This window comes from Oncorhynchus nerka, linkage group LG14 (genome assembly GCF_034236695.1).
Source record: "Oncorhynchus nerka isolate Pitt River linkage group LG14, Oner_Uvic_2.0, whole genome shotgun sequence".
Taxonomy (NCBI): domain Eukaryota; kingdom Metazoa; phylum Chordata; class Actinopteri; order Salmoniformes; family Salmonidae; genus Oncorhynchus; species Oncorhynchus nerka.
The window spans coordinates 13,054,934-13,199,112 of record NC_088409.1 but is presented as its reverse complement, the minus strand read 5'-3'; the positions used below and the strand labels follow the sequence as shown (position 1 = coordinate 13,199,112).

Here is a 144,179-nt window from a genome sequence, read left to right as displayed (position 1 = left end):
AAGAGGAGGAAAAGTCCAGCAAGCTGAAGAAAATGGGGATTTCCCCACAATTGACTTTTCAGCTCTTGAATGGTCTCCTTAACAGACACTTGAAGTTAGAACCACAGAAGAACAATGACATTGACATAACAGAAGTAACAGTGAACGCTAGTATAGCATCAACAGACTCACACACAATCAAGATGTAGGGTGGAAACAGGAAGAGAAGAGGAACCAGCCAAACAATCTAAAAAGACTGACAAGGTTAGAATCTCTGTTCCACCTCAACACAGAACTGAAACGGGAGAACAGAAACCAATCTCAATCAAAAGGACCAAGCCTCTACCTGAGATTGCATTCTGTGGAAGGACACATCATCACACGAAGGGAGAAGTCATTTGGGACCCAAAAGGATGTGACCTGATGTTAACCAAAGAAGTAGACGAGTGGGTGCTCACCATGAATCAGATTGAACCAGTTGAAGGTGAAGAATTAATAGTTGAAATAATGACAACGAGATTGACCGAAGGGAGTAGCACCTCAGTCATTAGAATTGGTCCTACGCCAATACCTAAACAGGAAGAGCCTGTGGTAGCTAGAACGACAACAACAGTGGAAGCTGCTGTGAAGACCACAGTAGCTACCACTAAGATAACATCAACTGCCCTTACCAAGCAGTCCAATGTACCCACAAAGAAACCTAAAGCATCAGAACCAGGAGGGTTCTTTACTGACATTTGGAACTTTTTGACAAACTCTAATGATATACCTCAAGACAAAAACATTGTAAAAGCGCCATATATCTCAGAATCAGAACCACTAAAGGACGCCACACGAGAAGAAGTAGTGAAGAACGAGTGGTACGAAAGGGCTAAGTATACAGAAAAAAATCAACATAGGATAAACAATTGTATTTTGTGTAGAAAATCACCTTTGTCTGATCTTTTGATAGTACCTGAACTTGCATCATTTGAAGAATGTGTTACATGTAAAATGTTCAATGTATTCAGAGAAAATACTACATTCCTTTGTGTAACATAGAATGCAGTTTGGCACTAGGTAACACTAAAGGCAGAAGTGAATTAAATAAAAATATGCTGTGAGAACATGAATGTGCAACATAAGAACTGAATTGAATGATCCTCATAAAGATGAGTTTACTAATTGTAAAAAGAAAAGAAAGGGGGAAAAAATGAATGTTTCTACAGCTATGGAGATAATGGGATGTGGGAAACACTATAGTTAATTGAATAAACTATTTGGGTGATAGAAACTGCAGGAGTTAGTCAATTTGATAAAGTAATGATTGTAAAACACAAAGGTAAAATGTGGTAATATAACTCAAGTAACATTATATCTTGAAATGTTAAAGAATCAGGATTAAGGAATAGCTGATTGTTTCTGGATGTGTGGGCAAACTACATGCTCATTGCTTCTTCACAATATAATGATTATAAGTGTTTTATTCTTTACAGACTAGATCTTTTACTCCTATCTATGTTATTGTTTGGAGATGTTTGGTCTAGTTGGGTTTTGTAAGTGTTTTATGTTTCAAATAGGATCTGGAGATGTTTGGTCTAGTTGGGTTTTGTAAGTGTTTTATGTTTCAAATAGGATCTGGAGATGTTTGGTCTAGTTGGGTTTTGTAAGTGTTTTATGTTTCAAATAGGATCTGGAGATGTTTGGTCTAGTTGGGTTTTGTAAGTGTTTTATGTTTCAAATAGGATCTGGAGATGTTTGGTCTAGTTGGGTTTTGTAAGTGTTTTATGTTTCAAATAGGATCTGGAGATGTTTGGTCTAGTTGGGTTTTGTAAGTGTTTTATGTTTCAAATAGGATCTGGAGATGTTTGGTCTAGTTGGGTTTTGTAAGTGTTTTATGTTTCAAATAGGATCTGGAGATGTTTGGTCTAGTTTGGTTTTGTAAGTGTTTTATGTTTCAAATAGGATCTGGAGATGTTTGGTCTAGTTGGGTTTTGTAAGTGTTTTATGTTTCAAATAGGATCTGGAGATGTTTGGTCTAGTTGGGTTTTGTAAGTGTTTTATGTTTCAAATAGGATCTGGAGATGTTTGGTCTAGTTGGGTTTTGTAAGTGTTTTATGTTTCAAATAGGATCTGGAGATGTTTGGTCTAGTTGGGTTTTGTAAGTGTTTTATGTTTCAAATAGGATCTGGAGATGTTTGGTCTAGTTGGGTTTTGTAAGTGTTTTATGTTTCAAATAGGATCTGGAGATGTTTGGTTCAGGTGATTTGTAAGCTTTATTTTTGTTAATGTTTTTGGTAACTATTGGTATTGGCCTCCACCCTATATGTCCTTTTAGTGTAGTTTTTGGGGCTAAATTAGCACCAGAGGAGGGTTTTGTGGGAGAAAGATCTACATATAGGGAGAAACTTAATACTGTACCACAAGAGAAAGATACACTTAGAGTGCATTTGCCATTCTGGTAAAATGCATTGTCTATTGTATAGGACAGGAAACCAGAGTAAGGCCATGAGAGCATAGGACAGCTGGACATACCAAGGTCAGAGGGACATACAAAGGAGGGGGTCAGCCAAATGACCAACTGATGGACTATAGGCATAGGACATATATTTTTAGGACATGAAGAGAAGAGACACATAGTCTACTAGTCCTAATAAGGACAGACATACCAAAGACCACACCAAGCTGAACATAAGGGGCCCATAGGATAGATGGGCATGTAGTATTTCTGGGGCATGAAGAGGTCCTGTCACCATTATAACTTGACTGAAATCAGATATGGCCGTTATTGGGCGTGAACAAGCAGGATGCACAGATTGGGATATAATGGTGGCAGATGGACTGAGGGAAATAACTTCATTTGCATGTGGGATGGACTCATATGTTGTATGTGTATAAATCAGAGCGAGTGCTCTGGAAAAGGGTGTGTTCCGCGGACCATCTAGGCTTCTGATATGTTTGTATTAAAAGCCTATATTGAATTCACAAGTGTTATATTCTGTAACGATCCTCCACGACATCGTCTCCTTTGTTTTGTTGACTTTGAGTGTGAGGTTATTTTCCGAGGGCCCTCACCTCCTCCCTGTAGGCCATCTCGTCATTGTAATCAAGCCTACCACTGTAGTGTTGTCCGCAAACTTGATGATTGAGTTGGAGGCGTGAATGGCCATGCAGTCATGGGTGAACAGGGAGTACAGGAGAGGGCTCAGAACGCACCCTTGTGGTGCCCCAGTGTTGAAGATCAGCGGAGTGGAGAAGTCCAGTACCCAGTTGCACAGGGCGGGGTCGAGACCCAGGGTGATGATGAGTTTGGAGGGTACTATGGTTTTAAATGCTGAGCTGTAGTCGATGAACAGCATTCTCACATAGGTATTCCTCTTGTCCAGATGGGTTAGGGCAGTGTGCAGTGTGGTTGCAATTGCATCGTCTGTGGACCTATTTTGGTGGTAAGCAAATTGGAGTGGGTCTAGGGTGTCAGGTAGGATGGAGGTGATATCGTCCTTGACTCGTCTCTCAAAGCACTTCATGATGACGGAAGTGAGTGCTAAAGGGCGGTAGTCATTTAGCTCAGTTACCTTAGCTTTCTTGGGAACAGGAACAATGGTGGCCCTCTTGAAGTATGTGGGAACGGCAGACTGGGATAAGGTTTGATTGAATATGTCCGTAAACACACTGGTCTGCGCATGCTCTGAGGACGCTGCTGGGGATGCCGTCTGGGCCTGCAGCCTTGCGAGGGTTAAAACGTTTCATGTTTTACTCACATCGGCTGCAGTGAAGGAGAGTCCGCAGGTTTTGGTAGCGGGCCGTGTCAGTGGCACTGTATTGTCCTCAAAGCGAGCAAAGAAGTTATTTAGTCTGTCTGGGAGCAAGGTCCTTTGAATAGATGACTGTCTGGGTTAGAATCTCGGTCATCTGTGTACCAAACGTCTCTGACTGATTTGACATTTTCTCCACAGGCCTCTATGAAGCAGAGCGGCAGTACTCAGACAGATAGTGATGTGTCACTGGGTATTCCTGCAAATACTGTCATGGCCTACAGTCTGATTGAACTCTACGTCAAATGCAATGGAAAGTTTGGTGAGGAAGTGTATGGTTTGTCAATGTCCCAGGTATAGCTGTATGGTTAAGTACCATGGTAAAGTACACAGCCAGCATCTGTGTTCCTCAGTGTATTTAGTGTATCCCACTGTATTTAGTATAGCCACTGTATTTAGTATATCCACAGTATTTAGTATAGCCACTGTATTTAGTATATCCACTGTATTTAGTACAGCCACTGTATTTAGTATAGCCACTGTATTTAGTATAGCCACTGTATTTAGTATAGCCACTGTATTTAGTATATACACTGTATTTAGTACAGCCACTGTATTTAGTATAGCCACTGTATTTAGTATAGCCACTGTATTTAGTATAGCCACTGTATTTAGTATATACACTGTATTTAGTATAGCCACTGTATTTAGTATATACACTGTATTTAGTACAGCCACTGTATTTAGTATAGCCACTGTATTTAGTATAGCCACTGTATTTAGTATATCCACTGTATTTAGTATATCCACTGTATTTAGTATGGCCACTGTATCTGTCTGTGTGTGACTGGTTATGACTGTTGTCTGCTCTTGTTCACAGAGCTGTGCCTCATCTGCAACAATGGGGGCTTTGAAATAGATAAGTCAAAGGAGGGGTTGGAAGTAGATGGATTTATGGACCTGGGAGGCGACTTTGATACCAACAGTCCCCTAAATCTGAACAAAGGTAATAATGCCAGTGGAGGGTAATGTCTCCTGTTTAGCGGTCAACATGTAGTCTACTGAATGGAACGTCTGGTCAACATGTAGTCTACTGAATGGAATGTCTGGTCAACATGTAGTCTACTGAATGGAATGTCTGGTCAACATGTAATGTAGTCTACTGAATGGAACGTCTGGTCAACATGTAATGTAGTCTACTGAATGGAACGTCTGGTCAACATGTAGTCCACTGAATGGAACGTCTTGTCAACATGTAGTCTACTGAATGGGATGTTTGGTCAAAATGTAATGTAGTCTACTGAATGGAATGTCTGGTCAACATGTAGTCTACTGAATGGAAGATCTTATCAACATGTGATGTAGTCTACTGAATGGAACGTCTGGTCAACATGTAGTGTAGTCTACTGAATGGAATGTCTGGTCAACATGTAATGTAGTCCACTGAATGGAACGTCTGGTCAAAATGTAATGTAGTCTACTGAATGGAATGTCTGGTCAACATGTAATGTAGTCTACTGAATGGAACGTCTGGTCAACATGTAATGTAGTCTACTGAATGGAACATCTGGTCAACATGTAATGTAGTCTACTGAATGGTACATCTGGTCAACATGTAATGTAGTCTACTGAATGGAACATCTGGTCAACATGTAATGTAGTCTACTGAATGGAATGTCTGGTCAACATGTAATGTAGTCTACTGAATGGAACATCTGGTCAACATGTAATGTAGTCTACTGAATGGAATGTCTGGTCTACTGAATGGAACGTCTGTAATGTAGTCTACTGAATGGAACGTCTGGTCAACATGTAGTCTACTGAATGGAACGTCTGGTCAACATGTAGTCTACTGAATGGAACGTCTGGTAAACATGTAGTCTACTGAATGGAACGTCTGGTCAAAATGTAGTCTACTGAATGGAACGCCTGGTCAACATGTAGTCTACTGAATGGAACATCTGGTCAAAATGTAATGTCTATGGAATGTTCAATATTTCTCTTTGATTAGTAATTACAAAGTTACCACACTTTTGAAATATATAAAAATGTATGGATTTGTTACATGGAAATAAGACACTTTGATAAAATGGTTTCTGTATTGTTTGTGTGTTGACAGAACTGGAGAAACTGAGTGGTCATTTCCAGCTCCTGTTAATCCTTCCGGCAGCCAAACGCTCCTCTCTGCTCCAGCTCCTCAAGACAACCATGGAGGACAGAGAAGCAGTCAGTGTGCTGGAGAGTGTTGTGAGTGAGACGTACAGAAACAGGGCCCAAACACACACAATGTAGACACACACACACACAACTAATGGCAGGAATGAATATCTCACCCTGAATATCTGTAATATTCTCTCTGTGTTAAATATACTCTCTCTCTCTTTCTCTCTCAATTCAATTCAATGTCAATTTAAGGGGCTTTATTGGCATGGGAAACATACAGTACCAGTCAGAAGTTTGGAGACACCTACTCATTCAAGGGTTTATCTTATTTTTTACTGTTTTCTACATTGTAGAATAATAGTGAAGACATCAAAACTATGAAATAACACATATCTGAGATTCTTCAAAGTAGCCACCCTTTGCATTGATGACAGCTTTAAACACTCTTGGCATTCTCTCAACCAGCTTCATGAAGTAGTCACCTGGAATGTATTTCAATTAACAGGTGTGCCTTGTTAAAAGTTAATTTGTGGAATTTCTTTCCTTCTCAATGCGTTTGTGTCATGCCGGCTCCCGCTCCAGGCTCCCCAGCATTATGAACTCCTGCCAGCCATCATTACGCACACCTGCCTTCCCCCGTCACTCGCATCAGCGGTTATTGGACTCACCTGGACTCAATCACCTCTTTCATTACCTCCCCTATATCTGTCTGTCCCCCCCTCTTTTCCCTACTTCAGCATTGTGCTGATGCTCTTCCTGTCTTGTTCTATGTCTGTTCTGATTAAATGTTTGACTCCCCGTACCTGCTTCTCTACTCCAGCGTCGGTCCTTACAGTATGAGCCAATCAGCTGTGTTGTGACAAAGTAGGGGTAGTATACAGAAGATCACCCTACTTGGTAAAAGACCAAGTCCATATTATGGCAAGAACAGCTCAAATAAGCAAAGAGAAAATACAGTCCATCATTACTTTATGACATGAAGGTCAGTCAATGTGGAAAATGTTGCAAAAACCATCAAGTTCTATGACGAAACTGGCTCTCATGAGGACCACCACAGGAAAGAAAGACCCAGAGTTACCTTTGCTGCAGAGGATAAGTTCATTAGAGTTACCAGCCTCAGAAATTGCAGCCCAAATAAATGCTTATGGAGTTCAACTGTTCAGAGGAGACTGTGAATCAGGCCTTCATGGTCAAATTGCTACAAAGATGAACCACTACTAAAGGACACCAATAATAATAAGAGACTTGCTTGGGATAAGAAACACAAGCAATGGACATTAGACTGGTGGAAATCTGTCCTTTTGTCATGGTTCCACCTGTCACCCAGAGACATTGATAACACTCAGCTGAGTCCTATTATTCATTATGATTTCCCTGTTAAAACAGGTGTGTTTTCTGCTTTGCTGAAGCTTGAATTGTTTACCGTGTGCGTTTGTTTCCTGAGTGAGTTTTTGAGACTTAGTGTTTGTTGTTACTGTGATCCGTTGGATACCGTTTCTCAGTAGTATGTATGTTTAACCACTGATTCCTCATCTGGTCTCTTCTCTGCACCTGGATCCAACCTCATCACGTCACAACTTTGGTCTGATGAGTCCAAATTTGCGATTTTTGGTTCCAAGTGACGTGTGTTTGTGAGATGCAGAGAGTAGGTGAACGGATTATCTCCGCATGTGTGGTTCCCACCGGAAAGCACGGAGGAGGAGGTGTGATGGTGTGGGGTGCTTTGCTGGAGACACTGTCTGTGATTTATTTAGAATTCAAGGCACACTTAACCAGCATGGCTACCACAGCATTCTGCAGCGATACTCCATCACATCTGGTTTGTTCTTAGTGGGACTATCATTTGTTTTTCAACAGGACAATGACCCCAAACACACCTCCAGGCTGTGTAAGGGCTATTTGACCAAGAAGGAGAGTGATGGAGTGCTGTATCAGATGACCTGGCCTCCACAATCACCCGACCTCAACCCAATTGAGATGGTTTGGGCTGAATTGGACCGCAGAGTGAAGGAAAAGCAGCCAGCAAGTGCTCAGCATATGTGGGAACTACTTCAAGACTGTTGGAAAAGCATTCCATGTAAAGCTGGTTGAGGGAATGCCAAGAGTGTGCAAAGCTGTCATCAAGGCAAAGGGGGGTCATTTTGAAGAATCTAAAATATATTTTGATTTGTTTAACACTTTTTTGGTTACTACATGATTCCATATGTGTAATTTCATCGTTACAATGTCTTCACTTATTCTACAATATAGAAAATAATAAAAATGAAGAAAAATCCTTGAATGAGTAGCTATGTCCAAACTTCTGACTGGTACTGTATGTTTACATTGACAAAGCAAGTGAAAAATATAATAAACAAAAGTGAAATAAACAATAAAAAATTAACAGTAAGCATTACACTCACAAAAGTTCCAAAATAATAAAGACATTTCAAATATGTTGCAACGATGTGCAAATAGTTAAAGTACAAAAGCAAAAATAAATCAACATAAATATGGGTTGTAATTACAATGGTGTTTGTTCTTCACTGGTTGCCCTTTTCTTGTGGAAACAGGTCACAAATCTTGCTGCTGTGATGGCACACTGTGGTATTTCACCCAATAGTTAAGGGAGTTTATCAAAATAGGATTTGTTTTCAAATTCTTTGTGGGTTTGTGTAATCTGAGGGATATATGTGTCTCTAATATGGTCTTACATTTGGCAGGAGGTTAGGAAGTGCAGCTCAGTTTCCACCTCATGTGGGCAGTGTGCACATAGCCTGTCTTCTCTTGAAATCCAGGTCGGCCTATGGCGGCCTTTCTCAATAGCAAGGCTATGCTCACTGAGTCTCTACATAGTCAAAGCTTTCTTTAATTTTGGGTCAGTCACAGTGGTCAGGTATTCTGCCAGTGTGTTTGTTCTCTCTGTTTAGGGCCAAATAGCATTCTAGTTTGCTCAGTTTTTGTTAATTATTTCCAATGTGTCAAGTAATTATCTTTTTGTTTTCTCATGATTTGTTTGGGTCTAATTATGTTGCTGTTGCTGTCCTGGGGCTCTGTGGGGTCTGTTTGTGTTTGTGAACAGAGCCCCAGGACCAGCATGCTGAGGGGACTCTTCTCCAGGTTGATCTCTCCGTAGGTGATGGCTTTGTTATGGAAGGTTTGGGAATCGCTTCCTTTTAGATGGTTGTAGAATTTAACGTCTCTTTTCTGGATTTTGATAATTAGTGGGTATCTGCCTAAATCTGCTCTGCATGTGTTATTAGGTATTTAATGTTGTACACGGAGGATGCAGAATTCTGCAGAGTGTCAATTTGGTGTTTGTCCCATTTTGTGCGCGGACCTCAGACCTCACAACCATAACCAGTGGTAACAGGTTCTATATCTGATTCAAGTATTTGTAGCAACATTTGGTATGTCAAATTTTGATGGCATTTTTTTATTTAACCAGGCAAGCCAGTTAAGAACAAATTCTTATTTACAATGACATCCTAGGAATAGTGGGTTAACTGCCTTGTTCAGAACGACAGATTTTGACCTTGTCTACTCGAGGATTCGATGTAGCAACCTTTCGGTTACTGACCCAACGCTCTAACCACTAGTCTACCTGCCGCCCCCAAGAGCAAAGGCCTGGCAAGGCTTGCCTTGTCTCTTTTTACCCTTCATTCACTCACTCACTCACTCACTCTCACACTCACTCACTCACTCACTCACACTCTCTCTCTCTCTCCCCCTCCCCCACCCCTTGTCACAGCTGGATCAGATGTGTGAAGGTGAGACTCCTGACCTGGGTGTCCTGGAAGAGTCTGAGAGGGAAACAGTCCAGGCCATACTGGATCTTGTAGACCAATGTGTTGGGAAGGATGAGGACGAGATCAGATCCTCACTTCTCAGTGCCGTCCACCTCATTGTCAGTGCCATGGACGGTGAGATAGAGAGCAGTTTTCACAGGATTCTCCAGTTATTATTTGATCAGTTCCTGGGAAACTAGGTTCACTACTGTGGTTTTATGTGTGTATATTTATATCTTCAGGAATGACAGATGAAGGTCTCTCTGTGTTGGGATCCTGTTGCAGTCCTCCAGTCTTACAGGCCCTGCAGATCCTGGTGAGTTCACACCTGCTTGATTGAGCCTCCAGTCCTGTATGACCTGGAGTTCATTTTTCTAGGTTTTTGTTTATGTAAATGTTTTGTCTTTGGGTTTATGTAAAATGTAAATTTGGGTTTATGTAAATTTATGTAAATGTAATGTAAATGTATTTGGGTTTATGTAAAAATGTATTTGGGTTTATGTAAATGTATTGGGGTTTATGTAAATGTTTTGGGGTTATGTAAATGTATTGGGGTTATGTAAATGTATTGGGTTTATGTAAAATTGGGTTTATGTAAATGTGTTTGGTTTATGTAAATGTCTTTGAGTTTTGGGTTTATGTAAATGTATTGGGTTTATGTAATGTAAATGTATTGGGGTTTATGTAAATGTCTTTGGGTTTATGTAAAAATGTATTGGGGTTTATGTAAATGTTTTGGGGTTTATGTAAATGTATTGGGGTTTATGTAAATGTTTTGGGGTTATGTAAATGTATTGGGGTTATGTAAATGTATTGGGTTTATGTAAATGTGTTGGGTTTATGTAAATGTCTTTGAGTTTATGTAAATGTCTTTGAGTTTATGTAAATTTATTTGGGGTTATGTAAATGTATTGGGTTTATGTAAATGTAAATGTCTTTTAAATTTATTTGGGGTTTAAATGTAAATGTGTTGGGTTTATGTAAATATTGGGTTTTTTGGGTTTATGTAAAATTTATTTGTCTTTGGGTTTATGTAAATTTATTTGGGGTTATGTAAATGTATTGGGGTTTATGTAAATGTATCTTCCCATGTTAAATAAACTAATATTAGCGAGCTGCCTTTCCTCAAATAACATTTGGCAAAATAACAATACAACAGGGAAGCGAGCACGTACTGTATGCTTGATTAGCTCAAGCAATTACACATCAAATGTGTTTGCTTACTGATATAATGTTGTGACATGAGTGAAAGCCAGAATTACATGCAGATCAGCGCCATCTCTTGGATAGTGGTGGAGCTGAACGATGTGTTGCATCAAAGTATAGGTCACACCAATTACTTTTTGTAAGTATTTTAGGATTTTCTTAAATGGAGCCCACCGATCTCAAATCTAAGGTCATTTAACCTAATTGACTTAATCATTCACTAAAGAGATTTGATGAATCATTTTGCTCAGTGTAATTTCCCTTCATTTAAATTGAGTAACACCAATTATACGTTTTATTTAAACACACCAAATTATCTATAGAATCATAACATTGATGACATACTAAAAGGGTCTGATTAGCTAAAAATCTTCTTTAATATTGACCCCTTTCCTGATAACAGTTTGCCTCTGGAAGGGATGTTCAAGGTCCTTGTATATCTTTGTAATGAGTGATTTTTTAAGGCGGTAACACTAATTACATAAAACTTAGGGACACATAATAATTGTAAATATATATATATTTTAGTGGCCTTCTTTGCTTTATTGATCTATCTACAGTGTATTCATAAATTTAGTTTACTTTGTAGATATATATATATATATATTTGTCTTTGTAATGAGTGATTTTCAAGGGGTTAACAAAGTATTATATTTGTTTTCATTGATCTATAAAATATATTAAATACTTTTGTTTATTTTATAACATTCAAAATAATATATCCCAAAAACATGTCACTAAGATAAAGTTTTGCAGTATAAAGGACTTCCATTATGTTTCACATTGATAAACAGTTTAATATCAATTAAAACATGTATAATGTCTAACTATTTGTCATTTTAAAGTGTTTGTCATTGTTCCAAAGTCGAGGGATGCAAATGCCACATTAATTCAAGAATGACCCAGAAAATAAAGCATATCAATGTATTTCTGTGCTGCTTGTCCTCCAGGTGCAGCATGTGGCAGCAGGGAGTGGGGAGACCCTCTCTCTGAGAGATGCAGGTCTGGCTGTTCTTACTGAGGAGGAGCTGTATCAGAGGACAGAGAGTATCTTTGGTCACTCTAAAGTTACACTGAAGAGAGAGGAGGACACACTGAGGACAGAGATGAAGGACCAGCCTGGATACCTTCCTCTAGTCATGAGTATCACTGTGAAAGGCCTTTTTAGTTTAAGCTGAGAGAGAGACAGAGAGTCCCGGACTAGAATCCCACACGCAGATTCTAAACAGACGTTGAACTGAAAAACAACTATTTCCATTGATTGTTAATTTCCTGCATTGTGTATTTATCTTTGAATATTCTTACATAATATTTTGTGAGTGTGATGTTTACTGTTCATTTTTTATTGTTTATTTAAATTTGGTTTATTTTCTATTTCACTTGCTTTGGCAATGTACTAGGTATGCACGCATGACTGTAAGTTGCTTTGGATAAAAGTGCTAAATGGCATATTATGAAACGTGTCAATCCTGTTTGAACCATTCAGTATTTTACTCCTGCACTAGTTCAGTATTCCATTCCATGTCTTACTCCTGCACTAGTTCAGTATTCCATTCCATGTCTTACTCCTGCACTAGTTCAGTATTCCATTCCATGTCTTACTCTTGCACTAGTTCAGTATTCCATTCCATGTCTTACTCCTGCACTAGCTCAGTATTCCATTCCATGTCTTACTCCTGCACTAGTTCAGTATTCCATTCCATGTCTTTCTCCTGCACTAGTTCAGTATTCCATTCCATGTTTTACTCCTGCACTAGTTCAGTATTCCATTCCATGTCTTACTCCTGCACTAGTTCAGTATTCCATTCCATGTCTTACTCCTGCACTAGTTCAGTATTCCATTCCATGTCTTACTCCTGCACTAGTTCAGTATTCCATTCCATGTCTTACTCCTGCACTAGTTCAGTATTCCATTCCATGTCTTACTCCTGCACTAGTTCAGTATTCCATTCCATGTCTTACTCCTGCACTAGTTCAGTATTCCATTCCATGTCTTACTCCTGCACTAGTTCAGTATTCCATTCCATGTCTTACTCCTGCACTAGTTCAGTATTCCATTCCATGTCTTACTCCTGCACTAGTTCAGTATTCCATTCCATGTCTTAGTTTATTAGGATCCCATTAGATAATACAACATAAAGTGGGACATTACAGGGGGGTTAGTTTATCAGGATCCCCATTAGATAATACAACATTAGATACTGCACATGCAGTAGCTACTCTTCCTGGAGTCCACATGAAACCGACAAATACATTACAAGCTACAGAACGGTTATAGACAAGAACAACATAAGATATTACATTACATTACATTAAAATAATAGTTATTCTCAGAGTGTACAAAACATTAAGAACCCCTGCTCTCTCCATGACATAGACTGACCAGGTGAATCCAGGTGAATGATCCTTTATTGATGACACTTAAATCCACTTCAGTCAGTGTAGATGAAGGGGAGGAGACTGGTTAAATTACGATTTTCAAGCCTTGAGACAATGAAGACATAGATTGTGTGTGTGTGTCGTTCAGAGGGTGAATGAGCAAGACAGAAGACAGGGGTCCTACACATTGTCAAGTGACCCGTATGTCAACAACAGAAACAGAATCCTGTTCAAAATCCTGTTCACCAGAATCATGTCCCAAAAACAAGTCTGTTATTCTTCTAGACTCATTTGAAAGTGTAAACTTTCTCACATTACTGTGCTACCAGGTTCAAAAAGGATAAGAGGAAGTCCAGCACCGTGGTAATCTTGAATACCAGGGTGATGAAGATGTTATTCTTTTTAATAATGATTCTATACTCAAAGATAACATCCCCAATGCTGAATATGTGGAGTCAGTATCATGGTCCATTCCGTGATGTCTGATTCACAGTGTTTGAACAACATAGACATTTTGTCATCAGAAACCCTATACTACAGTATGTTATTACTGCAAGGCTCCTGGGATTTGTTCAAACTGAAACGAACACTTGACCTTGAGAACTGTTATTGCACATTGGAACTGATAAGTGTCTGTTGGTGTTGGACTCTCCTACAGTACAGTGGAGAAGTATATGGATGTGACTTTCTGACCCTGTAGTAACAGTTAGGCCCCGTACACACTCAGGTTGCACAACTGATTTACCACACGTTGGACACAAAGGTTGTGAATGATACTTTATAAAATTAAACAATGATTTAACTAGGCAAGTCAGTTAAGACTTTTTATTTACAATGACGGCCTCCCCAGCATCCCCTACCCCAGCATCCCCTACCCCAGCCACCCCTACCCCAGCATCCCCTACCCCAGCATCCCCTACCCCAGCCACCCCTACAACAGCATCCCCTACCCCAGCATCCCCTACCCCAGCCTCCCCTACCCCAGAATCCCCTACCCGGCCTCACTTACCCCGGCCTCCCCTTCCCCGGATGATGCATTGTGCGCTGCCCTATGTGACTCCCAATCACGGCCGGTTGTGATACAGTCCAGGGTCTGCAGTGACACCTGTAGCACTGAGATACAGTGCCTTAGACCACTGCGCCACTCGGGAGCCTTAAAATAGAGTAGGCTAATACTGATATTCTTGTGCTATAACAGAGTTCATCTACACAAAATATTTCACACAACCATTGTACAATGTCTCCAAAACACTGTTTGTGCAGAAACACTCTGTTGTATTAAACCAGTTTTACCGAGCGCATTGTGCATTATTAGTTCTACAACTTCAGTGTGTACAGGGTCTTAAAGGAAACATTCCTCATCAAATCAAACTTTATTTGTCACATGCGCCGAATACAAAACAGGTGTAGACTTACAGTGAAATGCTTATTAACAAGCCCTTAACCAACAATGCAGTTCAAGAAATAATTAAGAAAATGTTTATCAAATAAACTAAAGTAAAAAATGATTTAAAAAAGTAACACAATAAAACAAAAATGAGATTATATACAGGGGGTACCGGTTAGTTGAGGTCATTTGTACATGTAGGTAGTGGTAAAGTGACTGTGCATAGATAATAAACAGAGAGTAGCAGCAGTGTACATGTAGGTAGTGGTAAAGTGACTGTGCATAGATAATAAACAGGAAGGAGCAGCAGTGTAATAACAAAGCTGTGCTTCGGTGGCCTGAAGAAAGTGAAAGTGAAAGTGGATGAGTTACTGAGTTATTACATGTAAGACCAGGAGCATTATTCTCTGGTAACTCTAATAACCCTGAGTCTGTGTAGGAAATAGAGGCGTTGTTGGACACTGGAGCAGACAATCTACTTGGACTTTCCAGCGACGCACATTGTTCATACGGACATCCAGGTACTTGTAGGAACTAACGTCTGCGTGGTTGAAGGATGCTATGAGGATGACAACACATCAAACCAGAATATACTTCCCAGTAATGTAGCTCTAACTGCTTCTAGAGAAGTTATTTTCTCATGACATAAAACAGAAGTGAAGAGCAGGAATGTAAGAGTGGAACAGGACAGTTTACCGGTAAGGGGTTAAGTTAAAGAGACTCCTCCTACTAGTATGTAATGAACTCTTAGCTAACGCATTTCAGACATATTCCTATCTCATTCATAACGTATCTCTAAGTCATAAGGACCCAGAGGAAGAAGCAGTGGGAACCAGGTATTGAAGCAGTGTTGCGATCAGAATAAAATACAGCATGCTTTCGATTGTCTTGAATGACCAACCATTTTGACAGAAATGATTTCCTGTCTGTATTCCTGTCTTGTCAAAAGCAATGCTACTCTGTTCTGATCCACTCTTTTCCCAGGGAAATTGAGCCTTGTGTTTGCATTATTGAATGTCTTGCCAATGTTGTATTGATTGAGTGTTCATGTGTTCATCCTAGTTTTGTTTCTTAGACATCTTTGTCATTTGTGTCTTTGTCATCTGCTGCAGCCAGAAACACGATCCACCACCATCATGATTTCCAAGGCCGTAAAATCCATGTTGAAGGAAGTAGATTCTAACGGTAGCCTGATTCCTGTGTCCAGTCTGAACGACAGCTCTGGTAAACTGAATCTCCTCTCACTCATTGTGAAGACCAGGCCCAGATGTGGATGCTTCTGGCAGGAACCCAAATACCAGTCCAGAGGCTTTTCCCTGAGTGATGTGCTGAAACCCGGAGAACCTGAAGACAAACCTTTAAACCCAGGTAAACACCAGAACATTGGACTAGTGTTGGACTAGTAACCGAAAGGTTGCAAGATCGAATCCCCGAGCTGACAAGTTAAAAATCTGTCGTTCTGCCGCTGAACAAGGTAGTTAACCCACTGTTCCTAGGCCGTCATTGAAAATAAGAATTTGTTATTAACTGACTTACCTGGTCAAATACAGGTCAAATTAAAATAAATTTAAAAAAACAACCCCTCTGGCAGGGTTGCCAGGTCTAGAAAATGTTCCCAAACGTTGACTACTCAAAACCCACCCAAAAGGCCTGAAAACTAGTCCAACCTTTATTTCCGTCAGCAATAAACCTTTTTTCCATTGACGTTATCCAACCAAATAGAAGGAATATTGACGAAACTTGTAATGACGTTAGAAGCAAAATTCGGTTTTCATCCAAATAATATTTATTGCAAACTATAACATGATAAAATATAGGAATTTGAATATGTCGCAAGAGAAAATATAATTTGCCCTTATTAAACTCACCAGATAATTTTCCATCAATGGCTGTCGATATTAAACTCAAAGACAGACCATATAAACAATACACGGCAGTACAATAATGACAAGATAAACAATAAACTCTTATAAGACAGGGATCCTATGATTAATCAATAAGCCCCGAGGGGATGTGGTATATGGCCAATATACCACGGCTAAGAGCTGTTCTTAGAAGCACGATGCAACGCCAAGTGCCTGGATACAGCCTTTGGCTGTGGTATATTGGCCATATACCACAAACCCCTAGGTGCCTTATTGCTATTATAAACTGGTTATTATAAACTATTATAAACTGGTTACCAACGTAATTAGAACAGTAAAAATACATATTTTGTCATACCCATGGTACACGGTCTGATATAGCATGGGTCATAATTTCAATCACTGAATTAAATATGAATAATATCTATATGAACTGACTATGCTTGTCAACAACAGCCAGTGTTTGTTTACCTGATTGTTACCATCAATCTAATGCATTCTAACAATTAATGACAATTGCGATAGAGCTTTGATAACTTACAATTGAATAAACTAAACATGGCCATTAATAACTTCATAATAACACTTGGCTATAACAACATTAAACTGAAGTTACAGGCTATTTATTAAATCCGTGTTCCAGCTCCATGTAGGCTACACAAGTGGCACAAATTGATTTGCATTGACTCCAGCAACTCTATTTCAACATATTTATTTTGTCAAATGATATTCTACAGTAGCCAGCAATGGCATATCAATTAATAGGCTAATAGGTCAACGGATGCAAACGTGTCATTCTTCACATTTGTCTGTTTCATTGAGGACTTTTCCCAATCACAGAATCAGCGAGGGAGTTCCAGAACTTCCATTTAGGATTTCCACTAGCACATCCCCGGAAACCCTAGAACTGAGCATGTGTAAAACCCAGTCCACATTAGAAGGGTGTTTAAACCACCTCCACGTGAATTATTCTAATTTGCCCAAAGTGGTTATCCTGTGTTTTGTCACCGGTATTTCTTGATGCGCATCAGTTGTAGCGTGTTAACATGTTTTATTGTAAAATGGTTGGGAAAAATAGGTGACTCCATAATGGCATTCTAAATAGCCTACCTACAACTGGTAAAAAGTTGTCATAAAGTGTGAGTGTGCTGCTTTGTCTCCTCTCACTCATGTGACTCAGCCAATAATGGACTAAGCTGCCTGTAGCAGTTATCTCTCAACCACCCTAATCCAGTGTCTCAACATACACACCCTTCCAGCACTCCCCTAACTCACTCACTCAGCAACAGCCTGCCTCACTGCCTGAGTCAGTTGCAGCAGGTCACAGTGAAATAAATATTATATATATATAGTCGTGGCCAAAAGTTTTAGTCTGTCAGACTGACACAAATATACATTTTCACAAAGTCTGCTGCCTCAGTTTGTATGATGGCAATTTGCATATACTCCAGAATGTTATGAAGAGTGGTCAGATGAATTGCAATTAATTGCAAAGTCCCTCTTTGCCATGCAAATGAACTGAATCCCAAGAAAACATTTCCACTGCATTTCAGCCCTGCCACAAAAGGACCAGCTGACATCATGTCAGTGATTCTCTCGTTAACATAGGTGTGAGAGGACAAGGCTGGAGATCACTCTGTCATGCTGATTGAGTTCGAATAACAGACTAGAAGCTTCAAAAGGAGAGTGGTGCTTGGAATCATTGTTCTTCCTCTGTCAATCATGGTTACCTGCAAGGAAACACGTGCCGTCAGCAAAGAAGCCACTTCTCTCCAGGAAAAACATCAAGGACAGACTGATATTCTGCAAAAGGTACAGGGATTGGACTGCTGAGGACTGGGGTAAAGTCATTTTCTCTGATGAATCCTCTTTCCGATTGTTTGGGGCATCCGGAAAAAAAGCTTGTCCGGATAAGACAAGGTGAGCGCTACCAACAGTCCTGTGTCATGCCAGCAGTAAAGCATCCTGAGACCATTCATGTGTGGGGTTGCTTCTCAGCCAAGGGAGTTGGCTCACTCACAATTTTGCCTAAGAACACAGCCATGAATAAAGAGTGGTACCAACACATCCTCCGAGAGCAACTTCTCCCAACCATCCAGGAACAGTTTGGTGCCTTTTCCAGCATGATGGAGCACCTTGCCATAAGGCAAAAGTGATAACTAAGTGGCTCGGGGGAACAAAACATCGATATTTTGGGTCCATGGCCAGGAAACTCCCCAGACCTTAATCCCATTGAGAACTTGTGGTCAATCCTCAAGAGGCGGATGGACAAACAAAAACCCACAAATTCTGACAAACTCCAAGCATTGATTACGCAAGAATGGGCTGCCATCATTCAGGATGTGGATCAGAAGTTAATTGACAGCATGTCAGGGCGGATTGCAGAGGTCTTGAAAAAGAAGGGTCAACACTGCAAACATTGACTCTTTGCATCAACTTCATGTAATTGTCAATAAAAGCCTTTGACGCTTATGAAAAGCTTGTAATTATACTTCAGTATTCCATAGTAATATCTGACAAAAATATCTAAAGACACTGAAGCAGCAAACTTTGTGAAAATTAATATTTGTGTCATTCTCAAAACTTTTGGACACGACTGTATATATAGTGGAAGTCGGAAGTTTACATACACCTTAGCCAAATACATTTAAACTCGGTTTTTCACAATATCTGACATTTAATCCTAATAAAAATTTAGGATCACCACTTTATTTTAAGTGAAATGTCAGAATAATAGTAGAGAGAATGATTTATTTCAGCTTTTATTTCTTTCATCACGTTCCCAGTGGGTCAGAAGTTTACATACACTCAATTCGTATTTGGTAACATTGCCTTTAAATTGTTTAACTTGGGTCAAACGTTTCGGGTAGCCTTCCACAAGCCTCCCACAATAAATTGGGTGAATTTTGGCCCATTCCTCCTGACAGAGCTGGTGTAACTGAGTCAGGTTTGTAGGCCTCCTTTGCTCGAAACACACAAATGTTCTATAGGATTGAGGTCAGGGCTTTGTGATGCCCATTCCAATACCTTGACTTTATTGTCCTTAAGACATTTTGCCACAACTTTGGAAGTATGCTTGGGGTCATTGTCCATTTGGAAGACCCATTTGCGACCAAGCTTTAACTTCCTGACTGATGTCTTGAGATGTTGCTTCAATATATCCACATAATTTTATTTCCTTCCACATAATGTTATGTCCTATTCCAGTACTTCCTCATATATCATTATTATTGATAACACACATCATCAAAATAATTCACACTTGTCTTCCTATTTCCACATAATGTTATGTCCTCTTCCAGTACTTCCTCATATATCATTATTATTGATAACACACATCATCAAAATAATTCACACTTGTCTTCCTATTTCCTCATAATCTGCAATGGTTTACAACCCCAATAGGGCACACAACTAACCTTCCATTCACACACACTTTTATGGCCAATACAACTCACCCCGTTATAGCTATGTAGGGAACCAACCCCGCCGGGATTTACCCCCTAGAACTCACCCTATGTAGGTTCCAGCCTGTGCGGGCTTACCTTCCGGGACTCACCCTATATTTATAGTAATCACAGGTATTAACCCACTGGGATTTACGATTGACTTTATAGTAATAGCGGGAACCAACCCACTAGGGAGTTACCCCCTAGAACTCACCCTATGTAGGTTCCAGCCTGTGCGGGCTTACCTTCCGGGACTCACCCTATATTTATAGTAATCACAGGTATTAACCCACTGGGATTTACGATTGACTTTATAGTAATAGCGGGAACCAACCCACTAGGGAGTTACCCCCTAGAACTCACCCTTCGTAGGTTCCAGCCTGTGCGGGCTTACCTTTAGGGACTCACCCTATATTTATAGTAATCACAGGTATTAACCCACTGGGATTTACGATTGACTTTATAGTAATAGCGGGAACCAACCCACTAGGAGTTACCCCTAGAACTCACCCTATGTAGGTTCCAGCCTGTGCGGGCTTACCTTCCGGGACTCACCCTATATTTATAGTAATCACAGGTATTAACCCACTGGGATTTACGATTGACTTTATAGTAATAGCGGAAACCAACCCACTAGGGAGTTACCCCCTAGAACTCACACTATGTAGGTTCCAGCCTGTGCGGGCTTACCTTCCGGGACTCACCCTATATTTATAGTAATCACAGGTATTAACCCACTGGGATTTACGATTGACTTTATAGTAATAGCGGGAACCAACCCACTAGGGAGTTACCCCCTAGAACTCACCCTTCGTAGGTTCCAGCCTGTGCGGGCTTACCTTTAGGGACTCACCCTATATTTATAGTAATCACAGGTATTAACCCACTGGGATTTACGATTGACTTTATAGTAATAGCGGGAACCAACCCACTAGGGAGTTACCCCCTAGAACTCACCCTATGTAGGTTCCAGCCTGTGCGGGCTTACCTTCCGGGACTCACCCTATATTTATAGTAATCACAGGTATTAACCCACTGGGATTTACGATTGACTTTATAGTAATAGCGGAAACCAACCCACTAGGGAGTTACCCCCTAGAACTCACCCTATGTAGGTTCCAGCCTGTGCGGGCTTACCTTCCGGGACTCACCCTATATTTATAGTAATCACAGGTATTAACCCACTGGGATTTACGATTGACTTTATAGTAATAGCGGGAACCAACCCACTAGGGAGTTACCCCCTAGGACTTACCCTACAGGTACTAGCCTGTATGAGTTTACCTTCCGGGCCTTACCATTTACTATAAAGCTACAACCGGTCGTTACATAATGGGCTTATGTAATTAAACTCAGGCTCTCCAGGTCCATATCCCATAATTAGTTCAGCCAACGATTCTCATCTCCCCAAGATGTAAAAACTCAGTGGAAACAGAAATAGGAACTAGCCTACCCTGTTTGTTGCCAGCTCTGCTCCACTGATGTGGACTCTTTGGTTTGATGACAAATCATGGTGAACTCTGCTCGCAGCGCCATCTGTTAGGTTCTTACTTTTCAGAGTAAATAACTCACGGACACTAGAGAAGCTTTAATCAAGTTTAATTCTGCCCAAAGGTTCTGTACAGTTGTAATTCAGACAGAAAAACATTTCTCACCATCACAGTTATATAATCCCACTTCTCTCCAATCCTTACATCTTGTGGTTCTACAGGACACGGGTAACAGGATATCAAACCCTTATTACTCCCTTAAGGTGACCTGTCCTCACCTCCTGACCTCAACCCCTCCTTCACCTAATCCACAGATGTCCATCTGTCTTTCCTGTATCAACACGGTGCTCTCGTTCCGTCCCCCAACACATTCCAACGCCATCTGGCTTTCTCTAGAAAACCATTCACTTCTGATATATAACCCAGTCGTCTCTTTCACTCCTCATATTCTATGCTTCTTCTCTAACATGTATTTAATATGTCAATATCTCACCGTAACATGTAACATATGTAATTGCAGGGTACAGTGATAATCAGGTTGTTGTTATAAGGAAGCATGTGTTAGGAAGTCCTCTGCTGGTGACTTCACCATCTCACACCACTCTCAAGCAGCTCGCCCCACTACGCCTCTCCCACACCCGAATCCAAGAGTCAAGGGGTGATGATCTCCAGCTCTCTCTGGAACTTTCCTTAACCTGTCATGATTGGTTGATAAGATCACAGCTTGAGACTTTGACACTGTGTATAGTCTCTTTGTAACAATATGCCATGATAATTTGATGGCCTAATATTGTAATAAAGTTTCTGTTTATTAGTATTTAAGACCTACATTTAATGACAGGTATTTCTAGTCATACAGTCGGTTTTCTAGATGAACACAAAGTTCAAATGTCATAGGCCTATGCATGGCCATTATCTCTCGTCATAATACATACAGTACCCTCTGAAAGAGGTCCTGCCACCTTTTCTTCCTCGGAGCTGGCATGTTGCCACATCGACAGGCCAAACCCCTGTAGTGGCAAATGTCTGCAAGCAGGACATCCACTCTCTTATGGGGCTGTAACCAACAGGATGAATGTATCACACAACCACAAGAACAATTAGCAATACAATGGAAACCTAATGGAAACTAGGCTAATTGTCACGCCCTGACCTTAGAGAGACGTTTTATTTCTCTATTTGGGTTAGGTCAGGGTGTTATTTTGGGTGGGCGTTCTATGTTGTCTATTTCTTTGTTTTGGCCGAGTATGGTTCCCAATCAGAGGCAGCTGTCTATCGTTGTCTCTGATTGGGAATCATACTTACGCAGCCTTTTTCCCACCTGTGTTTTGTGGGTATTTATTTTCTGTTTAGTCTCTGTTACCTGACAGAACTGTTGGCTTTTGTTTTGTTACTTCGTTCGAGTGTTTTTTGATAATAAAATAAATGATGAACACTTTTCACTCTGTGCTTTGGTCCACTCCTTCCGACGACAGGCTCTCGTTCCGTCCCCCAACACATTCCAACGCCATCTGGCTTTCTCTAGAAAACCATTCACTTCTGACATAAAACCCAGTCGTCTCTTTCACTCCTCATATTCTATGACATTTAGCCTACAAGAGTACATGGTGTTAATGGGACATTAGTTGGTATTCAAGCAAGTATGCTAATCAAGCATCATGGCAAATTAGTTAACTTTGGCTATATCATGCTGATATTAATCATGCTGATATATCACCTGACTGATTTGAATTCCCAAACAAATGGGCTAGTCAGCTGCACAACTGAATGCATTCAAGTGAAATGTGTCTGAATGAGAGAGGTGTGGGGGGCTGCCTTAATCAACATCATTGGGACATGAGGAGCAGTTGTTGGGGATTAATTGCCATGCTCAAGACCAGAACGACAGATTTTTCACCTTGTCGGCTCTGGGATTTGAACCAGCAACCTTTCTGATACAGACCCAACACTTTTAACCGCTATGCTACCTGCCGCCCCTCATAGATATATAGGTAATGTGAGCTATGGCTATATACATGATTGGCTTTTGAAACGTAGACATGGCGATGGTGGGTGATTGGACATGGTTGACAGACTAACGTGAGTAAAATAGCGCCACAGCGCCGTGCTCTTCCAACTGAGCGACGCAGGACCAAGACGATGTTTTTCCACTTGGAACCGATAGGTTGCTCAACCTTATTCATGGTTTCTGTGTGTGTGAAGGTGGTGGGATTATGAGGGAATTCAATCAAGGTCAGAATACGTGTAGAGAGAAAAGTGCCAAGAAGTGAAATAAATGAAATGTATGTGCGCATAACTCGGGTCTGAATTCCCCCTTTATGAAAAAATGATGAAAATGATCATGTTGAATTCTAATGTTGAATGTTCCCTCAGATGTGAAGGAGTCTGACTTCGTGGACCACAGTGGGACATTTGCTGACAAGAAAGAGATGAACTCAGAAGGAAATGTGGAGGGATTGGCGGCTGATTTAAAACTTAACTTGGGCTTAAAATGCTTCAACGAACAAGAGTCGTCCTTTGGCAGACTGAAGAAAGAGGAGGTGGAAGTGAAGGAGTTGGTTAACTACTCGAAAGACAAGTGAGTTCCCCTATACTGTACATACACTGAGTGTACAAAACATTAAGAAAACCTGCTCTTTCCATGACAGACTGACCAGGTGAATCTGGGTTGCAATTAGTAACATGTCACACGAATAGTAATTCGTAACATATCATATGAAATGAATGATGAACATCCACAAATGAATACATACGAAACGTAACATATTACACTAAATGGAGAGAGATAGATTTAAGTTTACTTCAATCCCTGAGTCCAGGTTGGTATGTTAACTACAATCATACGGTTCACCTGCCCAAGGAGTCCAGGTTGGTATGTTAACTACAATCATACGGTTCACCTGCCCAAGGAGTCCAGGTTGGTATGTTAACTACAATCATACGGTTCACCTGCCCAAGGAGTCCAGGTTGGTATGTTAACTACAATCATACGGTTCACCTGCCCAAGGAGTCAAGGTTGGTATGTTAACTACAATCATACGGTTCACCTGCCCAAGGAGTCCAGGTTGGTATGTTAACTACAATCATACGGTTCACCTGCCCAAGGAGTCCAGGTTGGTATGTTAACTACAATCATACGGTTCACCTGCCCAAGGAGTCCAGGTTGGTATGTTAACTACAATCATACGGTTCACCTGCCCAAGGAGTCCAGGTTGGTATGTTAACTACAATCATACGGTTCACCTGCCCAAGGAGTCCAGGTTGGTATGTTAACTACAATCATACGGTTCACCTGCCCATGGAGTCAATATTTAGACCCAAGGCCAGCAGGCAAAATGGGTTGCAATGCGGTCATGCTGGCATCTAATCTGACATCATGGTCAGGTTGTATACTGGTTGTAAAAAGGGCGTTTTCTGGTTGAAGTTCTGTCAGATGACAAAGAAACTGTACTGATGGAACTGTACTGATTTAGCAACTTCCTCATACTTAGAATACAGCTTAGAATCCTCACTGCTATCACAATCAGCATAACACTAAAGAATGGCAGGGTCTAGATTCATACTTAGAATACAGCTTAGAATCCTCACTGCTATCACAATCAGCATAACACTAAAGAATGGCATGGTCGAGATTCATACTTAGAATACAGCTTAGAATCCTCACTGCTATCACAATCAGCATAACACTAAAGAATGGCAGGGTCTAGATTCATACTTAGAATACAGCTTAGAATCCTCACTGCTATCACAATCAGCATAACACTAAAGAATGGCATGGTCGAGATTCATACTTAGAATACAGCTTAGAATCCTCACTGCTATCACAATCAGCATAACACTAAAGAATGGCAGGGTCTAGATTCATACTTAGAATACAGCTTAGAATCCTCACTGCTATCACAATCAGCATAACACTAAAGAATCACAGGGTCTCGATTCATACTTAGAATACAGCTTAGAATCCTCACTGCTTTCACAATCAGCATAACACTAAAGAATCGCAGGGTCTAGATTCAATCCGGACCATGGAAGGTCATTTACACCTGAGACGACATGTACAGTATGCAGCGTTTATGTCCAAATCTAAAGGTCATTAACCTTTTAAAAAATAGTTTACTAAAGAGATATGATTAAGTATTTAGCTCACAATGTAATTTCCCTTCATTTAAATTGAGTAACAGCAAATACACGTTTTATTTAGACACACACCAAATGATCAATAAAATCCTCAAATGTCTGACATACTGTACTTAAAGGGTGTGATTAGCTAGTATAACAGTTTGCCACTTGAGAGAATGCTTAATGTCCTTTTTATATTATTTTAATGAGTGATTTACAAGGTGGGAACACTAATGACATGAAACTTAGGGACACATTATATTTGTTAAAAAAAGTATTTTAAAAGCCTTTGTTTTTATTGATCTATACAATATATCAAATACTTTTATTTACTTTCTATCATTCAAAATAATAGATCGATGTCTCTAAATCCCTGAAACATGTCGCTACAACTCTACACATCACTACTGGGACAAACCTATTTGCTTTCCTTAAGTTCATTAAACAATACATTAAAATAATGTTTTGCAATGTAAAGGACTTACATTATGTTTTCACATTGATAAACAGTTCAATATCAACTAAAACTATTTGTCATTTTAGGGCTGTACTCAATCCAGATCACGGAAATTCAGCTTTACAGTGTGATTGAAATGCATGATGATTATTTCCTGGTAAACGCTGCATATGTCGGATCAAACGGAAATGACTTTTACATTTCTTTTGCGTAATCCATAACGCTTCAGTGTTACAGGTTGAAGAGAGCCTTGAAAGGGTTTTTCATGGTTGTAACGGCGAGGGATGTAAAAGACATAGCAGTTCAAGAATAACCCTCTAGTAAGAAGCATAACTAGTACCTTTAAATTATATTTGCTTGCCCACTCTATATTTTGTATAACATCATTTATTTGGGTCCCTCCTTCAGACGCCTGGACATGACCCACCCTGTGATCAAGCAGACCGGGAGAAGCCCAGGGCAATATTAGGGGTGTTGACGGAGAGGATTATGACATCACAACCTTGCCCGGTCACAAACAAAGTCCGGAAGCGTGGCAATGCAGGAGCCAACATGAGCGCCTGCGTGGCCCTGAGCGTGAAGGTAGTAGGAAAGATTACTAGGCGTTCTACTGAAGTGAATTATGTTTTTATCATATTTTCATGAGTGGAAAACGGGCACCAAACGTCTCTGACTGATTTGACATTTCCTCCACAGGCCTCTATGAAGCAGAGCGGCAGTACTCAGACAGATAGTGATGTGTCACTGAAGATTCCTGAATATACTGTTGTGGCCTTCAGTCTGATTGAACTCAAGGTCAAACGCAATGGACAGTTTGGTGAGGAAGTGTATGGTTTGTCAATGTCCCAGGTATAGCTGCATGGTTAATAAATACCATGGTAAAGTACACAGCCAGTGTCTATGTTCCTCAGTGTATTTATTATATCCACTGTATTTAGTATGGCCACTGTATTTAGTACAGCCACTGTATTTAGTATAGCCACTGTATCTGTCTGTGTGTTACTGTGTATGGTTTATCAATGTCCCAGGTATAGCTGCATGGTAAAGTACACAGCCAGCATCTATGTTCCTCAGAGTATTTATTATATCCACTGTATTTAGTATGGCCACTGTATTTAGTACAGCCACTGTATTTAGTACAGCCACTGTATTTAGTACAGCCACTGTATTTAGTACGGCCACTGTATTTAGTACAGCCACTGTATTTAGTATAGCCACTGTATTTAGTACAGCCACTGTATTTAGTACAGCCACTGTATTTAGTATATCCACTGTATTTAGTATATCCACTGTATTTAGTATGGCCACTGTATTTATTATATCCACTGTATTTAGTATAGCCACTGTATTTAGTACAGCCACTGTATTTAGTATATCCACTGTATTTAGTATGGCCACTGTATTTAGTACAGCCACTGTATTTATTATATCCACTGTATTTAGTATAGCCACTGTATTTAGTACAGCCACTGTATTTATTATATCCACTGTATTTAGTATAGCCACTGTATTTAGTATAGCCACTGTATTGAGTATATCCACTGTATTTAGTATATCCACTGTATTTAGTACAGCCACTGTATTTAGTATAGCCACTGTATTTAGTACAGCCACTGTATTTAGTACAGCCACTGTATTTAGTATATCCACTGTATTTAGTATGGCCACTGTATTTATTATATCCACTGTATTTAGTATATCCACTGTATTTAGTATGGCCACTGTATTTAGTACAGCCACTGTATTTATTATATCCACTGTATTTAGTATAGCCACTGTATTTATTATATCCACTGTATTTAGTATAGCCACTGTATTTAGTATAGCCACTGTATTGAGTATATCCACTGTATTTAGTATATCCACTGTATTTAGTACAGCCACTGTATTTAGTATAGCCACTGTATTTAGCATATACACTGTATTTAGTACAGCCACTGTATTTAGTATAGCCACTGTATTTAGTATAGCCACTGTATTTAGTACAGCCACTGTATTTAGTACAGCCACTGTATCTGTCTGTGTGTTACTGGTTATGACTGTCTGCTCTTGTCCACAGAGCTGTGCCTCTTCTCCAACAATGGGGGCTTTGAAAAGGTTAGGTCAAATTACGAGATTGAAGAGGATGGATTTATGGACCTGGTAGGCGACTTTGATGCCAACAGCCCCTTAAATCTGAACAAAGGTAATAATGCCAGTGGAGGGTAATGTCTCCTGTTTAGTGGTCAACATGTAGTCTACTGAATGGAACGTCTGGTCAACATGTAGTCTACTGAATGGAACATCTGGTCAACATGTAATGTAGTCTACTGAATGGAACGTCTGGTCAACATGTAGTCTACTGAATGGAACATCTGGTCAACATGTAATGTAGTCTACTGAATGGAACGTTTGGTCAACATGTAATGTAGTCTACTGAATGGAACGTTTGGTCAACATGTAATGTAGTGTACTGAATGGAATGTCTGGTCAACATGTAATGTAGTCTACTGAATGGAACATCTGGTCAACATGTAATGTAGTCTACTGAATGGAATGTCTGGTCAACATGTAATGTAGTCTACTGAATGGAATGTCTGGTCAACATGTAATGTAGTCTACTGAATGGAACGTCTGGTCAACATGTAATGTAGTCTACTGAATGGAACATCTGGTCAACATGTAATGTAGTCTACTGAATGGAATGTCTGGTCAACATGTAATGTAGTCTACTGAATGGAATGTCTGGTCAACATGTAATGTAGTCTACTGAATGGAACGTCTGGTCAACATGTAATATAGTGTACTGAATGGAATGTCTGGTCAACATGTAATGTAGTCTACTGAATGGAACGTTTGGTCAACATGTAATGTAGTCTACTGAATGGAATGTCTGGTCAACATGTAATATAGTGTACTGAATGGAATGTCTGGTCAACATGTAATGTAGTCTACTGAATGGAACGTCTGGTCAACATGTAATGTAGTCTACTGAATGGAATGTCTGGTCAACATGTAATGTAGTCTACTGAATGGAACGTTTGGTCAACATGTAATGTAGTCTACTGAATTGAACATCTGGTCAACATGTAATGTAGTCTACTGAATGGAATGTCTGGTCAACATGTAATGTAGTCTACTGAATGGAACGTTTGGTCAACATGTAATGTAGTCTACTGAATGGAACGTCTGGTCAACATGTAATGTAGTGTACTGAATGGAACGTTTGGTCAACATGTAGTCTACTGAATAGAACGTCTTGTCAACATGTAATGTAGTCTACTGAATGGAACACCTGGTCAACATGTAATGTAGTCTACTGAATGGAACACCTGGTCAACATGTAATGTAGTCTACTGAATGGAACGTTTGGTCAACATGTAATGTAGTCTACTGAATGGAACACCTGGTCAACATGTAATGTAGTCTACTGAATGGAACGTCTGGTCAACATGTAGTCTACTGAATGGAATGTCTGGTCAAAATGTAATGTAGTCTACTGAATGGAATGTCTGGTCAACATGTAATGTAGTCTACTGAATGGAATGTCTGGTCAAAATGTAATGTAGTCTACTGAATGGAACGTCTGGTCAACATGTAGTCTACTGAATGGAATGTCTGGTCAAAATGTAATGTAGTCTACTGAATGGAACACCTGGTGAACATGTAATGTAGTCTACTGAATGGAACGTCTGGTCAACATGTAGTCTACTGAATGGAATGTCTGGTCAACATGTAATGTAGTCTACTGAATGGAATGTCTGGTCAACATGTAATGTAGTCTACTGAATGGAATGTCTGGTCAACATGTAATGTAGTCTACTGAATGGAATGTCTGGTCAACATGTAATGTAGTCTACTGAATGGAACGTCTGGTCAACATGTAATGTAGTCTACTGAATGGAATGTTCAATATTTAAGTTGTTCTTTTTGATTAGTAATTATGAAGTTACCACACTTTTGGTATATAAAAAAAACCCATTGATCAATATTTTACAAAGTAATACGTTCTGTTCTGTCTGTTGTTTGTGTGTTGACAGAACTGGAGAAACTGAGGGGTCATTTCCAGCTGCTGTCAGTCCTGCCAGCAGACACACGTTCCTCTCTGCTCCAGCTCCTCAAGACAACCATGGAGGACAGAAAGGCAATCAGTGTGCTGGAGAGTGTGGTGAGTGAGACATACAGAAACAGGGCACACACACACACACACACACACACACACACACACACACCTAATAGCAGGGATGAATATCATTCTCTCTCATCACAGCTGGATCAGATGTGTGATGGTGAGACTCCTGACCTGGGTGTCCTGGAAGAGTCTGAGAGGGAAACAGTCCAGGCCATACTGGATCTTGTAGACCAATGTGTTGGGAAGGATGAGGACGTGATCAGATCCTCACTTCTCAGTGCCGTCCACCTCATTGTCAGTGCCATGGACGGTGAGATAGAGAGCAGTTTTCACAGGATTCTCCAGTTATTATTTGATCAGTTCCTGGGAAACTAGGTTCACTACTGTGGTTTTATGTGTGTATATTTATTTATTCAGGAATGACAGATGAGGGTCTCTCTGTGTTGGGATCCTGTTGCAGTCCTCCAGACTTACAGGCCCTGCAGATCCTGGTGAGTTCACACCTGCTTGATTGAGCCTCTAGTCCTATATGACCTTTTAGAAAAGAGTGCATGTAAGCTTATTCCTGTGCTGCTGGTCCTCCAGGTGCAGCATGTGGCAGCAGGGAGTGGGGAGACCTCTCTCTGAGAGATGCAGGTCTGGCTGTTCTGACTGAGGAGGAGCTGTATCAGAGGACAGAGAGTCTCTTTGGTCACTCTGAAGTTACACTGAAGAGAAAGGAGGACACACTGAGGACAGAGATGAAGGACCAGCCTGGATACCTTCCTCTAGTCTTGAGTATCACTGTGAATGGCCTGGCCTCTTTAGGAAAGATTTAGCTGAATAGAAACATTCCTTGTGCTACAAAGTGGATATATAAACTGCACCGCCAGGGATGAATTTCAGAAATGTCACATTTTATAACGTATTGTTGACGATTGCAAAGATACTTAGAGCAGGAGTAAAAAGTATAAAAAACAAGATAATGCACACGAAGAAAAATGTATAAAACAATATGTGGTATAGCTGGTATATTAGCGTCCATGTGTTCCTAATGTTATGGTTTCAGATGGTGTTACAGGAATTAAATTCCTCTGTTTTAATAACCAATTAAAATTAATCACTCTGTCAATTCATAAGAGGTTGTAAGACCCTTATTGGTATAAAATGGACAGAGACCAGCCTTTGAAATCAACCAGCTGTGTTTATTCTCGTGAGTACTGCTCATTACACATTTTACCACAGGTTATAAACTGAAAATGACATCAGCGTTTTCTAAATGTTCTGTCTCTTCTTGACACTGGTAGAAAGGCTCTATAGTTCTCAAGCCTTTCCCCTCCTCGCCTAGAGCCAAGGTCAGCCAGTGTAGATAAGCATTCTAGCCAGTCTGGCGATATAGTTCATTCATTTCTACCAAGGAACAGACAGTCATTGTTCTAATTCTTGATTATATTTACACACATTATATTCAGTACTATGATTAAAAAGAAAATTCATACATATACAGCAACATAATAGTATTCTGATTAATACATATGCAGTAACATAATAGTATTCTGATTAGTCAGTCCTGATTGTAATGTATACATAATTAGTCATGGGGCGGCAGGGTAGCCTAGTGGTTAGAGCGTTGGACTAGTAGCCGGAAGGTTGCAAGTTCAAACACCCGAGCTGACAAGGTACAAATCTGTCGTTCTGCCCCTGAATAGGCAGTTAACACACTGTTCCTAGGCCGTCATTGAAAATAAGAATTAGTTCTTAACTGACTTGCCTAGTTAAATAAAGGTAAAATAAAAATAAAATAAAAAATTGATAAAAATCTCAACTTCAGGTCCACATTTGATCAAGTTGTTGTCATATAAATCAATACATAAATTCCAACTACTGTACATTAATTAATGACACATTCCTACGTCATACTTCTGTGATAATGGCTTTCATCAAAACACAGTTGTATTTACTTCTGCCAGATGGCTTTAATGACGTTTTTGCCCATTGAAGACCATTCAAAAAGCTTACAAAATTCAAAAACTACAAGGCTATTTTCAGAGTCACTTGCAGAGCTTATAGTTGTTATAATGCTTTTTTAATGTATTGTTAGGAAGCCTATAACCCATAACGTTACGTCTAGGGGTCCTAGGTCTAGTTACATGGTCTGTAACCAGACTCATTATGTCTAGGGGTCCTAGGTCTAGTTACATGGTCTGTAACCAGACTCATTATGTCTAGGGGTCCTAGGTCTAGTTACATGGTCTGTAACCAGACTCATTATGTCTAGGGGTCCTAGGTCTAGTTACATGGTCTGTAACCAGACTCATTATGTCTAGGGGGGTCCTAGGTCTAGTTACATGGTCTGTAACCAGACTCATTATGTCTAGGGGTCCTAGGTCTAGTTACATGGTCTGTAACCAGACTCATTATGTCTAGGGGTCCTAGGTCTAGTTACATGGTCTGTAACCTGACTCATTATGTCTAGGGGTCCTAGGTCTAGTTACATGGTCTGTAACCTGACTCATTATGTCTAGGGGTCCTAGGTCTAGTTACATGGTCTGTAACCAGACTCATTATGTCTAGGGGTCCTAGGTCTAGTTACATGGTCTGTACCCAGACTCATTATGTCTAGGGGTCCTAGGTCTAGTTACATGGTCTGTAACCAGACTCATTATGTCTAGGGGTCCTAGGTCTAGTTACATGGTCTGTAACCTGACTCATTATGTCTAGGGGTCCTAGGTCTAGTTACATGGTCTGTAACCAGACTCATTATGTCTAGGGGTCCTAGGTCTAGTTACATGGTCTGTAACCAGACTCATTATGTCTAGGGGTCCTAGGTCTAGTTACATGGTCTGTAACCTGACTCATTATGTCTAGGGGTCCTAGGTCTAGTTACATGGTCTGTAACCAGACTCATTATGTCTAGGGGTCCTAGGTCTAGTTACATGGTCTGTAACCAGACTCATTATGTCTAGGGGTCCTAGGTCTAGTTACATGGTCTGTAACCAGACTCATTATGTCTAGGGGTCCTAGGTCTAGTTACATGGTCTGTAACCTGACTCATTATGTCTAGGGGTCCTAGGTCTAGTTACATGGTCTGTAACCAGACTCATTATGTCTAGGGGTCCTAGGTCTAGTTACATGGTCTGTAACCAGACTCATTATGTCTAGGGGTCCTAGGTCTAGTTACATGGTCTGTAACCTGACTCATTATGTCTAGGGGTCCTAGGTCTAGTTACATGGTCTGTATCCTGACTCATTATGTCTAGGGGTCCTAGGTCTAGTTACATGGTCTGTAACCAGACTCATTATGTCTAGGGGTCCTAGGTCTAGTTACATGGTCTGTAACCAGACTCGTTATGTCTAGGGGTCCTAGGTCTAGTTACATGGTCTGTAACCAGACTCATTATGTCTAGGGGTCCTAGGTCTAGTTACATGGTCTGTAACCAGACTCGTTATGTCTAGGGGTCCTAGGTCTAGTTACATGGTCTGTAACCAGACTCATTATGTCTAGGGGTCCTAGGTCTAGTTACATGGTCTGTAACCAGACTCGTTATGTCTAGGGGTCCTAGGTCTAGTTACATGGTCTGTAACCAGACTCGTTATGTCTAGGGGTCCTAGGTCTAGTTACATGGTCTGTAACCAGACTCATTACGTCTAGGGGTCCTAGGTCTAGTTACATGGTCTGTAACCAGACTCTAGGTTATGTCTAGGGTCTATGGTCTGTAACCAGTACGCCTAGGTCCTAGGTCTAGTTACATGGTCTGTAACCTGACTCATTATGTCTAGGGTCTAGGTCCTATGGTCTAGTTACATGGTCTGTAACCTGACTCATTATGTCTAGGGGTCCTAGGTCTAGTTACATGGTCTGTAACCAGACTCGTTATGTCTAGGGTCCTAGGTCTAGTTACATGGTCTGTAACCAGACTCATTATGTCTAGGGGTCCTAGGTCTAGTTACATGGTCTGTAACCAGACTCGTTATGTCTAGGGGTCCTAGGTCTAGTTACATGGTCTGTAACCAGACTCATTATGTCTAGGGGTCCTAGGTCTAGTTACATGGTCTGTAACCAGACTCATTATGTCTAGGGGTCCTAGGTCTAGTTACATGGTCTGTAACCAGACTCATTATGTCTAGGGGTCCTAGGTCTAGTTACATGGTCTGTAACCTGACTCATTATGTCTAGGGGTCCTAGGTCTAGTTACATGGTCTGTAACCAGACTCGTTATGTCTAGGGGTCCTAGGTCTAGTTAGTTACATGGTCTGTAACCTGACTCATTATGTCTAGGGGTCCTAGGTCTAGTTACATGGTCTGTAACCAGACTCTAGGGGTTATGTCTAGGGGTCCTAGGTCTAGTTACATGGTCTGTAACCAGACTCGTTATGTCTAGGGGTCCTAGGTCTAGTTACATGGTCTGTAACCAGACTCGTTATGTCTAGGGGTCCTAGGTCTAGTTACATGGTCTGTAACCAGACTCATTATGTCTAGGGGTCCTAGGTCTAGTTACATGGTCTGTAACCAGACTCGTTAGGGGTGTCTATGGGGTCCTAGGTCTAGTTACATGGTCTGTAACCAGACTCGTTATGTCTAGGGGTCCTAGGTCTAGTTACATGGTCTGTAACCAGACTCGTTATGTCTAGGGGTCCTAGGTCTAGTTACATGGTCTGTAACCAGACTGTTATGTCTAGGGGTCCTAGGTCTATGTTACATGGTCTGTATCCTGACTCATTATGTCTAGGGGTCCTAGGCCTAGTTACATGGTCTGTAACCAGACTCATTACGTCTAGGGGTCCTAGGTCTAGTTACATGGTCTGTAACCAGACTCATTATGTCTAGGGTCCTAGGCCTAGTTACATGGTCTGTAACCAGACTCATTATGTCTAGGGGTCCTAGGCCTAGTTACATGGTCTGTAACCAGACTCATTATGTCTAGGGGTCCTAGGTCTAGTTACATGGTCTGTATCCTGACTCATTATGTCTAGGGGTCCTAGGTCTAGTTACATGGTCTGTATCCTGACTCGTTACGTCTAGGGGTCCTAGGTCTAGTTACATGGTCTGTAACCTGACTCATTATGTCTAGGGGTCCTAGGTCTAGTTACATGGTCTGTAACCTGACTCGTTATGTCTAGGGGTCCTAGGTCTAGTTACATGGTCTGTAACCAGACTCGTTATGTCTAGGGGTCCTAGGTCTAGTTACATGGTCTGTAACCTGACTCGTTATGTCTAGGGGTCCTAGGTCTAGTTACATGGTCTGTAACCTGACTCATTATGTCTAGGGGTCCTAGGTCTAGTTACATGGTCTGTAACCTGACTCATTATGTCTAGGGGTCCTAGGTCTAGTTACATGGTCTGTAACCTGACTCATTACGTCTAGGGGTCCTAGGTCTAGTTACATGGTCTGTAACCAGACTCATTATGTCTAGGGGTCCTAGGCCTAGTTACATGGTCTGTAACCTGACTCATTACGTCTAGGGGTCCTAGGTCTAGTTACATGGTCTGTAACCAGACTCATTATGTCTAGGGGTCCTAGGTCTAGTTATATGGTCTGTAACCTGACTCATTATGTCTAGGGGTCCTAGGTCTAGTTACATGGTCTGTAACCAGACTCGTTACGTCTAGGGGTCCTAGGTCTAGTTACATGGTCTGTAACCTGACTCATTATGTCTAGGGGTCTTAGGTCTAGTTACATGGTCTGTAACCAGACTCGTTACGTCTAGGGGTCCAAGGTCTAATTACATGGTCTGTAACCTGACTCGTTATGTCTAGGGGTCCTAGGTCTAGTTACATGGTCTGTAACCAGACTCGTTATGTCTAGGGGTCCTAGGTCTAGTTACATGGTCTGTATCCTGACTCGTTACGTCTAGGGGTCCTAGGTCTAGTTACATGGTCTGTAACCAGACTCGTTATGTCTAGGGGTCCTAGGTCTAGTTACATGGTCTGTAACCTGACTCATTATGTCTAGGGGTCCTAGGTCTAGTTACATGGTCTGTAACCTGACTCATTACGTCTAGGGGTCCTAGGTCTAGTTACATGGTCTGTAACCAGACTCATTATGTCTAGGGGTCCTAGGCCTAGTTACATGGTCTGTAACCTGACTCATTACGTCTAGGGGTCCTAGGTCTAGTTACATGGTCTATAACCAGACTCATTATGTCTAGGGGTCCTAGGTCTAGTTATATGGTCTGTAACCTGACTCATTATGTCTAGGGGTCCTAGGTCTAGTTACATGGTCTGTAACCAGACTCGTTACGTCTAGGGGTCCTAGGTCTAGTTACATGGTCTGTAACCTGACTCATTATGTCTAGGGGTCTTAGGTCTAGTTACATGGTCTGTAACCAGACTCGTTACGTCTAGGGGTCCAAGGTCTAATTACATGGTCTGTAACCTGACTCGTTATGTCTAGGGGTCCTAGGTCTAGTTACATGGTCTGTAACCAGACTCGTTATGTCTAGGGGTCCTAGGCCGAGTTACTGATATGAATTTTATGAATAATGACTAAATGATGTATACATTTAACATAGAACTATAACTAACAGAATTCTTCCCTGTTTTTCTATAATGATAACTAATGTTTATTCATTAGAAAGAGGTTATGTAGCATAGACCTAGGAAGAAAGGAATATATGTGTGTGTAGAGAGAGAACGAAGAGGGGCATTAACCTATGTTTGAACCGACCCGGCTGTAACTCTGGGGAGATAAGATAGGACAGGGAGAGCCCCTCCAGGTTTCCCGTATCTGGGGGAGACTGGAACTGTCAGCTGAGTGGTAATAAACTGTGGTGAGACTTCATGAGAAAATCCTGATGTTGGTGTGTATGTATGTGTGTAGGTTAAGAGAAAGTTATAAAGGGAACATCTTTGTATATGCACAGCAGAGCTCTCGTAAATAAACATGCTGACTATTGTAGACTGGTTTCTGTCTGTTTCATTTCAATAAGAACCTTACAAATTCTTAGTAACAGACAGAGTAGTTTAAGTGAAGTTCAGTTTATGAACATTGTAAAATTCTCATAACAGTTACATGGTCTGTAACCTGACTCGTTACATCTAGGGGTCCTAGGCCTAGATACATGATCGGTAATCTGACTCGTTACGTCTAGGGTTCCAAGGTCTAGTTACATGGTCTGTAACCTGACTCGTTACGTCTAGGGGTCCAAGGTCTAGTTACATGGTCTGTAACCTGACTCATTATGTCTAGGGGTCCTAGGTCTAGTTATATGGTCTGTAACCTGACTCATTATGTCTAGGGGTCCTAGGTCTAGTTACATGGTCTGTAACCAGACTCGTTACGTCTAGGGGTCCTAGGTCTAGTTACATGGTCTGTAACCTGACTCATTATGTCTAGGGGTCCTAGGTCTAGTTACATGGTCTGTAACCAGACTCATTATGTCTAGGGGTCCTAGCTACATGGTCTGTAACCAGACTCGTTATGTCTAGGGGTCCTAGGTCTAGTTACATGGTCTGTAACCTGACTCATTATGTCTAGGGGTCCTAGGTCGTTACATGGTCTGTAACCTGACTCATTATGTCTAGGGGTCCTAGGTCTAGTTACATGGTCTGTAACCTGACTCGTTACATCTAGGGGTCCTAGGCCTAGATACATGATCGGTAATCTGACTCGTTACGTCTAGGGGTCCAAGGTCTAGTTACATGGTCTGTAACCTGACTCATTATGTCTAGGGGTCCTAGGTCTAGTTACATGGTCTGTAACCTGACTCGTTATGTCTAGGGGTCCTAGGCCGAGTTACTGATATGAATTTTATGAATAATGACTAAATGATGTATACATTTAACATAGAACTATAACTAACATAATTCTTCCCTGTTTTTCTATAATGATAACTAATGTTTATTCATTAGAAAGAGGTTATGTAGCATAGACCTAGGAAGAAAGGAATATATGTGTGTGTAGAAAGAGAACGAAGAGGGGCATTAACCTATGTTTGAACCGACCCGGCTGTAACTCTGGGGAGATAAGATAGGACAGGGAGAGCCCCTCCAGGTTTCCCGTATCTGGGGGAGACTGGAACTGTCAGCTGAGTGGTAATAAACTGTGGTGAGACTTCATGAGAAAATCCTGATGTTGGTGTGTATGTATGTGTGTAGGTTAAGAGAAAGTTATAAAGGGAACATCTTTGTATATGCACAGCAGAGCTCTCGTAAATAAACATGCTGACTATTGTAGACTGGTTTCTGTCTGTTTCATTTCAATAAGAACCTTACAAATTCTTAGTAACAGACAGAGTAGTTTAAGTGAAGTTCAGTTTATGAACATTGTAAAATTCTCATAACAGTTACATGGTCTGTAACCTGACTCGTTACATCTAGGGGTCCTAGGCCTAGATACATGATCGGTAATCTGACTCGTTACGTCTAGGGGTCCAAGGTCTAGTTACATGGTCTGTAACCTGACTCGTTACGTCTAGGGGTCCAAGGTCTAGTTACATGGTCTGTAACCTGACTCATTATGTCTAGGGGTCCTAGGTCTAGTTACACGGTCTGTAACCTGAATGAATGTGTGCATTTACTTGAGAAATTAGCTTTTGAGGATGATGTTGGATGCGCATGTGTCCAGGAGACAGCCACTTACCGAGTTCAGGGCCATCTCCGTCTTGTCCTCTTGGTCTGCCAGTCCAAGCGCATAATCATTTTTCATATGGTGATGAAACATAAATATGGCCAACAAACAAACCCAGCAGCCTCACCCAAATACCTGCCCACTGACTTTACCCTCCGTGATGTTCTGACTGGAGACATAGACCCTGAACCCCCAGGTCAACACAGAGCTGCCCCTCAGTTAAAATGATAGGCTGCTGCAGGTTGGACACCAGTTGGGGTATCCTACGAAGCAAGCTAGTTCTACTCAGGGTCTTCTTAGCTTCACATTCCAGCTCAGGCTTCATCCATGGATATTATGTCCCCCTGCCGCAAACTCTAGCAGGCTTGTAACGGGGATTGCATGTTGCACATGGCTCGTCTCTCCAATAGCGTGTGATTGTTGCCCACAATTTGGGGCGTTCCTGCATGTGGGCATCCCATGTGGGCACTCCCCCCCTCAAGCATCCCATTGGTTCCTTCATCTGTGGGGTTTAGCAGTGGTTGACATCCAAAGTCATGGTACCTACTGTGCTGGAGCGCCCCCATCTCCTGCCTGTCCTGGTTTAAATATGGACCAACAGAAGTATAAAGAGGGGTTTCTGCAGATGCAGGAATGCTCAAATGCAGGAACTCCCGGAATTGCAGACCGCAATTGCACCCTTCTCAGTCAAACAACAAACTCTTCACTGTGCATGAAGTTTTAAATGTATTCTAAATGCAAATGTTTTCAAAATAAGACATTTACATAAGTATTCAGACCCTTTAGTCAGTACTATATTGAAGCACCTTTGGTTGTGATTAGCTTTTTGAGGAGTTTCCCCCATTCTTCTCTGCAGGTCCTCTCAAGCTTGGTCCAGGGTTGTTCAATCGGGTTCAAGTCCGGGCTCTGGCTGTGCCACTCAAGGACATTCAGAGACTTGTCCCGAAGCCACTCCTGCATTGTCTTGACTGTGTGCTTAGGGTTGTTGTCCTCTTGGAAGGTGAACCTTCACCCCAGTCTGAGATCTTGAACACTCTGGAGCAGGTTTCCATCAAGGATCTCTCTGTACTTTGCTCAGTTCATCTTTCACTCGATTCCGACTAGTCTCCCAGTCCCTGCCGCTGAAAAACACCCCCACAGCATATGCTGCCACCCCAATGCTTCACCGTAGGGATGGTGCCAGGTTTTCTCCATATGTGGAGCTTGGCATTCAGGCCAAAGAGTTCAATCTTGGTTTCATCAGACCCAATAACCTTTTTTCTCATGGTCAGAGTCCTTTAGGTGCCTTTTGGCAAACTCCAAGTGTGCTGTCATGTGCCTTTTACTGAGGAGAGGCTTCCGTCTGGCCACTCTACCATAAAGGCCTGATTGGTGGAGTGCTGCAGAGATGGTTGTCCTTCTGGATGGTTCTCCCATCTCCACAGAGGAATTCTGGAGCTCTGTCAGAGTGGCCATCAGGTTCATGGTCACCTCCCTGACCAAGGCCCTTCTCCTCAGATTGCTCAGTTTGGCCGGCCGGCTAGCTCTAGGAAGAGTCTTAGTGGTTCCAAACTTCTTCCATTTAAGAATGATGGAGGCCACTGTGTTCTTGGAGACCTTCAATGCTGCAGAAATGTTTTGGTACCCTTCCCCAGATCTATGCCTCTACACAATCCTGTCTCGAAGCTCTACAGACAATTCCTTTGACCTCATGGCTTGGTTTTTGCTCTGACATTCACTGTTGAACTGTGGGACCTTATATAGACAGGTGTGTGCCTTTCCAAATCATGTCCAATCAATTTAATTTAACACAGGTGGACTCCAATCAAGTTGAAGAAACATCTGAAAGATGATCAATGGAAACAGGATACACCTGAGCTCAATTTTGAGTCTCATAGCAAAGGTTCTGAATACTCATGTAAATAAGATATTTCTGTTTTTCATTTTTTATAGATTTGCTCAAATAAAACCTGTTTTTCTTTCTGATTATGGCATATTGTGTTTAGAATGATGAGGACATGTTTTTATTTAATCCATTTTAGAATAAGGCTAACGTAACAAAATGAAGAAAAAGTCAAGGGGTCTGAATACTTTCAGAATGCACTGAAGAACATCTATACATACATCTACTGTATATAGAGCATGTGGGCAAAGAAATAAAATAATACATAACAAACCAAAGTATCTCTTTGTACTTGAAGCACTATGCCTTTTTATGCCTCTACAAATGTACCAACAACAAAAAACTGTTGATACACTGTACATACATTTAAAGAAAGTCTTCCACTTAAGTATTGTTATCAGCTTGTATTACCTTATAAATGTAAATGAAAGTATAGTGGCTGGTGTGGGACTGCTTGGGGTGAGTGGGTCCTCTGAGAGACTGAAATGGGATGAGTGGAGGCCCCACACACACCTCAGATAAGTGTCTAATGCCCTCCCAGTCACCCCATCCCAATCCCCTGGATATAGCCCCTCACCTCAGAGAAGTGTCTAATGCCCTCCCAGTCACCCCATCCCAATCCCCTGGATATAACCCCTCTCACCTCAGAGAAGTGCCTGATGCCCTCCCAGTCACCCCATCCCAATCCCCTGGATATAGCCCCTCTCACCTCAGAGAAGTGCCTGATGCCCTCCCAGTCACCCCATCCCAATCCCCTGGATATAGCCCCTCTCACCTCAGAGAAGTGCCTGATGCCCTCCCAGTCACCCCATCCCAATCCCCTGGATATAGCCCCTCACCTCAGAGAAGTGCCTGATGCCCTCCCAGTCACCCCATCCCAATCCCCTGGATATAGCCCCTCACCTCAGAGAAGTGTCTAATGCCCTCCCAGTCACCGCATCCCAATCCCCTGGATATAACCCCTCTCCATTCTCACCAATAACCACCATTACATCTTAGTTGTAATGACAAACAAGGAATAATAATGATTCAACATCCTTTCCTGATCTGTCCTGAACTCTTATTCATGTTGTAACGGTTTTACAAGTCATAAAGAAATACAATGACATCGTAGTATAATTAAGTTGTTCCTTCTCTCTCTCTAACAATATCCATCCCTCTCCACCCCCCCTCCCTGTTCTCCCCCCTTAACCCCACCAAAGCCACGCTTAACCCCATCTGCCATCATTACTCCCCCTTGCCTCCCCAAGCCAAGCTTGTCCCACCCTTCCATCCTTACCCTCTTACCCACCAGACCCAGTTTATCACCACCTCCCCTCTACTTCCTCATTCATTCTCCTTCATTCACACACAACATATAGCGTAGTCCTCCACACACCCATTCTCTCCCACCCTCCTACACATATTCATAGTCACCCTCCTTCACTCTCCCATTCATATGTATAGACACATACACCCACTCATACCCTCTCACACACACCGCATAGGGTTTCTGATGACAAAATGTCTTTGTTCTTCAATCACTGAATCTCACAGACATCACAGGAATGGACCATCATTCTGACGCCACATATTCAGCATTGGGGATGTTATCTTTCTTCTCTGTAATGTCCCACTTTATGTTGTATTATCTAATGGGGATCCTAATAAACTAACCCCCCTCCCCTTTAATGTCCCACTTTATGTTGTATTATCTAATGGGGATCCTAATAAACTAACCCCCCCCTTTAATGTCTCACTTTATGTTGTATTATCTAATGGGGATCCTAATAAACTAACCCCCCTCCCCTTTAATGTCCCACTTTATGTTGTATTATCTAATGGGGATCCTAATAAACTAACCCCTCCCCTTTAATGTCCCACTTTATGTTGTATTATCTAATGGGGATCCTAATAAACTAACCCCCCTCCCCTTTAATGTCCCACTTTATGTTGTATTATCTAATGGGGATCCTAATAAACTAACCCCCTCCCCTTTAATGTCCCACTTTATGTTGTATTATCTAATGGGGATCCTAATAAACTAACCCCCCTTTAATGTCCCACTTTATGTTGTATTATCTAATGGGGATCCTAATAAACTAACCCCCTCCCCTTTAATGTCCCACTTTATGTTGTATTATCTAATGGGGATCCTAATAAACTAACCCCTTTAATGTCCCACTTTATGTTGTATTATCTAATGGGGATCCTAATAAACTAACCCCCTCCCCTTTAATGTCCCACTTTATGTTGTATTATCTAATGGGGATCCTAATAAACTAACCCCCTCCCCTTTAATGTCCCACTTTATGTTGTATTATCTAATGGGGATCCTAATAAACTACCCCCTTTAATGTCCCACTTTATGTTGTATTATCTAATGGGGATCCTAATAAACTACCCCCCTGTAATGTCCCACTTTATGTTGTATTATCTAATGGGGATCCTAATAAACTAACCCCCCTTTAATGTCCCACTTTATGTTGTATTATCTAATGGGGATCCTAATAAACTAACCCCCCTTTAATGTCCCACTTTATGTTGTATTATCTAATGGGGATCCTAATAAACTAACCCCCCCCTTTAATGTCCCACTTTATGTTGTATTATCTAATGGGGATCCTAATAAACTAACCCCCTTTAATGTCCCACTTTATGTTGTATTATCTAATGGGGATCCTAATAAACTAACCCCCCTTTAATGTCCCACTTTATGTTGTATTATCTAATGGGGGGATCCTAATAAACTAATAATCCTAATAAACCCCCTTTAATGTCCCACTTTTGTTGTATTATCTAATGGGGATCCTAATAAACTAACCCCCCCCTTAATGTCCCACTTTATGTTGTATTATCTAATGGGGATCCTAATAAACTAACCCCCTCCCCTTTAATGTCCCACTTTATGTTGTATTATCTAATGGGGATCCTAATAAACTAACCCCCTCCCCTTTAATGTCCCACTTTATGTTGTATTATCTAATGGGGATCCTAATAAACTAACCCCCTTTAATGTCATGTTGTATTATCCACTTGTATGTTGTATTATCTAATGGGGATCCTAATAAACTAACCCCCTTTAATGTCCCACTTTATGTTGTATTATCTAATGGGGATCCTAATAAACTAACCCCCCTTTAATGTCCCACTTCATGTTGTATTATCTAATGGGGATCCTAATAAACTAACCCCTCCCCTTTAATGTCCCACTTTATGTTGTATTATCTAATGGGGATCCTAATAAACTAACCCCCTCCCCTTTAATGTCCCACTTTATGTTGTATTATCTAATGGGGATCCTAATAAACTAACCCCCTTTAATGTCCCACTTTATGTTGTATTATCTAATGGGGATCCTAATAAACTAACCCCCCTTTAATGTCCCACTTTATGTTGTATTATCTAATGGGGATCCTAATAAACTAACCCCCCTTTAATGTCCCACTTCATGTTGTATTATCTAATGGGGATCCTAATAAACTAACCCCCTTTAATGTCCCACTTCATGTTGTATTATCTAATGGGGATCCTAATAAACTAACCCCCCTTTAATGTCCCACTTCATGTTGTATTATCTAATGGGGATCCTAATAAACTAACCCCCCTTTAATGTCCCACTTTGTTGTATTATCTAATGGGGATCCTAATAAACTAACCCCCCTGTAATGTCCCACTTTATGTTGTATTATCTAATGGGGATCCTAATAAACTAACCCCCTCCCCTTTAATGTCCCACTTTATGTTGTATTATCTAATGGGGATCCTAATAAACTAACCCCCCTCCCCTTTAATGTCCCACTTTATGTTGTATTATCTAATGGGGATCCTAATAAACTAACCCCCTTTAATGTCCCACTTTATGTTGTATTATCTAGTGGGGATCCTAATAAACTAACCCCCTTTCATGTCCCACTTTATGTTGTATTATCTAATGGGGATCCTAATAAACTAACCCCCTTTAATGTCCCACTTCATGTTGTATTATCTAATGGGGATCCTAATAAACTAACCCCCCTTTAATGTCCCACTTCATGTTGTATTATCTAATGGGGATCCTAATAAACTAACCCCCTTTAATGTCCCACTTCATGTTGTATTATCTAATGGGGATCCTAATAAACTAACCCCCCTTTAGTGTCCCACTTTATGTTGTATTATCTAATGGGGATCCTAATAAACTAACCCCCTTTAATGTCCCACTTTATGTTGTATTATCTAATGGGGATCCTAATAAACTACCCCCCTTTAATGTCCCACTTTATGTTGTATTATCTAATGGGGATCCTAATAAACTAACCCCCTTTAATGTCCCACTTTATGTTGTATTATCTAATGGGGATCCTAATAAACTAACCCCCTTTAATGTCCCACTTTATGTTGTATTATCTAATGGGGATCCTAATAAACTAACCCCCCTGTAATGTCCCACTTTATGTTGTATTATCTAATGGGGATCCTAATAAACTAACCCCCTTTAATGTCCCACTTTATGTTGTATTATCTAATGGGGATCCTAATGAACTAACCCCCCTTTAATGTCCCACTTTATGTTGTATTATCTAATGGGGATCCTAATAAACTAACCCCCCTTTAATGTCCCACTTTATGTTGTATTATCTAATGGGGATCCTAATAAACTAACCCCCCTTTAATGTCCCACTTTATGTTGTATTATCTAATGGGGATCCTAATAAACTAACCCCCCTGTAATGTCCCACTTTATGTTGTATTATCTAATGGGGATCCTAATAAACTAACCCCCCTTTAATGTCCCACTTTATGTTGTATTATCTAATGGGGATCCTAATAAACTAACCCCCCTTTAATGTCCCACTTTATGTTGTATTATCTAATGGGGATCCTAATAAACTAACCCCCCTGTAATGTCCCACTTTATGTTGTATTATCTAATGGGGATCCTAATAAACTAACCCCCCCTGTAATGTCCCACTTTATGTTGTATTATCTAATGGGGATCCTAATAAACTAACCCCCCTGTAATGTCCCACTTTATGTTGTATTATCTAATGGGGATCCTAATAAACTAACCCCCTGTAATGTCCCACTTTATGTTGTATTATCTAATGGGGATCCTAATAAACTAACCCCCCTTTAATGTCCCACTTTATGTTGTATTATCTAATGGGGATCCTAATAAACTAACCCCCCTGTAATGTCCCACTTTATGTTGTATTATCTAATGGGGATCCTAATAAACTAACCCCCCTGTAATGTCCCACTTTATGTTGTATTATCTAATGGGGATCCTGATAAACTAACCCCCCCCTTAATGTCCCACTTTATGTTGTATTATCTAATGGGGATCCTAATAAACTAACCCCCCTTTAATGTCCCACTTTATGTTGTATTATCTAATGGGATCCTAATAAACTACCCCCCCGCCCCCTCCCTCCCTCCCCCTCTGTAATGTCCCACTTCATGTTGTATTATCTAATGGGGATCCTAATAAACTAACCCCCCCCCCCTCCCCCCCTCCCTCCCCCTCTGTAATGTCCCACTTCATGTTGTATTATCTAATGGGGATCCTAATAAACTAACCCCCTCCCTCCCTCCCCCTCCCTCCCTCCCTCCCCCTCCCCCTCTGTAATGTCCCACTTCATGTTGTATTATCTAATGGGGATCCTAATAAACTAACCCCTCCCTCCCTCCCCCTCTGTAATGTCCCACTTCATGTTGTATTATCTAATGGGGATCCTAATAAACTACCCCTCCCCCCTCTGTAATGTCCCACTTTATGTTGTATTATCTAATGACTAGAAGAATGGAGGTCGGGACGTCTGATATCGTTTGTTGAACTTTACTGAAAACATTAGAAGGGTACATTCACTGTTGATCACTAGTTCTGTGGCTCAACTAGTGCAAGAGTAAGACATGGAATGGAATACTGAGTGTATCAGTTCAAATAGGATTTACAAGTTGCATGGTCTCTCTCTCTCTCCCTCTCCCTCCCTCCTTACACTAAAGAGGCCAGGCCTTTCACAGTGATACTCATGACTAGAGGAAGGTATCCAGGATGGTCCTTCATCTCTGTCCTCAGTGTGTCCCCCTCTCTCTTCAGTGTAACTTCAGAGTGACCAAAGAGACTCTCTGTCCTCTGATACAGCTCCTCCTCAGTCAGAACAGCCAGACCTGCATCTCTCAGAGAGAGGGTCTCCCCACTCCCTGCTGCCACATGCTGCACCTGGAGGACCAGCAGCACAGGAATTAATGTGGCATCTGCATCCCTAGAATTTGCAACAATGAAAAACACTTTAAATGACAAATAGTTAGACATTATACATATTTTAATTGATACTGAACTGTTTATCAATGTGAAAACATAATGAAAGTCCTTCATACTGCAAAACTTGATTTGTATGCATTGTTTAAAATACTTAGAAGCAAATAGGCTTGTCCCAGTATTGATGAGTAGAGTTATTTTGGAGATTTAGAGATATATTATTTTGAATGCTATAAAATAAACAAATGTATTTCATATCATTAGTGTTACAGCCTTGTAGATCACTGATTACAAAGATATACAAGGACCTTAAGCATTCTTTCCAGTGGCAAACTGTTATCAGGAGAGGGGTCAATATTAAATAAAATTATTAGCTAATCAGACCCTTTTAGTATGTCATCAATGTTATGATTCCAGTGATCATTTGGTGTGTTTAAATAAAACGTGTAATTGGTGTTACTCAATTTAAATTAAGGGAAATTACACTGAGCAAAATGATTCATCAAATCTCTTTAGTAAATGATTAAGTCAATTACTTTTAAAGGTTAAATGACCTTAGATTTGAGATCGGTGGCCTCCATTTAAGAAACTCCTAAATGACTTATAAACGTGTAATTGATGTGACCTATACTTTGATGCAATACATCATTCAGGGCAGCCCCACCACTATCCGGGAGATGGCGCTGTTCTGCATGTAATTCTGGATTTCATTCAAACACATTTGATTTGTAATTGCTTGAGCTAATAAAGCACACAGTACATGCTCGTTCCCTGTTGTATTGTTATTTTGGTCAATTTGATTTGAGGAAAGGCAGCTCCCTAATGCAGCTGTTTCAGCCTCCCTCAGTGATCTGTTATGGAGAGGCTAGCCTGGGGACTCAGTCAGCTGTAGCCCACTTGGGTGCTGCCATAGAGATTCATTAGTAGTGTCCGCATAAGAAGGCTTGATGTCATTTGCCAAAGATAAATAGACATCTTATCTCTGGTAGAAATTTCATAGTTGTTTATGGTCTTCTAGTTAGCTAGCTGAAAAGTCATCATGAATCATGTCAACAATCTCCTAGCAAATTATTTTAAAACTTGTAGAGATAAAACATCTTGGTGCTCATCAACCACTGAACAGGCCTCAGTTAAAATAGAGCAAGTTATAAAATAATTCAACCTGAGTGGTTTGGATGGAACTTGCGGTGGCTAACAGCTGCTGTTTGAGGTAGCTAGCTAGCTACTACGTGTTGTTGGTAATGATTGATGTCAGAATGTAAAAACCCATGGAAGAGTATCTATGCAATGGTTGAAGTGAGGCAGAGAGTAGCTTTATAAACATTTTTGCTAAATTCATAACCTGAGCATCTTGTTAACAGACAGGCAGAGGCAACTGCACTCAGAATGGTGTTCTGCTGCGTCCCATCACTCTAACAGTGATTAGCAATATTGCAGACCGATGCTGATATTGATTCTGAAGTCAAATAGACTTTACTCTATAAAGTATGCTGGACTACCGTGGTCTCCCTTGCAATAGGAGCCAAAGATATGGACAGTAGCATATACACTGGTCATAACCCACGGAACCCAATTTATTTTGCAACGCTCGCGCATGTGATGCAAGCGGTGTAGTTAGCCTGTAATCAGCTGACTACATCGCTCACGTCGCGTGCGCGAGCGTTGCAAAATAAATTTAGAAATCTATATTATTAAATTATTGCAACCACACTGCTCACGCGCGCCAACGAGAATCTGCGTTGCCAAAGGCTAAAACAGTTCTATTTCTGATGCAGATCGCGCTGCAAGTCCTTCCTCTCTCTTCTCCTCATTGGTTTATAGAAGCAGGTACCCACGTGCCATCTCCTCATTGGTTATACCCACGTGGGTAACTGAAAGACGAACGAGGTCAGTGGCAGTAATGGACCTAATTTATGAAAGTTACCAATCGCAATATAAAGTCAAGAGAAGAAAAGGCCTAGAAGGAGGAGAGATGACTAGAAACGATTCGGTTGACCATTTTATTGAGGATTAATTGTCAGAATAAAGGACCTTGTGCATTTCAGGTAAAATAACAACTCAATGTTTATATCCCAGTAGAAATTAGCTAGCAACAGCAAGCTAGCAAAATAGGACAAATTAGCTAGCACGTGCAAGCTAGCTAGCTAAATTGTCATAAATGTTTAATGCTTTTCGACCTGTCCCCAAATTAATGTAATTGGTTCAGAGTTTGTTTTGATATGTTAACCTGCATGTCATGATCGCGTTTGGTGTGGAGAGACAAAATACATTTATGCACGATGGCGCATGCGCGCAGCCGGTTTGGGTTCCATGCTATGCTATAACGTTTTTTGTGTGTGGCTCAAAACTAATTTCTGGGATTGGTAATTATTTATGATGATGCATTCAATGTTTAGTGTAGTAATGTATCGATGCATATTCACTTTTTTTCATTGAGTTTGCCCCACCAATATTTTTGTTAAAAATCACCACTGGTTACCGTCATTGGTGTCAGTACTGCTACTGGTGGTACAATGTTATCATAATGGTAGAAATATGAGTTTATTTAACATGGGAATATACATTTACATAAACCCAAATACATTTACATTAACCCAAATACATTTACATAAACCCAAATAAATTTACATAACCCCAATACATTTACATAAACCCAATACATTTACATAAACCCAAATACATTTACATAAACTCAAAGACATTTACATAAACCCAAATACATTTACATAAACTCAAATACATTTACATAAACCCAAATACATTTACATAAACAAAAACCTAGAAAAATGAACTCCAGGTCATATAGGACTGGAGGCTCAATCAAGCAGGTGTGAACTCACCAGGATCTGCAGGGCCTGTAAGACTGGAGGACTGCAACAGGATCCCAACACAGAGAGACCTTCATCTGTCATTCCTGAAGATATAAATATACACACATAAAACCACAGTAGTGAACCTAGTTTCCCAGGAACTGATCAAATAATAACTGGAGAATCCTGTGAAAACTGCTCTCTATCTCACCGTCCATGGCACTGACAATGAGGTGGACGGCACTGAGAAGTGAAGATCTGATCTCGTCCTCATCCTTCCCAACACATTGGTCTACAAGATCCAGTATGGCCTGGACTGTCTCCCTCTCAGACTCTTCCAGGACACCCATGTCAGGAGTCTCACCATCACACATCTGATCCAGCTGTGACAAAAGAGAGAGAGGGAGAGAGAGGAATATATTAATTCCTGCCATTAGGTAGGTAGGTAGGTAGGTGGGTAGGTAGGGGTGTGTGTGTGTGTGTGTGTGGCTACTACTATATGACTACTACTATAGGACTACTACTATAGGACTACTACTATAGGGCTGGGAGGGTTATGGCCTGGAGGAGAGGTGCTGGGTCCCTGTTAGAGACATTCTGGACCCAGCCCTCATCGCCGACCTCCCCCGCTGGCACCCCGGTCAACCAGGTATGCGCCCATGTAGGGCGCCAGGTGTCGCTCCTAGAGGGCGGGGTACTGTCATGCCCTGATTTGTTTCACCTGTCTTTGTGCTCGTCTCCAACCCCCTCCAGGTGTCGCCCATCTTCCCCATTATCCCCTGTGTACTTATACCTGTGTTCTCTGTTTGTCTGTTGCCAGTTCGTCTTGTTTGTCAAGCTTACCAGCGTTTGTCCTGTCAGATCCTGTCTTTTCCCAGACTCTATTTTTCTTGCCCTCCTGGTTTTTGACCCTTGCTTGTCCTGACCCTGAGCCTGCCTGCCGTCCTGTACCTTTGCCCCTATCTGGATTTCCGACCTCTGCCTGACCTGACCCTGAGCCTGCCTGCCGTCCTGTACCTTTGCCTCTGTTGCTGAAATAAACATCATTACTTCGACTCGGGGTCTTACCTTATCCTGATAATACGCTTTTTCCTCTAACTTTCGCTTTACTTCATTGAAAAAGGCCTCAATCTTCAGGAATAACAGTAGCCTAGACAATGTCTCCTTTTACTCACTCGCTCTCTCTCTCCCTCTCCTCAGCAGCAGGGGCATGTCAGGTGAGCGGCCGGAATCAGTTTCAGTTGGACATAAGCTATACATTTTATTGAGTTGCAATTGGCTGAAACAGATAACAAGAGCCGTCCTCTTCCTCTTTGCCGTCCAATCAGGTCCATTCGGTAAATCAATTGTAATTACACATACCCAAAAACCTGTGGCAATTAGATCAGACCCGACCCAGAGCCGAGACAAAAGTCAGAATTTAGGACCCGAACCCACTCGGGTCCCGGGTCGGATTTCAGATCTGTTGGACCCGTGAAGACCTCTACCACTCACCACACTCTCCAGCACACTGACTGCCTCTCTGTCCTCCATGGTTGTCTTGAGGAGCTGGAGCAGAGAGGAGCGTTTGGCCACCGGCAGGACTGACAGCAGCTGGAAATGACCACTCAGTTTGTCCAGTTCTATCAACGCACAAACAACACAGAGACCATTTTGTCAAAGTGTCCTATTTTTATGTACCAAATCATTTAATTTTATATTCCAAAAGTGTGGAAACATTGTAATTACTAATCAAAGAGAACAATTTAAATATGGAACATTCCATTCAGTAGACTACATTACATGTTGACCAGACGTTCCATTCAGTAGACTACATTACATGTTGACCAGACATTCCATTCAGTAGACTACATGTTGACCAGACGTTCCATTCAGTAGACTACATTACATGTTGACCAGACGTTCCATTCAGTAGACTACATTACATGTTGACCAGACATTCCATTCAGTAGACTACATGTTGGCCAGACGTTCCATTCAGTAGACTACATGTTGACCAGACGTTCCATTCAGTAGAATACATTACATGTTGACCAGACGTTCCATTCAGTAGACTACATTACATGTTGACCAGGCATTCCATTCAGTAGACTACATGTTGACCAGACGTTCCATTCAGTAGAATACATTACATGTTGACCAGACGTTCCATTCAGTAGACTACATTACATGTTGACCAGACGTTCCATTCAGTAGACTACATGTTGACCAGACGTTCCATTCAGTAGACTACATTACATGTTGACCAGACATTCCATTCAGTAGACTACATGTTGACCAGACGTTCCATTCAGTAGACTACATGTTGACCAGACGTTCCATTCAGTAGACTACATTACATGTTGACCAGACATTCCATTCAGTAGACTACATGTTGACCAGACGTTCCATTCAGTAGACTACATGTTGACCAGACGTTCCATTCAGTAGACTACATTACATGTTGACCAGGCGTTCCATTCAGTAGACTGCATGTTGACCAGACGTTCCATTCAGTAGACTACATTACATGTTGACCAGACGTTCCATTCAGTAGACTACATGTTGACCGCTAAACAGGAGACATTACCCTCCACTGGCATTATTACCTTCGTTCAGATTTAAGGGGCTGTTGGTATGAAAGTCGCCTCTCAGGTCCATAATTCCATCCTCTTGAATCTCATCCTTTGACGTAACCTTTTCAAAGCCCCCATTGTTGCGGATGAGGCACAGCTCTGTGGACAAGAGCAGACAACAGTCATAACCAGTCACACACAGACAGATACAGTGGCTATACTAAATACAGTGGCTATACTAAATACAGTGGCCATACTAAATACAGTGGCTGTACTAAATACATTGGCTATACTAAATACAGTGGCTATACTAAATACAGTGGCCATACTAAATACAGTGGCTGTACTAAATACATTGGATATACTAAATACAGTGGCTATACTAAATACAGTGGGATATACTAAATACAGTGGCTATACTAAATACAGTGGATATACTAAATACAGTGGCTATACTAAATACAGTGGATATACTAAATACAGTGGCTATACTAAATACAGTGGGATATACTAAATACAGTGGCTATACTAAATACAGTGGCTATACTAAATACAGTGGCTATACTAAATACAGTGGCTATACTAAATACATTGGATATACTAAATACAGTGGCTATACTAAATACAGTGGCCATACTAAATACAGTGGCTATACTAAATACAGTGGCTATACTAAATACAGTGGCTATACTAAATACAGTGGCTATACTAAATACAGTGGCTATACTAAATACAGTGGATATACTAAATACAGTGGCTATACTAAATACAGTGGATATACTAAATACAGTGGGATATACTAAATACAGTGGCTATACTAAATACAGTGGGATATACTAAATACAGTGGCTATACTAAATACAGTGGCCATACTAAATACAGTGGCTATACTAAATACAGTGGCTATACTAAATACAGTGGCTGTACTAAATACAGTGGCTATACTAAATACAGTGGCTATACTAAATACAGTGGGATATACTAAATACAGTGGCTATACTAAATACAGTGGGATATACTAAATACAGTGGGATATACTAAATACAGTGGCTATACTAAATACAGTGGCTATACTAAATACAGTGGGATATACTAAATACAGTGGCTATACTAAATACAGTGGGATATACTAAATACAGTGGCTATACTAAATACAGTGGCTATACTAAATACAGTGGGATATACTAAATACAGTGGGATACACTAAATACACTGAGGAACACAGATGCTGGCTGTGTACTTTACCATGGTACTTAACCATGCAGCTATACCTGGGACATTGACAAACCATACACTTCCTCACCAAACTGTCCATTGCATTTGACGTAGAGCTCAATCAGACTGTAGGCCATGACAGTATTTGCAGGAATACCCAGTGACACATCACTTTCTGTCTGAGTACTGCCGATCTGCTTCATAGAGGCCTGTGGAGAACATTTTAAATGAGTCAGAGACGTTTGGTGCCCAGACGACCCAGATTCTAACCCAGACAGTCACATATTCTACACCACCACATTTTCAGGAAGTGGTTCTAATGATAAAAACACTATTTGCTGCCTTTTGAGAAGTGTAACTTGCTCAAATTTATTTTGGGATTTCACCTAATTTGAACAGTCTCTCATAAAGAGCAAAGGTTCAACTTTGTAAAAAAGTATGTTTTCCCATCTCAAGAGATATTTGTTTAAATGATTATAGTAAGTGCCTATTAAGTAACAAGGTTGACCATATCAGGGTTGACCATTTGAAATCAGCCATAAATATCCTTGTGACAGGGGTAATGGAAGCCTGTTCGCAGGAGTGGTAATGGAAAGCAAGCTTCCCCATTTATTTGTTTAAATCTATGGAGAACAGGTTTGAAGTGTTACGCTCAACCCACTCAGTTTTCCACCACAAAACACCAGAAAATGAACTAAAGGAGGAGAAACAGTTTGTTTACCTGCTTTTACACCATGATTTGACTATTAGATGTTGAATAATTCTTTAGAAAACAGTTTCACCATATTAAAACGAGAGTTCACGTAACAGGGTTGACCTTAAAGAGATGGACAGACGTAAATTAATCACAGTAAATAAATACAAATCTTCAGAAATGACTTTGTCAAAACAACAAAAGAACTAGGGCTTTTTCAATGATGGTGAAAACGTGGAGAAATGTTGGGATAAGTGGGTTAAACATTTTCCAGAAGTCACGGTCAAAATGCTGAATTGTGGCATTTTAGAAAGTCTTTATTCAAAAGAAAAATTGTACTGAAAATATCAAAGGTACTCTGTGAGTATTACGACTACTGAACAGACATCTGTGAGTATTACGACTACTGAACAGACATCTGTGAGTATTACCACTACTGAACAGACATCTGTGAGTATTACCACTACCGAACAGACAGACATCTGTGAGTATTACGACTACTGAACAGACAGGCATCTGTGAGTATTACCACTACCGAACAGACAGACATCTGTGAGTATTACGACTACTGAACAGATATCTGTGAGTATTACCACTACTGAACAGACATCTGTGAGTATTACGACTACTGAACAGACATCTGTGAGTATTACCACTACCGAACAGACAGACATCTGTGAGTATTACCACTACCGAACAGACAGACATCTGTGAGTATTACCACTACCGAACAGACAGACATCTGTGAGTATTACCACTACCGAACAGACAGACATCTGTGAGTATTACCACTACCGAACAGACAGACATCTGTGAGTATTACCACTACATCGAACAGACAGACATCTACCGAACAGTGAGTATTACCACTACCGAACAGACAGACATCTGTGAGTATTACCACTACCGAACAGACAGACATCTGTGAGTATTACCACTACCGAACAGACAGACATCTGTGAGTATTACCACTACCGAACAGACAGACATCTGTGAGTATTACCACTACTGAACAGACATCTGTGAGTATTACCACGACTGAACAGACATCTGTGAGTATTACCACTACCGAACAGACATCTGTGAGTATTACCACGACTGAACAGACATCTGTGAGTATTACCACTACTGAACAGACATCTGTGAGTATTACCACGACTGAACAGACATCTGTGAGTATTACCACTACTGAACAGACATCTGTGAGTATTACCACGACTGAACAGACATCTGTGAGTAGTACGACTACTGAACATCTGTGATCTGTCAATATGGTCCTGACATTGACTTTATTTATGAAGGCCTAGCTATCATGAAGTGAGATTATTGAGATTAAAAATCTATTTTACAACAGAGATGATCTAACTCTGAGTTACCAGTAAAATATCATTCACTTCAGTAGAACACTTGGTAATCTTTCCTCCTACCTTCCCGCTCAGGAACACACAGGCGCTCACGTTGGCTCCTACATTGCCATGCTTAAGGACATTGTTTGTGACCGGGCAAGGTAGTGACGTCATAATCCTCTCCGTCAAGACGCCTAACACTGCCCTGGGATTCGCACGGGTCTGCTTGATCACAGGATGGGACATGTCCAGAACTCTGCAGGAGGGACACATTTTAGGTCATATTTCATAGAAATCTGGAAACACTGGAAAGCTACTTTAAAAGTAAACAAATGGATGTACCAATCACAGATTGTCCCTTTAAGCTAAACTAGTAGTGACAACAGTGAGGATGTAGTTTAAGATTCAGGAAGTTGCTAAACAAGTACAGTTCCACTTCTTTGTTGTCTGAAATCACTTCAACCTGAAAATGTCCTTTTTACACAAAAGATACCTGCCTGATGTCATTGCAACCAGTTTTGCTCGCTGGTCTTGGGTCTTCGACTACTTGGGAAGGTGAGCTGTATGATCTATTATGACTGTATAATGACTTTAAAGACTATATATTACTGTTATGACTGTATTAATACTATGTTGACTGTTATGACTGTATCCTGACTGTATATGACTGTATTATGGCTGTATTATGACTGTATTATGACTGTATATGAATGAAAATGATTGTATTATGACTCTTATGACTGTTATGTCTATTATGAGTGTATATGACTGCAATATGACTTATTATGACTGTATTATGACTATATTATGACGTAGTATGACTATTATGACTATATTATGACTGTATTATGACTGTGTTATGACTATATATACATAACTATATTATGACTATTATGATGGAGTATGACTATATTATGACTATTATGACTGTGTATGACTATTATGACTATATTAGGATGTAATATGACTGTATTATGACGTATTATGACTGTATTATGACTATTATGACCTGATATGACTGTATTATGACTGTGTTGTGACTATTATGACTGTATATGACTGTGTTGTGACTATTATGACTGTATATGATTGTATTGTGAATATTATGATGTATTATGACTGTGTTATGACTATTATGATTGTATTTGACTGTATTGTGACTATTATGCCTGTATATGACAGTGTTATCACATATTGTGACTGTGTTATGACTATTATGACTGTATTATGACTATGACTGTATTATGACTGTATTGTAACTATTATGACTGTAGTATGACTGTATTATGACTGTATTATGACGTAGTATGACAATTAGGACTGCAATATGACTGCATATGACTTGGTATGACTGTATTATGACTGTATTATGACTGTGCTATGACTATTATGACTGTAGTATGACTATTATGACTGTAGTATGACTATTATGACTGTAGTATGACTGCAATATGACTGTATTTTGACTTGGTATGACTGTATTATGGCATATTATGACTGTATTATGACTGTATTATGACTGTATTATGACTGTATTATGACTGTGCTATGACTATTATGACTGTAGTATGACTATTATGACTGTAGTATGACTGCAATATGACTGTATTTTGACTTGGTATGACTGTATTGTATTATGACTGTATTATGACTGTATTATGACTGTATTATGACTGTATTATGACTATATTATGACTGTATTATGACTATTATGACTGTATTATGACTATTATGACTGTATTATGACGAATTATGACTGACTATTATGACTGTATTTGACTATTATGACTGTGTTATGACTATTATGACTGTATTATGACTGTATTATGACTGTATTATGATGTAGTATTATGACATATATTATGACTGTATTTGACTGTATTATGACGTATGACTGTGCTATGACTATTATGACTGTATTGTGACTATTATGACTGTATTATGACTGTATTATATGATTGTGACTATTATGACTGTATATGATGTAGTATGACAATTATGACTGCAATATGACTGCATATGACTTGGTATGACTGTATTATGACTGTATTATGACGTATGACTGTGCTATGACTATTATGACTGTAGTGTGACTATTATGACTGTATATAACTGTATTGTGACTGTATTATGACTGTATTATCACTATTATCACTGTATAATGACTTATGACTGCATATGACTGTATTGTGACTATTATGACTGTAGTATGACTATTATGACTGTAGTATGACTGCAATATGACTGTATTTTGACTTGGTATGACTGTATTATGACTGTATTATGACTATATATATGACTATATTATGACTGTATTATGATGTAGTATGACTATATATGACTATATTATGACTGTATTATGACGTAGTATGACTATTATGACTGTATTATGACTGTATTGTGACTGTATTATGATTTGGTATGACTGTATTATGATGTATTATGTCTGTGTTATGATTATTATGACTGCATTATGACTGTATTATGACTATTATGACTGTATTTGACTGTATTGTGACTATTATGACTGTATATGACTGTATTATGACGTATTGTGACTGTGTTATGACTATTATGACTGTATTATGACTGTATTATGACTGTATTGTGACTATTATGACTGTATTATGATGTAGTATGACAATTAGGACTGTATTATGACTGTATTATGATGTAGTATGACTATATAATGACTGTATAATGACTGTATTATGACTATTATGACTATATAAGACCATATTATGTCTGTATTATGATGTAGTATGACTATATTAGGACGTATTATGACTGTATATGAATGTATTATGACTAGTATGACTGTATTATGACTGTTATGACTGTTATGACTGTATTATGACTATATTAGGATGTATTATGATTGTATTGTGACTATTATGACTGAATTATGACTGTGTTATGAGTAGTATGACTGTATTATGACTGTATTGTGACTGTATTATGATTTGGTATGACTGTATTATGACGTATTATGTCTGTGTTATGACTATTATGACTGCATTATGACTGTATTATGACTGTTATGACTGTATTTGACTGTATTGTGACTATTATGACTGTATATGACTGTATTATGACGTATTGTGACTGTGTTATGACTATTATGACTGTATTATGACTGTATTATGACTGTATTGTGACTGTATTGTGACTATTATGACTGTATATGATTGTATTGTGAATATTATGATGTATTATGACTGTGTTATGACTATTATGATTGTATTCGACTGTATTGTGACTATTATGCCTGTATATGACAGTGTTATCACATATTGTGACTGTGTTATGACTATTATGACTGTATTATGACTATGACTGTATTATGACTGTATTGTAACTATTATGACTGTAGTATGACTGTATTATGACTGTATTATGACGTAGTATGACAATTAGGACTGCAATATGACTGCATATGACTTGGTATGACTGTATTATGACTGTATTATGACTGTGCTATGACTATTATGACTGTAGTATGACTATTATGACTGTAGTATGACTATTATGACTGTAGTATGACTGCAATATGACTGTATTTTGACTTGGTATGACTGTATTATGGCGTATTATGACTGTATTATGACTGTATTATGACTGTATTATGACTGTGCTATGACTATTATGACTGTAGTATGACTATTATGACTGTAGTATGACTGCAATATGACTGTATTTTGACTTGGTATGACTGTATTATGGCATATTATGACTGTATTATGACTGTATTATGACTGTATTATGAATGTATTATGACTGTGCTATGACTATATTATGACTGTATTATGACTATTATGACTGTATTATGACGAATTATGACTGTGTTATGACTATTATGACTGTATTATGACAAATTATGTCTGTGTTATGACTATTATGACTGCATTATGACTATTATGACTGTATTTGACTGTATTGTGACGTATTGTGACTGTGTTATGACTATTATGACTGTATTATGACTGTATTATGACTGTATTATGATGTAGTATGACAATTATGACTGCAATATGACTGCATATGACTTGGTATGACTGTATTATGACTGTATTATGACGTATGACTGTGCTATGACTATTATGACTGTATTGTGACTATTATGACTGTAGTATGACTGTATTATGAATGTATTGTGACTATTATGACTGTATATGATGTAGTATGACAATTATGACTGCAATATGACTGCATATGACTTGGTATGACTGTATTATGACTGTATTATGACGTATGACTGTGCTATGACTATTATGACTGTATTGTGACTATTATGACTGTATATAACTGTATTGTGACTGTATTATGACTGTATTATCACTGTATAATGACTTATGACTGCATATGACTGTATTGTGACTATTATGACTGTAGTATGACTGCAATATGACTGTATTTTGACTTGGTATGACTGTATTATGACTGTATTATGACTATATATATGACTATATTATGACTGTATTATGATGTAGTATGACTATATATGACTATATTATGACTGTATTATGACGTAGTATGACTATTATGACTGTATTATGACTGTATTGTGACCGTATTATGATTTGGTATGACTGTATTATGACGTATTATGTCTGTGTTATGACTATTATGACTGCATTATGACTGTATTATGACTATTATGACTGTATTTGACTGTATTGTGACTATTATGACTGTATATGACTGTATTATGACATATTGTGACTGTGTTATGACTATTATGACTGTATTATGACTGTATTATGACTGTATTGTGACTATTATGACTGTATTATGACTGTATTATGACTATATATGACCATATTATGACTGTATTATGATGTAGTATGACAATTAGGACTGTATTATGACTGTATTATGATGTAGTATGACTATATAATGACTGTATAATGACTGTATTATGACTATTATGACTATATAAGACCATATTATGACTGTATTATGATGTAGTATGACTATATTAGGACGTATGACTGTATATGAATGTATTATGACTAGTATGACTGTATTATGACTGTTATGACTGTTATGACTGTATTATGACTATATTAGGATGTATTATGATTGTATTGTGACTATTATGACTGAATTATGACTGTGTTATGACTAGTATGACTGTATTATGACTGTATTGTGACTGTATTATGATTTGGTATGACTGTATTATGACGTATTATGTCTGTGTTATGACTATTATGACTGCATTATGACTGTATTATGACTGTTATGACTGTATTTGACTGTATTGTGACTATTATGACTGTATATGACTGTATTATGACGTATTGTGACTGTGTTATGACTATTATGACTGTATTATGACTGTATTATGACTGTATTGTGACTGTATTGTGACTATTATGACTGTATTATGACTGTATTATGACTATATATGACCATATTATGACTGTATTATGATGTAGTATGACAAACTCCTTTCTAGGGAGTTTTTCCTAGCCACCGTGCTTTTACACCTGCATTGTTTGCTGTTTGGGGTTTTAGGCTGGGTTTCTGTACAGCACTTTGAGATATCAGCTGATGTACGAAGGGCTATATAAATACATTTGATTTGATTTGATTTGATTTTGACAATTAGGACTGTATTATGACTGTATTATGATGTAGTATGACTATATAATGACTGTATAATGACTGTATTATGACTATTATGACTATATAAGACCATATTATGACTGTATTATGACTGTATTATGACGTATGACTGTGCTATGACTATTATGACTGTATTATGACTATTATGACTGTATTATGACTGTTATGACTGTTATGACTGTAATATGACTATATTATGACTTATGACTGTATGACTGTATTGAGACTATGACTATATAGGACTATATTACGACGTAGTATGACTATTATGACTGTATGATGACTGTATCTGACTGAATTATGACTGTATGATGACTGTATTATGACTATTATGACTGTATGATGACTGTATGATGACTGTATGATGACTATTATGACTATTTTGACTATTATGACTCTTATGACTGTATATGACTGTATTGAGACTATTATGACTATATTACGACATAGTATGACTATTCTGACTGTATGATGACTGTATATGGCTGTATTATGACTGTATTATGACTATATTATGACTGTATTATGACTGTATTATGACTATATTATGACTATACTATGATGTATTATGATTGTATTATGACTGTATTATGATTGTATTATGACTGTATTATGACTATATTATGACTATACTATGATGTATTGTGATGTATTATGACTGTATTATGACTGTATTGTGACTATTATGACTGTAGTATGACTGTATTATGACTGTATTGTGACTATTATGACTGTATTATGACTGTATTATGACTATATATGACCATATTATGACTGTATTATGATGTAGTATGACAATTAGGACTGTATTATTACTGTATTATGATGTAGTATGACTATATAATGACTGTATAATGACTGTATTATGACTATTATGACTATATAAGACCATATTATGACTGTATTATGATGTAGTATGACTATATTAGGACGTATTATGACTGTATATGAATGTATTATGACTATTATGACTGTATTATGACTGTTATGACTGTTATGACTGTATTATGACTATATTATGACTTATGACTGTATGACTGTATTGAGACTATGACTATATAGGACTATATTACGACGTAGTATGACTATTATGACTGTATGATGACTGTATGATGACTGTATTATGACTCTTATGACTGTATTATGACTATTATGACTGTATTTGACTGTATTGTGACTATTATGACTATATTACGACATAGTATGACTATTCTGACTGTATGATGACTGTATGATGACTGTATGATGACTGTATGATGACTCTTATGACTCTTATGACTCTTATGACTGTATATGACTTTATTGAGACTATTATGACTATATTACGACGTAGTATGACTATTATGATTGTATTATGACTGTATTATGACTGTATTATGACTATGACTATTATGACTGTATTATGACTGTATTATGACTGTATTATGACTGTATTATGACTGTATTATGACTGTATTATGATTGTATTATGACTGTATTATGACTGTATGACTATATTATGACTATACTATGATGTATTATGATTGTATTATGACTGTATTGTGATTGTATTATGACTGTATTATGACTGTATTATGACTATATTATGACTATACTATGATGTATTGTGATGTATTATGACTGTATTATGACTGTATTGTGACTATTATGACTGTAGTATGACTGTATTATGAATGTATTGTGACTATTATGACTGTATATGATGTAGTATGACAATTATGACTGCAATATGACTGCATATGACTTGGTATGACTGTATTATGACTGTATTATGACGTATTATGACTGTGCTATGACTATTATGACTGTATTGTGACTGTATATGACTGTATTGTGACTTATGACTGCATATGACTGTATTGTGACTATTATGACTGTAGTATGACTATTATGACTGTATATGACTGCAATATGACTGTATTTTGACTTGGTATGACTGTATTATGACGTATTATGACTGTATTATGACTATATATATATTTGACTATATTATGACTGTATTATGACGTAGTATGACTATTATGACTATTATGACTATATTAGGATGTATTATGATTGTGTTATGACTATTATGACTGTATATGACTGTATTATGACTGTATTATGAGTTGGTATGACTATTATGACTGTATTATGACTGTATTGTGACTGTATTGTGACTGTATTATGACTGTATTATGACGTATTATGTCTGTGTTATGACTATTATGACTGTATTATGACTATTATGACCGTATTCGACTGCATTGTGACTATTATGACTGCATATGACTGTATTATGACGTATTGTGACTGTGTTATGACTATTATGACTGTATTATGACTGTATTGTGACTGTATTGTGACTATTATGACTGTAGTATGACTAGTATGACTATATATGACCATATTATGACCGTATTATGATGTAGTATGACAATTAGGACTGTATTATGACTGTATTATGATGTAGTATGACTATATAATGACTGTATTATGACTATTATGACTATATAAGACCATATCATGACTGTATTATGATGTAGTATGACTATATTAGGACGTATTATGACTGTATATGAATGTATTATTACTGTTATGACTGTATCATGACTGTTATGACTGTATTATGACTATATTATGACTGTATTGTGACTATTATGACTTATGACTGTATGACTGTATTGAGACTATGACCATATAGGACTATATTACGACGTAGTATGACTATTCTGACTGTATGATTGTTAGAGGAAAATATAGTTTAGATGATCAATAATGTATATATTAATGATTAGAACCATTTATGCTAATACTATTATGTTATGATTTGAAAAGTATGGGTTCTTAATTGTACTGTTACTGAAAATGTAAGCAGAAATGAATTGTGTCTGTGTCTCCTGGGGAAAGTTTAAGAAGGAGGGATAAGATAGTTTTTCAAACAGATAAGAATGTTTTGGTTGGATTCCATTAGGGAAGAGAAGTATATCCTTTAGACAGGTTGGAATGTAGTTTATGTGGGGAGTGAAACTATCTCCAGGACCGAATACTACACCATTGTAAGGCTGGGAGAGGGTGTGAAACTGATGACGTCATTTTATGTCTTCTTTCTTTAAAATGTAATGTTCTTTGTATTATGGGTCAGTAGTCTCTGGAATTAAACGCTCTTTACCTGGCTTTTAAGACTGGTCTCGATCTACTTCATGCATAATTAACTGTATGATTGTTAGAGGAAAATATAGTTTAGATGATCAATAATGTATATATGAACTTACACCTCATTAATGAATAGAAACGAGTGTGAAATTGGTTTTGGCAATTAAAGCATAGAGTAATTTAGAATTTCTCTATCAATGATGACTGTATATGACTGTATTATGACTATATTATGACTATATTATGACTGTATTGAGACTAGTATGACTATATATGACTATATTACGACGTAGTATGACTATTCTGACTGTATGATGACTGTATATGATTGTATTATGACTGTATGATGACTGTATGATGACTGTATTCTGACTGTATGATGACTGTATTATGACTCTTATGACTGTATTATGACTGTTATGACTGTATGATGACTGTATGATGACTGTATGATGACTGTATTATGACTGTATTATGACTATTATGACTGTATTATGACTGTATGATGACTGTATTATGACTCTTATGACTGTATATGACTGTATTGAGACTATTATGACTATATTACGACGTAGTATGACTATTCTGACTGTATGATGACTGTATATGGCTGTATTATGATTGTATTATGACTGTATGACTATATTATGATTGTATTATGACTGTATTATGAATGTATTGTGACTATTATGACTGTATATGATGTAGTATGACAATTATGACTGCAATATGACTGCATATGACTTGGTATGACTGTATTATGACTGTATTATGACGTATTATGACTGTGCTATGACTATTATGACTGTATTGTGACTGTATATGACTGTATTGTGACTTATGACTGTATATAACTGTATTGTGACTGTATTATGACTGTATTATCACTATTATCACTGTATAATGACTTATGATGCATATGACTGTATTGTGACTATTATGACTGTAGTATGACTATTATGACTGTATATGACTGCAATATGACTGTATTTTGACTTGGTATGACTGTATTATGACGTATTATGACTGTATTATGACGTAGTATGACTATTATGACTATTATGACTATATTAGGATGTATTATGATTGTGTTATGACTATTATGACTGTATATGACTGTATTATGACTGTATTATGAGTTGGTATGACTATTATGACTGTATTGTGACTGTATTGTGACTGTATTGTGACTGTATTATGACTGTATTATGACGTATTATGTCTGTGTTATGACTATTATGACTGTATTATGACTATTATGACTGTATTATGACGTATTGTGACTGTTTTATGACTATTATGACTGTATTATGACTGTATTATGACTGTATTATGACGTATTATGACTGTTATGACTGTATTCGACTGTATTGTGACTATTATGACTGCATATGACTGTATTATGACGTATTGTGACTTTGTTATGACTATTATGACTGTATTATGACTGTATTGTGACTGTATTGTGACTATTATGACTGTAGTATGACTAGTATGACTATATATGACCATATTATGACCGTATTATGATGTAGTATGACAATTAGGACTGTATTATGACTGTATTATGATGTAGTATGACTATATAATGACTGTATTATGACTATTATGACTATATAAGACCATATCATGACTGTATTATGATGTAGTATGACTATATTAGGACGTATTATGACTGTATATGAATGTATTATTACTGTTATGACTGTATCATGACTGTTATGACTGTATTATGACTATATTATGACTGTATTGTGACTATTATGACTTATGACTGTATGACTGTATTGAGACTATGACCATATAGGACTATATTACGACGTAGTATGATTATTCTGACTGTATGATGACTGTATATGACTGTATTATGACTATATTATGACTATATTATGACTGTATTGAGACAAGTATGACTATATATGACTATATTACGACGTAGTATGACTATTCTGACTGTATGATGACTGTATTATGACTATTATGATCGTATTATGATTGTATTATGATTGTATTATGACTATATTATGACTATATTATGACTGTATTGAGACTAGTATGACTATATATGACTATATTACGACGTAGTATGACTATTCTGACTGTATGATGACTGTATTATGACTATTATGATCGTATTATGATTGTATTATGACTGTATGATGATTGTATTATGACTATTATGATCGTATTATGACCGTATTATGACTGTATTATGACTGTATTATGATTGTATTGTGACTGTATTATGATGTATTGTGATGTATTATGACGTATTATGACTATTATGATCGTATTGTGACTGTATTATGACTATATTATGACTATATTATGATGTATTATGATATATTATGATTGTATTGAACATATGTATAGTATAGGGTAACTCACCTGTTTTTTGAGTAGTTGTGTAAGTCCTTCACATCAACCTTCTCTTTGTTCAGGCTGCCAAGGGACAGCTTCTGTTTGGTGGACCATTTCCCTTCCACGGTCAGGTTGAAATCAGCCAACTTTGCCTCCAAGTTTCCATCTGCATTCATTTCTTTCTTGTCACCAAATGTCCCACTGTAGTCCACAAAGTCAGACTCCTTGACAGCTGAGGGAAAGTTCAACATTTGAATGGACTCTATGCTATTATACCACAGCACATATCTATAACAGACACATCCATGACATTAGCATTTTCCTATTCTGCTCAGAAAAACAAGAATAGGATAAATATTTAAATCAATGGTCAGATATTTTAGAACAACAACAACAATAGTTATTTGTCACTAGCAGGATGCTCTGGTGCTTACTTGGGCTTAAAGGTGTGTTTCCAGGCTCTCCAGGCTCCAGAACATCACCGAGGGTAAAGCCAGGGGACTGGTATTTGGGTTCCTGCCAGAAGCATATGTGCCTGGTCTTGACAATGAGTGATCGGAGATTCAGTTTGTCTGTGTCATTCAGACTGGACACAGGGATCAGGCGACCCGCATGATCTGTGTCCTTCACGAAGGCTTTTGTGGCTTTGGCAAACATCTGAGAGATGGTGATGGATCGTGTTTCTGGCTGCAGCAGATGACAAAGACACAAATGACAAAGATGTCTAAGAAACAAATTAAGATGAACACATGAACACTCAATCAATACAACATCTTCTGAAGAGCATTCTAAATACATTTCACAGTTGTCAAGACACACAATAATGCAAATCTCTTTGAAAGGTTCACTTTCCCTGGGAAAAGAGTGGATCAGAACAGAGTAGCATTGCTTTTGACATGACAGGAAACAGGATATAAACACAAACAGGATATAATTTCAGTCAAAAACATTGGTTGTGTATCATTCAAGGCTATCCATAGCATGCTGTAGATTTTTCTTCATTTTTATATCGCAAAAATCAGCTTTAGTATTCTTCCTCTGGGTCCTTTTGACATTGATAAATTGTAAAGATACAGTTTGTTATTAAGAATTACATACTAGAATGTCTAAAATGCAGGGTGCAGGGAAATGGCTGTCATCCATGTTTAGGTTCTTGGTACATGCCAAGTTACTGCTTCTGAACATTTTTTTGTGACCAAGCAAGGTAGTGATGTCATAATCCTCTCCGTCAAGATGCCTAATACTGCCCTGGGACTCACGCGGGTCTGCTTTATCACAGAATGGGACATGTCCAGAACTCTGCAGGAGGGACCCATTATAATCTGATCTCTGACATTAGCCCTGTACAAATTAAAGGAGAATGCCACCACTTTTTAACCTCATAATCTAACGTTCCTAATAGATAATTTGCTGAATACCTGACACCTAAATTAGGATTTCAAGTCAGGAACAATTTTTTTATTAACATTCAACAGAAAGCAAACAACCTAACGTTCACTGGTAATGAAAGTTGTAGTTATGCTCTGACAACAAAGGGTCTAAAATAAACCAGCAGAGGAAACTAAAATAACCACACTTCTTACCCTTTACTTTGAGAGTTGAAAATAGTTTGATCTTGATTCAAATAAGCAATGAACAGATACTGTACGATTAGATAAGATGCAAGATAACGCCTTTGAATTTGGCTTATCTACCAAATGAGTGGTTGAAAATATCAGTCCAACTTCCGTTACTAGTGAACTCACAGACTTGACACTAAGGCTTTGTGCTAACCACAGAAGTATAGCCTACCACTTTAGACAGCCTACATCTGTGGTTATGCATGTGCGACTACACCCAGTCACATAAATCTACACTCGTAGAAAGAAAATTCCAAAAGGGTTCTTCAGGCTGTCACCATAGAACCCTTTTTAGTGCCAGGTAGAACCATTTTGGGTTCCATGTAGAACCTTCTGTAGAAAGGCTTCTACATGGAACCCTAAAACTGTCCTACTGGGAATCAAAAGGGTTCTACCTGAAACAAACAAGGGTTCTTCAAAGGGTTATCCTATGGAGACAGCCGAAGAACCCTTTTAGGTTCTAGATAGCACCTTTTTCTGTGTGTGGCTAAACTTCCAACATTCTAATATCAATGATGGCACAGCTATCCAACGTATATATGTATCCAAAACATAACCTGAAAGAGCAGTATTTCATTGTAGTATTTCATAACCTGCAAGAGCTTCAATACTTACAGTTTTTCACAGTTTCCTATTGAGTCTGACAATTATTGACTTCAATCACTGTGTAACATCATGGGTAACTCTGGGCATCGGCTTTCAGTTGAAAAAAATGCACCCTCTTTTGGTACTTTAAACCAGCACAGCAGCTTTCACGATCATATAGTGTGTGTTTATAAAGATGCTACTTTTCTTTTTAAACGTCCTCTTCCACATTTATAAGAGGGTAACTTACTTGTTTTTGTTAAGTAACCCTTTTACTTCCACTTCCTCTTTCTTCAGTCTCACTTCCTCTTTCTTCAAAGGACGACTCGAGTGTGGAAGACGTGTTCAGTCCCAGAATTAAAGTTTAAATCCACTGCATCTGCCACCAATTGTGTCCCCATGTCTACGCTGGCTTCTCCGCTGTCACAAAATGTCCCACTGTGGTCCACAATGTCACTCTCCTCTCCAGCTGAGGGAAAGTTCACCGTGACCATGGACTCTATTATGCCACAAAACACCTATCTGTAACAGCCACATCCATGACATGATCATTTTCATCATCTATTCAGACAGACTAACATAAATAATACAATCAAATATCTTTCACAAAAACAACAATGACACAGGAGATGCATTCCAAATGCCCCCATAGTTTGAGTTTCTACACCCATAGTTTAAGTTTCTACCCCCATTGTGCCTCAACACAATCCCGTCCTCTGAGCTTTCCGGACAATTCCTTCGATCTCATCGGCTTATTCTATACACTGACATGCACTGTCAACTGTGGGACCTCATATAGACAGGTATGTGCCTTTCCAAATCATGTCCAATCAATTAAATTTACCACAGGAGGACTAAAATCAAGTTGTAGAAACATCTCAAGGATGATCAATGGAAACAGGATGCACCTGAGCTCATTTTCGAGTCTCATAGCAAAGGGTCTGAATACTTATTATATAAATAAGATATTTCTGATTTTATTTTAAATACATTTTCAAACATTTCTAAAAACTTGTTTTCACTTTGTCATTATGGGGTATCTAAAATGGATTTTAAAAAAGTTTTTATAAATTTTAGAATAAGGCTGTAGCATAACAAAGTGTGGAAAATATTGTACATATTCACACCTGAGTCAATACTTTGTAGAATCACCTTTGGAAGCGAGTACAGCTTTGAGTCGTCATGGGTATGTCTGTATCAGCTTTGCACATCTGGATTTGAGGATTTTCTCCCATTGTTCCTTGCAGACTTTCTCATGCTCTGTTAAGTCAGATGGGGATTGGCAGAGAACAGCAATCTTCAAGTCTTTCCACAGATTTTCAATGGGATTCAAGTCTGGGCTTTAGCTGGGCCACTCAAGGACTTTCACATTCTTGTTCTGAAGCCTTTCCAGCGTTGCTTTGGCTGTATGCTTCAGGTCATTGTCCTGTTAGAACGTAAATCTCTGCCCCAGTCGAAGGTCTTTTGCATTCTGAAGCAGGTTATCAGAGGATTTGCCTGTATTTGGCTCCATTCATTGTTCCCTCTATACTTACCAGTCTCCCAGTCCCTGCCGCTGGAAAGCATCCCCATAGCATGATGCTGCCACCACCATGCTTCCCTGCAGGGATGGTGTTAGACGGGTAATGAGCTGGGCCTGGTTTTCTCCAAACATAGCGCTTTGCATTCAGGGCAAAGAGATACATTTTTGTCTCACCAGATCACTGAATCTTTTGCCTTATGCTCTCAGAGTCTTTCACGTGCCTTATTGTAAACTCCAGGCATGCCGTCATGTGCCTTTCTCTGGAATGGCATCTTTCTGGCTACTCTCCCATAAAGCAGAGATTGATGAAGTGCTATAGAGACTGTTGTCTTTCCGGAAGGTTCTCCCATTTCCGTCAAGGAACTCTGTAGTTCTGTCAGAGTGATCATTGAGATCTTGGTCACCTCTCTGACCACGGTCCTTCTTGCCCGGCTGCTCAGTTTGGTTGGACGACCAGCTCTAGGCAGAGCCTATGTAGTTCCATATTCCAGTGAAGGAGACCACTGTGCTCTTGGAAACTTTCAACAATCTAGATATGATTTTATACCCTTCCCCAGATATATGCCTCATCTCATAGAGCTATGGACAGTTACTTGGACTTGGTATAGTTTCTGCTCTGAAATGCAATGTCAACGGTGGGACCTTATATAGTCAGGTGTGTTTCTTTCTAAATCATGTCCAAGCAATTGAATTGGCAAGGGGGTAACGCCAATCAAGTTGTGGTGATAACTCAAGCACGATCAAAGGAAATTGGATGCAGCTGAGCTCAATTTGGAGTGCCATAGTAAAGGGGTTTGAATACTTATGTAAATTAGATATTTCTTTATTTAATTTTCAATCAATTTGCAAACATGTCTAAAAACATGTTTTCACTTTGTCATTATAGGGTATTGTGTTAAACGACTGAATGAAAACAATCCATTTCTAATCAATCTTAATTTCAGGCTGAAACAACAAGATGTGGAATAAGTCGAGGGGTATGAATACTTTCTGAAGGCACTGTATGTATTGACTGGTGCATTTAATGAACTACTATCTTATCTGTTACATAGTATAAGTATACATAGCATGGTTGGGGTCAATTACAATTTAATTTAAAATGCCAAGTCAATTATTTAATCCACTAATGAAGTGGAGAATTTACACTAAATTCAATTCTAATTTCAACAATCTTCAAGTTAAAGGAATGTATTTAGAATTAGAATGTTTAGACAAAGAGTTTGAATTGGAATTGAATTGGAATTCTAAAATATGTTATTATGGAATTGAATTGGAATTCTAAAAATATGTTATTATGGAATTGAATTGATGTCTCAAGGATGATCAAATGAAATTGGATGCACATGTTTCCAGTTAATGGAATTAATGCACTTAGTAGCAACATTTTACTGACAAATTTGTTTTAAATCATTTCAACTTGTATTTCTATATTTCCAGTATAACTAGGATGTCTGAACAGTGACATGATCAGCCTGAAAGTCTGAGGGAATTGAATTTGAGGAATTTGGGGGGATAATATTGTATTGGGAATTCCGTTATTGGAATGTACCCAAACGTGGAATTGAGAGGAATTGAATTTGAACTAATTGTAATTTTTATTCAGACATTTGGAACAACACAAATAAATAATCATAACATTTAAAACTATATAAATATAAATACATATACAAAAATAAAACTCATAAATATCAAAAAGAAGTAACAAAGACAAATATAAATAAATTGTAGTATATAAATACAAATAAAAAAGAGAATGTAATTATTACACTTTTACCCTGTTAATAACAAAACACACATACAACTAAAATACACACTTATAAAGAAGAGCACCTGGTTATTACACTATTACCCGTTAATAACAAAACACACATACAACTAAAATACACACTTATAAAGAAGAGCACCTGGTTATTACACTATTACCCTGTTAATAACAAAACACACATACAACTAAAATACACACTTATAAAGAAGAGCACCTGGTTATTACACTATTACCCTGTTAATAACAAAACACACATACAACTAAAATACACTTAAAATACACACTTATAAAGAAGAGCACCTGGTTATTACACTATTACCCTGTTAATAACAAAACACACATACAACTAAAATACACACTTATAAAGAAGAGCACCTGGTTATTACACTATTACCCTGTTAATAACAAAACACAAATACAACTAAAATGCACAAATCCTATATCACACAAATACACAAATAGAATAACACACTTATAAAGAAGAGCACCTGATTATTACACTTCAAACAAGAAACACACAAACTAAATTGCACAACTAATTGCATTACTAATTGCATTAGTACTGTACAAAGTTAGAGGTGCGCTATTTGATAGATTCGCCCGCTCCCCCAACCTCGGGCTTCCAGTAGGGAGACCTGAGGTCAACCTACCCCCTCCCCATCTCGTACTTCTGAGTGGGAGACCTTCCCAGGCAGTAGCCTACCTAGCTCGCAAACTAGAATTAGGGTGCCCACTCCGACAAGGTTAATTGACCCACAGTCCCACACGGTGACATGATATTATTGACGTGACGTGCACATGAGCAATAGAAAACCGATCGTGCAAATGTCACCATTCTGAATATTTGTACATTTTTTAAATTCACAGTTTATTGAAAAAAAATGTGTCTTTCTTTTGTCTTTTTTTTTTTATCGGGCACCCCATGCAGCCCCCAGTAAAATGACGCCCTGGGCGGCTGCCCATGTCGCCTATGCCTAAATCCGCCACAGCCAAGGGTAAGCCAACATCAAAAATAATTACTTAGATTTTTAAAATAAAATTCATTAAGTGAAAAATTAATGGTAGACAAACCATTGGAACCATTTTCGTGTTTTTATGGGTATTATAATCTCTCTCTCTCAGGTCTGGCTGTTCTCACTGATGAGAGAGAGGGAGAGAGAGAGAGAGGGAGAGAGAGAGGGGGGGCATCATTACCTCGATGAAGAGAGCATTCCTCTTGGAATGACACGACCGAGGACCTGTAGGATGGCCGACCTTTGCCCCCCCTTTTCCAGACTCTCTGGGCTTTTTCTAACCCACCTTTTCCAAAGTGACGCACCTCTATAGCCAAGAGAACACAGCAGGGTTAGATTATGGTATTAGACCGGTGATGTACTGTAACCAGTGAACACAGCAGGGTTAGATTATGGTATTAGACCGGTGATGTACTGTAACCAGTGAACACAGCAGGGTTAGATTATGGTATTAGACCAATGATGTACTGTAACCAGTGAACACAGCAGGGTTATATGATCAAATCAAATCAAATGTTATTGGTCACATACACATGGTTAGCCGATGTTAATGCAAATGTAGCGAAATGCTTGTGCTTCTAGTTCCAACCGTGCAGTAATATCTAACAAGTAATCTCACAACAACTACCTTATACACACAAGTGTAAAGGAATGAATAAGAGTATGTACATATAAATATATGGATGAGCGATGGCCGAAAGGCATAGGCAAGATGCAGTAGATGGTGTACAGTACAGTATATACATAGATTATGGTTTTAAACCAATGATATACTGTAACCAGTGAACACAGCAGGGTTAGATTACTGTTTTAGACCAATGATGTGCTGTAACCAGTGAACACAGCAGGGTTAGATTACTGTTTTAGACCAATGATGTGCTGTAACCAGTGAACACAGCAGGGTTAGATTACTGTTTTAGACCAATGATGTACTGTAACCAGTGAACACAGCAGGGTTAGATTATGGTATTAGACCAATGATGTACTGTAACCAGTGAACACAGCAGGGTTAGATTATGGTATTAGACCGGTGATGTACTGTAACCAGTGAACACAGCAGGGTTAGATTATGGTATTAGACCGGTGATGTACTGTAACCAGTGAACACAGCAGGGTTAGATTATGGTATTAGACCAATGATGTACTGTAACCAGTGAACACAGCAGGGTTAGATTATGGTATTAGACCGGTGATGTACTGTAACCAGTGAACACAGCAGGGTTAGATTATGGTATTAGACCGGTGATGTACTGTAACCAGTGAACACAGCAGGGTTAGATTACTGTTTTAGACCAATGATGTGCTGTAACCAGTGAACTCGAATCTACACGTGCACACTAGCACTTGTGTACTTCGTGAAGTATATTTCATGTGTTCCTAATGGTGTTTAATGTCTGTTTTGTAATTCTAAATCTAAGAGATCAGATCTAAGAGATCAGCAGATATAGACTTTCATATGTCCCTTTCACATTAAATTACACACATGCAGTCAGGCTACAAATAGCATAGTTCTAGCTTTTGGTTTATCTCCTAGACTAGCAACATTGGGTATATGCTACAAATAGCATAATTATAGCCTTTAGTTTATGTCCTAGACTAGCATGGCTGTATGGTTAGCTTTAGGCTGGTTAGCTTTAGGCTGTGTATGACAACCAATGATGTATATAAACCTTGGATTGCTGATGCTATGTATTGGCCAATGAAAGGCTTTGAAGCCACCAATCATCCATATTGGCACTCCCCAGAAGAATAAATCCAACATACACTGAGTGTACAAAACATTAAGAACACCTGCTCTTTCCACGACGTATAGACTGACCAGGTGAATCCGGGTGAAAGCTATGATCAATTATTGATGTGACTTGTTAAATCCACTTTAATCAGTGTAGATGAAAGGGAGGAGACAGGATAAGATTGATTTTCAACCCTTGAGGCAACTGAGGCATGAATTGTGTATACAAATCATTCCACTTTTTGTTATGTTACTGCCTTATTCTAAAATTGATTAAATAGTTTTTCCCCCTCGTCAATCTACAAACATTACTCCATAATAACAAAGCAAAAACAGGTTTTTAGACAGTATTTTAGCAAATTGATAAAAAAAAACGGAAATATTACATTTACATTCAGTTGAATTTGGAAGTTTACATACACCTTAGACAAATACATTTAAAGTCAGTTTATCCTAAACCTAGCAAAAATTACCCATCTTAGGTCAGTTAGGATCACCACTTTATTTTAAGAATGTGAAATGTCAGAGTAATAGTAGAGAGAATGATTTATTTCAGCTTTTATTTCTTTCATCACATTCCCAGTGGGTTAGAAGTTTACATACACTCAATTCGTATTTGGTAGCATTGCCTTTAACATTGCCAAACATTTCAGGCAGCCTTCCACAAGCTTCCCACAATAAGTTGGGTGAATTTTGGCCCATTCCTCCTGACAGAGCTGGTGTAACTGAGTCAGGTTTGTAGGCCTCCTTGCTCGCACATGCTTTTTCAGTTCTACCCACACATTTTCTACAGGATTGAGGTTAGGCCTTTGTGATGGCCACTACAATATGTTGAGTTTGTTGTCCTTAAGCCATTTTGCCACAACTTTGGAAGTATGCTTGGGGTCATTGTCCATTTGGAAGACCCATTTGCAACCAAGCTTTAACTTCCTAACTGATGTCTTGAGATGTTGCTTCAATATATCCACATTATTTTCCTTCCTCATGATGCCATCTATTTTGTGAAGTGCACCAGTCCCTCTTGCAGCAAAGCACCCCCACAGGTGCTTTGCTGGGATGGTGTTCTTCGGCTTGCAAGCCTCCCCCTTTTTCCTCCAAACATAATGATGGTCATTATGGCCAAACAGTTCTATTTTTGTTTCATCAGACCAGAGGACATTTCTCCAAAAAGTACAATCTTGTCCCCATGTGCAGCTGCAAACCGTAATCTGGCATTTTTATGGAGGTTTTGGAGCAGTGGCTTATTCCTTGCTGAGCGGCCTTTTAGGTTATGTCAATATAGGACTCGTTTCACTGTGGATATAGATACTTTTGTACCTGTTTCCTCCAGCATCTTCACAAGGTCCTTTGCTGTTGTTCTGGGATCGATCTGCACTTTTCGCACCAAAGTACGTTCATCTCTAGGAGACAGAACGCGTCTCCTTCCTGAGTGGTATGTCGGCTGCGTGGTCCCATGGTGTTTATACTTACATACTATTTTTTGTACAGATGAACGTGGTACCTTCAGGCGCTTTGAAATTGCTCCCAAGGATGAACCAGACTTGTGGAGGTCTACAATTTTTTCTTTTGATTTTCCCATGATGTCAAGCAAAGAGGCACTGGGTTTGAAGGTAGGCCTTGAAATACATCCACAGGTACACCTCAAATGTACTCAAATTATTTCAATTAGCCTATCAGAAGCTTCTAAAGCCATGACATCATTTTCTGGAATTTTCCGAGCTGTTTAAAGGCACAGTCAACTTAGTGTATGTAAACTTCTCACCCACTGGAATTGTGATACAGTGAATTATAAGTAAAATAATCTCTGTTAACAATTATTGGAAAAATTACTTGTGTAATGCTCAAAGTAGATGTCCTAACCGACTTGCCAAAACTATAGTTCATTAACAAGAAATGTGTGGAGTGGTTGAAAAACAAGTTTTAATGACTCCAACCTAAGTGTATGCAAACTTCCGACTTCAACTGTAAGTATTCAGACCCTTTACTCAGTACTTTGTGGAAGCACCTTTGGCAGCGATTACAGCCTTGAGTCTTCTTGGGTATGATGGTACAAGCTTGGCACACTTGTATTTGAGGAGTTTCTCCCATTGTTCTCTGCAGATCCTCTCAAGCTCTGTCAGGTTGGAAGGGGAGCGTCGCTGCGCACAGCTATTTTCAGGTCTCTCCAGAGATGTTTGATCGGGTTCAAGTCTAGGCTCTCACAGGGCCACTCAAGGACATTGAGACTTGTCCTGAAGCCACTCATGCGTTGTCTTGGCTGTGTACTTAGGGTTGTTGTCCTGTTGGAAAGTGAACCATCGTCCCAGTCTGAGGTCCCAAGCACTCTGGAGCAGGTTTTCATCAAGGATCTCTCTGTACTTTGCTCTGCTCATCTTTCCCTCAATCCTGACTAGTCTCCCAGTCCCTGCCACTGAACAACTTCCCCACATCATGATACTGCCACCACCATGCTTCACCGTAGGAATGGTGCCAAGTTTCCTCCAGAAGTGACGCTTGGCATTCAGGCCAAAGAGTTCAATCTTGGTTTCTTGTTTCTCATGGTCTGAGAGTCCTTTAGGTGCATTTTGGCAATTCCAAGCAGGCTGTCATGTACCTTTTACCGAGGAGTGGCTACCATCTGGAAACTCTACCATAAAGGCCTGTTTGGGGGAATGCTGCAGAGATGGTTGCCCTTCTGGAAGATTCTCAAAAGGGTCTGAATACTTATGTAAATAAGGGGGCTCTTGATGGGGCGTAATTAACTTATACTTTAATATGTATCATAGGGGTCTTTGTGGAGCCAAGCTTGTCTAGCTATGCATTGAAAGTTCCTTTACATGAAATAAAATATTATCATCATGGCTACATTATTTTGTAATGTTTTACCACAGATAGAACAATGAGAACATGTTTGGTTTCACTGTGCAGCTGGTGGTGCCCTGGACAGGAGGTGGAGATGGAAGCAATGAGAGATAGAACCAAACGCGAGGGGGTTCCCCCAAAACACTCCCAGTGCACGTGGCTGGAGAAAGGGGTGGAGCGAACCTCTTTGTTATCACCGTACTTATTCCGCTGTTGCGACAGAAATATCTACCTTTATCTAGACCGGTAACTCTAACTTGAAACGGGCTTTCGCGTTCGGCTAGGACATAGCCAGGATAAACGGTAAAATATATTGCTCTTGTAGGTAGAAGTAGTTTCAATTTTTAACATATTGAGTCGTGAATTATGAACGCATAGATAGACGTCTATGAACGTTTACGAATAACAACCACAGTATTTCGACTGTCTGATTTCTTAGCGTATCCAGTCTGCTACTCATATGGCTCATAGGTCATAGCTTTAACCTTTTATTTTTTTAGATAGTACATTAATGGGAACTTTTTCAATGTGAATATTAGCGTATTATTAATCTTGTGTTCTTGTCGTGTTTGTTATCAGTTGCTAACAGAGACATCATCCTCGACAATCTCTGTCTCCTATTGAAGATGTTTTCCACGGCAACAAGAAACTTTGTGGAGGAGATTGATGACGATGGCAGCTTGATCCCTGTGTCCAGTCTGATTGACTCAGACAAACTGGTCCCTCTCTCACTGGTTGTGAAACGAAAGCGTTTTTGGATTTGGCAGAAACCCAAGTACCTGCCCACTGATTTTACCCTCAGTGATGTGCTGACTGGAGACACACCCTTAACCCCAGGTAAACACAAGATCAGCCCCTCAGTTGAAATGATAGGCTGCACACCTGTACTTGCTACCTGTTTGTTTGCAGGTATAGGCTCCTCTCCCCCTCAGTGTGATACTGTGTGAATGTGTTCCTTGTGAAAGATCTGAGTGTCGATTCTGTTATCCATGCTACTGGAAAGATTATGAAGAGGATCCTATCATGATACATACAGTGACTTCAGAAGTATTCACACCCCCTGACTTTTTCAACATTTTGTTGTGTTAAAGCCGGAATTTAAAATGGATTACATTTAGATTTTTTGTTGTTGTCAATGGCCTACACACAATGCCCCATAATGTCACAGTGGAATTCTGTTTATCTGTTAGGTCCCTCAGTCGAGTAGTGCATTTCAAACACAGATTCAACCACAAAGACCAGGGAGGTTTTGCACCTATTGGTAGATGGGTAAAAAAAAAAAAAAAAAGCAGTCGTTGAATGTCCCTTTGAGCATGGTGAAGTTATGAATTACACTTTGGATGGTATATCAATTCACCCAGTCACTACAAAGATACAGGCACCCTTCCTAACTCAGTTGCCAGAGAGGAAGAAAACTGCTCAGGGATTTCACCATGAGGCCAATGATGACTTTAAAACAGAGTTTAATGGCTGTGATAATAGATAGCTGAGGATGGATCAACAACATTGTAGTTACTCCAGAATACTAGCCTAATTGACAGAGTGAGAGGAAGGAAGTGTGTATGCAACAAGCCACTAAAGTAATACTGCAAAAAATGTACAGCAATTCAATTTTTGTCCTGAATACAAATTGTTATGTTTGGGGCAAATCCAATCCAACACATTACTGAATACCACTCTCCATATTTTCCAGCATAGTGGTGGCTGCATCATGTTATGGGTATGTTTGTAATCGTTAAGGACTGGGGAGTTTTTCAGGATAACAAAATACCCGGAATGGAGCTAAGCAGAGGCAGATTCACATAGGACACTAACCTAAAACACAAGGCCAAATAAACACTGGAGTTGCTTACCAAAAAGACAGTGAATGTCACTGAGTGGCCGAGTTAGTTTTATCTTAAATTTACTTGAAAATCTATGATCGAAAACCAATTTGACAGAGCTAGAAGAATTTAAAAAAACATTTTTGCTTCCCTCTCCGACAGTTGTGGTCAAGACTGATTTCCTAAAGTACCAAGGGACATTTGGTGACAACAAATCAGGAAACTTGGAGTCGAATTTGGTTGCTGTAAACCTTAAAGTGGAGGGGAAAGACACATCTAAACTCCAGTCGTCCTTCGGCAGCCTGAAGAAAGAGGAGGTGGATGTACAGAAGTTGCTGCGCGACTCCAAAGACAAGTGAGTTCCTCTCTCTCTAATATGTACCTACAGTAACCCCAGGTTACACTCAGTTCACCTGTACCTACAGTAACCCCAGGTTACACTCAGTTCACCTGTACATACAGTAACCCCAGGTTACACTCAGTTCCTGTACGTACAGTAACCCCAGGTTACACTCAGTTCACCTGTACATACAGTAACCCCAGGTTACACTCAGTTCACCTGTTCCTACAGTAGGCCTAGGGTATACTCAGTTCACCTCTTCCTACAGTAGAGTCAGTGGTTAGTGAAAGGAAAACACACAGGCTGAATCTCAAATAGCACCCTATTTCTAGTATATTTGTGTCACAACTATATATATTTTCAAAGTTCGCTGCCTCAGTTTGTATGATGGCAATTTGCATATACTCCAGAATGTTATGAAGAGTGATCAGATAAACTGCAATTATTTGCAAAGTCCCTCTTTGCCATGTAAATGAACTGAATCCCCCCAAAACTTTCCACTGCATTTCAGCCCTGCCACAAAAGGACCAGCTGACATCATGTCAGTGATTCTCTCGTTCACACAGGTGTGAGTGTTGATGAGGACAAGGCTGGAGATCACTCTGTCATGCTGATTGAATTTGAATAACAGACTGGAAGCTGGAGGGTGGTGGGTGGTGCTTGTAATCATTGTTCTTCCTCTGTCAGCCATGGTTACCCTCAAGGAGACACGTGCCGTCATCACAAAAAGGGCTTCACAGGCAAGGATATTGCTGCCAGTAAGATTGTACCTAAATCAACCATTTATCGGATCATCAAGAACTTCAATGAGAGCGGTTCAATTGTTGTGAAGAAGGCGTCACAGCGCCCAAGAAATTCCAGCAAGCGCCAGGACCGTCTCCTAAAGTTGATTCAGCTGCGGGATAGGGGCACCACCAGTACAGAGCTAGCTCAGGAATGGCAGCAGGCAGGTGTGAGTGCATCTGCACGCATTCCGCATGGTGAGACGAAGACTTTTGGAGGATGGCCTGCTGTCAAGAAGGGCAGCAAAGAAGCCACTTCTCTCCAGGAAAAACATCAGGGTCAGACTTATATTCTGCAAAAGTTACAGGGATTGGACTGCTGAGGACTGGGGTAAAGTCATTTTCTCAGATGAATCCCCTTTCCGATTGTTTGGGGCATCCGGAAAAAAGCTTGTCTGGAGAAGACAAGGTGAGTGCTACCATCAGTCCTGTGTCATGCCAACAGTAAAGCATCCTGAGACCATTCATGTGTGGGGTTGCTTCTCAGCCAAGGGAGTGGGCTCACTCACAATTTTGCCTAAGAACACAGCCATGTGCCAAGCAATTTCTCCCAACCATCCAGGAACAGTTTGGTGACGAACAATGCCTTTTCCAGCATGATGGAGCACCTTGCCTTTAAGGCAAAAGTGATAACTAATTGGCTCGGGGAACAAAACCTCTATATTTTGGATCCATGGCCAGGAAACTCCCCAGACATTAATCCCATTGAGAACTTGTGGTCAATCCTCAAGAGGCGGGTGGACAAACATAAACCCAAAAATTCTGACATTCTCCAAGCATTGATTATGCAAGAATGGTCTGCCATCAGTCAGGATGTGGCCCAGAAGTTAATTGACAGCATGCCAGGGCGGATTGCAGAGGTCTTGAAAAAGAAGGGTCAACACTGCAAATATGGACTCTTTGCATCAACTTCATGTAATTGTCAATAAAAGCCTTTGACACTTATGAAATGCTTGTAATTATACTTCAGTATTCCATAGTAACATCTGACAAAAATATCTGAAGACACTGAAGCAGCAAACCTTGGAAATGAATATTTATGTCATTCTCAACTTTTGGCCATGACTGTACAGTGCAGTTGGAAAGTATTCAGACCCCTTGACTTTTTCCACATTTTTAAAAACGTTACAGCCTTATTCTAAAATTGATTCAATAGTTTGTTTTTCTCATCAATCTACACACAATATCCCATAATGACAAAAACAGCTTTTTAATTTTGTTTGCTAATAAAAATTTAAAACATTTAAAAAACATATTTACATAAGTATTCAGACCCTTTACTCAGTACTTTGTTGAAGCACCTGTGGCAGCGATTACAGCCTAGTGTCTTGGGTATGATGCTACAACCAAGATTTTACTCTTTGGCCTGAATACCAAGCGTCACGTCTGGAATAAACCAGGTACCATCCCTACAGTGAAGCATGGAGGTGGCAGCATCATGTTGTGGGGATGTTTTTCAGTAGCAGGGACTGGGAGACTCAACAAATACAGGTGTGCCAGGCTTGTAGCGTCATACCCAAAGAAGACTCTAGGCTGTAATCTCTGCCAAAAGTGCTTCAACAAAGTACTGGGTAATGGGTCTGATTACCTTTAACTGTGCATTTTTCAGTTAATGTTTTATACATTTTTTATTTTAAAAAACAACTTTTTGCTTTGTCATTCTGGGGTATTATGTGTAGATTTACGAGGGGAAAAACTATTTAATCAATTTTAGAATAAGGCTGTAACGTAACGAAATGTGGAAAAGGTTGAGGGGTCTGAATACTTTCCCGAATGCACTGTATATCACAGCATCTTTCCTCGTGATCAGTGTTTCTTCTTTGCTGACTGTATGCAGTCTAACTGCCCAACACCATATGGGCTGACTGTATTCTAACTGCCCAACACCATATGGGCTGACTGTATTCTAACTGCCCAACACCATATGGGCTGACTGTATTCTAACTGCCCAACACCATATGGGCTGACTGTATTCTAACTGCCCATATGGGCTGACTGTATTCTAACTGCCCATATGGGCTGACTGTATTCTAACTGCCCATATGGGCTGACTGTATTCTAACTACCCATATGGGCTGACTATATTCTACCATATGGGCTGACTATATTCTACCATATGGGCTGACTGTATTCTAACTGCCCAACACCATGTGGGCCGACTGTATTCTAACTGCCCAACACCATGTGGGCCGACTGTATTCTAACTGCCCATATGGGCTGACTGTATTCTAACTGCCCATATGGGCTGACTGTATTCTAACTGCCCATATGGGCTGACTGTATTCTAACTGCCCATATGGGCTGACTGTATTCTAACTGCCCATATGGGCTGACTGTATTCTAACTGCCCATATGGGCTGACTGTATTCTAACTACCCATATGGGCTGACTATATTCTACCATATGGGCTGACTATATTCTACCATATGGGCTGACTGTATTCTAACTGCCCAACACCATGTGGGCCGACTGTATTCTAACTGCCCAACACCATGTGGGCCGACTGTATTCTAACTGCCCATATGGGCTGACTGTATTCTAACTGCCCATATGGGCTGACTGTATTCTAACTGCCCATATGGGCTGACTGTATTCTAACTGCCCATATGGGCTGACTGTATTCTAACTGCCCATATGGGCTGACTGTATTCTAACTGCCCATATGGGCTGACTGTATTCTAACTGCCCATATGGGCTGACTGTATTCTAACTGCCCATATGGGCTGACTGTATTCTAACTGCCCATATGGGCTGACTGTATTCTAACTGCCCATATGGGCTGACTGTATTCTAACTGCCCAACACCATGTGGGCCGACTGTATTCTAACTGCCCAACACCATGTGGGCCGACTGTATTCTAACTGCCCATATGGGCTGACTGTATTCTAACTGCCCATATGGGCTGACTGTATTCTAACTGCCCATATGGGCTGACTGTATTCTAACTGCCCAACACCATATGGGCTGACTGTATTCTAACTACTCAACACCATATGGGCTGACTGTATTCTAACTGCCCAACACCATATGGACTGACTGTATTCTAACTACTCAACACCATATGGGCTGACTGTATTCTGACAGCCCAACACCATATGAATGATATATAGTTAAAAAAGAAAAATAGATTTATAAGACCAGTAAATGTATTAATGAAGCTGAACACTGCTTTATGCGTAGCCTGGAGAAATCCAGTCTGTCTGGTCTAACATTCAAATGTATTTATATAGCCCTTCTTACATCAGCTGATATCACAAAGTGCTGTACAGAAACCCAGCCTAAAACCCCAAACAGCAAGCAATGCAGGTGTTGAAGCACGGTGGCTAGGAAAAACTCCCTAGAAAGGCCAAAACCTAGGAAGAAACCTAGAGAGGAACCAGGCTATGAGGGGTGGCCAGTCCTCTTCTGGCTGTGCCGGGTGGAGATTATAACAGAACATGGCCAAGATGTTCAAATGTTCATAAATGACCAGCATGGTCAAATAATAGTAATCACAGTGAACAGGTCAGGGTTCCATAGCCGCAGGCAGAACAGTTGAAACTGGAGCAGCAGCATGGCCAGGTGGACTGGGGACAACAAGGAGTCATCATGCCAGGTGGTGCTGAGGCATGGTCCTAGGGCTCAGGTCCTCCGAGAGAGAGAATTAGAGAGAGCATACTTAAATTCACACAGGACACCGGATAAGACAGGAGAAATACTCCAGATATAACAGACTGGCCCTAGCCAACCGACACAAACTACTGCAGCATAAATACTGGAGGCTGAGACAGGAGGAGTCAGGAGACACTGTGGCCCCATCCGATGATACCCACGGACAGGGCCAAACAGGCAGGATATAACCCCACCCACTTTGCCAATCACAGCCCCCACCCCACAGCATTCCACTCCTTGCCACTGCTTGTCATGTTTGGCACAATGAGGAGTGGCATCTTGTCACAAACAGACTGGATTTCTCCAAGCTACTTTATAATTATCCAAGAAACATAACTTGAATCATCTTTGACCTCCTCAAATGACAACTCTCTGATTTATTTGTCTCTCCTGCAGGATTTTGGACATGTCCCACTGTCTGATCCAGCAGACCCGTGAGAAGTCCAGGGAGGTGTTTGCGGTGGTGAAGGAGAGGATTGTGACGACCCAGCCGTGTTCGGTCATAGAGGAGGTCCAGCAGGGGGGGCAGTTAGGGGAGCTGCTGAGCTTCTGTGGGCCCAAGAGCACCCAGGTAGACAGAGAGGGATGAAGAGCGTTGTAGGATTTGTTACATTAATCATCTCTATTTGTTAGGCTGGTGTTGAAGTTAACCATGTAGTTTGTCCTGTATAGATTAATCTTTAAGCAGGGAAAATAGGGAAGAGGTTGACTCAAAGGGCAGCAGGCTGGATTGGACCTATGACAATGCCGCAGACAGGCCTATGTGTGCTGGAGGCTGCAGGCTGGATTGGACCTATGACAACACTGCAGACAGGTCTATGTGTGCTGGAGGCTGCAGGCCGGATTGGACCTATGACAACGCTGCAGACAGGCCTATGTGTGCTGGAGGCTGCAGGCTGGATGGACCTATGACAACGCTGCAGACAGGCCTATGTGTGCTGGAGGCTGCAGGCTGGATTGGACCTATGACAACACTGCAGACAGGCCTATGTGTGCTGGAGGCTGCAGGCCGGATTGGACCTATGACAACGCTGCAGACAGGCCTATGTGTGCTGGAGGCTGGATTGGACCTATGACAACACTGCAGACAGGCCTATGTGTGCTGGAGGCTGCAGGCTGGATTGGACCTATGACAACGCTGCAGACAGGCCTATGTGTGCTGGAGGCTGCAGGCTGGATTGGACCTATGACAACGCTGCAGACAGGCCTATGTGTGCTGGAGGCTGCAGGCTGGATGGACCTATGACAACGCTGCAGACAGGCCTATGTGTGCTGGAGGCTGCAGGCTGGATTGGACTTATGACAACGCCGCAGACAGGCCTATGTGTGCTGGAGGCTGCATTGGACCTATGACAACGCTGCAGACAGGCCTATGTGTGCTGGAGGCTGCAGGCTGGTTGGACCTATGACAACGCTGCAGACAGGCCTATGTGTGCTGGAGGCTGCAGGCTGGTTGGACCTATGACAACGCTGCAGACAGGCCTATGTGTGCTGGAGGCTGCAGGCTGGATTGGACCTATGACAACGCTGCAGACAGGCCTATGTGTGCTGGAGGCTGCAGGCTGGATGGACCTATGACAACGCTGCAGACAGGCCTATGTGTGCTGGAGGCTGCAGGCTGGATTGGACTTATGACAACGCCGCAGACAGGCCTATGTGTGCTGGAGGCTGCATTGGACCTATGACAACGCTGCAGACAGGCCTATGTGTGCTGGAGGCTGCAGGCTGGTTGGTGACAATGCAGACAGGCCTATGTGTGCTGGAGGCTGCAGGCTGGATTGGACCTATGACAACACTGCAGACAGGTCTATGTGTGCTGGAGGCTGCAGGCCGGATTGGACCTATGACAACGCTGCAGACAGGCCTATGTGTGCTGGAGGCTGCAGGCTGGATTGGACCTATGACAACGCTGCAGACAGGCAGACAGGCTGGATTGGACCTGACAATGCCGCAGACAGGCCTATGTGTGCTGGAGGCTGCAGGCTGGATTGGACCTATGACAACACTGCAGACAGGCCTATGTGTGCTGGAGGCTGCAGGCTGGATTGGACCTATTGCAGACAGGCCTATGTGTGCTGGAGGCTGCAGGCTTGGACCTATGACAACACTGCAGACAGGCCTATGTGTGCTGGAGGCTGCAGGCTGGATTGGACCTATGACAACGCTGCAGACAGGTGTGCTGGAGGCTGCAGGCTGGATTGGACCTATGACAACGCTGCAGACAGGCCTATGTGTGCTGGAGGCTGAGGCATGACAACGCTGGACAGGCCTATGTGTGCTGGAGGCTGCAGGCTGGATTGGACCTATGACAACGCTGCAGACAGGCCTATGTGTGCTGGAGGCTGCAGGCTGGATTGGACCTATGACAACGCTGCAGACAGGCCTATGTGTGCTGGAGGCTGCAGGCTGGATTGGACCTATGACAACGCTGCAGACAGGCCTATGTGTGCTGGAGGCTGCAGGCTGGATTGGACCTATGACAACGCTGCAGACAGGCCTATGTGTGCTGGAGGCTGCAGGCTGGTTGGACCTATGACAACGCTGCAGACAGGCCTATGTGTGCTGGAGGCTGCAGGCTGGTTGGACCTATGACAACGCTGCAGACAGGCCTATGTGTGCTGGAGGCTGCAGGCTGGTTGGACCTATGACAACGCTGCAGACAGGCCTATGTGTGCTGGAGGCTGCAGGCTGGTTGGACCTATGACAACGCTGCAGACAGGCCTATGTGTGCTGGAGGCTGCAGGCTGGTTGGACCTATGACAACGCTGCAGACAGGCCTATGTGTGCTGGAGGCTGCAGGCTGGTTGGACCTATGACAACGCTGCAGACAGGCCTATGTGTGCTGGAGGCTGCAGGCTGGTTGGACCTATGACAACGCTGCAGACAGGCCTATGTGTGCTGGAGGCTGCAGCATTACTGCTGGACCAGCAAGGCCACAGATGAATGATTTTGAATGTATGTGGAGCAAAACGAGTAGTGAAGCGTGGATAGACTACTACAGTAGATCAGTCATATGATCAGGATTTATTAACACTGCCTTATGTTAGGCTCTTATTCTATGTTGTCATGTGCACTTGTTCACTTCTCTTGACTGGTTTGAAGGCAAATTACTCAAGTGAAAGTCACCCAGTAAATCAAATCAAATCAAATTTTATTTGTCACATACACATGGTTAGCAGATGTTATAATGCGAGTGTAGCGAAATGCTTGTGCTTCTAGTTCCGACAATGCAGTAATAACCAACAAGTAATCTAGCTAACAATTCCAAAACTACTACCTTAGACACAAGTGTAAGGGGATAAGAATATGTACATAAAGATATAGGAGTGAGTGATGGTGCAGAGCGGCATAGGCAAGATACAGTAGATGGTATTGAGTGCAGTATATACATATGAGATGAGTATGTAAACAAAGTGGCATAGTTAAAGTGGCTAGTGTTACATGTAATTACATAAAGATGCAGTAGATGATATAGAGTACAGTATATACATATACATATGAGATGAATAATGTAGGGTATGTAAACATTATATTAGGTAGCATTGTTTAAAGTGGCTAGTGATATATTTGACATCATTTCCCATGATTAAAGTGGCTGGAGTTGAGTCAGTGTGTTGGCAGCAGCGACTCAATGTTAGTGGTGGCTGTTTAACAGTCTGATGGCCTTGAGATAGAAGCTGTTTTTCAGTCTCTCGGTCCCAGCTTTGATGCACCTGTACTGACCTCGCCTTCTGGATGATAGCGGGGTGAACAGGCAGTGGCTCGGGTGGTTGTTGTCCTTGATGATCTTTATGGCCTTCCTGTGACATCGGGTGGTGTAGGTGTCCTGGAGGCCATGTAGTTTGCCCCCGGTGATGCGTTGTGCAGACCTCACTACCCTTTGGAGGGACTTACGGTTGTGGGCGGAGCAGTTGCCGCACCAGGCGGTGATACCCGACAGGATGCTCTCGATTGTGCATCTGTAGAAGTTTGTGAGTGCTTTTGGTGACAAGCCGAATTTCTTCAGCCTCCTGAGGTTGAAGAGGCGCTGCTGCGCCTTCTTCACGATGCTGTCTGTGTGAGTGGACCAATTCAGTTTGTCTGTGATGTGTACGCAGAGGAACTTAAAACTTACTACCCTCTCCACTACTGTTCCATCGATGTGGATAGGGGGGTGTTCCCTCTGCTGTTTCCTCAAGTCCACAATCATCTCCTTAGTTTTGTTGACGTTGAGTGTGAGGTTATTTTCCTGACACCACACTCCGAGGGCCCTCACCTCCTCCCTGTAGGCCGTCTCGTCGTTGTTGGTAATCAAGCCTACCACTGTTGTGTCGTCCGCAAACTTGATGATTGAGTTGGAGGCGTGCGTGGCCACGCAGTCGTGGGTGAACAGGGAGTACAGGAGAGGGCTCAGAACGCACCCTTGTGGGGCCCCAGTGTTGAGGATCAGCGGGGTGGAGATGTTGTTGCTTACCCTCACCACCTGGGGGCGGCCCGTCAGGAAGTCCAGTACCCAGTTGCACAGGGCGGGTTCGAGACCCAGGGTCGAGCTTGGAAGGCACTATGGTGTTAAATGCCGAGCTGTAGTCGATGAACAGCATTCTCACATAGGTATTCCTCTTGTCCAGATGGGTTAGGGCAGTGTGCAGTGTGGTTGAGATTGCATTGTCTGTGGACCTATTTGGGCAGTAAGCAAATTGGAGTGGGTCTAGGGTGTCAGGTAGGGTGGAGGTGATATGGTCCTTGACTAGTCTCTCAAAGCACTTCATGATGACGAAAGTGAGTGCTACGGGGCGGTAGTCGTTTAGCTCAGTTACCTTAGCTTTCTTGGAAACAGGAACAATGGTGGCCCTCTTGAAGCATGTGGGAACAACAGACTGGGATAGGGATTGATTGAATATGTCCGTAAACACACCAGCCAGCTGGTCTGCGCATGCTCTGAGGGCGCGGCTGGGGATGCCGTCTGGACCTGCAGCCTTGCGAGGGTTGACACGTTTAAATGTTTTCCTCACGTCGGCTGCAGTGAAGGAGAGTCCGCATGTTTTAGTTGCGGGCCGTGTCAGTGGCACTGTATTGTCCTCAAAGCGGGCAAAAAAGTTATTTAGTCTGCCTGGGAGCAAGACATCCGTGATTGACTGTAGACCCTGCCACATACCTCTTGTGTCTGAGCCGTTGAATTGAGATTCTACTTTGTCTCTATACTGACGCTTAGCCTGTTTGATTGCCTTGCGGAGGGAATAGTTACACTGTTTTTATTCGGTCATGTTTCCAGTCACCTTGCCCTGATTAAAAGCAGTGGTTCGCGCTTTCAGTTTCACGCGAATGCTGCCATCAATTCACGGTTTCTGGTTTGGGAATGTTTTAATCGTTGCTATGGGAACGACATCTTCAACGCACGTTCTAATGAACTCGCTCACCGAATCAGCGTATTCGTCAATGTTGTTGTCTGACGCAATACGAAACATATCCCAGTCCACGTGATGGAAGCAGTCTTGGAGTGTGGAGTCAGCTTGGTCGGACCAGCGTTGAACAGACCTCAGCGCGGGAGCTTCTTGTTTTAGTTTCTGTCTGTAGGCAGGGATCAACAAAATGGAGTCGTGGTCAGCTTTTTCGAAAGGAGGGCGGGGCAGGGCCTTATATGCGTCGCGGGAGTTGGAATAGCAATGATCCAAGGTTTTCCCAGCCCTGGTTGCGCAATCGATATGCTGATAAAATTTACATTTACATTACATTTAAGTCATTTAGCAGACGCTCTTATCCAGAGCGACTTACAAATTGGTGCGTTCACCTTAAGACATCCAGTGGAACAGCCACTTTACAATAGTGCATCTAAATCTTTTAAGGGGGGGTGAGAAGGATTACTTTATCCTATCCTAGGTATTCCTGAAAGAGGTGGGGTTTCAGGTGTCTCCGGAAGGTGGTGATTGACTCCGCTGTCCTGGCGTCGTGAGGGAGTTTGTTCCACCATTGGGGGGCCAGAGCAGCGAACAGTTTTGACTGGGCTGCGCGGGAACTGTACTTCCTCAGTGGTAGGGAGGCGAGCAGGCCAGAGGTGGATGAACGCAGTGCCCTTGTTTGGGTGTAGGGCCTGATCAGAGCCTGGAGGTACTGAGGTGCCGTTCCCCTCACAGCTCCGTAGGCAAGCACCATGGTCTTGTAGCGGATGCGAGCTTCAACTGGAAGCCAGTGGAGAGAGCGGAGGAGCGGGGTGACGTGAGAGAACTTGGGAAGGTTGAACACCAGATGGGCTGCGGCGTTCTGGATGAGTTGTAGGGGTTTAATGGCACAGGCAGGGAGCCCAGCCAACAGCGAGTTGCAGTAATCCAGACGGGAGATGACAAGTGCCTGGATTAGGACCTGCGCTGCTTCCTGTGTGAGGCAGGGTCGTACTCTGCGGATGTTGTAGAGCATGAACCTACAAGAACGGGCCACCGCCTTGATGTTAGTTGAGAACGACAGGGTGTTGTCCAGGATCACGCCAAGGTTCTTAGCGCTCTGGGAGGAGGACACAATGGAGTTGTCAACCGTGATGGCGAGATCATGGAACGGGCAGTCCTTCCCCGGGAGGAAGAGCAGCTCCGTCTTGCCGAGGTTCAGCTTGAGGTGGTGATCCGTCATCCACACTGATATGTCTGCCAGACATGCAGAGATGCGATTCGCCACCTGGTCATCAGAAGGGGGAAAGGAGAAGATTAATTGTGTGTCGTCTGCATAGCAATGATAGGAGAGACCATGTGAGGTTATGACAGAGCCAAGTGACTTGGTGTATAGCGAGAATAGGAGAGGGCCTAGAACAGAGCCCTGGGGGACGCCAGTGGTGAGAGCGCGTGGTGAGGAGACAGATTCTCGCCACACCACACTTTAGGGAGTCTTGTTAAAATCCCCAGCTACAATGAATGCAGCCTCCGGATATATGGATTCCAGTTTGCAAAGAGTCAAATAAAGTTTGTTCAGAGCCATCGATGTGTCTGCTTGGGGGGGAATATATACGGCTGTGATTATAATCGAAGAGAATTCCCTTGGAAGATAATGCGGTCGACATTTGATTGTGAGGAATTCTAAATCAGGTGAACAGAAGGACTTCAGTACCTGTATGTTGTTATGATCACACCACGTCACGTTAACCATGAAGCATACGCCCCCGCCCCTCTTCTTACCAGAAAGATGTTTGTTTCTGTCGGCGCGATGCGTGGAGAAACCAGCTGGCTGCACAGTCTCCGATAGCGTCTCTCCAGTGAGCCATGTTTCCGTGAAGCAAAGAACGTTAGTCTCTGATGTCCCTCTGGAATGCTACCCTTGCTCGGATTTCATCAACCTTGTTGTCAAGAGACTGGACATTGGCGAGGAGAATGCTAGGGAGTGGTGCAGTAAAATACTACTTGAGTAAAAGTCTAAAGGTATTTGGTTTTAAATATTCTTAAGTATCAAAAGTAATTGCTAAAATATACTTAAGTAGTAAAACTATCAATCATTTCAAATTCCTTATATTAAGCAAACTAGATGGTTCCATTTTCTTTTTTAATTTACGCATAGCCAGGGGCTATCAACACTCTGAAATAATTTACAAATGAAGCGTTGGTGTTTAGTGAGTGTGTCAGATCAGAGGCAGTAGGGATGACCAGGGATGTTCGCTTGATAAGTGTGTGAATTGGACCATTCAAAATGTAGCGAGTACTTTTGAGTGTCAGGGAAAATGTATGGAGTAAAAAGTACCTTATTTTCTTCAGGAATGTAGTGAAGTGAAAGTAAAAGTTGTCAAAATATGACTAGTAAAGTACAGACAACCCCAACATGACTTAAGTACCACTTTCCACAGGTGTCTGTAAAGGAGAACAGCAGCCTGCACAAAGACAGCACCGTGTCTCTGGAGATTCCTGCCCACACCGTCATCGCTTACGGCATTATAGAGCTGGAGATCAAACTCAACGGGCACTATGGTGAGGGAGCCTTTATTTTAAACTGTCAACCCTCACCTGGACCCATCATCAGACCATGTAGGTTGTATATTACAAAGCCTTATCAAGTGCATGGTCTCTGTTAATGTTCAGTATGTCCAATGTATTTGAATGAGTGTCTGTATTAATAGGTTCATACTACTGTCTCCTTGTCTTGTCTTCAGAGCTGTGCCTAATGTCCCACACTGTTGTCCTCAGAGCTATGCCTAATGTCCCACACACTTGTTCCTCAGAGCTGTGCCTAATGTCCCACACTGTTCCTCAGAGCTGTGCCTAATGTCCCACACTGTTCCTCAGAGCTGTGCCTAATGTCCCACACTCTTGTTCCTCAGAGCTGTGCCTAATGTCCCACACACTTGTTCCTCAGAGCTGTGCCTAATGTCCCACACTCTTGTTCCTCAGAGCTGTGCCTAATGTCCGACACTCTTGTTCCTCAGAGCTGTGCCTAATGTCCCACACTCTTGTTCCTCAGAGCTGTGCCTAATGTCCCACACTCTTGTTCCTCAGAGCTGTGCCTAATGTCCCACACTCTTGTTCCTCAGAGCTGTGCCTAATGTCCGACACTCTTGTTCCTCAGAGCTATGCCTAATGTCCGACACTCTTGTTCCTCAGAGCTGTGCCTAATGTCCGACACTCTTGTTCCTCAGAGCTGTGCCTAATGTCCCCTAATGTCCGACACTCTTGTTCCTCAGAGCTGTGCCTAATGTCCGACACTCTTGTTCCTCAGAGCTGTGCCTAATGTCCCACACTCTTGTTCCTCAGAGCTGTGCCTAATGTCCCACACTCTTGTTCCTCAGAGCTGTGCCTAATGTCCCACACTCTTGTTCCTCAGAGCTGTGCCTAATGTCCCACACTCTTGTTCCTCAGAGCTGTGCCTAATGTCCCACACTCTTGTTCCTCAGAGCTGTGCCTAATGTCCCACACTCTTGTTCCTCAGAGCTGTGCCTAATGTCCCACACTCTTGTTCCTCAGAGCTGTGCCTAATGTCCCCTAATGTCCCACACTCTTGTTCCTCAGAGCTGTGCCTAATGTCCCACACTCTTGTTCCTCAGAGCTGTGCCTAATGTCCCACACTCTTGTTCCTCAGAGCTGTGCCTAATGTCCCACACTCTTGTTCCTCAGAGCTGTGCCTAATGTCCCACACTCTTGTTCCTCAGAGCTGTGCCTAATGTCCCACACTCTTGTTCCTCAGAGCTGTGCCTAATGTCCCACACTCTTGTTCCTCAGAGCTGTGCCTAATGTCCCCCTAATGTCCCACACTCTTGTTCCTCAGAGCTGTGCCTAATGTCCCACACTCTTGTTCCTCAGAGCTGTGCCTAATGTCCCACACTCTTGTTCCTCAGAGCTGTGCCTAATGTCCCACACTCTTGTTCCTCAGAGCTGTGCCTAATGTCCCACCTTGTTCCTCAGAGCTGTGCCTAATGTCCCACACTCTTGTTCCTCAGAGCTGTGCCTAATGTCCCACACTCTTGTTCCTCAGAGCTGTGCCTAATGTCCCACACTCTTGTTCCTCAGAGCTGTGCCTAATGTCCCACACTCTTGTTCCTCAGAGCTGTGCCTAATGTCCCACACTCTTGTTCCTCAGAGCTGTGCCTAATGTCCCACACTCTTGTTCCTCAGAGCTGCCTAATGTCCTTGTTCCTAATGTCCCACACTCTTGTTCCTCAGAGCTGTGCCTAATGTCCCACACTCTTGTTCCTCAGAGCTGTGCCTAATGTCCGACACTCTTGTTCCTCAGAGCTGTGCCTAATGTCCCACACTCTTGTTCCTCAGAGCTGTGCCTAATGTCCCACACTCTTGTTCCTCAGAGCTGTGCCTAATGTCCCACACTCTTGTTCCTCGCTGTGCCTAATGCCTAATGTCCCACACTCTTGTTCCTCAGAGCTGTGCCTAATGTCCCACACTCTTGTTCCTCAGAGCTGTGCCTAATGTCCCACACTCTTGTTCCTCAGAGCTGTGCCTAATGTCCCACACTCTTGTTCCTCAGAGCTGTGCCTAATGTCCACACTCTTGTTCCTCAGAGCTGTGCCTAATGTCCCACACTCTTGTTCCTCAGAGCTGTGCCTAATGTCCCAACTCTTGTTCCTCAGAGCCCTAATGTCCCACACTCTTGTTCCTCAGAGCTGTGCCTAATGTCCCACACTCTTGTTCCTCAGAGCTGTGTCCCACACTCCTCAGAGCTGTCCCACACTCTTGTTCCTCAGAGCTGTGCCTAATGTCCCACACTCTTGTTCCTCAGAGCTGTGCCTAATGTCCCACACTCTTGTTCCTCAGAGCTGAGCTAATGTCCCACACTCTTGTTCCTCAATGTCCCACACTCTTGTTCCTCAGAGCTGTGCCTAATGTCCCACACTCTTGTTCCTCAGAGCTGTGCCTAATGTCCCACACTCTTGTTCCTCAGAGCTGTGCCTAATGTCCCCTAATGTCCCACACTCTTGTTCCTCAGAGCTGTGCCTAATGTCCCCTAATGTCCGACACTCTTGTTCCTCAGAGCTGTGCCTAATGTCCCACACTCTTGTTCCTCAGAGCTGTGCCTAATGTCCCCTAATGTGCCCGACACTCTTGTTCCTCAGAGCTGTGCCTAATGTAATGTCACTCTTGTTCCTCAGAGCTGTGCCTAATGTCTGACACTCTTGTTCCTCAGAGCTGTGCCTAATGTCCCACACTCTTGTTCCTCAGAGCTGTGCCTAATGTCCCACACTCTTGTTCCTCAGAGCTGTGCCTAATGTCCCACACTCTTGTTCCTCAGAGCTGTGCCTAATGTCCCACACTCTTGTTCCTCAGAGCTGTGCCTAATGTCCCACACTCTTGTTCCTCAGAGCTGTGCCTAATGTCCCACACTCTTGTTCCTCAGAGCTGTGCCTAATGTCCCACACTCTTGTTCCTCAGAGCTGTGCCTAATGTCCCACACTCTTGTTCCTCAGAGCTGTGCCTAATGTCCCACACTCTTGTTCCTCAGAGCTGTGCCTAATGTCCCCTAATGTCCGACACTCTTGTTCCTCAGAGCTGTGCCTAATGTCCCCTAATGTCCCACACTCTTGTTCCTCAGAGCTGTGCCTAATGTCCCACACTCTTGTTCCTCAGAGCTGTGCCTAATGTCCGACACTCTTGTTCCTCAGAGCTGTGCCTAATGTCCGACACTCTTGGGGGGTTCGAGGTGGATGGGCCTGTTAAGAGCTTAGTGGGGGTGTCTGGCGCTCGCGACGACACCCCAAAGAAGAGCTGCTTTCAGAGAGGTAACGAGACTAATGGAAGTTCCCCTCCTTTTGTAGGCCCACGTACCAATTTAAATAGTTGTTATTATCATTAGATTTCTGTCAGAGGAACTCAGTCGGGGTCTCTACTTACTGTTGAGAGGTAGAATAGTAGAATACACAATTGGTTGTGGATCAACCCTTTTTAGGTTGCTAAATTAGTCTAGCCAGCTGTCTAAACTTTGTGACATCAGCTGATATATCAAAGTGCTGTACAGAAACCCAACCCCAAACAGCAAGCAATGCAGGTGTAGAAGCGCCCCCATTGATTTGGTTAGTCACTCTCACTCTGATATCATATTAAAAACTGCAAACATTTTTGCTTAGGGCAAAATCTGACTGCATGTGTGGGAATGGATGTGGGTTGGTAGACCCGCGAGCCACTGCGACCCCTCAGGATGAGTTCATAAAGTTCCCCGTCCCTGGTCTAGTGGTAGAAGGAGTCCCTGGTCCAGTGGTAGAAGGAGTCCCTGGTCCAGTGGTAGAAGGAGTCCCTGGTCTAGTGGTGGAAGGAGTCCCTGGTCCAGTGGTAGAAGGCGTCCCTGGTCTAGTGGTAGAAGGAGTCCCTGGTCTAGTGGTAGAAGGAGTCCCTGGTCTAGTGGTAGAAGGAGTCCCTGGTCTAGTGGTAGAAGGAGTCCCTGGTCTAGTGGTAGAAGGAGTCCCTGGTCCAGTGGTAGGAGTCCCTGGTCTAGTGGTAGAAGGAGTCCCTGGTCCAGTGGTAGAAGGAGTCCCTGGTCCAGTGGTAGAAGGAGTCCCTGGTCTAGTGGTAGAAGGAGTCCCTGGTCCAGTGGTAGAAGGAGTCCCTGGTCCAGTGGTAGAAGGAGTCCCTGGTCTAGTGGTAGAAGGAGTCCCTGGTCTAGTGGTAGAAGGAGTCCCTGGTCCAGTGGTAGAAGGAGTCCCTGGTCTAGTGGTAGAAGGAGTCCCTGGTCCAGTGGTAGAAGGAGTCCCTGGTCCAGTGGTAGAAGGAGTCCCTGGTCCAGTGGTAGAAGGCGTCCCTGGTCTAGTGGTGGAAGGAGTCCCTGGTCCAGTGGTAGGAGTCCCTGGTCTAGTGGTAGAAGGAGTCCCTGGTCCAGTGGTAGAAGGAGTCCCTGGTCCAGTGGTAGAAGGAGTCCAGTGGTAGAAGGAGTCCCTGGTCCAGTGGTAGAAGGAGTCCCTGGTCCAGTGGTAGGAGTCCCTGGTCCAGTGGTAGGAGTCCCTGGTCCAGTGGTAGGAGTCCCTGGTCCAGTGGTAGAAGGCGTCCCTGGTCTAGTGGTGGAAGGAGTCCCTGGTCCAGTGGTAGGAGTCCCTGGTCTAGTGGTAGAAGGAGTCCCTGGTCTAGTGGTGGAAGGAGTCCCTGGTCCAGTGGTAGAAGGAGTCCCTGGTCCAGTGGTAGAAGGAGTCCCTGGTCCAGTGGTAGGAGTCCCTGGTCCAGTGGTAGGAGTCCCTGGTCCAGTGGTAGGAGTCCCTGGTCCAGTGGTAGAAGGAGTCCCTGGTCCAGTGGTAGAAGGAGTCCCTGGTCCAGTGGTAGAAGGAGTCCCTGGTCCAGTGGTAGAAGGAGTCCCTGGTCCAGTGGTAGAAGGAGTCCCTGGTCCAGTGGTAGAAGGAGTCCCTGGTCCAGTGGTAGAAGGAGTCCCTGGTCCAGTGGTGGACATATACTGAATGGAATGTTACATGTTGTTCTTTATGTAAAACTCTCAATGATCCCGTCACACTCAGGTTGTAGAACTGATTTACAACACATTTAACACAATGGTTGCTGTGATACAACTGTTATTTTTGTGATAAATTGTCTGCTCAGAAATGTTTACTCAATCATTGTGCCGTGGCTCCACAGACCACAACACTAGAAAAGCTTGTTGTGCCAAATGCGTTGTACATACAACATGTGTTGTATATATAACAGGGCCAATGTCTAGCGTATCCTGTTGTACATACAACATGTGTTGTATATATAACAGGGCCAATGTCCAGCGTATCCTGTGGTAAATAACGATTTGTTCTTCACCTTCTTGCCTAGATAAATAAATGACATCGGTAATATCAGAGCTCATAAGGAGGATCATGTAAAAGGTCACTGGGAAGACGAATCCTCTAACAATTCACAAAAATAAATTCATACATTTGTCCCATTGTGGTTGTGTAACAGATGTATAATGTACTCTCCATGCGTTGTGTTTTCTCAAAATAAATCACTTCGGCCAGTGGTCCCAGTTGAGCATTTATTTCTGTTGTTAAATGGGAAACAGCACGTTAGTTGTGCAGGGCTTAACGGTATTGATGGCTGTCGATGGCAAAATCTGTAGCATGAAGACAACTGTGTTAGCAGTGGGTTTATGTGACCACTACGTCGGTGTATAGTAACACACTTATTTACAGCAATCATATACAAAGCACATCCCAGAAAGCCCCTCTATCCCTAACAGGTACCATATACCCACACATGTATAAATCCGTAACGTACAGCAAACTTGTACACAATGTCAAATAGAAAACAGTATTCAGAACATGACCTGCCCCTTGCATCACATTTTCATACTGGGGAGACCTGACGTTCGCGATCTCCCCCTATCTGCAAGCGGGGCCAATCACAACACACCTTATTGTCATCAGAGTTGAACTAACCAATAAGAATGCTTGAACATTAAATACACATTTCTTTAGAGGCAAGTGGAAACATAACCAACCCTGTTACAGTTGCAGAATAAATCGTACACATGATAGTTTCCTGGTTGTGAAATCTCTGATACGGTGGCAGCTGAGTCAAACTTCAGCTAGATGCAAAGTGTTTGTGTGTTGACAGAACTGGAGAAACTGAGTGGTCATTTCCAGCTGCTGTCAGTCCTGCCAGCAGACACACGTTCCTCTCTGCTCCAGCTCCTCAAGACAACCATGGAGGACAGAGAGGCAGTCAGTGTGCTGGAGAGTGTGGTGAGTGAGACGTACAGAAACAGGGCACAAACACACACAGTCCTACAGTTACACACTTTATTTTCTATGAGCGGATTACTGGCAAGAATCAGCAGCTTTCTGAAAGTATGTTCAGCATTAACTTCTCATTACGTTCGGTCTGTCATCATTATAATCTACCATAGTATCCTAAATATCTTCTGTCTCGAACCTTCACATGAGTCATTTACCAGACACTCTTATCCAGAGAGACTTACAGTCAGTACACTCAACTAAGTTTAGCAGGAAAAAACAAACCACACATCTCACCTATTCTTTCTAATAATGGCTCTTCTCACAGCTGGACCAGATGTGCCCAGGTAAGACAGCTGACCTGGGGGAGGTTAAGGAAGTGTCTCAGATGCAGACAGTCCAGGCCATACTGAACCTTCTAGAGCATTCGGACTCCAGCCCAACACACTCCCTCCTCAGTGATTCCAGCCAGACACCCTCCCTCCTCAGTGATTCCAGCCAGACACGCTCCCTCCTCAATGCCACTCATCTCATTGTCAGTGCCATGGATGGTGAGACACTGAGTAGTGAATATTAGTTGACTAGTTGAATATTAAATGCCAGTTCAGTTCATTGTCACAAGTCTCCAGCCACTGCATTTATCAGGAAAACTGGCATCTCACTTCATGAACATTTTATTTTCTCAGAACCCACAATGCCCTGAAAACCACTTCCTGTTTCACACCATTTGTGAATCTTTATTTCTCAGGAATGACAGATGAGGGTCTCTCTGTGTTGGGATCCTGTTGCAGTCCTCCAGTCTTACAGGCCCTGCAGATCCTGGTGAGTTCACACTTCTCCTTTTGTTACACTTAGCCTGGTAAAAAAAAGTCTATACTTCAAAAATACTGTACACTTACAACCTATGGGCCTCCCGGGTGGCGCAGTCGTCAAAGGCACTACATCGCAGCGCTAGCTGTGCCACCAGAGACTCTGGGTTCGAGCCCAGGCTCTGTCGCAGCCGGCCTCGACCGGGAGGTCCATGGGGCGACGCACAATTGGCCTAGCGTCGTCCGGGTTAGGGAGGGTTTGGCCGGTAGGGATATCCTTGTCTTATCGTGCACTAGCGACTCCTGTGGCAGGCCGGGCGCAGTGCGCGCTAACCAGGTCGCTAGGTGCACTGTGTTTCCTCCGACACATTGGTGCGGCTGGCTTCCGGGTTGGATGCGCGCTTGGTTGGGTTGTGTTTCAGAGGATGCATGACTCTCGACCTTCGTCTCTACCAAGCCCGTACGGGAGTTGCAACGATGAGACAAGACCGTAACTACTAACAATTGGAAACCACGAAATTGGGGAGAAAACGGGGGTAAAAAATAAATACTATACTGTCTGGTAAACAAGTCTGTATACTTCTTCAAAAATATAGTACTGTGTGACCTGTTCACCACTTGGCCTGTTCACCACTTGGCCTGGCCTGTTCACCACTTGACCTGTTCACCACTTGGCTAAGCTAAATAAAGGTTCAATTAATTCAATAGTTGTTTGGAATAGATTAAAGGCGGCAGGTAGCCTTGCAGTTAGAGCGTTGGGCCAGTAACCCTGGCCGTGACCTCACTCCCTGTGGGTGTCCCAGGGGGAGTTGGGATATGCAACAAACACCTTTCCATTACCAACACGTGTGTAACAGGACAAATATAAACACCCCCACGTTATTACAATACTTCGTTCTCCATTTTGAAATTGTCATTGCATCTTACAGACATGACATTGCAGTATCTGATCATATTCCTGTGCTGCTTGTCCTCCAGGTGCAGCATGTGGCAGCAGGGAGTGGGGAGACCCTCTCTCTGAGAGATGCAGGTCTGGCTGTTCTGACTGAGGAGGAGCTGTATCAGAGGACAGAGAGTCTCTTTGGTCACTCTAAAGTTACACTGAAGAGAGAAGAGGACACACTGAGGACAGAGATGAAGGACCAGCCTGGATACCTTCCTCTAGTCATGAGTATCACTGTGAAAGGCCTGGCCTCTTTAGTGTAAGGAGAGACTAGGGAGGAGCGGTTTCCTTCCTCTCCGGCAACTGAGTTAGGAAGGGTGCCTGTATCTTTGTAGTGACTGGGTGTATTGATACACCATCCAAAGTGTAATTAATAACTTCACCAGGCTCAAAGGGACATTCAATGTCTGCTTCTTTTTTTTAACCCATCTACCAATAGGTGGCCTTCTTTGCGAACCATTGGTAAAGCTGTGCTTGAAATTCACTGCTCGACTGAGGGACCTTACAGTTAACTGTATGTGGGGTCGTCATTCAAAAATCATATTAAACACTATTATTGCACACAGTCCATGCAACTTGTGATTTTACTCCTGAACTTATTTAGGCTTACCGTAACCAGTTTTCCATTTTTAATTCCTTTGTAAACAATTCCACTGTGACATTATGGGGTATTGTATGTAGATCAGTGACACAAAATCTCAATGTAATCAGGTTGTAACAACATGAAGTCTTTCTGAAGGCACTATTACCGGATGACGTTGTCATGGCCAATATGAGTGATATAACCTTACAGGATCAGTATTAAGACCTTACAGGATCAGTATTAAGACTCTACAGGATCAGTATTAAGACTCTACAGGATCAGTATTAAGACTCTACAGGATCAGTATTAAGACTCTACAGGATCAGTATTAAGACTCCAGGATCAGTATTAAGACTCTACAGGATCAGTATTAAGACTCTACAGGATCAGTATTAAGACTCATTGAAATTTTTTTTAAATGACGCATATAGTCTAGTGAACCTAATTGAACCTACTGAAAACCTAACAAATATATTACAATATGATCAGATAAATAAAGCAATATTTTCTTATGGCTCTGTCAGTAATCTTTAATTTTCAACAGACACAAAAGACAAATTTCCTTTATATAAATATCCCCATAACATGAACATTAAATGAAAGAAACCGGTATTCAAGGCACCATCAGTAGACTATATTTTCTATTTTAGCAAAAAAGTGGGCTAAATTTACTTCAAAGAAAAAACAATAATAGCAATTTTCTATCATCCACTCAACTGAAATATTTTAAAATATAATTGGATTGAAATACAAAAAAATAAAGTGCAAAAATCTATTAATCAAAAACAACACTTTGTTTAAGGAGAAGTAACATGCAGTGAAAACAAATATTAAATTTTAACTTTTAAACTTGAACTGAGTAAAAACTCTAAATATGTGATTGCACAGTAATGTTCACTTGTTTGAGGTTGAGGGTGATACTTGGTGGTGTCCCATCTTTTCCACAAGTTCATCAATGTTCGGGGTAAGGCTCTGAGCTGAAGAAATCCTCAGAATTGAGTGGAGGTGTTCAGCAGTAAGTCGACTTCTGTGTGATGTTTTGTTCAGGTTCATCAAAGAAAACAGTTGTTCACACAGGTATGTGCTGCCAAACATAGACAACGTTTGAGCAGCCTGGATGCGCAGCTGGGGCATTGTGCCGGGAGGAAACGGGCGAACTCCCAGCACCCACTGCCGCATATTTTGCCCTCAGTGCATCATTGCATTGGAGGTCAATCAACTCCATTTGGAGGTTTGGTGGTGAGCTTTCCACGTCAACAGCAAATGGGTTACCGAGCAGTTCCAACCTGCTTTTTGTGCTTCAAAGTCAGCAAATCGTCGAAAGTCAGCGGCAAGCATACCTATTTTATCAGCCAACTGTGTGCTCGGGAACGCACTGGTAGAGCTTCTCTTTCATGGTCTGGCAGCTGGGAAAGTGGCTCAAATTTTCTTTCCGCATCTCGTCTCCCACAGAGTCAGTTTGGTTTTAAATGCCTTCACTGTACTGTACATATCAGAGATGACACGATCCCGACCCTGCAGCTGCAAAGTTTATTGCATTCAGATGACTCGTAATGTCACACAGAAAAGCCATTTCACACAGAAACATTTCGTCTCGGAGTTGTGTTGTGTCTTTCCCTTTGCTGTCCAAGAACAGACAAATCTCCTCACGAAGCTCGAAACATCTTTGAAGCACCTTTCCCTGGCTTAGCCATCGCACCTCTGTGTGATAAGGCAAATCACCATGCTCCGTTTCTAACTCCGTCAGAAATGCCTTGAACTGGCGGTGATTCAAACCTTTGGCTCTGATAAAGTTAACTGTGCGCGTGATGATGCTCATTACATGCTCCATTTTCAAGGCTTTACCGCACAACGCTTCCTGGTGTATGATACAATGATAAGCTGTCAGCTCACCTGTCGCGTTTTCCTCTTGCATCTTTTCCCGTATCTTCGCCACCAGTCCGCTCCTGTGTCCACACATCGCAGGTGCTCCGTCGGTTGTCAAACCCACGAGTTTTTCCCCAAGGCAGCTCCATCTCATTTACACATCTTGACACCTCTTCATACAAATCATGCCCCGTAGTTGTGCCATGCATAGGACGTAAAGCCAAAAACTCCTCTGTCACGCTTAGGTTGGAGTCCACTCCGCGGATGAAAATTGACAACTGGGCAATGTCAGAAATGTCGGTGCTCTCATCCACAGCCAAGGAATATGCAATAAAATCTTTTCCCTTTTTCACAAGCTGCTCTTTTAGATTGATGGACAACTGGTCTACTCTCTCGGCAATGGTGTTTCTGCTCAGACTCACATTTAAAAGAGTTGCCTTTTTCTGGGCAAACTTCGTCACAAACTTTAATCATGCAGTTTTTGATGAAATCCCCCTCCGTAAATGGCCGGGCTGATTTAGCGATCTCTTCTGCCAAAATAAAACTGGCCTTGACAGCAGCCTGGCCTTGTGATTTGGCTTTTTTGAACAGAGCCTGTCGAGATTTGAGGCCTCGTTTTAATTCCTCTGCCTTTTGTAGCCTTTGTTCCATGTCCATATTCTTGTTTTTGTCCGCGTGTTTCGTTTCATAATGTCGTCTCAGATTATACTCTTTCAGTACCGCCACACTTTCTCCACACAGAAGACACACAGGTTTTCCAGCTACCTTCGTGAACATATACTCCGACTCCCACCTTGTTTGAAACCCCGGTTCTCAGTATCCACCTTCCGTTTTGCCATTTTTGATGGGTATCTGAAAGTTAATTTTACTGTGATGCTGACGACTGCTGTGCCAATAAATATTGAAATGAAGCAGCCTACTGCTCGGTGCGTCACCTTTGCATTGTGGGAAATGTAGTATTGGTGCGTGTAAAAGATCTGCGGGCTGCCGGCTTGCTGCGGGCCGGTTCTAATAATAAATCAAGATCATATCAGTATTAAGTATCAGTATTAAGACTCTACAGGATCAGTATTAAGACTCTACAGGATCAGTATTAAGACTCTACAGGATCAGTATTAAGACCTTACAGGATCAGTATTAAGACTCTACAGGATCAGTATTAAGACTCTACACCCAAGAACTGTTGAGTGTTTTAAAAGCCGGTATTCAATCCAAAGTGTGTTCTAGAGTAGTGCACTGGACAGCTGACAATGATCCTTTTAAAGGCATTTTTTGTTTGTGGACATTACCATTCACGGCAGAAGGTGCATCAAGCGTAAATTACCTTTAAAAGTCACGTGTAATGCACTGCTCTACAACGAATCCTGGCCTAAAACTACTGCTCAGAATTGGGAGCGTGTCAAGGGATCTATTCAATCCGCATCGCAAAAGTTCAGCATTCCAGCGTGATTTCAATTTAAAGGCAATGTTCCTTCTTTAGCAGAGAATGCATTCATGGTAAGCGCTAAATGTTGGCTTAAATCGGGAAAATTTCCTTCAATTCTACTGTGCGATCTGTAACTCTTCAGTGATGTAGACTGAATAGAGCTTTAGTCCACCGTTCTTTGTTGACCTTTTTTCATGGATCTTTTCTCCTGCGTGGCAAGTTACAAGGACAGTCATTTAATTAAAAAACTTTACACCATTATTATTATACTGATGTTTCCCATCTACAACAGCTGGAGAACATACGGACATCCTGGTGCTTTCCGCAGGTCCTGGAGTTGTAGGAAAAACTCCTGGAAAACGCTGCTCACCACTGTTCCCAGGGTCACAACGTTATAAATCACCTGGGAGCCTGAGCAGCAGTGGTAGGATTTTCCTTTCTGTTTTACTGGTGTTTACCACACAATATATTCAGGTCACTCTAGATAAGTGTTGGCTAAATGACAGTACATTTAAATGTAAAAATGGCAATGATTGGACAGTTGGTCGACTCTACTGGCTTTAGAAAAGTAGAGAGTAGTTTTGGAGGAAAACAGGGGGTCTGGTAACATGGTACTGTATGGACCAAACATCAATTATGAGGCTTTTCAGGGAAAATGGCCTCCAGCAAAGCTACACTGAACAAAAATATAAACAATCATTTCAAAGATTTTACTGAGTTAGTTCATATAAGGAAATCGTTCAATTGAAATAAATTCATTAGGACCTAATCTATAGATTTCACGACTGGGAATACAGATATGCATCTGTTTGGTCACAGATACCTTTTAAAAATAGAGTTGATCAGGCTGTTGATTACGGCCTGTGGAATGTTGTCCCACTTCTCTTCAATGGCTGTGTGACGTTCCTGGATATTGGCGGGAACTGGAACACACCGTCCTACACGTTGATACAGAGCATTCCAAACCTGCTCAATGGGTGACATGTCTGGTGAGTATGCAGGCCATGGAAGAACTGGGACATTTTCAGCTTCCAGGAATTGTGTACAGATCCTTGGGACATGGGGCCGTGTATTATCATGCTGAAACGAGGTGATGGCGGCAGATGAATGGCACAACAATGGGACTCAGGATCTCGTCACTGTATCTCTGTGTATTCAAATTGACATCCATAAAATGCAATTGTGTTAGTTGTCCGTATCATATGCCTGCCCATCCCATAACCCCACCGCCACCATGGGGCACTCTGTTCACAACGTTGACATCAGCAAACCGCTCGCCCACACGACGCCATCTGCCCGGTACAGTTGAAACGGGATTCATCCCTGAAGAGCACACTTCTCCAGCGTGTCAGTGGCCATCGAAGGTGAGCATTTGCCCACTGAAATCAGTCACAACACCAAACTGCAATGAGGTTGACTGAGGAGGACGAGCACACAGATGAGCTTCCCCGAGAAGGTTTCTGACAGTTTGTGCAGAAATGATTCAGTTGTGCAAACCTACAGTTTCATCAGCTGTTCGTTCGGGTGGCTGGTCTCAGACGATCCCGCAGGTGAAGAAGCCTGATGTGGAGGTCCTGGGACGGTGTGGTTACAAGTGGGCCGCGGTTGTGAGGCCGGTTCAACATACTGACAAATTCTCTAAAATGAAAGCAGCTTATGGTAGAGAAATAAACATTGAAAGCTCTGGCGGACATTCCTGCAGTCAGCATACCAATTGCACTCTCCCTCAAACCTTGAACACAAGGTGCACCTGTGTAATGATCATGCTGTTTAATGAGCTTCTTGATATGCCACTGACAGGGATGTTAACTAATGTGCACATCATTTGAGAAACGTTTTGTGCACATGGAACATTTCTGGGATCTTTTATTTCAGCTCATGAAACCTGGGACCAAAACTTTACATGTTGTGTTTAATATGTTTGTTATAGTGTCTTCAGAAAGTATTTATACCCATGGACTTATTCCACACGTTTTGTTATAGCCTGGATTATATAGATGTGTTTTCCCCTCACCCATCTAGACACAAATACCCCATAGACACAAATACCCCATAATAAAAGTGAAAACATGTTTTGTTTTGGATTATAATAAAAGTGAAAACACGTTTTGTTATAGCCTGGATTATATAGATGCTTTTTCACCCATCTAGACACAAATACCCCATAATAAAAGTGAAAACATGTTTTGTTATAGCCTAGATGTGTTTTCCCCTCACCCATCTAGACACAAATACCCCATAATAAAAGTGAAAACATGTTTTGTTATAGCCTGGATTATATAGATGCTTTTCCCCTCACCCATCTAGACACAAATACCCCATAATAAAAGTGAAAACATGTTTTGTTATAGCCTGGATTATATAGATGCTTTTCCCCTCACCCATCTAGACACAAATACCCCATAATAAAAGTGAAAACATGTTTTGTTATAGCCTGGATTATATAGATGCTTTTCCCCTCTCCCATCTAGACACAAATACCCCATAATAAAAGTGAAAACACGTTTTCAAATTGTATTAAAATGAAATATATATAAATATAATTTACATGAGTTTTCACACCCGAGTCACTATTTTGTAGAAGCACCTTTGACAGTGATTACAGGTGTGAGTGTTTCTGGGTAAGTCTTAAGCACTTTCCACACCTGGATAGTGCAACATCTGCACATTATTTTCTAAATTCTTCAAGCTCTGTCAAATTGGTTGTTAATCATTGCTAGACCACCGTTTTCAGGTATTGCCATAGATTTAAGTTCAAATTGTAACTTGGCCACTGTCTTGGTAGGCTTGCCATAAAGGGGTTGAATTCTTATTGACTCTAGACATTTCAGCTTTGAATTTTTAGTTAATTTGTAAAAATAAACAATTCCACTTTGACATTATGGGGTGTTATGTGCTGGCCAGTGATAAAATCTAAATGTAAATAAAAAACAAATTCAGGCTGTAACAACAAAATGTGTGAAAAGTTGAGGGTTGTGAATGCTTCCTGAAAGGCACTGTAACTACTGACATTTAATGAACTAAGACAAATAGTTGTTTCTATTGACTAATATGGGAGACATTTACACCTTTGAAATATGATTTCTTTAAATAAACAAATGTACCCTTCTGTGAAATAAATTAAGTCACATTTTTTTTTACACTCTGGATATGATAAATATGACCTGAGATAAGTACAAAGTTGTAAAAAAAAAAAGTTAATTTATTTGACACATCTGAAAATACAATGTTTTGCTCTGTTGAAATTGTAAAATATATAACTTTTAAGTAGATATGGCAGTTGGTTAAGTTTCAGTAATATCACAAAGGGAGGGTTCTCAGATGCAGTACGCTGTCAAGGTCCAGTCTCATGGAAGTATTATTCCAACATAAAACACAGCACCATACAGACATGTACTGACAGAGTACTGACCCAACTGGGAGACCGTCCACTGACGATACCATGGAATTAAAAGTAGACTCCTCGAGATGACGTTGCAACGAAGATATAGAGATGAGTGAGATACAGTCACAAAGCATGTGGTCGGGTGCCCTTTCACGCTGCTACAACGTGGTAGCTACAGGACCAAAACAGAGGAGTAGTTTAACCTCACGCTGGTACAACGTGGTAGCTACAGGACCAAAACAGAGGAGTAGTTTAACTTCACGCTGCTACAACGTGGTAGCTACAGGACCAAAACAGAGGAGTAGTTTAACCTCACGCTGCTACAACGTGGTAGCTACAGGACCAAAACAGAGGAGTAGTTTAACTTCACGCTGCTACAACGTGGTAGCTACAGGACCAAAACAGAGGAGTAGTTTTTCAACAACGTGGTAGCTACAGGACCAAAACAGAGGAGTAGTTTAACGCTGCTACAACGTGGTAGCTACAGGACCAAAACAGAGGAGTAGTTTAACCTCACGCTGCTACAACGTGGTAGCTACAGGACCAAAACAGAGGAGTAGTTTAACCTCACGCTGCTACAACGTGGTAGCTACAGGACCAAAACAGAGGAGTAGTTTAACCTCAGCTACAACGTGGTAGCTACAGGACCAAAACAGAGGAGTAGTTTAACTTCACGCTGCTACAACGTGGTAGCTACAGGACCAAAACAGAGGAGTAGTTTAACCTCACGCTGCTACAACGTGGTAGCTACAGGACCAAAACAGAGGAGTAGTTTAACTTCACGCTGCTACAACGTGGTAGCTACAGGACCAAAACAGAGGAGTAGTTTAACCTCACGCTGCTACAACGTGGTAGCTACAGGACCAAAACAGCAGAGTAGTTTAACCCTGCGCTTCACGCTGCTACAACGTGGTAGCTACAGCACCAAAACAGCGGAGGGTAATAAGTTTTAAGTTCCTCAGCGTACATATCACAGACAAACTGAATTGGTCCACCCACACAGACAGCATCGTGAAGAAGGCGCAGCAGCCAACCTCAGGGGCTGAAGAAATTCGGCTTGTCACCAAAAGCACTCACAAACTTCTACAGATGCACAATCGAGAGCATCCTGTCGGGCTGTATCATCCAGAAGGCGAGGTCAGTACAGGTGCATCAAAGCTGGGACCGAGAGACTGAAAAACAAGGCCATCAGACTGTTAAACAGCCACCACTAACATTGAGTGGCTGCTGGAAACACACTGACTCAACTCCAGCCACTTTAATAATGGGAAATGATGTAAAATATATCACTAGCCACTTTAAACAATGCTACCTAATATAATGTTTACATACCCTGCATTATTCACCTCATATGTATACGTATATACTGTACTCTATATCATCTACTGCATCTTTATGTAATACATGTAACACTAGCCACTTTAACTATGCCACTTTGTTTACATACCCTACATTACTCATCTCATATGTATCTACTGTATCTTGCCTATGCCGCTCTGTACCATCACTCATTCATATATCTTTATGTACATATTCTTTATCCCCTTACACTTGTGTCTATAAGGTAGTAGTTTTGGAATTGTTAGCTAGATTACTTGTTGGTTATTACTGCATTGTCGGAACTAGAAGCACAAGCATTTCGCTACACTCGCACTAACATCTGCTAACCATGTGTATGTTACAAATCAAATCTGATTTGATCTGATTTGATTTGAGTAGTTTAACCTCGCGCTTCAACGCTCCCTAGTTGTGGAGGAAATGGATCCACTACGTGTTAACTTTGTGCAACGACATCTCGCTGAGTCAGCCTTTAATGAAACCATTCACAATCTGGTAACACAGAAAGCTGCGTAACATTGTATTAGCCTACATTATGGTCTCATCCAAGAAACAGCAACAAAGACCTTTATATCACAGATGTGATATTACCACCTCTCTCTCAGCCCTTAGTCTGCCTTAAAGAGAGAACATGGCTGTTATTCTACATGGAGGGTTCAGAGATGATGTGAGACCTGTGTGCGTCCCAAATGGCACCCTATTCTCTATGTTGTGCACTACTTTTGACCAGGGCTGATAAGGCTCCGGTGAAAGTAGTGCACTATATAAGGAATAGGGTGCCATTTGGGACACAGGAGGCCAGGAGATGAAGTATTGTATGCAATGTAAACTGAGAAAGAGTTTTAACACACTGAGGTATCGTCACAAAGCAAGCCCTCTTCACATCTCCTTTCAGAATAAATACACTTGTATTATTGTTCTAAACGTTATGAGAAATATTGTAGTAGTTGTGAGCAACCAACAGTGATAAAATAAAACATTAAATATTTTTAAAATATCCTCAAATCCATGATTTTGTTTCTCGTTCCATATCCATATGAACAGAAAGGTAGTCAAGTTAAAGTTAGAAAACTATGTTCAATAAATAAAGTTCTTCTTGTGTATTGTGAACATTGGTTCTATTCCGAATGGCTCCTACTCCCTATGTAGTGCTGGTCAGAAGTAGTGCACTACATAGGGAATAGGGTGCTATTTTGGACATATCCAGAGAGTTGCATAGTGTACAGATGGGGCCTGTGGTGCAGAGCAGACTGAGCCTGGAGGGGCTAGGCAGGGTGGGGCTAGGTGAGGCTAGGCGGGGTGGGGCTAGGCAGGGTGGGGCTAGGTGAGGCTAGGCGGGGTGGGGCTAGGCAGGGTGGGGCTAGGTGAGGCTAGGCGGGGTGGGGCTAGGCAGGGTGGGGCTAGGTGAGGCTAGGTGGGGTGGGGCTGTGAGGCTAGGTGGGGCTAGGCTAGGTGAGGCTAGGTGGGGTGGGGCTAGGCTAGGTGAGGCTAGGTGGGGTGGGGCTAGGCTAGGTGAGGCTAGGTGGGGCTAGGCTAGGTGAGGCTAGGCGGGGTGGTGCTAGACAGGGTGAGGCTAGGCTCCACTGGGGCTGCATGGTAAAGTCCCATACAAACATAAGTCTCAATGGGTCCTTAGCTCTCACATCCCTGTATGGGTCAATTCCATTTCAATTCAGTCAATTTAGGAAGTTCACTGACATTCCACTTTTCTTCAATGGGAAAAATGTGGAATTGTAGTTCATCTACTTCCTCAAATTCCAGAATTAAAATTGACCCCGACCGTGGTGGTTAGGGACAACCTCTTCCAAGTCTCCATGTGCTCCTGGGCCCAGCAGTGGGCGGCGTGTCCTCCAGCCCAGTAGGGAGCAGCCTAACCAGGCTGTGTCTCTCAGTACACCCAGCTGACAGGGACCCACTGGGGCTCAGAACACAGCTGCTCCACGGCCACCTGCAGCTGCTCAAAGGCCTTGTCCAGGTTGTCGTTAACGATGGTCAGGTCAAAGTAGTGGCTGTAGGCCCGGCGGATCCTGGCGCTCTCATCCACCGTCTTCTTCAGATCTGTCTCCTGGGAGACGGGAGAGGGAGAAGGAGAGAATGGGTAGAGAGTGGAGGGGTAGAGAGAGAGTGGAGGGGGAGAGAGAGAGTGGAGGGGAGAGAGAGAGTGGAGGGGAGAGAGAGAGTGGAGGGGGAGAGAGAGAGTGGAGGGGGAGAGAGAGAGTGGAGGGGAGAGAGTGAGTGGAGGGGGAGAGAGAGAGTGGAGGGGGAGAGAGAGAGTGGAGGGGGAGAGAGTGAGTGGAGGGGGAGAGAGTGAGAGAGGTTTCCATCAGTGATTATCTTCTGAATAACTACAACACACAGAATTGTGCACAGATCCACCAACATCCAGAGACTGACCGTGAGCAGTTTGGTGGTGAGTCCAGCGTCCACCACGGCTTTGTGCATAGCTCTTAGTGTGTCCAGTTGTGGAGCAGCAACAAACACCACAAACGGCATGAACTCTGCTGTCTTCAACTGCTTCAGCGCCTGACGACACACACACAACCCATCACACACACACACGACCCATCAACACACACACACGACCCATCAACACACACACACGACCCATCACGACCCATCACACACACACGACCCATCACGACCCATCACACACACACGACCCATCACACACACACACGACCCATCAACACACACACACAACCCATCAACACACACACACGACCCATCAACACACACACACACACCATCAACACACACACACACAACCCATCAACACACACACACACACAACCCATCAACACACACACACAACCCATCACACACACACACACAACACAACATCACACACACCCATCAACACACACACACGACCCATCAACACACACACGACCCATCAACACACACACAACCCATCACACACACACACCATCAACCCATCAACACACGACCCATCAACCCACACACACACACGACCCATCAACACACACACACGACCCACACACACACAACACACACACACGACCCATCAACACACACACACACACGACCCATCAACACACACACGACCCATCAACACACACACACGACCCATCAACACACACACACGACCCATCAACACACACACACGACCACAACACACACACGACCCATCAACACACACACACGACCCATCAACACACACACACGACCCATCAACACACACAACCCATCACACACACACAACCCACACACACACGACCCATCAACACACACACAACCCATCACACACACACACAACCCATCAACACACAACACACACAACCCACGACCCACACACACACACGACCCATCAACACACAACCCACACGACCCATCACACACACACACCCATCAACACACACAACCCATCAACACACACACACACACCCACACACACACACACACGACCCATCAACCCATCAACACACACACACACACACACACACACACGACCCATCAACACACACACACGACCCATCACACACACACACACACGACCCATCAACACACACACACCCATCACACACACACCCATCAACACACACGACCCATCAACACACACACACGACCCATCACACACACACACACACACACCCACCCATCACACACACACACACGACCCATCAACACACACACACACACACGACCCATCAACACACGACCCATCAACACACACACGACCCATCAACACACACACACACACACACCCACACACACACACACACACACGACCCATCAACACACATCATGCTTATTCAGGTTTTGCTTATGACCCATGCAGCTGTCTTTATCTCAATATCAAATTATTTCTGGGTAACAAATTAGGTCCCTTAATATCATTATTTTCAATCAAAATAGTCAAAAAGAAACTAAAAAAGCTTCTTAGCAAAAGCAATTTCTCAAAGAACTGTCTGGGAGTGGTCTGAATGGGGAGGGGAAAACTGAGAACTAGTTGTTATTGGCAGAGAGGTTTGGAACTCTCTTTCTTATTGGTCTATTAACTCATTTTCCACATGGTGATGTCACCAGGCAGACCAAAACTCAATCCCACAAAAACAAGCTGAAATTTCAGGCGGTCTTTTCAATCAGCTCTTACACTAAAAGGCATGATCATAATGTTCACATTACAGTATTATTCCAACCTAAGTGCAGTAATATAAGGACACAGGAAAATCACATTTTTGACGGAACTGGACCTTTAAAATGAATAAATCCTGACTGTGAAATGTGTGTGTGTCAGACCTACCTGTGGGTTAACGTCCAGTATGCAGGTACGTCCTGCGTCCACCACCTCGTGGATGGAGTTCATCTTGGTTCCGTAGAGGTTTCCATCGTACTCTCCATGCTCCAGGTAGCGACGGGCCTTAATGTCTGTCTCCATCTGGGACCGAGACACAAAGCAGTACGACTGGCCGTCTCTCTCCTCCTCCCGAGCAAGCCGAGACGTGACTGGAGGGAGGTGAGGAAATGGTGAGAGGTAAGGAGGAGGGCGAGGAGAGAGTGAGAGGTGGGGTAAGGAGATGGTGGGAGGTAAGGAGGAGGGCGAGGAGAGAGTGAGAGGTGGGGTAAGGAGATGGTGGAAGGTAAGGAGGAGGGCGAGGAGAGAGTGAGAGGTGGGGTAAGGAGATGGTGGGAGGTAAGGAGGAGGGCGAGGAGAGAGTGAGAGGTGGGGTAAGGAGATTGAGGGAGGTATTGCAGGAGGGGTGAGGAGAGAAAGAGGGGTGAGGAAAAATCTCATTCATCCATGGGAGACTGAAGTTTGTCTTCTGCTGTACCCCTGATATACACAAACACACACACAGGGGGGACTGGGACTCACAGGGGACGGTGGTTCCATAGAGCAGGGGGTTGATATACACACAGGGGGACTGGGACTCACAGGGGACGGTGGTTCCATAGAGCAGGGGGTTGATATACACACAGGGGGACTGGGACTCACAGGGGACGGTGGTTCCATAGAGCAGGGGTTGATATACACACACACAGGGGGACTGGGACTCACAGGGGACGGTGGTTCCATAGAGCAGGGGTTGATATACACACACACAGGGGGACTGGGACTCACAGGGGACGGTGGTTCCATAGAGCAGGGGTTGATATACACACACACAGGGGGACTGGGACTCACAGGGGACGGTGGTTCCATAGAGCAGGGGTTGATATACACACAGGGGGACTGGGACTCACAGGGGACGGTGGTTCCATAGAGCAGGGGTTGATATACACACAGGGGGACTGGGACTCACAGGGGACGGTGGTTCCATAGAGCAGGGGGTTGATATACACACAGGGGGGACTGGGACTCACAGGGGACGGTGGTTCCATAGAGCAGGGGGTTGATATACACACAGGGGGGACTGGGACTCACAGGGGACGGTGGTTCCATAGAGCAGGGGGTTGATATACACACAGGGGGGACTGGGACTCACAGGGGACGGTGGTTCCATAGAGCAGGGGGTTGATATACACACAGGGGGGACTGGGACTCACAGGGGACGGTGGTTCCATAGAGCAGGGGGTTGATGATGATCAGTCTGTTCTTCAGGCTGCGCCGGCCCACTCCCTGAGCACCAATCAGAACCAGGGTCTTCCTCTTGAATGGAGGCATCTTGGCCACCTCTTCGTAGATCTGCAGCTCGTGGCGGTCAAACTCTGGTCGTCATGACAACAGACACACTAGCACCATCAGCTTAGTTTGCTCAGTAATAAAACTAACACATAACTACTGAACAAAAATATAAAAACGCAATTTCAACGATTTTACTGAGTTAGTTAACAACTGTCAATTTAAATCAATTCATTCGACCCTAATTGAAGGATTTCACATGACTGGGCAGGGGCACAGCCATGGTTCGGCATAGAATCACCCACTGGGGAGCCAGGCCCAGCCAATCAGAATGAGTTTTCCCCCCACAAAAAGGGCTTTATTACAGACAGAAATAATCCTCAGTTTCGTCAGCTGGTCTCAGACGATCCCGCAGGTAAAGAAGCCGGATGTGGAGGTCCTGGGATGACGTGGTCCGCGTTTGTGAGGCCGGTTCAACGTACTGACAAATTCTCTAAAACGACGTTGAAGGTGGCTTATGGTAGAAACATGTACATTCAATTCTCTGGTGGACAGTCCTGCAGTTAGAATGCAAAATGCACACTCCCTCAAAACTGGAGACATCTGTGGCATTGTGTTGTGTGACAAAACTGCACATTTTAGAGTGGTCTTTTGTCCCCAGCACAAGGTGCACCTGTGTACTGATCATGCTGTTTAATCAGCTTCTTGATATGCCACAACTGTCAGGTGGATGGATTATCTTGGCAAGGGAGATATGCTCACTAACAGGGATGTAAACAAATTTGTGCACAACATTTGAGAGAAATAAGCTTTTTGTGCATATTAACTAATGTGCACATCATTTGAGAGAAATAAGCTTTTTGTGCATATTAACTAATGTGCACATAATTTGAGAAACGTTTTGTGCACATGGAACATTTCTGAGTTCTTTTCTTTCCGCTCATGAAACATGGGACCAACACTTTACACGGTGCATGTATATTTGTGTTCAGTATTATATACAGTCATCTATACTTCCGTTATATACACTGAGTGCTCAAAACATTAAAGAACACCTTCCTACTATTGAGTTGCTTCCCCTTCAGCTACACTGATCAAAGTGTATTTAACAAGTGACACCTGGTCAGTATATGTCATGGATAGAGCAGGCGTTCCTAATGTTTTGTACACTCGGTGTAGAGCCCACAATAGATGGAAAAATGAACCTACTCCACACATACATATTAGTTAGGCTCTACTGTAGTACACTTTTATATCACTGAAATATTAAATGAATGTCTGCCAATAATGAGAGATAGAGGTATTATCCAGCTGTTCTTTGCTTTGATATGTATTAGGAGATGGCTCTGGTCAACAACATGTTACTGATAGCAACACCCACATGGTGAACTGAAGCCCTTTAGAGCAGGATCAGAGAGGTCTTCTAATGGCTGGATCAGAGAGGTCTAACGGCTGGATCAGAGAGGTCTAACAGCTGGATCAGAGAGGTCTAACAGCAGGATCAGAGAGGTCTAATGGCTGGAGATACTGTTATCAGTATAACAACACCCACAGGGTGAACTGAAGCCTCAGAGAGGTCTAACAGCAGGATCAGAGAGGTCTAACGGCTGGATCAGAGAGGTCTAACGGCTGGATCAGAGAGGTCTAACGGCTGGATCAGAGAGGTCTAACGGCTGGATCAGAGAGGTCTAACGGCTGGATCAGAGAGGTCTAACGGCTGGATCAGAGAGGTCTAACGGCTGGATCAGAGAGGTCTAACGGCTGGATCAGAGAGGTCTAACGGCTGGATCAGAGAGGTCTAACAGCTGGATCAGAGAGGTCTAACAGCAGGATCAGAGAGGTCTAACAGCAGGATCAGAGAGGTCTAACAGCAGGATCAGAGAGGTCTAACAGCAGGATCAGAGAGGTCTAACAGCAGGATCAGAGAGGTCTAACAGCTGGATCAGAGAGGTCTAACAGCTGGATCAGAGAGGTCTAATGGCTGCTGAACTCACCTGCATTCTTGGACATCAGGTACATCATCTTCTTCTTCTTCTTTCCTGTTAGTGTCCCACAGAGAACACCTGGGAGGAACACCACACATTAAAAGTTCACTGAACCACAAGAGGGCACCAGAGTAAACATATTTCCTAAGTACGTCTGAGTTGTGGACACAAGTAGAGGGGAAGTAGGGGGGGGTTATCTATTAGAGTTTATTAGAGGTTATTTATTAGAGTGTGGATTCAGCCTATACTTTCATGGCAGCCTATACTTTGCTGCCTAATGTGATAATTTGAGAAATAAACTGTCATGGGTATATTAGGCTGTGTGTATATAGTACACTACTTTTCAGGTGGGCAGAAGATATGGGGTAGATGTCAGAACTTTTTGAGTATAGAGATGTGTGTTACAATTCCATTTCACCTTAGTTGAACCAGGCAGTGTTCTGAGTTATATGCGGATGTAAAGAAGTCTAACTACGTAATAATAATTACATTTTAAGCACTTTTCAAAACACCCAATGTCACTTTACAGTCAGAAATGTACCTGATCCATTCCATTCTCTCCTCACAAAGGCCTTCCTCTTCTCCTCTAAGAACTGACTGGGGATCAGTCCTGTGGCTCCTCCCACAATGTTGACTGCCTGAGGGACAGGATGTGAGGTCAGAGACATGCTACTTCCTGTTTCTCATTCTAGTACAGTTAAATAGTTAACACACACACACATGGACGCAGCGGTCTATGGTACTGCATCTCAGTGCAAGAAGCATCACTACAGTCCCTGGTTTGAATCCAGGCTGTATCACATCTAGCCGTGATTGGGAGTCCCATAGGGCGGCACACAATTGGCCCAGCGTTGTCCGGGTTTGGCCGTGGTAGGCTGTCATTGTAAATAAGAATTTGTTCTTAACTGATTTGCCCAGTTAAATAAAGGTTACACACACTGACCAAAAAGTTATTTTGTTGGCATTTACGCAAGTCCCCATTACCAGTAAACCATCATCAAAACATATTCATTTCACTTACTTGTTGTGCTGTTACGTTGTTTATTCGTTTCATTCTCAACCAGGATTTCTATGGAACGCAGTTTGGGTCTTTGCGTGTCGAAAAAGTTACACGTCAAATAAAAACTATTTGATGTGTCATATAAGCTTGTTGACCAATCAGGATATTGACTGCATGTCACATAATAATCTAACTCGTTCATTCATTTTTTAAATGTAATTATTACACTAATCACTCGTATTTCAAATGTCACAATGATTCATCGATACGTATGCTATGATGCTGGTAAAGTTGCTAGCTAGCTCATAGATGCAAACAATGTTCTTCCCCAAAAACACATAATCTGTTTCAGTAGCTATAGTTACCTGGCTAACTATATAGCTAGGTGTCATCATCTAAAATAACCCTAATTTATAAGACAGTTATAAGACAGTATTTGATTAATGGTGGTTGGACCCATCTATGTGAAGCTAGCCACAATAAGGATTAGCCAAAATAGTGGACTTTGCGATTAGCCTTCAAAATAAAAGTATGCCATTGACAGTGATGCAAATGAATACAAATAGTATAATTATGGCAGTTTAATAGATCATGCTAAATGAGGTTGGAATGTTATATAACATCAACAAAAGACTATTTGTTAATTTGACAAAAGCTTTTGAAATTACACTGGATGTATTATACTTTAGAATTGCATTGTGGGCATACTTATTTCCCTGTACAGCCTTACCTATGGATTGTGGATCAATGACATGGTGCATCAGTCTCCTCAGTGACACCCAGAGAGCATTAGCGTCGTAGCTCTCATTGCGGGACTCTGAAACAACTGTGAATTGAGCCACATGTATTGCCAACCTGTGTGGATGTTTTGGAGTCTGATAACTGAAAAAATATATTGGGTATGGAGTAGACTGATACCCCATTTCATTGATCCCCAATCCTTAGGTAAAACTGTACAGTGTAATATGAATGTCAACACACACAATATGCTGACTGTGGAGATGATTTCACACAGTCACAGTCCCGCAATAAGAGCTACAACGCTAATATTTGCGTAAACTCTTCACAACTTCACAGTTGTGTTCTGTGGGTGTCACCGAGTAGACTGATACCCCATTTCATTGCTCCACATTCCAACCTTGTTTAACATTATCTAGTCAAAATATGGCATGATTCCACCAATTGTAACCTTCGGCATCACTTTCAAAGGGGTGCTTTTATTTTGAAGGCAAACCGCAAACTCCTCTATTGTGCCTGATCCTTATTGCTGCTAGCTTCACAACAAATAACCCGGTCCCGTTGAGACTCACTAGCCAGATGAAGCTAGCTGGCTGCTTATAATATAGCTATGGGAAACAAGGTTAAGTAGCTGGCTAGCTATTTATCTTCATGAACTGAAGTTCAATTTCAATAAGGGAACAACAAGAGACTACCTAGCTAATACTTACTCACAAGGATTCCTAAATCATTGCTAAGAATAGTGAAAATGACTGCAGTTTCTACTGGTCATTGTTTTTAAGCTGGTGTATTGGTGCTAGCTAGGTACCAGGCTAAAGCTAGCTACCCCTGAAGTTGCGGTCGAACAAATAATGCTTTATTACCAACGCGGTATTGTAAACACATCGTTCGTGGCCGGTGTTTTGCAGACTTTTCTTGTACAGCTTTGTCAGTGCTACTGATAGTAGTGGTGGTGCTTGGCTTGTAAACTCAGAACCTTGTACAGCTTTGTCAGTGCTACTGATAGTAGTGGTGGTGCTTGGCTTGTAAACTCAGAACCTTGTACAGCTTTGTCAGTGCTACTGATAGTAGGGGTGGTGCTTGGCTTGTAAACTCAGAACCTTGTACAGCTTTGACAGTGCTACTGATAGTAGGGGTGGTGCTTGGCTTGTAAACTCAGAACCTTGTACAGCTTTGTCAGTGCTACTGATAGTAGTGGTGGTGCTTGGCTTGTAAACTCAGAACCTTGTACAGCTTTGTCAGTGCTACTGATAGTAGTGGTGGTGCTTGGCTTGTAAACTCAGAACCTTGTACAGCTTTGTCAGTGCTACTGATAGTAGGGGTGGTGCTTGGCTTGTAAACTCAGAACCTTGTACAGCTTTGACAGTGCTACTGATAGTAGTGGTGGTGCTTGGCTTGTAAACTCAGAACCTTGTACAGCTTTGACAGTGCTACTGATAGTAGTGGTGGTGCTTGGCTTGTAAACTCAGAACCTTGTACAGCTTTGTCAGTGCTACTGATAGTAGTGGTGGTGCTTGGCTTGTAAACTCAGAACCTTGTACAGCTTTGACAGTGCTACTGATAGTAGTGGTGGTGCTTGGCTTGTAAACTCAGAACCTTGTACAGCTTTGACAGTGCTACTGATAGTAGTGGTGGTGCTTGGCTTGTAAACTCAGAACCTTGTACAGCTTTGTCAGTGCTACTGATAGTAGTGGTGGTGCTTGGCTTGTAAACTCAGAACCTTGTACAGCTTTGTCAGTGCTACTGATAGTAGTGGTGGTGCTTGGCTTGTAAACTCAGAACCTTGTACAGCTTTGACAGTGCTACTGATAGTAGTGGTGGTGCTTGGCTTGTAAACTCAGAACCTTGTACAGCTTTGACAGTGCTACTGATAGTAGTGGTGGTGCTTGGCTTGTAAACTCAGAACACACAACATTCTCCAATAGAACGCTGTTATTTTAAATGGCAAATTAAAAGCTTATTTAACGCATCAAATAGTGTTATTGTGGAAGTGTTATTTGACACCCAAAGACCCAAACGGTGTTCCATAGCATGTGGGGAAGCTATTACTGTGTAACTCCAGTAGGGCAACATCTGAACAACAGCGCACTTGGTAGTGTGTATCGGTGCTCAACCAGTCGGCGAAAGCCAACATCACCCACACGACAGAGAACGGTTGATTGTCAAGGGCAATGAATCCCATTATCTTGCCACTAATGGATTTCACCTTTGAGTTGTCTCTCTGAAATGTTCTTACTCTTTCAAATGACTGCTGGACTTGTTGACTGCTCCATCCACACAGCATGCATTGTGGGCCAGGTTAGGAATGCTGTGTTGCACATGTAGCGCTACATTTTACGTGGCGTCATTACGTCATGTACCTACGTCATATAGGTATGCACGTCATCTACCTACGTTATATAGGTATGCACGTCATCTACCTACGTCATATAGGTATGCACGTCATGTACCTACGTCATATAGGTATGCACGTCATGTACCTACGTTATATAGGTATGCACGTCATGTACCTACGTTATATAGGTATGCACGTCATGTACCTACGTTATATAGGTATGCACGCCATGTACCTACGTTATATAGGTATGCACGTCATGTACCTACGTTATATAGGTATGCACGTCATGTACCTACGTTATATAGGTATGCACGCCATGTACCTACGTTATATAGGTATGCACGTCATGTACCTACGTTATATAGGTATGCGCGTCATGTACCTACGTTATATAGGTATGCACGGCAGCTTTGACATCAGTTGTTAACGTTGGCGTTAAACTAGACATCGGGCCGATACCGATGTTGGCATTTTTTTTATAGCTAATATCGGCCGATTCCGGTATATCGTGCATCCCTAATTAAAAGTTCCACCTAGCGAATCAAAAGAAGGCAAGATGGAACACGGACCTATTACCATATTGCTTACACTGCATCTCTCCATCCAGTTGTTTCAGATCAAGTGCCTAGGGGTGGATGTGGGAAAGTCATTCTACCCTGAGTCTAAGAGAACGTTCCTCTGAAAGTAGTAGCAGAGCCATATATTTTAGCAGTAAGGCATGAGGACCTGGATGAATAACACACAGCTAAGGGCTGTTCTGTGGTCAGCAGTACCTACCTGCCACCAGTTAGGGTCCTCTCTGTTGACAATGTGCAAAACATCTCCTTTAGAGAAGGCCAGGCCAGCCTCCTTACAGGGGATCAGGTTGTCTGTGGCTGGGCTGTAGTTAAAGTGGGGTTTCAGATGCACCTAGAAAACAAGGTCTGTGTTACCATAGTTACAGCTTCAGGTAGAAAAAGGAAATAGGAGGGGTGTTTAACAACGACATCTTCAGATTGTAAATCACCAACAGCCCAACACTCTACAGTCTGTACTGTGAGAATCTACAGAGAGAAACAAACAACCTACAGGACTGCATCTCTCCAGGAACAGGGTTGGAGAGCCCCGTCCTACAGGAACAGGGTTGGAGAGCCCCGTCCTACAGGAACAGGGTTGGAGAGCCCCGTCCTACAGGAACAGGGTTGGAGAGCCCCGTCCTACAGGAACAGGGTTGGAGAGCCCCGTCCTACAGGAACAGGGTTGGAGAGCCCCGTCCTACAGGAACAGGGTTGGAGAGCCCCGTCCTACAGGAACAGGGTTGGAGAGCCCTGTCCTACAGGACTGCATCTCTCCAGGAACAGGGTTGGAGAGCCCTGTCCTACAGGACTGCATCTCTCCAGGAACAGGGTTGGAGAGCCCTGTCCTACAGGACTGCATCTCTCCAGGAACAGGGTTGGAGAGCCCTGTCCTACAGGACTGCATCTCTCCAGGAACAGGGTTGGAGAGCCCTGTCCTACAGGACTGCATCTCTCCAGGAACAGGGTTGGAGAGCCCTGTCCTACAGGACTGCATCTCTCCAGGAACAGGGTTGGAGAGCCCTGTCCTACAGGACTGCATCTCTCCAGGAACAGGGTTGGAGAGCCCTGTCCTACATAAGGCCCCAGATCAGCTGTCCTTTCCTTTACTCCTCTTCATCCCCCAGATAGGCTTTCTTTCTCTTTCATACTCTCTCCCTCCTCCTCCTCCTTGCTCTTCCTCCCTCTCCCTCCCTCTCCTCAGTGCCCCAGTTATCCCATGAAGTGTATTAATAGGACCAGTGTGTCCCAGGCAGGGTAACAGTTCCAGCTCAGTGCCCTGTCATTCTGGGTTTGGACCAGGTCAACCCCGTCTCCCCCTCAACCACCCTGACAGGTACAAAAACACAGTGATGGAAAAAGTCAAAGATAACTTCATAGAAAATGACTCAAGTAAAAGTCACCCAGTAAAATACTACTTGAGTAAAAGTCAAAGTGTTTGGTTATAAATATGTATCAAAATGAAATGTAATTGCTAAAATATACTTAAGTTTCAAAATGTAAAAGTATAAATCATTTCAAATGATTTTTTACTATAGAAAAGCAGACAGCAGCATGTTCTTGTTCTGTACATGTACAGCTAGCCAGGGGCACTCCAACACTCAGACATCCTTTACAAATGAAGCATTTGTGATGAGCAAGTCTGCCAGATCAGAGGCAGTTGGGAAGTGTGTGAATTGGACCTTATTCCTGTCCTGCTAAGCATTTGAAATGTAACAAGTACTTTTTGGGTGTCAGAGGAAATGTTTGGAGTAAAAAGTACATATTTTCTTTAAGAATGTAGTGAAGTGTCAAAAACATCAATAGTAAAGAACAGATTCCCGCCAAAAAACAATCTACACTGCAAAAGCAAAAATCAAATACGACCAAGAGACAACTGCAGTGTATGTACTGTACACACTTCCTCTGACCTGTACAGCCCAGGTGCAGAAACAGGTTCTCAATAGGAGATCGGGGCATGGTCCTTCTAATATCTAACAGTATCATTATTACAGTCCCTCTGACCTAGTGGGGAACCAGCCCTCCTCCTAATATCTAACAGTATCATTATTACAGTCCCTCTGACCTAGTGGGGAACCAGCCCTCCTCCTAATATCTAACAGTATCATTATTACAGTCTCTCTGACCTAGTGGGGAACCAGCCCTCCTCCTAATATCTAACAGTATCATTATTACAGTCCCTCTGACCTAGTGGGGAACCAGCCCTCCTCCTAATATCTAACAGTATCATTATTACAGTCCCTCTGACCTAGTGGGGAACCAGCCCTCCTCCTAATATCTAACAGTATCATTATTACAGTCCCTCTGACCTAGTGGGGAACCAGCCCTCCTCCTAATATCTAACAGTATCATTATTACAGTCCCTCTGACCTAGTGGGGAACCAGCCCTCCTCCTAATATCTAACAGTATCATTATTACAGTCCCTCTGACCTAGTGGGGAACCAGCCCTCCTCCTAATATCTAACAGTATCATTATTACAGTCCCTCTGACCTAGTGGAGAACCAGCCCTCCTCCTAATATCTAACAGTATCATTATTACAGTCCCTCTGACCTAGTGGGGAACCAGCCCTCCTCCTAATATCTAACAGTATCATTATTACAGTCCCTCTGACCTAGTGGGGAACCAGCCCTCCTCCTAATATCTAACAGTATCATTATTACAGTCCCTCTGACCTAGTGGGGAACCAGCCCTCCTCCTAATATCTAACAGTATCATTATTACAGTCCTCCTCTGACCTACAGTGGGAACCAGCCCTCCTCCTAATATCTAACAGTATCATTATTACAGTCCCTCTGACCTAGTGGGGAACCTGAGTATCATTATTACAGTCCCTCTGACCTAGTGGGGAACCAGCCCTACAGTCCCTCCTAATATCTAACAGTATCATTATTACAGTCCCTCTGACCTAGTGGGGAACCAGCCCTCCTCCTAATATCTAACAGTATCATTATTACAGTCCCTCTGACCTAGTGGGAACCAGCCCTCCTCCTAATATCTAACAGTATCATTATTACAGTCCCTCTGACCTAGTGGGGAACCAGCCCTCCTCCTAATATCTAACAGTATCATTATTACAGTCCCTCTGACCTAGTGGGGAACCAGCCCTCCTCCTAATATCTAACAGTATCATTATTACAGTCCCTCTGACCTAGTGGGGAACCAGCCCTCCTCCTAATATCTAACAGTATCATTATTACAGTCCCTCTGACCTAGTGGGGAACCAGCCCTCCTCCTAATATCTAACAGTATCATTATTACAGTCCCTCTGACCTAGTGGGGAACCAGCCCTCCTCCTAATATCTAACAGTATCATTATTACAGTCCCTCTGACCTAGTGGGGAACCAGCCCTCCTCCTAATATCTAACAGTATCATTATTACAGTCCCTCTGACCTAGTGGGGAACCAGCCCTCCTCCTAATATCTAACAGTATCATTATTACAGTCCCTCTGACCTAGTGGGGAACCAGCCCTCCTCCTAATATCTAACAGTATCATTATTACAGTCCCTCTGACCTAGTGAACCAGGGAACCAGTCCCCTGACCTCCTAATATCTAACAGTATCATTATTACAGTCCCTCTGACCTAGTGGGGAACCAGCCCTCCTCCTAATATCTAACAGTATCATTATTACAGTCCCTCTGACCTAGTGGGGAACCAGCCCTCCTCCTAATATCTAACAGTATCATTATTACAGTCCCTCTGACCTAGTGGGGAACCAGCCCCCTCTAATATCTAACAGTATCATTATTAATATCTAACAGTATCTCATTATTACAGTCCCTCTGACCTAGTGGGGAACCAGCCCTCCTCCTAATATCTAACAGTATCATTATTACAGTCCCTCTGAGTCCCTCTGACCTAGTGGGGAACCAGCCCTCCTCCTAATATCTAACAGTATCATTATTACAGTCCCTCTGACCTAGTGGGGAACCAGCCCTCCTCCTAATATCTAACAGTATCATTATTACAGTCCCTCTGACCTAGTGGGGAACCAGCCCTCCTCCTAATATCTAACAGTATCATTATTACAGTCCCTCTGACCTAGTGGAGAACCAGCCCTCCTCCTGAAGAGCTACTTGTTGGGGCAGGCTTTTGGTCCTGCCCTGCTTTAACACATCTTGACTCTACTAATCGGCTGAATCACCTCAATGAACTGAATCGGGTGTGTTGCTGCAACAACTCTACATTCCCAATGTCCCTCCAAGAGGAGGATGATTAGCCACCCGTGTTGTTGTCATTAGGATGTGAATGGAAGCCAACTGAAACTGAGGGACCTGCCTGAAATCTGGACAATAACAAACTGAATCTGGACAACAAGAAACATTTTTATTTTCTGTTGTAAAACATTTTGCTACGGTTCACTAATAAATATGACCCTGTTCTCACCTGTGGTGGTGCTGGAGTGTCGCGGTAGCTGGGCAGGATCTTGAGGGTGATGCCCCCCTGGCAGTCCCTCAGCAGCTCCAGCAGCTCCTTGGGATCGCTGCCCACCTCGCGCCCGTTCACCTCCCTGATCACGTCGCCCGCGTGCAGCATGCCCTGCCGGTCGATCATACTGCCGTGCAGGACCCTGGCGATCACCAGCTCCCCGCGTTCCACCCTGAACGTTATGCCCTGAGGAGGAGAAGAGGAAGAGGGGGATTGAGAGAATGGAAAGAGAGAGAGAGAGAGGTTAATGCATGAGAAGGGATTTAAATATTCCATGTACCTAACCTGCTAACTACAAACTATGAACAGTCATCCAGATCTTGCAGATTGATTGGTAATGTCTGAGACTATGTCCTAAATGGTACCCTGTTCCCTACATAGTGCACCACTATTGACCGGAGCCCAGCTATTGGTCCCTGGTCAAAAGTAGTGCACTATATAAGGAATAAGGTGCCATTTGGGACTCATCAACTCACCAGTGGTTCGCCAGCCTTCTTCTGAATGCCAATTATCCTGACGGCGTCAGCGGGCATGAGAGGGCCGGTCGCCATGGCATTACTGTTCACCTCCGACGGCATCTCATAACATTTAGCTGCCACCTTGTCATGGGCCTCAATCAGAGACTGGAGAGAGAGAGAGAGAGAGACAGTTAGCTGCCACCTTGTCATGGGCCTCAATCAGAGACTGGAGAGAGAGAGAGAGAGACAGTTAGCTGCCACCTTGTCATGGGCCTCAATCAGAGACTGGAGAGAAGAGAGAGAGAGAGAGAGACAGTTAGCTGCCACCTTGTCATGGGCCTCAATCAGAGACTGGAGAGAGAGAGAGAGAGAGAGACAGTTAGCTGCCACCTTGTCATGGGCCTTGATCAGAGACTGGAGAGAGAGAGAGAGAGAGAGAGAGAGAGACAGTTAGCTGCCACCTTGTCATAGGCCTCAATCAGAGACTGGAGAGAGAGAGAGACAGTTAGCTGCCACCTTGTCATGGGCCTCAATCAGAGACTGGAGAGAGAGAGAGACAGTTAGCTGCCATCTTGTCATGGGCCTTGATCAGAGACTGGAGAGAAGAGAGAGAGAGAGAGACAGTTAGCTGCCACCTTGTCATGGGCCTTGATCAGAGACTGGAGAGAAGAGAGAGAGACAGTTAGCTGCCACCTTGTCATGGCCTTGATCGGAGACTGAAGAGAAGAGAGAGACTGGAAGAGAGAGAGAGACTGGAAAAGAGAGAGCATTAGCTGCCTCCTCCTCAACATATCACAGACCTGTCTCCACACCCTCTTCCTCCACATATCACACAGAGCTGTCTCCACACCCTCCTCCTCCTCTCACACAGAGCTGTCTCCACACCCCCCTCCTCCACATGTCTCCACAACCTCCTCCTCCTCTCACACAGACCTGCCTCCACACCCTCCTCCTCAACATATCACACAGAGCTGTCTCCACACCCTCCTCCTCCTCTCACACAGACCTGCCTCCACACCCTCCTCCTCAACATACCACACAGACCTGTCTCCACACCCTCCTCCTCCTCAACATATCACACAGAGCTGTCTCCACACCCTCCTCCACAACATATCACACAGACCTGTCTCCACACCCTCCTCCTCAACATATCACACAGACCTGTCTCCACACCCTCCTCCTCAACATACCACACAGACCTGTCTCCACACCCTCCTCCTCAACATATCACACAGACCTGTCTCCACACCCTCCTCCTCAACATATCACACAGACCTGTCTCCACACCCTCCTCCTCAACATACCACACAGACCTGTCTCCACACCCTCCTCCTCAACATATCACACAGACCTGTCTCCACACCCTCCTCCTCAACATATCACACAGACCTGTCTCCACACCCTCCTCCTCAACATATCACACAGACCTGTCTCCACACCCTCCTCCACAACATATCACACAGACCTGTCTCCACACCCTCCTCCTCAACATATCACACAGACCTGTCTCCACACCCTCCTCCTCAACATATCACACAGACCTGTCTCCACACCCTCCTCCTCAACATATCACACAGACCTGTCTCCACACCCTCCTCCTCAACATATCACACAGACCTGTCTCCACACCCTCCTCCTCAACATATCACACAGACCTGTCTCCACACCCTCCTCCTCCACATATCACACAGACCTGTCTCCACACCCTCCTCCTCAACATATCACACAGACCTGTCTCCACACCCTCCTCCACAACACATCACACAGACCTGTCTCCACACCCTCCTCCTCAACACATCACACAGACCTGTCTCCACACCCTCCTCCTCAACACATCACACAGACCTGTCTCCACACCCTCCTCCTCCACATATCACACAGACCTGTCTCCACACCCTCCTCCACAACATATCACAGACCTGTATCCACACCCTCCTCCTCAACATATCACACAGACCTGTCTCCACACCCTCCTCCACAACATATCACACACCCTCCTCCTCAACATATCACACATACCTGTCTCCACACCCTCCTCCACAACATATCACACAGAGCTGTCTCCACACCCTCCTCCACAACATATCACACAGACCTGTCTCCACACCCTCCTCCTCAACATATCACACAGACCTGTCTCCACACCCTCCTCCACAACATATCACACAGACCTGTCTCCACACCCTCCTCCTCAACATATCACACAGACCTGTCTCCACACCCTCCTCCACAACATATCACACAGACCTGTCTCCACACCCTCCTCCTCAACATATCACACAGACCTGTCTCCACACCCTCCTCCACAACATATCACACAGACCTGTCTCCACACCCTCCTCCTCAACATATCACACAGACCTGTCTCCACACCCTCCTCCTCAACATATCACACACCCTCCTCCACAACATATCACACAGACCTGTCTCCACACCCTCCTCCTCCACATATCACACAGACCTGTCTCCACACCCTCCTCCTCCACATATCACACAGACCTGTCTCCACACCCTCCTCAACATATCACACACCCTCCTCCTCAACATATCACACAGACATGTCTCCACACCCTCCTCCTCAACAACACTATTTCATCATGTCGTAGTCAAGCAGCAACACTCATTGATTTACTACCAACTGACGAGAGAAACACACGACCTACTGGGTAACTGCCCCTCCAGTGTATATGAACCAATCAAGCTCTTCTTCACAAGTAGACTACACTTCTTCACAACCAGTGCATGTTTAAGACCAAAAGTAGCATGCAGGAAATACAATCATGAATCAGTCCCACAGGAAGGAAAGGAGGAACAAGACTGTTAAGTTCTCACCTGCAGAGCAGCCATATCACAGGATGAATATCTGACACACACACAGAGATAAAAACAGAGACAGAGAGAGACAGAGACAGAAAGAGAGAGAAAGACAGAGACAAAAACAGAGACAAAAAGACAGAGACAGAGAGAGACCGAGAGAGACAGACAAAGACAGAACAGAGAGAGACAGAGAAAGACAGAAACTGAGAGAGACAGAGACAGAGAAAGACACAGAGACAGACAAAGACAGAACAGAGAGAGACAGAGAAAAACAGAGACAGAAAGACAGAGAGAGACAGAGAGAGCAGTAACATGCATCAGTACAGATCTGGTTCACACATGATAGAACTCCCTAACCCAGAAATGTGTGTCTACCTCCCCTACTTGACCCCTCCACTCCCATTGGACCACTGACATAGCCCCCCTCAGGCCGCAGTTTCTCATTGGTCCAGACAGAATAGGCTATTTTTTTTTTATCTCTAGGAGGGGCAAGTAGCAGAGACAGAGAGAGAGAGAGAGTCAAAGACAGATTATTATAACCAATTGATACCAGGGTCTTATTTGCAATGGTGCCCTGAGGACAACAATTTCTTCTTCATAATAATAATAATATAAATTAACACAACGGCTTCCAACACCACAAAAACAATGATTCAATCCAAACAGTTGCAGTTCTCCTTAAACACATTCAGTATTACAGCTCTAACTGCCATAGAGGCACCAGAGAGTCACAGCTCTAACCGCCGTAGAGGCACCAGAGAGTCACAGCTCTAACTGCCGTAGAGGCACCAGAGAGTCACAGCTCTAACTGCCGTAGAGGCACCAGAGAGTCACAGCTCTAACTGCCGTAGAGGCACCAGAGAGTCACAGCTCTAACTGCCGTAGAGGCACCAGAGAGTCACAGCTCTAGCCGCCGTAGAGGCACCAGAGAGTCACAGCTCTAACTGCCATAGAGGCACCAGAGAGTCACAGCTCTAACTGCCGTAGAGGCACCAGAGAGTCACAGCTCTAACTGCCGTAGAGGCACCAGAGAGTCACAGCTCTAGCCGCCGTAGAGGCACCAGAGAGTCACAGCTCTAGCCGCCGTAGAGGCACCAGAGAGTCACAGCTCTAGCCGCCGTAGAGGCACCAGAGAGTCACAGCTCTAGCCGCCGTAGAGGCACCAGAGAGTCACAGCTCTAATCGCCGTAGAGGCACCAGAGAGTCACAGCTCTAACCGCCGTAGAGGCACCAGAGAGTCACAGCTCTAACCGTAGAGGCACCAGAGAGTCACAGCTCTAACCGCCGTAGAGGCACCAGAGAGTCACAGCTCTAACCGCCGTAGAGGCACCAGAGAGTCACAGCTCTAACCGCCGTAGAGGCACCAGAGAGTCACAGCTCTAACCGCCGTAGAGGCACCAGAGAGTCACAGCTCAAACCGCCGTAGAGGCACCAGAGAGTCACAGCTCAAACCGCCGTAGAGGCACCAGAGAGTCACAGCTCAAACCGCCGTAGAGGCACCAGAGAGTCACAGCTCAAACCGCCGTAGAGGCACCAGAGAGTCACAGCTCTAACCGCCGTAGAGGCACCAGAGAGTCACAGCTCTAACCGCCGTAGAGGCACCAGAGAGTCACAGCTCTAGCCGCCGTAGAGGCACCAGAGAGTCACAGCTCTAACTGCCGTAGAGTCACAGCTCTAACCGCCGTAGAGGCACCAGAGAGTCACAGCTCTAACTGCCGTAGAGTCACAGCTCTAACCGCCGTAGAGGCACCAGAGAGTCACAGCTCTAACCGCCGTAGAGGCACCAGAGAGTCACAGCTCTAACCGCCGTAGAGGCACCAGAGAGTCACAGCTCTAACTGCCGTAGAGTCACAGCTCTAACCGCCGTAGAGGCACCAGAGAGTCACAGCTCTAACTGCCGTAGAGTCACAGCTCTAACTGCCGTAGAGGCACCAGAGAGTCAATGAATGAGATGTTCGACGAGCACGTGTCCACATACTTTTGACCATGTAGTGTAGTTCCAACCAGAGAGAGAGATGATGATTATTATTATAATAATGTTAATCTCCAAAGAAAACTTTGGCAACATGTACATTGTTACATAATGACAATAAAGCAAATTGAAATGAAGTGAATCTTGAGAGAGAGCGAGAGGCAGAAACTTCAGGAGTAATATGGTGATTGACAGGACAGTCATTCTCTAGTCTACTTTCAGGCTAGCTCTAACAACTCAACGGTACTGTGTGTATGTGTGTGTGTGTGTGTGTGTGTGTGCGTGCACATAGGTGTGTGAGTGTGTGTGTGCACATAGGTGGGTGAGTGTGTGTGTATGTGCGTGTACACATAGGTGGGTGAGTGTGTGTGTGTACACATAGGTGGGTGAGTGTGTGTGTGTGTGTGTGTACACGTAGGTGGGTGAGTGTGTGTGTACACATAGGTGTGTGTGTGTGTGTGTGTGTACACATAGGTGTGTGAGTACCTTGAAGTGTGGTTCCTGGAGGATGTTGGCTAGTTCCTCAGCGGAGGAGTCTCTACTACTCAGTCCTGTGAGGGAGTCTAGGATCTCTGAGACCAGCTGCTGGTTGTTGTCTCTCACAGCCTCCAGCTTCACATCCGCCAGCCTCTCATGTGCCTGCAGAGACACACATTAATACACACAGTATTTAGTTCAGGTTTTAACTATCCCAACGCCCAGGACAAAGAGGCATGGAGAGACAACGTTTAGTTATTCTGCCCCAGGCCTCTGGAACAGCCTGCCAGAGAACCTGAGGTGGGCTGAAACTATGGACATATGTAAAGGAGATCTTAAAACAGCTTTTAAGTTGAGCTTTTCCTTGGGGTGCTTTTTAGTCGGTCAGTTATTGTTGTTCTTTCATTTGTTCTGAAATAAATATTAAATATTTCAGGTGTTATTTGTTTTTTTCCTATGAAGCACATTGTGTTGCATTCCATGCTGTAGAAATAAAGCCTTATTTAATTTATGTGTGCCCTGGTCAGTTTTTTCCCTGTGAAAAGTGAACCTAGTGTAAATGTCCACCAGATGTCAGCATGTCACAACAAACAAACACACTACTCCTTATGGACTTTCTCTTGCATTTCAAAGATGGTACAAAAAAATACAAAAAATTAAACACGTTTTTTTTGTTTAGTGAGTCCTCCAGATCAGAGGCAGTAGGGATGACCAGGGATGTTCTCTGTTTAGTGAGTCCTCCAGATCAGAGGCAGTAGGGATGACCAGGAATGTTCTCTGTTTAGTGAGTCCTCCAGATCAGAGGCAGTAGGGATGACCAGGAATGTTCTCTGTTTAGTGAGTCCCCCAGATCAGAGGCAGTAGGATGACCAGGGATGTCCTCTGTTTAGTGAGTCCTCCAGATCAGAGGCAGTAGGGATGACCAGGGATGTTCTCTGTTTAGTGAGTCCTCCAGATCAGAGGCAGTAGGGATGACCAGGGATGTTCTCTGTTTAGTGAGTCCTCCAGATCAGAGGCAGTAGGGATGACCAGGGATGTTCTCTGTTTAGTGAGATGTTCTCTGTTTAGTGAGTCCTCCAGATCAGAGGCAGTAGGGATGACCAGGGATGTTCTCTGTTTAGTGAGTCCTCCAGATCAGAGGCAGTAGGGATGACCAGGGATGTTCTCTGTTTAGTGAGTCCTCCAGATCAGAGGCAGTAGGGATGACCAGGGATGTTCTCTGTTTAGTGAGTCCTCCAGATCAGAGGCAGTAGGGATGACCAGGAATGTTCTCTGTTTAGTGAGTCCTCCAGATCAGAGGCAGTAGGGATGACCAGGAATGTTCTCTGTTTAGTGAGTCCTCCAGATCAGAGGCAGTAGGGATGACCAGGGATGTTCTCTGTTTAGTGAGTCCTCCAGATCAGAGGCAGTAGGGATGACCAGGATGTTCTCTGTTTAGTGAGTCCTCCAGATCAGAGGCAGTAGGGATGACCAGGGATGTTCTCTGTTTAGTGAGTTCTCCAGATCAGAGGCAGTAGGGATGACCAGGGATGTTCTCTGTTTAGTGAGTCCTCCAGATCAGAGGCAGTAGGATGACCAGGGATGTTCTCTGTTTAGTGAGTCCTCCAGATCAGAGTCAGTAGGGATGACCAGGAATGTTCTCTGTTTAGTGAGTCCTCCAGATCAGAGGCAGTAGGATGACCAGGGATGTTCTCTGTTTAGTGAGTCCTCCAGATCAGAGTCAGTAGGGATGACCAGGAATGTTCTCTGTTTAGTGAGTCCTCCAGATCAGAGGCAGTAGGGATGACCAGGGATGTTCTCTGTTTAGTGAGTCCTCCAGATCAGAGGCAGTAGGGATGACCAGGGATGTTCTCTGTTTAGTGAGTCCTCCAGATCAGAGGCAGTAGGGATGACCAGGGATGTTCTCTGTTTAGTGAGTCCTCCAGATCAGAGGCAGTAGGGATGACCAGGGATGTTCTCTGTTTAGTGAGTCCTCCAGATCAGAGGCAGTAGGGATGACCAGGGATGTTCTCTGTTTAGTGAGTCCTCCAGATCAGAGGCAGTAGGGATGACCAGGAATGTTCTCTGTTTAGTGAGTCCTCCAGATCAGAGGCAGTAGGGATGACCAGGGATGTTCTCTGTTTAGTGAGTCCTCCAGATCAGAGGCAGTAGGGATGACCAGGGATGTTCTCTGTTTAGTGAGTCCTCCAGATCAGAGGCAGTAGGGATGACCAGGGATGTTCTCTGTTTAGTGAGTCCTCCAGATCAGAGGCAGTAGGGATGACCAGGGATGTTCTCTGTTTAGTGAGTCCTCCAGATCAGAGGCAGTAGGGATGACCAGGGATGTTCTCTGTTTAGTGAGTCCTCCAGATCAGAGGCAGTAGGGATGACCAGGGATGTTCTCTGTTTAGTGAGTCCTCCAGATCAGAGGCAGTAGGGATGACCAGGGATGTTCTCTGTTTAGTGAGTCCTCCAGATCAGAGTCAGTAGGGATGACCAGGAATGTTCTCTGTTTAGTGAGTCCTCCAGATCAGAGGCAGTAGGATGACCAGGGATGTTCTCTGTTTAGTGAGTCCTCCAGATCAGAGTCAGTAGGGATGACCAGGGATGTTCTCTGTTTAGTGAGTCTGCCAGATCAGAGGCAGTAGGGATGACCAGGAATGTTCTCTGTTTAGTGAGTCCTCCAGATCAGAGGCAGTAGGGATGACCAGGGATGTTCTCTGTTTAGTGAGTCCTCCAGATCAGAGGCAGTAGGGATGACCAGGATGTTCTCTGTTTAGTGAGTCCTCCAGATCAGAGGCAGTAGGGATGACCAGGGATGTTCTCTGTTTAGTGAGTCCTCCAGATCAGAGGCAGTAGGGATGACCAGGGATGTTCTCTGTTTAGTGAGTCCTCCAGATCAGAGGCAGTAGGATGACCAGGATGTTCTCTGTTTAGTGAGTCCTCCAGATCAGAGTCAGTAGGGATGACCAGGAATGTTCTCTGTTTAGTGAGTCCTCCAGATCAGAGGCAGTAGGATGACCAGGGATGTTCTCTGTTTAGTGAGTCCTCCAGATCAGAGTCAGTAGGGATGACCAGGGATGTTCTCTGTTTAGTGAGTCCTCCAGATCAGAGGCAGTAGGGATGACCAGGATGTTCTCTGTTTAGTGAGTCCTCCAGATGTAGGGATGACCAGGGATGTTCTCTGTTTAGTGAGTCCTCCAGATCAGAGGCAGTAGGGATGACCAGGATGTTCTCTGTTTAGTGAGTCCTCCAGATCAGAGGCAGTAGGGATGACCAGGGATGTTCTCTGTTTAGTGAGTCCTCCAGATCAGAGGCAGTAGGGATGACCAGGGATGTTCTCTGTTTAGTGAGTCCTCCAGATCAGAGGCAGTAGGGATGACCAGGAATGTTCTCTGTTTAGTGAGTCCTCCAGATCAGAGGCAGTAGGGATGACCAGGGATGTTCTCTGTTTAGTGAGTCCTCCAGATCAGAGGCAGTAGGGATGACCAGGAATGTTCTCTGTTTAGTGAGTCCTCCAGATCAGAGGCAGTAGGGATGACCAGGAATGTTCTCTGTTTAGTGAGTCCTCCAGATCAGAGGCAGTAGGGATGACCAGGGATGTTCTCTGTTTAGTGAGTCCTCCAGATCAGAGGCAGTAGGGATGACCAGGGATGTTCTCTGTTTAGTGAGTCCTCCAGATCAGAGGCAGTAGGGATGACCAGGGATGTTCTCTGTTTAGTGAGTCCTCCAGATCAAGAGGCAGTAGGGATGACCAGGGATGTTCTCTGTTTAGTGAGTCCTCCAGATCAGAGGCAGTAGGGATGACCAGGAATGTTCTCTGTTTAGTGAGTCCTCCAGATCAGAGGCAGTAGGGATGACCAGGGATGTTCTCTGTTTAGTGAGTCCGCCAGATCAGAGGCAGTAGGATGACCAGGAATGTTCTCTGTTTAGTGAGTCCTCCAGATCAGAGGCAGTAGGGATGACCAGGAATGTTCTCTGTTTAGTGAGTCCTCCAGATCAGAGGCAGTAGGATGACCAGGGATGTTCTCTGTTTAGTGAGTCCTCCAGATCAGAGTCAGTAGGGATGACCAGGAATGTTCTCTGTTTAGTGAGTCTGCCAGATCAGAGGCAGTAGGGATGACCAGGAATGTTCTCTGTTTAGTGAGTCCTCCAGATCAGAGGCAGTAGGGATGACCAGGGATGTTCTCTGTTTAGTGAGTCCTCCAGATCAGAGGCAGTAGGGATGACCAGGGATGTTCTCTGTTTAGTGAGTCCTCCAGATCAGAGGCAGTAGGGATGACCAGGGATGTTCTCTGTTTAGTGAGTTCTCCAGATCAGAGGCAGTAGGGATGACCAGGGATGTTCTCTGTTTAGTGAGTCCTCCAGATCAGAGGCAGTAGGATGACCAGGGATGTTCTCTGTTTAGTGAGTCCTCCAGATCAGAGTCAGTAGGGATGACCAGGAATGTTCTCTGTTTAGTGAGTCCTCCAGATCAGAGGCAGTAGGATGACCAGGGATGTTCTCTGTTTAGTGAGTCCTCCAGATCAGAGTCAGTAGGGATGACCAGGAATGTTCTCTGTTTAGTGAGTCTGCCAGATCAGAGGCAGTAGGGATGACCAGGAATGTTCTCTGTTTAGTGAGTCCTCCAGATCAGAGGCAGTAGGGATGACCAGGGATGTTCTCTGTTTAGTGAGTCCTCCAGATCAGAGGCAGTAGGGATGACCAGGAATGTTCTCTGTTTAGTGAGTCCTCCAGATCAGAGGAAGTAGGGATGACCAGGGATGTTCTCTGTTTAGTGAGTCCTCCAGATCAGAGGCAGTAGGGATGACCAGGGATGTTCTCTGTTTAGTGAGTCCTCCAGATCAGAGGCAGTAGGGATGACCAGGAATGTTCTCTGTTTAGTGAGTCCTCCAGATCAGAGGCAGTAGGGATGACCAGGGATGTTCTCTGTTTAGTGAGTCCTCCAGATCAGAGGCAGTAGGGATGACCAGGAATGTTCTCTGTTTAGTGAGTCCTCCAGATCAGAGGCAGTAGGGATGACCAGGAATGTTCTCTGTTTAGTGAGTCCTCCAGATCAGAGGCAGTAGGGATGACCAGGAATGTTCTCTGTTTAGTGAGTCCTCCAGATCAGAGGCAGTAGGGATGACCAGGAATGTTCTCTGTTTAGTGAGTCCTCCAGATCAGAGGCAGTAGGGATGACCAGGAATGTTCTCTGTTTAGTGAGTCCTCCAGATCAGAGGCAGTAGGGATGACCAGGAATGTTCTCTGTTTAGTGAGTCCTCCAGATCAGAGGCAGTAGGGATGACCAGGGATGTTCTCTGTTTAGTGAGTCCTCCAGATCAGAGGCAGTAGGGATGACCAGGAATGTTCTCTGTTTAGTGAGTCCTCCAGATCAGAGGCAGTAGGGATGACCAGGAATGTTCTCTGTTTAGTGAGTCCTCCAGATCAGAGGCAGTAGGGATGACCAGGAATGTTCTCTGTTTAGTGAGTCCTCCAGATCAGAGGCAGTAGGGATGACCAGGAATGTTCTCTGTTTAGTGAGTCCTCCAGATCAGAGGCAGTAGGGATGACCAGGAATGTTCTCTGTTTAGTGAGTCCTCCAGATCAGAGGCAGTAGGGATGACCAGGAATGTTCTCTGTTTAGTGAGTCCTCCAGATCAGAGGCAGTAGGGATGACCAGGAATGTTCTCTGTTTAGTGAGTCCTCCAGATCAGAGGCAGTAGGGATGACCAGGAATGTTCTCTGTTTAGTGAGTCCTCCAGATCAGAGGCAGTAGGGATGACCAGGAATGTTCTCTGTTTAGTGAGTCCTCCAGATCAGAGGCAGTAGGGATGACCAGGAATGTTCTCTGTTTAGTGAGTGTGCCAGATCAGAGGCAGTAGGGATGACCAGGAATGTTCTCTGTTTAGTGAGTCCTCCAGATCAGAGGCAGTAGGGATGACCAGGAATGTTCTCTGTTTAGTGAGTCCTCCAGATCAGAGGCAGTAGGGATGACCAGGAATGTTCTCTGTTTAGTGAGTCCTCCAGATCAGAGGCAGTAGGGATGACCAGGAATGTTCTCTGTTTAGTGAGTCCTCCAGATCAGAGGCAGTAGGGATGACCAGGAATGTTCTCTGTTTAGTGAGTCCTCCAGATCAGAGGCAGTAGGGATGACCAGGGATGTTCTCTGTTTAGTGAGTCCTCCAGATCAGAGTCAGTAGGGATGACCAGGAATGTTCTCTGTTTAGTGAGTCCTCCAGATCAGAGGCAGTAGGGATGACCAGGAATGTTCTCTGTTTAGTGAGTCTGCCAGATCAGAGGCAGTAGGGATGACCAGGGATGTTCTCTGTTTAGTGAGTCTGCCAGATCAGAGGCAGTAGGGATGACCAGGGATGTTCTCTGTTTAGTGAGTCCTCCAGATCAGAGGCAGTAGGGATGACCAGGGATGTTCTCTGTTTAGTGAGTCTGCCAGATCAGAGGCAGTAGGGATGACCAGGAATGTTCTCTGTTTAGTGAGTCTGCCAGATCAGAGGCAGTAGGGATGACCAGGGATGTTCTCTGTTTAGTGAGTCCTCCAGATCAGAGGCAGTAGGGATGACCAGGAATGTTCTCTGTTTAGTGAGTCCCCCAGATCAGAGGCAGTAGGGATGACCAGGGATGTTCTCTGTTTAGTGAGTCCTCCAGATCAGAGGCAGTAGGGATGACCAGGAATGTTCTCTGTTTAGTGAGTCTGCCAGATCAGAGGCAGTAGGGATGACCAGGAATGTTCTCTGTTTAGTGAGTCCTCCAGATCAGAGGCAGTAGGGATGACCAGGAATGTTCTCTGTTTAGTGAGTCTGACAGATCAGAGGCAGTAGGGATGACCAGGAATGTTCTCTGTTTAGTGAGTCTGCCAGATCAGAGGCAGTAGGGATGACCAGGAATGTTCTCTGTTTAGTGAGTCTGCCAGATCAGAGGCAGTAGGGATGACCAGGAATGTTCTCTGTTTAGTGAGTCTGCCAGATCAGAGGCAGTAGGGATGACCAGGAATGTTCTCTGTTTAGTGAGTTCTCCAGATCAGAGGCAGTAGGGATGACCAGGAATGTTCTCTGTTTAGTGAATCCTCCAGATCAGAGGCAGTAGGGATGACCAGGAATGTTCTCTGTTTAGTGAGTTCTCCAGATCAGAGGCAGTAGGGATGACCAGGAATGTTCTCTGTTTAGTGAGTTCGCCAGATCAGAGGCAGTAGGGATAACCAGGGATGTTCTCTGTTTAGTGAGTCCTCCAGATCAGAGGCAGTAGGGATGACCAGGGATGTTCTCTGTTTAGTGAGTTCTCCAGATCAGAGGCAGTAGGGATGACCAGGGATGTTCTCTGTTTAGTGAGTCCTCCAGATCAGAGGCAGTAGGGATGACCAGGGATGTTCTCTGTTTAGTGAGTCCTCCAGATCAGAGGCAGTAGGGATGACCAGGAATGTTCTCTGTTTAGTGAGTCCCCCAGATCAGAGGCAGTAGGATGACCAGGGATGTCCTCTGTTTAGTGAGTCCTCCAGATCAGAGGCAGTAGGGATGACCAGGGATGTTCTCTGTTTAGTGAGTCCTCCAGATCAGAGGCAGTAGGGATGACCAGGGATGTTCTCTGTTTAGTGAGTCCTCCAGATCAGAGGCAGTAGGGATGACCAGGGATGTTCTCTGTTTAGTGAGTCCTCCAGATCAGAGGCAGTAGGGATGACCAGGGATGTTCTCTGTTTAGTGAGTCCTCCAGATCAGAGGCAGTAGGGATGACCAGGGATGTTCTCTGTTTAGTGAGTCCTCCAGATCAGAGGCAGTAGGGATGACCAGGGATGTTCTCTGTTTAGTGAGTCCTCCAGATCAGAGGCAGTAGGGATGACCAGGGATGTTCTCTGTTTAGTGAGTCCTCCAGATCAGAGGCAGTAGGGATGACCAGGGATGTTCTCTGTTTAGTGAGTCCTCCAGATCAGAGGCAGTAGGGATGACCAGGGATGTTCTCTGTTTAGTGAGTTCTCCAGATCAGAGGCAGTAGGGATGACCAGGGATGTTCTCTGTTTAGTGAGTCCTCCAGATCAGAGGCAGTAGGATGACCAGGGATGTTCTCTGTTTAGTGAGTCCTCCAGATCAGAGTCAGTAGGGATGACCAGGAATGTTCTCTGTTTAGTGAGTCCTCCAGATCAGAGGCAGTAGGATGACCAGGGATGTTCTCTGTTTAGTGAGTCCTCCAGATCAGAGTCAGTAGGGATGACCAGGAATGTTCTCTGTTTAGTGAGTCTGCCAGATCAGAGGCAGTAGGGATGACCAGGAATGTTCTCTGTTTAGTGAGTCCTCCAGATCAGAGGCAGTAGGGATGACCAGGGATGTTCTCTGTTTAGTGAGTCCTCCAGATCAGAGGCAGTAGGGATGACCAGGGATGTTCTCTGTTTAGTGAGTCCTCCAGATCAGAGGCAGTAGGGATGACCAGGGATGTTCTCTGTTTAGTGAGTCCTCCAGATCAGAGGCAGTAGGGATGACCAGGGATGTTCTCTGTTTAGTGAGTTCTCCAGATCAGAGGCAGTAGGGATGACCAGGGATGTTCTCTGTTTAGTGAGTCCTCCAGATCAGAGGCAGTAGGATGACCAGGGATGTTCTCTGTTTAGTGAGTCCTCCAGATCAGAGGCAGTAGGATGACCAGGGATGTTCTCTGTTTAGTGAGTCCTCCAGATCAGAGTCAGTAGGGATGACCAGGAATGTTCTCTGTTTAGTGAGTCTGCCAGATCAGAGGCAGTAGGGATGACCAGGAATGTTCTCTGTTTAGTGAGTCCTCCAGATCAGAGGCAGTAGGGATGACCAGGGATGTTCTCTGTTTAGTGAGTCCTCCAGATCAGAGGCAGTAGGGATGACCAGGAATGTTCTCTGTTTAGTGAGTCCTCCAGATCAGAGGAAGTAGGGATGACCAGGGATGTTCTCTGTTTAGTGAGTCCTCCAGATCAGAGGCAGTAGGGATGACCAGGGATGTTCTCTGTTTAGTGAGTCCTCCAGATCAGAGGCAGTAGGGATGACCAGGAATGTTCTCTGTTTAGTGAGTCCTCCAGATCAGAGGCAGTAGGGATGACCAGGGATGTTCTCTGTTTAGTGAGTCCCCCAGATCAGAGGCAGTAGGGATGACCAGGAATGTTCTCTGTTTAGTGAGTCTGCCAGATCAGAGGCAGTAGGGATGACCAGGAATGTTCTCTGTTTAGTGAGTCCTCCAGATCAGAGGCAGTAGGGATGACCAGGGATGTTCTCTGTTTAGTGAGTCCTCCAGATCAGAGGCAGTATGGATGACCAGGAATGTTCTCTGTTTAGTGAGTCCTCCAGATCAGAGGCAGTAGGGATGACCAGGAATGTTCTCTGTTTAGTGAGTCCCCCAGATCAGAGGCAGTAGGGATGACCAGGAATGTTCTCTGTTTAGTGAGTCCTCCAGATCAGAGGCAGTAGGGATGACCAGGGATGTTCTCTGTTTAGTGAGTCCTCCAGATCAGAGGCAGTAGGGATGACCAGGAATGTTCTCTGTTTAGTGAGTCCTCCAGATCAGAGGCAGTAGGGATGACCAGGAATGTTCTCTGTTTAGTGAGTCCTCCAGATCAGAGGTAGTAGGGATGACCAGGAATGTTCTCTGTTTAGTGAGTCCTCCAGATCAGAGGCAGTAGGGATGACCAGGAATGTTCTCTGTTTAGTGAGTCCTCCAGATCAGAGGCAGTAGGGATGACCAGGAATGTTCTCTGTTTAGTGAGTCCTCCAGATCAGAGGCAGTAGGGATGACCAGGAATGTTCTCTGTTTAGTGAGTCCTCCAGATCAGAGGCAGTAGGGATGACCAGGAATGTTCTCTGTTTAGTGAGTCCTCCAGATCAGAGGCAGTAGGGATGACCAGGAATGTTCTCTGTTTAGTGAGTCCTCCAGATCAGAGGCAGTAGGGATGACCAGGAATGTTCTCTGTTTAGTGAGTCCTCCAGATCAGAGGCAGTAGGGATGACCAGGAATGTTCTCTGTTTAGTGAGTCCTCCAGATCAGAGGCAGTAGGGATGACCAGGAATGTTCTCTGTTTAGTGAGTCCTCCAGATCAGAGGCAGTAGGGATGACCAGGAATGTTCTCTGTTTAGTGAGTCCTCCAGATCAGAGGCAGTAGGGATGACCAGGAATGTTCTCTGTTTAGTGAGTGTGTCAGATCAGAGGCAGTAGGGATGACCAGGGATGTTCTCTGTTTAGTGAGTCTGCCAGATCAGAGGCAGTAGGGATGACCAGGAATGTTCTCTGTTTAGTGAGTCCTCCAGATCAGAGGCAGTAGGGATGACCAGGAATGTTCTCTGTTTAGTGAGTCTGACAGATCAGAGGCAGTAGGGATGACCAGGAATGTTCTCTGTTTAGTGAGTCCTCCAGATCAGAGGCAGTAGGGATGACCAGGAATGTTCTCTGTTTAGTGAGTCCTCCAGATCAGAGGCAGTAGGGATGACCAGGAATGTTCTCTGTTTAGTGAGTCTGACAGATCAGAGGCAGTAGGGATGACCAGGAATGTTCTCTGTTTAGTGAGTCTGCCAGATCAGAGGCAGTAGGGATGACCAGGAATGTTCTCTGTTTAGTGAGTCTGCCAGATCAGAGGCAGTAGGGATGACCAGGAATGTTCTCTGTTTAGTGAGTCTGCCAGATCAGAGGCAGTAGGGATGACCAGGAATGTTCTCTGTTTAGTGAGTTCTCCAGATCAGAGGCAGTAGGGATGACCAGGAATGTTCTCTGTTTAGTGAGTCCTCCAGATCAGAGGCAGTAGGGATGACCAGGAATGTTCTCTGTTTAGTGAGTTCTCCAGATCAGAGGCAGTAGGGATGACCAGGAATGTTCTCTGTTTAGTGAGTCCCCCAGATCAGAGGCAGTAGGGATGACCAGGAATGTTCTCTGTTTAGTGAGTTCGCCAGATCAGAGGCAGTAGGGATGACCAGGAATGTTCTCTGTTTAGTGAGTTCTCCAGATCAGAGGCAGTAGGGATGACCAGGAATGTTCTCTGTTTAGTGAGTCCCCCAGATCAGAGGCAGTAGGGATGACCAGGAATGTTCTCTGTTTAGTGAGTTCGCCAGATCAGAGGCAGTAGGGATAACCAGGGATGTTCTCTGTTTAGTGAGTCCTCCAGATCAGAGGCAGTAGGGATGACCAGGAATGTTCTCTGTTTAGTGAGTTCTCCAGATCAGAGGCAGTAGGGATGACCAGGGATGTTCTCTGTTTAGTGAGTCTGCCAGATCAGAGGCAGTAGGGATGACCAGGGATGTTCTCTGTTTAGTGAGTCTGCCAGATCAGAGGCAGTAGGGATGACCAGGGATGTTCTCTGTTTAGTGAGTCTGCCAGATCAGAGGCAGTAGGGATGACCAGGGATGTTCTCTGTTTAGTGAGTCTGCCAGATCAGAGGCAGTAGGGATGACCAGGGATGTTCTCTGTTTAGTGAGTCCTCCAGATCAGAGGTAGTAGGGATGACCAGGAATGTTCTCTTGATAAGTATGTCAATTAGACCATTTTCCTGTCCTGCTAAGCATTCAAAACATTTTAGGAATGTAATGAAGTAAAATGAGTCAAAAATATGATTACTATAGTACAGATTCACCCCCAAAAATACTTTAAAAGTACTTTACACCACTTCAAAAGGGAAAAAAATTGAATCAAATACAACCAAGGGACACAGTACAGTGTACTGTCCACACTCCCTCTCACCCATACAGCCCAGATGCAGAAACAGGTTTTAAAGTAAAGTACAGATACCCCCCAAAAACTGCTTAAATTGTAAAGTATTTTTACTTAAGTACTTTAAGACCACTGCGGTTTATAAATTAGGCCCCTGGCCTCTACAGACTCTGTGACATGGCTGGCCCTCTGAAACACGTTGTAGATTACATTTCACTGCAGTGTTAAACATAGATGTGCAGCTGTTAACCCCATGCACCCGGCAGTAACCACCCAGACTGGGGTTACTTACACAAAGCCACTTTAACGGAATTCTAGTTGCAGTTGCAAGTGACGTAATCTCAAGCAACTCTGCGGTTAAATGAAGCAACTCAAATGTGATTAAAATTGCACGCAACAGCCAATCAAATTGAAGCGGATGGTTTGAGAATTCTAAACTCAACCCATGTCATCTGCTGCATTACGTTGTGGATTCACTAATGTGTTCACCCAACGGTTTGGTTATTGTAGTCTGTACAATTTAGCTAGTTAGCCTAAAGGACATTGCAAACACCAACACAGCTAGCTAGTCAAAATGACACGGCAAACACCAACACCTAGTTAGTTAACAACGAGCTAACCAAGCTAGCACAGTTCATGGTGGACAATTTCAGTTGAAACTGGTCAAGGAGAGGTGTGGCTTCTCTTCGAAATTACATTTATTGACTGCTAAACCATGTACAAATAACTTGTATACAATTCCTGTTGTGTTAGTCTCTGTTCTGTCAACCCTGATTGCGGGTTGTTCTGCGCAGCACAAACAGCTGTGTTGACATGACAATTGGGTCGGAATTCCGAACCTTCAAATGGATCATGTGACAAAAGTGTTTGTTTTGATTGGCTGTTGCTTGCAACGAGTTGCACAAAGTTTGAACTGGATTCAACCAAGTTGCAGATGAGATGCTTATTGGTTGCAGGGGGGTGTTTCCCCAAGCAACCAATAAACAACTCAAATTGCTGGCCAGTTGCGCCGTGTACTGGCAGACTGACTGGCTAATTGGCCATACCATACATTCAAACACTTGTGGCCAAAACGTTCCAGACTGCTGTTGTTTGAGTCATGGCCGTTATTGGCACAGTCCGTTCTGACAAGATGGAGGAGACATTTATATAGTGGCACTGAGTGCCTCTTCCTCTCCCCTCCTTCTCTTCTCTCTTAACTGATGATATGATGGAGTGTGTATGTTACCTTGGCGAGGGAGCGGACTATGGGGCTCTCTATGATTCCCTTGAGGAAGAGGAGGTCGATGTCTTTGGCCCCCGTGGTGGGAGGCAGGTCTCTCAGGTTATCCAGCACCTGCTGCATGGCTGGAGGACAAACACAAAATGTTTTAAAAAAGAAAAAGAAATACTATTTGTATATCCACAAAATCAATAGTTCTATGCAGACTTGCAATCAGAAGGCCACATAATGTCAGCCTGTGTATATGGCAGAGACGTGAAAAGGGTCAAGGGGTCTGAATACTTTCCCAATGCACTGTATGTACAGGTACTTGTATAAACGGCCTGTCTCACACCTTAGTAGATATCAGGAAGACCAGGCGGTCATGTCTA

General features: G+C 42.8%; 4 protein-coding genes and 1 pseudogene across 13 annotated transcripts in view; 3 read left to right on the top strand and 2 right to left on the bottom strand.

Annotated features, from left to right (window-relative positions):
- LOC135559530 (gasdermin-E-like) overlaps positions 1–12,298 on the top strand; it is a 22,854-nt gene extending 10,556 nt beyond the window's left edge. For both annotated transcript variants that reach the window (XM_065027450.1, XM_065027449.1), the window contains exons 5-10: positions 3,915–4,035; positions 4,594–4,719; positions 5,833–5,960; positions 9,607–9,778; positions 9,886–9,959; positions 11,800–12,298. In XM_065027450.1, the coding sequence (XP_064883522.1) occupies positions 3,915–4,035; positions 4,594–4,719; positions 5,833–5,960; positions 9,607–9,778; positions 9,886–9,959; positions 11,800–12,027 (849 nt within the window). In that variant the 3' untranslated portion in view covers positions 12,028–12,298. The remainder of the gene's footprint in view (positions 1–3,914; positions 4,036–4,593; positions 4,720–5,832; positions 5,961–9,606; positions 9,779–9,885; positions 9,960–11,799) is intronic.
- A 2,616-nt stretch (positions 12,299–14,914) lies between these two features.
- Positions 14,915–31,353, top strand: LOC135575138 (gasdermin-E-like; annotated as a pseudogene).
- Positions 31,354–46,321: 14,968 nt separating this feature from the next.
- LOC135575137 (gasdermin-E-like) lies at positions 46,322–69,051 on the bottom strand. 6 transcript variants are annotated; one of them, XM_065027443.1, is made up of 10 exons: positions 68,962–69,051; positions 66,942–67,194; positions 66,535–66,739; positions 55,462–55,636; positions 53,429–53,549; positions 52,159–52,284; positions 51,065–51,192; positions 49,782–49,953; positions 49,601–49,674; positions 46,322–46,721 (listed from the first exon to the last, which is right to left on the bottom strand). In XM_065027443.1, the coding sequence occupies exons 2-10, from the start codon at positions 67,162–67,164 to the stop codon at positions 46,494–46,496; spliced, it is 1,452 nt and encodes a 483-aa protein (XP_064883515.1). In that variant the 5' UTR covers positions 67,165–67,194; positions 68,962–69,051; the 3' UTR covers positions 46,322–46,493. The 6 variants fall into 6 exon arrangements, with proteins under 6 accessions (XP_064883515.1, XP_064883513.1, XP_064883516.1 ...); XM_065027441.1 differs by lacking the exon at positions 68,962–69,051 and adding an exon at positions 68,742–68,953; XM_065027444.1 differs by lacking the exon at positions 68,962–69,051 and adding an exon at positions 68,742–68,953 and having other exon boundaries at positions 55,492–55,636.
- LOC115117136 (gasdermin-E-like) lies at positions 55,866–100,585 on the top strand. 4 transcript variants are annotated; one of them, XM_065027445.1, is made up of 10 exons: positions 55,866–55,935; positions 78,164–78,421; positions 79,570–79,762; positions 84,578–84,752; positions 91,977–92,097; positions 95,235–95,351; positions 98,149–98,276; positions 98,596–98,818; positions 99,016–99,089; positions 100,055–100,585. In XM_065027445.1, exons 1-10 carry the CDS (start codon positions 55,881–55,883, stop codon positions 100,280–100,282), a joined length of 1,572 nt encoding a protein of 523 aa, XP_064883517.1. In that variant the 5' UTR covers positions 55,866–55,880; the 3' UTR covers positions 100,283–100,585. The 4 variants fall into 4 exon arrangements, with proteins under 4 accessions (XP_064883517.1, XP_064883520.1, XP_064883518.1 ...); XM_065027448.1 differs by lacking the exon at positions 55,866–55,935 and adding an exon at positions 77,789–77,887 and having other exon boundaries at positions 78,211–78,421; XM_065027446.1 differs by lacking the exon at positions 55,866–55,935 and adding an exon at positions 77,789–77,887.
- Positions 100,586–109,053: 8,468 nt separating this feature from the next.
- Positions 109,054–144,179, bottom strand: part of pals2a (protein associated with LIN7 2, MAGUK p55 family member a) — a 52,588-nt gene continuing 17,462 nt past the window's right edge. The window contains exons 3-13 of the mRNA XM_065027438.1: positions 143,815–143,933; positions 130,983–131,135; positions 125,726–125,872; positions 125,208–125,435; positions 121,040–121,171; positions 116,728–116,824; positions 116,196–116,264; positions 114,126–114,287; positions 112,882–113,084; positions 111,012–111,140; positions 109,054–110,682 (exon numbers count right to left, since the gene is read on the bottom strand). Coding sequence (XP_064883510.1) covers positions 110,506–110,682; positions 111,012–111,140; positions 112,882–113,084; positions 114,126–114,287; positions 116,196–116,264; positions 116,728–116,824; positions 121,040–121,171; positions 125,208–125,435; positions 125,726–125,872; positions 130,983–131,135; positions 143,815–143,931 — 1,614 coding nt within the window. The 5' untranslated portion in view covers positions 143,932–143,933 and the 3' untranslated portion in view covers positions 109,054–110,505. The remainder of the gene's footprint in view (positions 110,683–111,011; positions 111,141–112,881; positions 113,085–114,125; positions 114,288–116,195; positions 116,265–116,727; positions 116,825–121,039; positions 121,172–125,207; positions 125,436–125,725; positions 125,873–130,982; positions 131,136–143,814; positions 143,934–144,179) is intronic.

Coding starts and splice junctions, on each gene's coding strand:
- LOC115117136 (XM_065027445.1), top strand. CDS start 55,881: ATGTCATTGCAACCAGTTTTGCTCGCTGGTCTTGGGTCTTCGACTACT. Junction 95,352..98,148: donor GAAGAGCTGCTTTCAGAGAG/GTAACGAGACTA, acceptor GTGTGTTGACAG/AACTGGAGAAACTGAGTGGT. Junction 98,277..98,595: donor TCAGTGTGCTGGAGAGTGTG/GTGAGTGAGACG, acceptor CTCTTCTCACAG/CTGGACCAGATGTGCCCAGG.
- LOC135575137 (XM_065027439.1), bottom strand. CDS start 67,305: ATGTATTTAGAATGCTCTTCAGAAGATGTTGTATTGATTGAGTGTTCA. Junction 49,675..49,781: donor CATTGTCAGTGCCATGGACG/GTGAGATAGAGA, acceptor TTATATCTTCAG/GAATGACAGATGAAGGTCTC. Junction 46,722..49,600: donor TACAGGCCCTGCAGATCCTG/GTGAGTTCACAC, acceptor CTGGTCCTCCAG/GTGCAGCATGTGGCAGCAGG.